Raw genomic sequence first — 144,179 nt, 5'->3', positions numbered from 1 at the left:
GTTCATAAAGGATCAGGTTTTATTACTTGGGAATTAATTAAACAACAAAAGGGAAACTGAAAAAATCAAAGATAAGGAAAATAGAAATACAGAGAAATATTCTAAACTTAACCTATTCACTCCCAGACAGTTCCCAATTAAGCTAGTTCAAAGGAATTTAGGGTTTTCTGTAAGTGATTCACTGACCCCAGGGTCAGTATGCAGTTTTCCAGCACCAAACTGAGACCCAGACTGCTAAGGCGCTGCCACCATGCCGATTGCCACCAGACTGCTTGCCAAGCTGAAAAAGCAAGAGCTCTTTGAACATGCCCCACCTCCCAGAAGTTCCCTCCCTTCCTGTTGAGTTCTGTTTTTTCCTCCCCCAAAATGGGAGGTCCTTCTCAGTAGCATACATAATCTCAGGGTAGGCCAGGTGTGGCCCCTCCCAAATGATTCAGCTAAAACTTTCGATATTAATCTTTAGCACAAATAATTTTTACCACATCCCCCCTTTGTTTCGTTGAAAAAAACTCGAATGGGTTTGCTCAATGAAACAAGCTTAAGAGACAGGACATGAATGATTCTCAATAAAGGTGGAAAACTTCCATCCAGCAAGATGAAGCACTGTTAACAGCCAAGGTGAGCATGACACCTACCATCTTCTAAAGCTTCCTATTGAATAGGGTCAAAATAATGGCTAGCAGCACCACTTAGAGGCTAAACTATGAAGAAATGGGATCCCTAAGGAGAATTAATCAATTAAGTAATTCAGAACTACATCTGCCTTTCTGCTTTAAAGGATGCTAAACCTTACATTTTTACTTCATGTTTTCAGTATGTAAAATAAACATTATTTTTATCTGAATTTGTTACTTGGGAAATTGGGATTATTTTTCTTCACATAGAAAAACTGAATTTTTATTATAATAAAGACTCAAAAAGTTCACAAAGCAATGGGATGTACCTTTTTTCCATTAAGATCAACTTAGGGCATATTCCATTGTTTCTGGGATACCACTAAATATCAAAGTAATGGGCTGATGGGATCACATACCAGCTCCTACAATCTCTTCCCCCTCATTTTCTCTTTTTATAACCACTGATCATTCTCTTGGATACATTACTAGCCTTGTGAGCTTAGAAGCCTGTTACTGAAAAGTCTGACAAAAACTACATCCTAGAACCAGCTGGTCAGTACCAGGGAAAGTCTGTTGAACAACTAATGTTTTATCTTGTTAAAGAACTGGAAAAGTTACTTGTTAGTTGCTATAGGAACTGTATCTAAAAAAAATAATTGCAGACTATTGAGTAACCTTACAATGACCAGATGCTTATGTTCTAAAGTACTAGGCATCTTCGGGATTAATTTTTTTAAAATGTGGTTCAATATACATACAGAGATCAAAGTGCCAAATCACCAATCAAGAATTGGGGTTGGGGAGATTGAGGTGAGAGGAATTTCCTTTACTTTAAGCATTCATTGATTTGCTGAAAGCAAGTGATGTGAGAGCCTGGTCCACCATGTTTAAAAATGAAGAAAAGTTTGTGTTCTAGCAACAGATGCTCGGGGTGGGGGTGGGGGGCAGGGGAAAAGAGAGAAACTTTTTTTAAAGTTTCTTTGTTATACATTTATTAAATTATGCATAGATCTTGTGAACATTACATTCCTATTACATAGGCTTATATCTATGGAATAGGAACTCCAATAACTTTCATTGAGTTGGATCAATAATTCAATGGATCCCTGCCCTTATGTGTGTACTCCTTCTTCCCATTCAATTAAATTAAGTTATATAAATATTTATTTTCTGAAAGGGGGAAACTCTTAATGGTAATTATTATACTGAGGATCGAATACAGTTGCCCTTCAACAGGATAACTCTTTTGCAGTATCAAGCAAAGTCAAACATCTTTCAAGCTCTCATGTTGGAAATCTTTGTATTGCTACCTATGAAATAGACTCTTGGTGGAGAGTGTTCTTTGCCAGCTGATGCTGTTTACCCATTGTCCTCTCTTTAAAAACAAACAAAAAACCAAAACTTTTTTTTTTAAAGAGGTGGGGGGGGCGCAGCTGGGTGGCGCAGTGGATAGAGCACTGGCTCTGGATTCAGGAGGACCTGAGTTCAAATTTGACCTCAGACACTTGACACTTACTAGCTGTGTGACCCTGGCAAGCCACTTAACCCCAATTGCCTCACCAAAAAACCCCCCAAATAATAATAAATAAACAAACAAACAAATAAATAAATGAAGAGGTAGGGGGTTGGAGAGGAAAAAGAGAAAACAAGAACTGGAGAGAGGTCAGATGGCATATAAGTGCCCTGCTGCTTGTTCACTCTTGCTCTTTGCAATCTTAAAGCAGAGCCTGACTATCAGTAGAGAGCCTCCAAGCTAACAAAGACAGAAGTCAGATAAGGGGTTTTGACATGTGATCCACTAAGTGTGATGTCACCGACAGCTGACCTATCATAAGACCTTAGTGACAGGGCCAATGGGAACCCTATTTGTGAGTTTCTAGTGTCTCACTCCCCTGCCGGTCTGGGCTTGGAAACAGATTGACTAACATAATGGAGTGATTTTGTAATCTGTCATAATGCTATAAACTAGAGCTCCACAGACTTTGACCCCTCACAGGTATAATAAGCTCTTTTATTCAGCCGCACATGCTCGCTCCATGGGGAGGGAGAGAGGGGGCCCTTCCTCTAATTATATATCCAAAGCATATGTTTTGCCCAGAAACAAAGCCTTATATTCATTAGTAGCAATCTTATAAGCTAGTGGGTTGTTTTTTTTTCCTAGCCAGTTAACTAATTGACAGTTAGGAGCCTGCATTAGTAACACGCTGCGCCCATGTAGTCACTTAATCCGACAGTTTTATTAAAATTGTAGTCAAGCCTTTTGTGGCTGGGGTCTGTCAGCATTTATTCGGAAACCTACTTACTGAGAGGTCTTAGCTCAACTGTAGAAAATCACTTTAGCAGAAAATTGTTCTCCTATGTCCCAGTCCAGGAGTCAGGTATATTATTCCTAGAAACAGAATGGTAGATCTGGAAGAGACCACTGAGCTTACAGATAAGGAAAGAGAGAGACCCCAAAGAGGTTAAGTGACTTGTTCAATGTTATAAAGGCAGTAAGGAACAAAGACAGGGCCTCTAACTTTAAATCCAACAATCTTTGCACGGTACCACACTGGTAGGAGAGAAGGCGAAATTCAAATCCACTTATTCAATAATTCTCACCACCTCTAGTCTATTAACCCTGCTATACCCTCTGTCCCTTTTAAATATAGATGGGGAATTCCAAGGTGAAGCTAGTCTTGTTAAAACTCTTAGAGTTCCCCTTTTCTATGCAGCCGGTTTAGGGAGTAGTTCCTGAGAGGGTTGGTCCATATCATCTCACAGCTTGTTTTTCACGAATTGTTTCAATTAGGTGCCAAGATAAATTGTTTCGGGGGCAGCTAGGTGGCACAGTGGATAAAGCACTGGCCTTGGATTCAGGAGGACCTGAGTTCAAATTCAGCCTCAGACATTCGACACTTACTAGCTGTGTGACCCTGGGCAAGTCACTTAACTCCCATTGCCCCACAACCCCCCTCCCCCCCCAAAAAAGATAAATTGTTTCTATGCTCCCAAAGGTCTGCAAGTATTACTAGTACTCTAAATTTCTGCGTTTTGAGAATAGCCCCTGTTGCCCATTGTTATTTCTCCTTCTAAAATTCCATTTGGGACTGTATGGTGGATTCTTATCTAGCATGTAAATCCCCTATCTGGAAATCAGAAATGAAATCCTAAAAGACAAATAGTATTTAAAATTCCAATGAATTTGAACCTCTGCAAGTATAATGTAATCTCTTTGATGGTAGGGACTGTTATTTTCCTTTTGACTTTGACTACGCAGTGCTAGGACCCTAAATGTAGTAACTCATTAATAAATGCCTGTTGGATTGGATTGTTGGAATATATACTCTGTCCATCTCTGACTGGCTCAGAAATATCCATGCCCCAGGAGTTAATTGTATGAGAAGCAGCCTGTTGTAGTATATAGAGAGCCAGTCTTAGATTTAGGAAGACCTGGGTTAAATCCCACTTCTGACACATGTTGGCTTCATGATCTTACCTTCTCAGTAAATAATTCTCTAAGACTATAGTCATAAAAGCCACAGAACAATTGCTAATCTGCTATGATAGAGGGAATTCCTTATACCAATGAAATATAGGTCTGGACCAAAAAAGTATATGCATATATATTTAAATTTACATATTTTCATAGTCATAATCTATTCCCATAATTTGCTTAACAAATCATTCCCCCCACCACCACCCCCAAATGTGTTTCAAGACAAAAGAAAAGCAAGTCATGAAAATCTCTACGGTCATTGATGATGAATTCTTGTGATTAAGTGTTTAGCCTTAACTGTTTTAGTAACAGAGGAACATAGACTCAGAGCTGCAAGGGACCTTAGAGATCATAGGGTCAGACCCCCTCATTTTGCAAATAAGGAAACTGAAGCCCAGAGAGTTTAAGTGGCTTACCCAAGGTTTACAAAGCTAGTAAGCATTGGGGCTTAGATTTGAGCCCAGGTCTTCCTTACTCAAAGTGTAGTGTGTTGTTCACTATACTCCAGTAGTTTTTCCTTTTTGTCTTTTTTTTTTAATATGAATCTAACTCTGCTCTCCCAAGATTTCTCAAGGATAAGGAAAGCAGATACAGTGTCTTTCTTGGAAGGAAAAGGCTTCCTTCTAGTTAGAGGAGTGAATTTTTTTCTGTTTCCCTTTTAATTTCCTTTTTAAAGGGTTATATAGCTTTAAGTAACCATGATGCATGAGCCTATTGATTTTATATCAACATGCTTGTGTTTATGATACCACTTTCAATAAATGTTTTTTTATAAAATCATGACCTTGAAAGAAACTGTTCAATGAGGCACAGCTCAATGGATCCAATGGGAGTGGCTAAGGAAGTAAGGACTTGCTAGCTAAGTGATTTAATTAGTAAAGAGAGTAACAGATTCCTGGACAGATGTGGTGCATAGCACTATCCATGGGCAAGGGGAATTGCAAATAGGTGATGGGTAATCAGCTGCCTTGAGATCCCGGTAGAGAACAAGGTCGTTCTTTTCTCCAGCTGACTAAATGAGATAATAAAGTGCTCAGCTCAGTGCCTAGAACAGATTAGGTGTTTAATAAATGTTTGTTCCCTCCCTCTCTCCCTGAGATGGTACCTTCTGATGTTGGGTGGCTGCCACTTTGTATAGAACTCACTGTATTTTAATATTTTTGTGGGTACACCCCCAACTAAATTATAACCTCTCTGAGGAAAGGGACCATGTCTTATGCTTCTTTTTGTGTTTCATCCTCCAGTGCCTAGCACAGTGCTGAACACATAGCGGGTGAGTGAGTGAGTAAGTAATTGAATGAATGAATGAATGAATGTGTAATTAAGTCCTTCTTAGGCCCTAGTGTAGAACTGAAATCCATCTGAAAATCCAGCTTCACTTGGATAAATACTATTCTGGTTCAAATAGGTGACAGCCCCTAAAATTAGATCTTTTGAAAAGAGAAAAACATATCTGATTGACCCATATGATAAAGAAGGGATCAAGGTCTATAATGCAGGCCAAATCCTTTCCTAATCTGGGAATAGAAAGAGGAGTATAACAGCAGAGTTCCAATATAGATGTTGGTCTGATGGCTAGACATCAATAAGGCAATGGATTGGCTGGAAAGAGCGAGATGCTTCAGAAAGCTGTGTCAGAGATAGAAGTAGAAGAGACAATATGGCAAAGTGGATAAGAAGGAAGGGAGCAAGCATTTATTAAGTACCTACTATGTCCCAGGCACTATGCTAAGCACTTTACAAATATTATCTCATTTCATCCTCTCAATAACCCTAGGAGGTAGGTGCTATTAGTTTATCTATTTTACAGTTGTGGGAACTGAGGCAGAAATTAAGTGACTTGTCCAAGGGTTACATAGCTAGTAACTATCTAAGGCTATATTTGAACTTTGATCTTCCTGACTACAGGTGCAGAGCTCTATCTACTTCACCAACTGGCTGCATAGAGCATCAGGAAAACCAGGATTTGAATTCAGCTTTTCTGATACTAGCTGTGTATCTATGGGCTAGAGACTGAACCTCCCAGAGTTTCAGCACTTAGCACAGTGGCTGACGAATCATGTTGTTCTTGTTGAGTCATTTCAGTAGTGTCCAACTCTTGAACTCATAGTGATAAGTTTTCATAATTCCAAATCCAGTGCTTTATCCACTGCCCCTCTTACATGTGATCGGAGATTAATAAATGCTTATTGATTGAATGACTCACTCTGTTTCCTCATCTATGAAGTAGAGATAAATATATCTATTTCCCAGGGTAGTTATGAGACTCAAAGGAGATAATGGATGTAAAGTCCAGTGTAGCTAGGTGGCCCAGTGTGTAGAGTGGTGGCTCTGGAGTCAGAAAGACCTGAATTCAAAATCTGGCCTCAGACACTAGCTGTGTGACTCTGGGTAAGTCACTTAACCCTCAGTTTCCCCATCTGTCAAATGAGTTGGAGAAGGAAATGGTAAATCAGTCCAGTATTTCTGCCAAGAAAACCCCAAATGGGGTCATGAAGAGTCAGACACAACTGAAAAATGACTGAATGACAATAAAATGTAAAGCCATTTGCAAACCTCAAAAACTACATAAATGTCAGAGAAAGAAGCAATATTAAAATGAGGGATTCAAGGACTTGGTCCAGATTCCAGAAAATATCCACATTTTTCAGATTGTAAAAGTCTGGTATCAAGATAATGAAGAAGGGGCAGCTAGGTGGGACAGTGAATAAAGCACTGGCCCTGGATTCGGGAGGACCTGAGTTCAAATCCAGCCCCGGGCACTTGACACTTACTAGCTGTGTGACCCTGGGCAAGTCACTTAACCCCAATTGCCTCACCAAAAAAAAAAAAAGAAAGAAAGAAGAGAAAGATGAACAAAAAAGCAATGTGTCATAGTTGAGGTCATGTAGCCTTCACAGGTTTAAGCTTAGATGTGTGTTACCTATATCACATCAACCAGCAAACTCCCTGGGCCTTTGTTCCCCTCATTTTCTTCCACAGAAACTAGGGGGCATCAAGCATGCCTGTAACCTTGTCAGCAGCAATGCCATCTAAACTGCCCTCCTCTGAATCCACCTGCAATGCAATTTAGGAGATTGTGGACACCTGATCACTGAAAACTGAACACACTGATTATGAGCCACATTCATTTCTACAAGTCATATTTAAGGATGGAGTGGGAGAAGGGGAAGAAAGAGAGAAGTATGGTGACCTACATTCAGACCAAGAGATTTTTTTCTTGACAACTGTCTCAAAGGAAAGAAATGTATCTCTAATTATATTTCCAAGGTTCAACTCTTTTTTTTTTCTTGGCGAGGCAATTGGGGTTAAGTGACTTGCCCAGGGTCACACAGCTAGTTAGTGTTAAGTGTCTGCGGCTGGATTTGAACTCAGGTCCTCCTGACTCCAGGGCCAGTGCTCTGTGCCACCTAGCTGCCCCAGTCCAACTCTTCATAGTCCCATCTGGGGTTTTCTTGGCAGAGATTCTGGAATTGTTTAGCATTTACTTCTCCAGCTCATTTGCCAGATGAGGAAACTTTGACCCACAGGGTTAAGGGACTTGCCAGAGGGTCACATGGCTAGGAAGTGTCTGAGCACATATTGGAACTCAGGAAGAGAAGTAGTACTTCCTGACTCTGATCTGGTGCTCTATCCCTAGGCTTCTTAAACTATGGGTCAAGACCCCATATGGAGTCATGATAACTGAATGTGAGGGTCGCAAAAAAATTTGGCATTAAATGTTTGATTTGTAAACTTATTTTATATAACTCTATACCCAGGGTCATGTAAAAATTTCTTGGGAGAAAAGGGGTGCAAGTGGAAAAAGTTTAAGAAACCCTGCTCTATCCAGGGCACCACTAACCAGCTATCAAAGTAAACACTTGGGGCAGCTAGATGGCGCAGTGGTTAAAGCACTGGCCCTGGATTCGGGAGTACCTGAGTTCAAATCCGGCCTCAGACACTTAACACTTACTAGCTGTGTGACCCTGGGCAAGTCACTTAACCCCCATTGCCCCGCAAAACAAACAAACAAAAAAAACAAAAACAAAGTACACACTTAAGGGGGGAGGGTGATTTAGTTCTCCTCAATTAATGTAGTCAAAAGAGGTAATCAGGAGATAATGAGGTGCTAATGTGCTAACAAGGTGTTCATATTTTAGACAGTGCAAAGCCCTAGATTGAATAAGAATGGCAGCTTGAGACTGGCAGCCTCCTGGTGGGAAGGGACAATGCTTAAAAGAAAGCCCAAGCTTGGACTAGGACTCTTATCACCTTTAATTCAGAACTATCATTGATTGTCCTCTGGTAAGAACATACGGTAATAATAAACATTATTTAGAGTTCAGATAGAGGTTAGCTCAACCCTTGTAGTGATTGCCAGAGAGGTGCAAGGATGTGAGATAGAATCACAGGCATCTCTGCCAGCATTGTATTCGATGATGCTCAACAGGTAGGGTTAAAACATGGCATGTTAAAGGTGGTGAGAGGATATACTCTTATCCTGAACACTTAGGGTGAATGGATTTATTTATCGATTTAGGGTGTTCGGGTTTTAAAGTTTAAGCTGCGCTGAAAGCCACCACTTAAGGAAACCCTTGTGGGGAATAAGAATAAATCCATATGGTATGAAATGATTGCAATTTGCCATGATACCAAATAAGCTAGTTTACACTTATGCAGCTGAAGTTGTTGGTACAGATAAACTTCATTACAGTTTCTTGCTTCACTCTGTACCTCTTTCCTCCTCCCGGCACCATAACCCACCTTCATTTTCCAGATTTTAACTGACAAAGAGCCAGAAGTACAAAGCTGAATCTAGAGCCACCAAGGGGTGCTACCATCGAGAGCAGCTGTCAGAAGTTAGAATGGTGGGACTTCTAAAAGGGCAGAACTGGTGCTCTGTGGCAGACTATCAGACTTCTAGTCTGGTCAGTGATGCCTCAGGAGGAGATTCAGAGAAGAAAGCTGGCTATATGTTATTGTTCCTTGGGGCCAATCTGCTGAGATTGATAGCTCAGCATTGACTGTAGGTTTTACCTGGGCATCAGCCAGGAATTCAGTATAGTCATTATGGGAGTGATGTTGTGAGATGAATGTGGTAGGTGATCCGAGATCTCCACCCTCTTTAATCTATAAGAATATGGATGCCCAGAACTTGGGGCATTAAGCCATGGGCTAATAGAATTATTATTGGGAAGTTTCTAATAAAGTTGTACATGTTCAGAGAGTAATGTTGAAACTCATTAATATCTAACATGTCATTACAGGTAGGGCTTAAGAGGAAAACCAAATTGCCTATTCACTTTTTTTTTTAAACTACTAATTTCATTGGTATAGGGCACTCTCAGTGAGAAAATTCTCTTCAACAGTTTAGATTGATCATTCTTTTTTTTTTTTTTTTTTTTTGCGGGGCAATGAGGGTTAAGTGACTTGTCCAGGGTCACACAGCTAGTAAGTGTCAAGTGTCTGAGGCTAGATTTGAACTCAGGTCGTCTCAAATCCAAGGCTGGTGCTTTATCCACTGCGCCACCCTAGTTGCCCCCTTGATTTTCTTCTAAGCTCTCTTTTAGTTCTAATATGGCAGAAGTAGGACTTCAATCTAGGACTTCTTGTCTCAATGCTACTCTCTACCCATTAGACTACCTTGTTATTCACATCAGATGTTTTTTCATATTAGATGGTGACAGTATACCTTCCTTGAGTTCAGAAATTCAATTTAATTAAAAATAGATTTATTGAACACCTTCTATGTGTTACAGGTGTTGTGCTATGTGCTGAAGGAGATGGTGCTTTTAATAGAATAAAATGTATAAGTTGATTCCCCATCTTTTGTCAATTAAGTTATAAGGATACATCAGTTGATGGGATAGAGAAAACTATTTGCAATCTGAAAACTGCCTTTTGAGGGAGTGTTTTTTATGCTGGGAATCAAAAGTTTAGGAGATATTTGATAGACTAATGATTGACTTGTCATCTAGAATTTTAATGGGAGGGGACATAGTTTGTATATGTACATGTTCATTAATATTTTCATGAAATATTCACAAAACTACTGCCATTGCCTATTGTTTAGCATCTTGATAAAACTCTGATCTCATCAGGGGGAGTATTCCCTCATTCTATATAGAGCATAACCTCTTCACACCTTTTCAACCTGTTGGGTTCTCATCCATATTTTTATATAAGTCCTCCATGAAAGATCCATTTTTTGATAGGCCAATCTGATGGACTGAAGAAAGGAAACCAACATTTATTAAGTGCCTATTATGTGCTAGGCACTTTACAAATATTATCCCATGTGATGCTTCCAAAAACCTTGGGAGGCAGGTGCTACTGTTATCTCTATTTCACAGTTAAGGAAATGGAGGCAAAGGTTAAGTGCCTTGCCCAGGGTCACACTGCTAGCAAGTGTCTGAAGCCTGATTTGAACTCAGTTCTTTTTAACCCCTGTGTTCTAACCACTGTACCACCTCATTACTAATAAACTTTGAAAAAAGAAAGAGTATACAGGAAACGTGCCTGAAGAAGAAAATGATGGAGAATCAAGTGATGGAAAAATAGCCATTGCAGTGCTATACCCATGATTATTGTTATAAAGCATGCTGGTGAGTCTGGATTTAAGGCGTATTCTTGAAAACTATGTGCCTGTGATCTCATAGTCCCCATATTTAAAAAAGAATACGTCATTCTTTTTCTATCATTTTGATATAATTTATGTCATTTTGTCTATCATTTCCAAAAAGGATAGAAATGGAGAATGAAGAAGTAGGTATTGGAGGCAGCTAGGTGGCGCAGTGGATAAAGCGCCGGCCCTGGATTCAGGAGGACCTGAGTTCAAATCTGACCTCAGGCACTTGACACTTAACAGCTGTGTGACTCTGGGCAAGTCACTTAACCTTCATTGCCCCACCAAAAAAAAAATAAGAAGTAGTAGGTGTTGAAAAATTTGGCAGGCCCTGAGATGACCAGCAAGTATAACAATGTGTTCTTCCAACAGGGTATAAGCTCCCTGAGGACAAGAACCGTTCTCCATTTTATCTTTGTATTTTCAGTCCAACCACTTTCTTAAATAAAAGCTTGGATATAGAACTTATACATTGTAGGAGTTTAATACATGTTAATTATATTGAATTCAACAAACTCCTGAAGATCAGACATGAGAACCAAAGAAATCAATCAACCCATAAATGCAAATTATTCCCACTAATAAGCAGCATATATAATTGTACAAATCCATTAATATCCATAATAAATTATAATAATTTCCCCATAGTACTTTATAAATAAAAACTGTACCTTTAGGTGCTTAAAAGGGCATAAAATTCTGCTAACAACCCTTAGTCCTATTGGCCAATGGAGGCAATATGGTGCAGTGGGAAGAGTGGCAAACTTGGAGTCCGCATTTTGATACCTGAATTCAAATTCTAGCTTGGCCACTTACTAGCTACGTGACCCAGGACAAGTCACTTTGTTTCTCTTGGCATGAGTTTATTCATCTGTAAGATGTTCTTAGGTTCTTATGATCTATGACCTTCAGCAGCTCAGCAGTCCCTCAAAAGATGACAGGAGCTTCAAGGCAGAAGATTCTGCCCTTCTAGCTGCCAGGAGAGTCCTCCCAAGGGGAATGCATCCTAAAATGTGCTTATATTGGTTCTCCTCTAGTGTTTTTATACAAATATAACTCCAGTATCATAGATTCTCATGACACAAGAGGCTCTGGAATGTTTTAGGGCATTTTCTTATATATCTGGCTCGTAGCCCCACTCAGAAAATCTTAGTACTTCATTATGTGACACCACTCACCATCTAACATTACCATGTGTGTTGTCATTAATTTGCTTTGTAAACACACAGTTCTCAAAGCTCAAAGAAGAGAGGGGAAGTGGGGAAGGAGGAAGTTTACTTAATGGTTATAGGAAACACATAGAAGAATTCTTACCCCAGGTTATAGAAAATGTTAAGATGGCTATATGAAAGGTCCTAATGGAGCCCTGCTGTCTTGCAAACACTTCAACAAGGTTGTAAAAATGTACCAGAAAAAAAAACAACAATGATAAAGGAACCAAGGAGAAAAAGTTATAAACTCCTCTCTCCAGCCCCAGACCACACAAGAATACTTCCAGCAGTCTACAGATCCTCTGAGCAGGGACAAGTCAAGACAGATGCCATGGTGCCTGGGTAGCATAGGCAGGAGCCATGGGGAGCCACCCAAGATTTTTTTCCCGGGGAAAGAGGTGTTACATACTTGAATCTATTTTGGGAATGTAATTTTTAACAGAGACAGTATGGTACATATAAAAAGCACTGGAGTCAGAGGACCTGGATTCAAATTTCACCTCTTCTCCTCACTATCTGTATGACCTTAGGCAAATTATTTCAACTCCCTGACACTTTTTTTTTTTGCAGGGCAATGAGGGTTAAGTGACTTGTCCAGGGTCACACAGCCAGTAAGTGTCAAGTGTGTGAGGTCCGATTTGAACTCAGGTCCTTCTGAATCCAGGGCTGGTGCTTTATCCACTGAACGACCTAGCTGCCTCAACTCCCTGACACTTGATTCCCTCATCTAGAAAATGAGGGAGTGGGATTAGATGTCGTCTAAGGTCCTCTCTGGCCCTAAATCTGTGATCCTACTTTCCACATTGCTCTCCTAAATTCCCTGGTCTTTTAATCTTGAAATTAGTTGATGCTTCTATCTACATTTAGCCTGATACAAAGTCTTTGGAATGTATTTTTTGTTTCTGGTTTAGATCTGTGCTTTCCATTCTATTCCTGCAGTCCTAGTCAAGGCCCTAACCATCCACCATTACTTAAACAGCCTGATAGCCAGCTTCCTGGACCTTACAATGTGCCCTCCTCATCTCCCTTAAGCATCATTTTGATCACATCCATCTCATGCTTAGAAGCTTCCGATAGCTTCCAATTGCCTCTTGAATCAAATTAAAACTCTAATAATCAGCTTCAAGATTCTCCACCAATTAGCTGCCCTCACTCCTCCCCTGATAGGAGGTTTTACTGATGGTCTTAATGGAAATCTTCCTTCCTTTATTCCTCCCGAGCTCAGATTTAGGAATCATCCTGACAAAGCAAAATTGTGAAGTATGCAAAATTGAGCTTCAGTGTCCCCTAATGGTGAGAATTTCAGGCTTAATGGCAGGCCTGTGGGGAGACAAACAGGGGCAGGGGGACCTCCTTCAAAACATACACCTGCCTACACCTATTCTAAGGCAAGGCCAGGTTTAGTCCTAGAACTCTCTTAAAGATGTTAATTTCAACAAAAGAATCAAAACATAGACCCTTTTGTAAGGCACTAAAATTCTAGCTATACTATCTAAAATCTAATGAGTGGTTGCCAATAAATTATAAGCTTTAGCAAGAGTATTTAAGTGTTTAAGTATTTATTAAAAAGCATTAGGATCAGAGAGAAAGGTAAAAATCTAACTATTTCTAAGAGACCCTATCGTCCAACCCACCATGGCAAGGTCAGAAACCAAAAGAGGCAGAGCCCCTCTGCCAGCGTCTGCTTCCTACTTTGTGTCCTCCTCCCAGAAATGGGAGGCTCCTCAAGTTGATTGGCTGGTAGTCTTGATCGACAGTACCCACGAGCAAACGTCACTTCCTGAAGCCAAGGACCTTGACTATGTGGCTTGCCCTCAAAGGCCTTCTCCTCATGGCAGAGCTTTTCTACAGTAAGTCTCCAGCAGGTGGTGTCATTCCAATCGTTGCACTTTAAAGTAAGATCCCTTAAAGGTTACTTTCTAAGAAACAGATTTTTTTTTCTTATACTTCTCCCAATTTGAATAATTTATTTAAAATAAATTTCATTTAAAGACATTGAAGTGAATATTATTTACATAAACATTTGAAACAATGCTACTATCAACTGCTGAGTCATTTAACAATTTAAGGCTAGGTTTAAGGCCCTGGCTTACACAGTGCTAATTTAAATTCATAATAATGGTTCACAAATACATAATGTTTGAAGGCTGGCCAATTGCTTCATGTTCAATATCTCACTTGATTATCATAATAAGCCCATGAGATAAGTGCAATTATGAGCCTCATTTTACAGATAAGGAAACTGAGGCTGAAAAAGATGTATTAACTTTCCCAGGGTCACCTAGCCACTAAGTGTCTGAGGCAGGGTTACAATTTGCACTGTGGAAATCAGCAAATGCTACAAACCAAAGTGGAATCACTTCCTGACTCCGAGTCCAATGGCTTTACTGTATTTACTTGCCATAAAAGATAGATAAGTGGGTTTGGTGAGACTCTATTGACTACATTTTTTGGTCTGGATGTCCTTCTAAAACTATTTGTCCCAGGTGTTGGATTTAATCCCAACATTTAGTAATTTCCAGATCAGCAGCAGTGATTTATTTCAACCGCTACTGTTCTTGATACCTCATGATCTTCTTAGCTCTAGTTTTTTTTAAACAGGGTACCACTCCCTTGAGAATATTAAACCCTTTGTCTCGAGAAACCACTCCCTTTGTAGTTGAGGAGAAAGGAAAAACTGACGAGTTTGGGTTTATGGCAAGGCTGGAGGAGATTGAAAGCTGAAAACTTCTGGTGGAAAAGCTAAATGGGACTGCTTAGAAGGTTAGCTGAAGGCTTGGCCCACAGTTATTAATGTGATTCTTTCAATAAACATTCATTAAGTGCTACTTTATGTCAGGTACTGTGCTAGACACCATGAATATAAAGAGAAAACAAACAACGCAGTCCCTGATATTCTTTTTTGGGGGGGGTGGGGTAATGGGGGTTAAATGACTTGCCTGGGGTCACACAGCTAGTAAGTGTGAAGTATTTGAGGTCAGATTTGAACTCAGGTCCTCCTGAATCCAGGGCTGGTGCCTTATCCACTGTGCCACCTAGGTGCCCCTAAGCTGATATTCTAAGAAACCTGTTATGCAACCTTTGATAGAAAAGCCAGCTGCCATCTCTCCATTCCTTCAACATTACTTGGATATTGAAAACTTGAATGAATGGATGAATTAATGAAAAAGTATCTGTTAAACAACTAGCTAGCCTATTCTTCATTTTGGGACCCTAACACTTCTCAATTTACCAGGAAAATCCATGCAGATCAAGGTGGAAGGGAATTGATTAAAGAAATGGAAGGAGGACCGATGATGTTGTGGCTGCCTTGGCTACTTAACAGGATACCCTGCCAAGGGGCGTAGGGGGTCAGTAAGTAGATAACTGTCAGATTCCATGGTAGGGGGGAGTATTAGCTAACTACCCAGTGGTATGCTGGTAAATATTTAACAATCAGCTCACTAAAAAAAAATTGTATTCATAATTTACTTTTAGGTTTCATTTGCATAATTAATATATTATTTTATATCTTATATAATATATATTATAATAATATCTTAAGTCTAGCTAATCAACAAAACAATAACTCAAGTGCTAATTTATAGGATCTGCCAATTTCCAAGGTATAAGTGCTCACATTGAAAATTTAATAAGGAGTTCTTGAGAGCCTCTATGAGCCAACTTCAGCACATCACTGTAACAAACCCTTCTCAGGATGACAACCTCCTAAGTCCTGACTATTGGGCCACTTGTTCCTGACTATGGAACTTTCAGTCCCTGACCAAGTTCTCTGGATGCAGGCCCTTACTGATGTGTGAAATGTAAGAGAACTTCCTAAGTCTAGCTTTGGCCTGATGGAAGCAAATACTGGTACAACCTGAGCTGGTCATGGCAGAGACCACTGAAGAGCATTCCCTGAAGTTAGGCCCAAGTTATTACAAGGACATGCCCTTTGTGGTCTCAGGTGGGAAATCATGGCAAGCTTCTCATCCCGGACATCATGTGCTCACCCTTGTTCTCAACAGTCAGCTTTTTTTTTTTTTTTTTTTTGCTGGGCAATTGGTGTTAAGTGACTTGCCCAGGGTCACACAGTGTTGTGTCTGAGACCGGATTTGAACTCAGGTCCTCCTGAATCCAGGACCAGTGCTCTATCCACTGCGCCACCTAGCTGCCCCCTACAGTCAGCTTTTAATAGCTAGTGTTACATTATTTTCTTTTTTTTTTTTTTTTTGGTGAGGCAATTGGGGTTAAGTGACTTGCCCAAGGTCACACAGCTAGTAAGTGTTAAGTGAGTGTTACATTATTTTCAAATCATCTGGGGTCAAGGTGCAAGTTCTTCTTCCTTTGGATTCCATTCTGCCCCCATTACTCCTCACTACCCTGCCAGTCCAGAACTCCCTGACAAATACAGGGAGTTCTGACATGTGTTTAATATAACCAAAGCATCTTTCTTCTACAACTATGCAATCTGTTTTCCCTCACCAAAACCAAAAATCTAATCTGATAGGAATTCCTAGAAACAAATCTGTTAAAGGGAACCATTCACCTTTCTCATTCTTCTGAGGGAGACTAGGTCCTCTCTTTGAAAAAGAAAAATGGGATGGAAGGCTTCACCTGTGCCAGAACTCCAGACCCTCAACACTATGAATGTGAAAGGCTCATACCTTTCCCCCTAATACTTGGCAGCTAGGGAGTAGAAAAAGCCTTGGAGGGGGCAGCTAGGTGGCCCAGTGGATAGAGCACCAGCCCTGGAGTCAGGAGTACCTGAGTTCAAATCCGGCCTCAGATGCTTCACACTTACTAGCTGTGTGACCCTGGGCAAGTCACTTAACTCCAATTGCCTCACTAAAAAGAAAGAAAGAAAGAGAAAAAGAAAGAAAGAAAGAAAAAGCCTTGGACCAGGAATCAGGAAGATGTATGTTTGAATCCTACTTCAGGCATTTACTAGCTCTGTAACCCTGGGCAAATCATGTAACCTCTCTCAACCTCAGTATCCTCATCTGTAAAAGGAGCATAATGATATTATTAAACTCTCAGGATTGTTGTAAGGATCAAATGATATAATGTATATAAAGTGCTTTGTAAACCTTAAAAGATCAGATAAATATTAACCATTATTACATTGCCTCCCTTCCATCCCCATACTAACCCTACTACCCCTTCCGCTTTTTTCTCTGAACCATCCCATCTCATCCCCAAGAACTGGATTTCCATTGGTTTGACCTTTTCATAGAACTTCAGCCTCACCCAGCCTTGGACCAACAGCTTATCTTCTGTCACACAATGCTATTGACATTTCCAGTCCCAGCTCCAATTCCTCCTCCTACATAAAGCACCTAGACGTCATCTCTCCTCATCAGTTCCCACAATACTTTGCTTTGACCTCGCTCTAGGACTCGTCACAGGTACCAGGAGAGACCTCGGCTTCTCTGGCAACTCTTTCAAACTCTTCAGTTGCAGAACAGTTACAGATCTACCTGGTAGAGGGCATATCCTCCCTGGTAGCTCCCTAGTTTGATGAAATCACAGGTCTGGACAAACACAAAACCAGCAGAAAGAAACTAGATCAAAGACATGCTGTAGAGATGGTTGGTCTGGATTTTAGTAAATCATATGACAAATATCTTGGGCTATTCCTGTAGACAAGATGGAGAGATAGACTAATAGTATGGTTAGACAGATTGGTTCACACAGCTGTCAAAGTGATATTGCTAGATATCACTTTGGGGTCTGAACATGCTATTCCCCTGCTTGAAAAACTCCAGAGTTTCTTTATTTACCTCTAGGATCAAATACAAATAAATCTTTTTTTTTTTTTTTAGTGAGGCAATTGGGGTTAAGTGACTTGCCTAGGGTCACACAGCTAGTAAGTGTTAAGTGTCTGAGGCCGGATTTGAACTCAGGTACTCCTGACTCCAGGGCCGGTGCTCTATCCACTGCACCATCTAGCTGCCCCCAAATAAATCTTTTTTTAAAAAATTAAAATAAAATAATTTATTTATCCATTTATTGACTTATTTTTTTAGCATTTAAAGCTTTTATGATCTAGCTACCATCTGCCCATTCAGAACTAGTATCAATGATTCCTTTATGCCCTCTTTTTTGTTCAGTAATTTTAGTGGGGTCCAACATTTCATGACCCCCTTTGGGGTTTTCTTGGCAAAGATACTGGAGTGGTTTGCCATTTCTTTCTCCAGCTCATTCTATGGATGAGGAAGCTGAGGCAAAGAAAGTTAAGTGATTAACACAGCTGGTAAGTGTCAGGGGATAGATTTGAACTCAGGAAGATGAGTCTTCCTGATATCAGACCCAGTTCTTTACCCACTGTGCTACCTAGCTGCTCTCTATGGTTTATCTAAACTGGCTGACTTTTTGCTCCCCTCATATAATATTCCATTTCCTATCTTTTTGCCTTTGTATAGGCCATCTCCAGTGCCCAGAATGAATTCCCTTTTCATCTCCCCATCTTAGAATTCCCTTTCAAGCTCGGCTCACGTCCACCTCCTAAAGAAGGCCTCTGGCTAGTCTCCCTGCCCCATCCCTTGAAATTATCTTTCATTTACCTTGTGTCAGTTTTGTATATTCTCATATAACAACAGAACTGCTGGGGGATGGGAGAGTTGGTCGTGTGCTAGATAAATGTCTCCCACTGAGGGTGCCCAAGCTCTGGGCTCAAGTGGGTACCATATTCAGTCTTGGGAGATCCTGGGAGAGAGGAGAGAGAGAGAGACAGAGACAGAGAGAGAGAGAGAGACAGAGAGAGAGAGACACAGAGAGATAGAGACACAGAGAGACAGAAACAGACACAGAGACAGAGACACAAGAGAGAGAGAGAAACAGAGACAGAGATGAGACACACAGAGAGAGAGAGAGAGAGAGAGAGATCAAACGCCTTATATTTTTTATGTCTTATGTCTCTAGCCCAGAGAAAATCATTTAAAGCTTAGGATTGACTCACTTCAGGGCAGCTAGGTGGTGTAGTAGATAAACCACTGGTCCTGGATTCAGGAGGACCTGAGTTCAAATCTGACCTCAGACACTTAACACTTACTAGCTGTGTGACCCTGGGCAAGTCACTTGACCCCAATTGCCTCACACAAAAAAAAGAAAAGAAAAGAAATAAACCCAAGTTGGAAAGCAAAAAAAAAAAAAAGAAAAGAAAAGAAAAGAAAAAGGATTGACTCACTTCTAAAGTCTCCCCAAAAGGGAATAGAAAAGGTGCTTAATATTCAATGTAGATCCAGTACAGAACAACTATTTATTTCCTCCAGGCAAAAGAAATACTAAAAACACAGATTCATAAGCACATGCTGTCAAAGAAAAATTGAAAACATTAACATATAACTCCATTCATACCTTACCAAGGCTGATAGTTAAAACATGAAAAAAATTAACTATTTTGAGCCACTGCTAAATAGCCATTTCACCTTCAGACAACTTCAAGGTTCATGTTTTCTGTCCAATCAGGCCAGGAACTGAGCACATCCTCCAGTGGGTGGCCATCTTCTCCAAGAAAGGTGGAGTTGTAGGAAACTCTTCCTGCTTCCAGTTAGCTCTGACTGAGTGATCCAGGAGCTCCTGACCACTTGAACTCATGAAGTTACCTCTAAGGCTAGACAGATCCATCTCAGCATTGCCCAGGATTTCTACCACCTATGCTCAGGGGTGGAAAAGCAAAAAATATGAAGAGTCATCAAAGTTCTTGAGATTCAAACACAGGCTCCTCTAGGTGAGCACATCCTCTCTAGCTTCCATGCATAATCAGCCTTTCTGGGGTAATAGGCATCCTCTTTCTTTCTTCTTCTTTTTTTTTTTTGGTGAAGCAATTGGGGTTAAGTGATTTGCCCAGGGTCACACAGCTAGTGTCAAGTGTCTGAAGTCGGATTTGAACTCAGGTCCTCCTGCATCCAGGGCCGGTGCTCTATCCACTGCGCCACCTAGCTGCCCCCATAGGCATCCTCTTTCACTCAAGGAAAATCTAAGAGAGGGCCTTACAGAGTCTCTCACTTACTTAGTAGATGAAAAGAGAAAGAATGGAAAAAGCCTCCCCCTTAAAAGTTTACTAAATGGGCAGCTCTTCCTGCTTGGGAACCAATCCTCTTTTTTTTTTCTTTTTCTTTTCTTTTTTTTTTTGGCAGGGCAATGAGGGTTAAGTGACTTGCCCAGGGTCACACAGCTAGTAAGTGTCAAGTGTCTGAGGTTGGAGTTGAACTCAGGTCCTCCTGAATCCAGGGCCAGTGCGTTATCCACTGCACCACCTAGCTGCCCCAAACCAATCCTCTTTTGATGAGTCTCCTTCCCTACTGCTACCAAGGAGAACAAAGGATTTTTGCATTATTTCAGATGACCAAATCCCCAAAGCACAGCACATGTGGCTGTGATGTACCAGAAGGTGCAGGTGAAAGAGAGCTCATCTCCACCAATGGACATGCATGCCAGAGCACATGGAGACTGTGTTTTGTGATTACCTCCTGACTAGGGGCTTGGTACATATCGAGGAATTAATGGACTATTAAAGTTTAAACTGGCCAATTAGGTATCAGGAGGGACACACCTAAGAAGTAGGGGGTGATTGTATTCTATTGAAGGAAAGTCACTTGGGTGTGGCTACTGCCAGAGCTAGGAGACAGAGATAATTCCTGAGGTCTGGACTATCATTCCAAAAGAAAAGTCCTCCTGACTCTCAGGAATCTTTTCCCACCCCACCCCCAAACGGAACTTTCCATTGTCAGGTGGACACCCCATCCATCCTCTATTAAAGCTTTGGCCTCCCTTCTGTTAGGGAGGAGTATGTTTCTAAGACATTTCCTTCCCTTGAGGTGAAATCTTCAACTTCCCTCTTGGTCACTTTCTCTAATGCCCAAATAAAAGATTATTTTATTCTAATTGGATTGTATGTGAGAGTTGTAATTCTTTAAAGAAGACTACCTAAGGATCCCTACCACCTATTTCCCCATGACACCTCCCATTAAATATTTATAGGAGTATATATTGTTTCTCCCAATAGGGAGAACTGTTTCATTTTTGTCTTTGGATTCCCTGTGCCTAACACAATGTCTGGCACATAGTAGACATTTACTAAATGCTTATTGTTAACGAATGCATTATACTTAACTTCTTTTTTTTTTTTTTTTTTTTTTTTGCAGAGCAATGAGGGTTAAGTGATTTGCCTAGGGTCACATAGCTAGTAAGTGTCAAGTGTCTGAGGTCAAATTTGAACTCAGGTCTTCCTGAATCCAGGGCTAGTGCTTTATCCACCATGCCATCTAGCTGCCCCTATACTTAACTTTGAATAAAGATTGTAAGAGCCTTGAGAACACAAGCTATGTCTTCCTTATTTCTAATACCCCTCACAGTGCCTGGGGCATCAGTTTGTGCATTAATGGAATAACATGTTAAACTTTTTGCTAACCCTGAAACATCATTGAACTCTCTAAGATTGCAAGTTGACAAGCGGGTGCTGACCTGCATTGGTAGAAGAAGTTTCCTTACCAGGAGTTCCTCAAACCATTGAAATCACAAGTCTGCCTCTCTAGCCCATCCCCCTTTATATGTACAGAAAGCTATGTGAAATAAAGGATAGAAGACTAGATCTTAAGCTGGGATGACCTAGATCCAAATCTTGTCTCCAACACTCACTAGTTGTGTGATTATTGGAAAGTCACTTAACCTCATTAAGCCTCAGATTCCTCACAGGTAACATGGGGTAATAATACTTGTCTTACCTACAACCCAAAGTTGTTGCAAGACTGCAATGAGATAATGTATATAAAGTACTTTGCAAAAAGGTGCTATTACAAATAACAATAAACTATCATTAATATAGGAGCTGCTCAATTGTTGAATTGAATTAAACCTGGTTTTTTGGTAGAATCCCAAACTTGGCATTGCTCTCACAACCAAGATGATTGAGTGCCTTCCTGAACTATTTTGGAACAAGAACAGTTCCTTCTGACTACCAATGATATTCTTGTTATACTATACTAAAATTGTACTGCTTTCCAATAATAATCATAACGATGATGATAACTAGTGTTATAAGGTTTGCAAAGTGCTTAACATAGCTCATTTCGGGAATATGAAATGCAATTAATGCATTTAAATAGGGATCTAAAATAAATAGAAATCCTGAATAAGCCTGACAAATGTACAACTTACAAAGTATGTTACAATTCATATTGTCTTTTCCCCTCTATTTCTGTAAATAATTGAGTATTGTGTCTTCTATATAATCAAGAAGGATCAAAGATTTAGAGCTGAAAGCAAAGCTTCTTAAACTGTGGGGGTCATGTAACTTAATGTGGGGGGTCTCTAAAAATTTGGCAGTAAATGTGGGATTTGCATACATATTTTATATACTTACATACCGGGGTTGCATAAAAATTTCAAAAAGGGGTCCAGAGTGGAAAATTCTCTGTCAAGTTTAAGGTACTATATACAGGTTATGATAAACAGGATACTATCAGAAAAACCTGGAAAGACCTACATGAACTGAAGCAGAGTGAAATGTACTGTATACAAAATAACAGCAATAGTGTTAGATGATCTGCTGGGAAGCATGTGTTTATTTTCAGCAAGGCAATGATCCAATATAACCCTGAAGGACTTATGAAAATGGCAACCCATCTACAGAGAAAGAACTGATAGTATCTGAAAACAGATGGAAACACATTTTTTTCCTTTTTTTTTTTTTGTTGTTGTTCCTCTTTGAGAATTCCTCAATCTGAAGTTTTGGGGTTTTTTGACTGTTTTCTCTCACAACCTAGCTAATGTGGGAATGTTTTCCATGACTACTCATCTATAAATTATTTCGAAATGCTTGAGTTCTAGTGGGTGAGGGGTGAGAATGGAGGAGGAAGAGAAGTTGGAATACAAAGTTTTAAAAAATTGATGTTAAAATTTGTTTTTACATATATTTTGGAAGATAAAATTCTATTTAAAAAAAAAGAATATATGGGGCAGCTAGGTGGCGCAGTGGATAGAGCACCGGCCCTGGAGTCAGGAGTACCTGAGTTCAAATCCGGCCTCAGACACTTAACACACACTTACTAGCTGTGTGACCCTGGGCAAGTCACTTAACCCCAATTGCCTCACTAAAAAAAAAAATAATAATAATAAAAAAATTTTTTAAAAAGAATATAATAGTCACCATTCAAATTACACTCCTCTGGATCTGTTTAAGGGAAAAGGTCTCCTTCTTCCCCCCCACGCAAACAAAATTACATGATTCAGGGAAACCCTGGGCTGGTCACAATTAGGTCTGCTCCTGAGCTGTGTCCATATAAGGGAGGAATGGAAGAATTGTCCCTGTATCACCTCCCCCATTGGCTAAGAAATACTGCATTCCAATTAGGTTTTGGCATGTAGATTGTAACCTTGGTGAAAAAGGGGAGGGGCCATTTCAAGTTAGGGATAAGAGGAGATAAAAACTGCCCTGTGCGCCTCCATTTTTGATCACCCACCAGCTGGACAAGGGGTGACCCATTCTCTAGAGAATGACAATAAATGAGCCATTGACACATCACCAACGCTGAAGTCTTTGGAGTGATATTTCTCACAGATATTAAGTATATGAGCAGGGTTTGAAACCATATTGTCCTGACCTCTGACAACAGCTTACAGCAATGGCTTCTGTTTTGGCCAGAAATCCCGAAGGCCTTCCCCTCCTGGACCTTCCTTCTTTTTTTCCTTCCTTCCTTCCTTTTTTTCTTCCTTCCTTCCTTCCTCTTTCTCTCTTTCTCCCTTTCTTCTCTCTCTTTCTTCCTTTCCTCCATTTAGTCATTCATTTGTTTTGATTAGGTAAAGGAAGACATTAATTGCCTCACTTCTTATCTAGTCTTAATCACTAAATGGCCATTGCTTCAAGCAAACTGAGACTTGGGAAAGACCTTACCTCAGTAAAGAGTGAAAAAAAATTTTTTTAAGCTTAGTAAAGGTCAAAGTCTCCCACTGTAACAGGGCCATCTTGAGTTGTCCTTATGCACATCTTGCCACTGGACTCAGATGGCTCTGGAGGAGAGAGTGAGACTGGTGACTTTGCACAACCCTCCCTCACTTAAATCCAATTCACTACAAGTCACAATGTCACCTCCTGATGTCATGGTCCTCTTTGTGGTAAAAATTATTTGTGGTAAAAATTTGTGGCACCCCATCTTAAAGAATGAAGGATAAACAACAAATATACTGACTATTGTCATAAATAGAATAAATAGGAGGAGTACCTTTCTCTGGAGTGCTAGAAGTTTTGGCTCATGTCTGTCTGTCTACACACACATATAGTTATTTTCAATTGTTCAACTTACCATTCTTTATTTTGTTGTCAATAGGAAGACATGGGAGGCATGAACTCAAATTTTGTGTTCTTTGATTGCCATCTGCTGGTTGTCCTCTATACCTAGAAACAGTATTCTAAGGATGTCTTAGTTATTTTTAAGCAGTTCTCTCAAATATGGGCATTTACATTTTTTTTAAACTGTTGGTACAAAAAAAAGACATTCAAGAATTCCACTAGAAAGTAACTCGAGATCACAAAAGATAAAATAGTCAATTTCAATCACATGAAATTGAAAAACTTTCATATGAACTTAATCAGAGTATCTAAGATAAGGAGTACTGTGGGTTGCAAAAAAAATTTGCATCAGATATCTCTGGTCTCCAAGATATATAGAGGATTAATCAAATACATATATAAGACCCAGAACCATCCTCCTAGAGATTAGCGGTCAAAGGATAAGAACAGTTTTCAAGATAAGTACCAATTATTAACAACTATATAAAAGATTATACTAAGTCACTAGTAATCTAAAAAATTTAAATGTGTAAGGTTTTGCTTCTCACCCAGAAAATTGATGGAAATCATTAAAAATGGAAATAGTTAATGTTGGAGGAGCTGCAGGAAAGCAGGCACACTAATTGCCCGTTGTTTTTTCTTTCTTTGTTATAAGGGAAAACTTGCTGGATAGGTGGGAGAAGAATTTATTTGGAAATGTATATTATATAAAAACAAAATGCATCAATAAAATCTTTAAAGAGGATAGAGAATGTACCTCTTAAAAATACCACACCTGGGGCAGCTAGGTGGCGCAGTGGATAGAGCACCAGTCCTGGATTCAGGAGGACCTGAGTTCAAACCCGACCTCAGACACTTGATACTTACTAGCTGTGTGACCCTGGGCAAGTCACTTAACCCCAAATGCCTCACAAACAAAAACAAAAACAAACAACAACAAAAAAATACCACACCTAAGGTAGTTGTTTAAAACCTACTATTTGCCAGTAAGAGATAAGAGTGCTGGGCCTGGAGTCAGGAAGACTCATCTTCCTGAATTCAAATCCAGCCTCAGACACTTACTAGCTGTGTGACCCTTGGCAAGTCACTTAACCATGTTTGCTTCAATTTTTTCATCTGTAAAACAAGCTGGAGAAGGAAATGGCAAATCAGTCCAGTATCTCTTTGAAGAAAACTCCAAATGGGGTCACAAAGAGTTGGACACAACTGAAATGATTAAATGACATAAAAAAAAATCTGTCTATATAGGTCCTTGATGTGCTTGAATCAGATATGACACTGAGTACAGTTACACCATATAAAGTGCCACTGACCAATAACAGTTCATAATCATTTTGTTATTATATTATCATTAAAAAAACAACACTGGCCTACTGTAACATTGTTCAGTTAATCTCTTATTTATTTTTCTTCCAGTTTTTTTTTCTTTTCCTACCCTCTGTAGCTAGGTGGTGCAATGGATAGCGCACTGGGCCTATAGTCAGAAAGACCCGAGAATCTGGCTTCAGACACTTACTAGCTGTGTGATCCTGGGCAAGTCACTTAACTGTTTGCCTCAGTTTCTTTATAAGGAAACTGTAAACCATTCCAATTTTTAAAATTGGTGTTCTGTCTGATGCTTTATTTTTCCCCTGTCTATAAAAAATTAGGTTAGGTCATTGGGCTTGTGAGAGATCATTGAGATATCTATGACATCTACTCCTAATTATGCAATACTTTACCTGAATCTGGTTAAAAGTAAAGTGGTCAGTGTTTCCTTCATTTATTAATGAACTATGATGGCTTAACTTGCTTGACTGGTTAATTCACTTATTTAATATGTATTAAGTTCTTTCTTGTCAAAGTAACTGCCTGACCAATGTTTGTACTTTGTGTTCTTCAAAACCCCCATCTCTGCTTCAGTTTCCCATTTCTCTCCCCTCCACTCTACTCCACTGTTTAAAGGTGATGAAACTGGGACAGGTAGCAACAGAATCTTGATTTCATTCCAAGTCCTCTGATGGCAAAATGAGCTAGAGAAGGAAATACTCCAGTATCTCTGTGAAGAAAATTCCGAATGGGGTCAAGAAGAGTAGGACACAACTGACAACAACTGAACCTCTGATAGCAAAACCAGTGCTCTTTCCATTTACTACCTGTGTGACCTCTGGACCTCATTTTCCTTATCTAGAGAGTGAAGGGGTTAGACTAGATGACCTCTGTGGTCCCTTCCAGGTCTAAATCTATTTTTACTTTTGTTTTTGTTTGGTTGGGGGTTTTTTTGGTGAGGCAACTGGGGTTAAGTGACTTGCCCAGGGTCACACAGCTAGTAAGTGTTAAGTGTCTGAGGTCGGATTTGAACTCAGGTCCTCCTGACTCCAGGGCCAGTGCTCTATCCACTGCGCCACCTAGCTGCCCCTATCTGTTTCTACTTTTAAGAAATCCAATGTTAGTTTTAAGAGTTAAAACTAAAAGTTCAAAAGTAATATTTTATTTTATGGGTTACATCTGCCTGTAAGAACTAATGTAAACTATTTTCTCTTCTGAGTATATTAATTAATTTAAAAAATAAGTTAGCAGACATTGGTTCCTTATGTTTGACTTAGGAAAATATATACAAACCACACATTTTCCCTTTAAGGAAGCCATTTTAGTGATTCCAAATTCCTTCCCTACCTCATTGTTCCTGATCTGAAGTGCTCTAATAATAATTCCCATCAGCCTAAATACTTAAATTCTGCTGAATATGTATCATCATCAAGTCCAACACCTCCGGAAATCATTAGACTACATTGAAAATACTGACTTCAAGAGTATCTTTATATTCCTGTACCTTTCTAAATTCTGTTTTCAAACAAAATGGACATTTTTTGCATGGTATGTGCTATGGGAGACCAATCCTATTTTTAAATTTCTTTTAAAGTTTCAGTTAAAACATTAAAGCAAAAGCAAATAGAGAGACAAACTATGGCTCACTGTGTTCTGATATAATACATGTAATATACTATATGTATTACCTATATCATGTTTTTCAATAACACTCATATTCTTGATGAGGTCCTCACATCAAGTACATTTTCTTTTAGGCTCTTACATAACTAGCTCATTTAGTCCAAACTCCTCATTTTAAAGATGATGAAGTCCTAAGGAGATTGTGACTTGTCTAAGGAGGGGGGGATAAAACACTTTTGACTCCATACATTCAACAATAAAACTCAATTCCTCAGGCTTCAACAAACACAACAACATACACTACTTGGGGACAAAATTTCTATTTTATAAGAACTTCTGGGAAAACTGGAAAACAGTTTGGAACAAATAGGTTTAGATTAGATCTCATATCACAGACTACAATAATGAATAATATAAAAGCATTGATTAAGACCCTACAATGTACAAAGCAATTGTGCTGAGCACTGGAGATAAAATCAGAAAAGCAAAATAGTTCCTATACTCAAGAAGTTCATATTCTAATGGGGAAGATAGCAAAATTTGGCAGTTTCAGCTGCAAGTCAGACTGAAAGACTCAATGGTTCTTAAGGTTCATTAGCAAAGCAAAGGGTAATCCATCTTCCCTAATGTCATTTTCATTGTTAAGCAATAACCATCTCTGATGTTAAACCGTTTGACTATATAGATTAAGGACTTCTTTAGTAAGAATATCTTGTCTGTGTTTTTAGGAGCTGTGACTGCTCTAGCACCTACAGAGGCAGGGTCTATCTTTGGAAGCATTGCTTCCCAAAAAGTGCCAAAAGAAAACACAACCTAAGGGTAAAAATGGAAGAAAATGGATGGAGGTTTTTTCCTCAACTGTGGCTAGACAGATTATATATATTACATAATAATCATATACAATAATCCGGTTATATAATATTATTCTATAAGATATAGTAATATGAATAGTATTATAACATTATATAATAATTATATTATATTTTCTATATATAAAACAAATAATGAATAGAGTAAAGAACTAGAAACAAATTGATGTCCATCAACTAACTGGGAAATGGTTAAAGAAATTATGGTCCATAAATATAATGGAAAATTATTCAACTATCACAGTGCCAACTGTGAGATTTAAAATTGGATATTAGATCATAAATCTCCCCTACTTAACCCTTCCCTTAATTCATCTCCCAGACTAGTAAATGGAAGAAGCTTCTGGTTTTCTAGATAGAGCCTTTATTGTATATAAGGTGTTGTTGATTAGAAGGATAGGAAAACAGAAATACAGTACAAATCGTCTTAAATCTAGGCTGTCTATATTCCTTATAAAAACTCACCAAACCGATTTAGGCCACCTTTGGAGTGAGTCAGACCGTCTGTGCCGCGCCGCCCGGAGTCCCGCCAAGCCGGCAAAAAAGGCTACTCCCGTTCTCTCCACCCCGGAAGTCAAAAAAACCCGGCAGGCAGTCTGACATGCGCAGCAGGCGCACTGTACCTGGCAGGCAGTCTGACATGTTTCCCTGTGTGGGCAGGGCAATGTACAACGGCTAGGGAAGAAGGCAGTTTTAGGGCATCTAAGAGGTCCTTGATAAGGTCCCCATTGGCAATAGCCTTGCCCGAGGATGTTAGAAAGCCTCGTTGACGCCAAATCATACCAATAAAGTGGCATATGCCAAAGCCATATTTCGAGTCAGTAAAAATGGTGGCACTCTTATCTTTAGCTATATTACAGGCCTGTGTAAGAGCCACAAGTTCAGCAGCCTGTGCACTAAAATGGGAAGGCAGAGAAGCTGCCCAGAGGGTGTCATAATCAGAAACTACAGCAGCTCCAGTAAAACGGGTTCCCTCTCTCATAAATGAGGAACCATCTGTATAGAGGACAAGATCAGGATTTTCTAAAGGTGTATCAAAAAGATCATCACGGGGTTTTTCAGCCATATCAACTAAAGAAGCACAGTCATGCAACGGTTCCCCCGAGAATGGTAAGTTAGGGAGTAGTGTTGCTGGATTAAGAACTGTGCAGCGTTTTAAAGTGATATTCTCATTACCTAACAGGGTTATTTCATACTTAGCCAGCCTTTGATCTGAAAAGGCTTGTGTCCTGTGACGTAGTAAGAGAGCCTCCACTTCGTGAGGGCATTGCACAGTTAGAGGGTTACCTAGGACCAAATCAGAGGCTTTTTCTACCAAAAGCGCTGTGGCCGCCACTGCTCTAAGGCAAGGTGGCGCTCCAGCCGCTACAGGGTCCAGCTGAATTGAATAGTAGGCTATAGGACGTTGGTTAGGCCCCAGTGACTGAGTCAGGACTCCAGAAGCCACCCCCCCTTTGTTCATGCACAAAGAGAGTGAAAGGCTTACTATAATCTGGCAGTCCTAGGGCAGGTGCTGATAACAAGGCCCGTTTTAATTCTTTTATGGCTGAGAGATGCTGGGGATCCAACTGTAAACTGTCTGGAACAGAACTTTTTGTAAGAGCTATGAGGGGTTTAGTAATTTCACCAAAAGAGGGTATCCATTGTCTACAGTACCCAGCTGCTCCCAGAATGGCTCTCAACTGCCTCTTAGTAGTGGGGGCAGAGAGTTGTTGAATGGCCTGGACTCTCTTAGAAGAGACAGAGCGAGTTCCAGCAGCCAAAATAAATCCTAAATATTCTACCTGGGGCAAACACCATTGTACCTTTGTCTTGGAAACCTTGTGTCCTCTCTTGTGCAGCTCCAGCAGTAAGTGACGGCTATCTTCCTGACAAATTTCAGCATTAGGAGAGGCCAAAAGTAAGTCATCTACATATTGTACTAGTGTGGAGCCCTTAAAGGTAATAGAGGCCAGATCCTGCTGTAAAATTTGGGAAAATAATGTGGGACTGTCTACAAATCCCTGTGGGAGTCTAGTCCAGGTCCACTGTCTATTTTTCCAGGTAAAAGCAAATAAATATTGGAAGTCCTCATGTACTGGTATGGAGAAAAAGGCAGAGCAAAGGTCTACCACTGTGAAACATGTAGATTCATAGGGAATTGAGGAAATTATCATAGCCGGATTTGCGACTATAGAATGTCTAGGAATAACATAATTATTAATCGCTCTAAGATCTTGCACAAAGCGATAAACAGGTTTACCATCTGGCCCAGGCTTGGGTTTTTTAACTGGCAAAATGGGAGTATTGCATGGAGAGTGATGACATGGAATAATAATACCCTGGCTTTTCAAAGCCTCAATTATAGGGGTGATCCCTTCTATTGCTTCCCTAGACAATGGATACTGTGGAATGGAGGGGGGTGGTCCCCCCTTAACTTTAAAGGTAACAGGCATGGCAGACTTAAGGAGCCCCACCTCATTAGGGGATGAGGCCCATAAAGACTCAGGAATGTCAGAGGGGATTTTGGATACCTCCCCTGCTGTTCCTTGAGCTTCTGTAAGTAAAATTGGTAATAAATGAACAGTATCCTCTGGCAATTGTAAGGAGACAGCCCCATCTGGAGCACAAGATATGGTTGCTCTAAGCTTGCAAAGGAGATCACGACCTAATAAATTTACAGGGGCATCAGGCATGAGTAAAAATGAATGTTCCACTGTTAAGGGCCCCATAGATACCATGCGAGGATTCAATTTTGCCACTCTCTGGCTCTTTCCTGAGACTCCCACTACATTCAAAAATCCTACAGGTCTACACCCAGCATCTGGTTTGCTTACTAATACTGATTTAGAGGCTCCTGTGTCTAGCAGACAATCATAATAAGTCTCCCCCACTTTTAAGGTGACATGTGGTTCATTACTCTGGGGAGGTGAATGGACTGGCACAAGTGCATTCAAAAAATCTGGATCTGGGAATATATGGCTTTCATTATCTATGTTCCATTCCTCCCCAAGACACCATCATTCCTGTGTCCTCTTCTGAGGGGGGTCTTGGTTACCATTATTCTGGTACTGCCTTTCTGTATTCCTCCAAAAAGATCTATTTCTATTTTGATTTCGCCTGTAATTAGAATTAGAATTTCTTCTCCAAGTCCTACATTCTCTCAATTCATGCCCCTCCTTACGACAGTAACAACACACCTTAGTGTCCTTGTTCCGGTGTCCACATGGCTGACTAGGAATCGCTGGTGCCAGAATGCTCTGTTTAGGGTGATCTGGATCTTCCTCACGTGAGTCAAAGACATAATTTGCAAGTTCCTTAATTCTATCTACTGAGAGATTTCTCCAGTCTGGACATTGTTTCAGAAAGTATCTGCGTATTTCTGGCAGTGAATTATAAACAAATGTGTTGAGAATGATACAGGAATCTCTTAAATCTACTGGATCCAATCTGGTGTACTGTCTAGCGGCCTCACAAAGTCTATCATAAAATCTGTTTGGTCTTTCATTAGCCTCCTGAGGTAGGCTTAAAAATTTCTGCCAGTTTTCCGGTTTTCTAGAGCAAGATTCCATTCCCTTCAGAAGTGTTTCTCTAGCATCTTTTAATCTTTGGAAATCCCTATCATCATTATAATTCCACTCTGGATCCTTTAGAGGCCATTCCACATTGGCCTTACCTTTCGCAACAAGGGCATTTCCTGCTGAGATAATATCTGTAATCTCAGTTGGGGACAGTAAAGTTTCCAAAAGGCAAGTAACATCAGCCCAACTGGGTTGATATGCATTAAATATAGTCCTTAACTGTGAAATTACAGTGTTTGGATTTTTCTCAAAACTAGGGATGATTGATTTCCATGCGCTCAAGTCACTTGGTCTAAAGGGGCTATATTTTCTGACTTGAATTGGCACTCCCTTCTTACTATGTTCTATAGCTTCCTGCAGAGGGAGTAGTTTCTGCTGATCTGATTCTGAACTTGGATCATCTCTAGTAGAAACAGCCATTTTGAGGTCTCTCTCCATATGTGAGAGTTTCCCCCACATCATAACAATGATAATAACAAAAACAATGATAATAACAAAAACAAAAAAAAAACAACAAAAAAAAATAAAATCCTTAGTCGTATGAACTATGGATGTGGTATTAAAAGGTATTTCAATTGCAGGCATAAAATTTCTACTTATATTAAACGTATTTTCCCAAAGATTCTCACGTATACTATTATACAAAAAACTTTTTGCTGCCTGAATGAGGAAAAAACCAATAATGTTATGAAGGACCATTGAATAAACTATTCCTCTAAGTCGGGATGTTATGCTGTCCCAATACATTCCGATGAGAAAAATCAAAGGGATGGTAGAATATTCGAGCATCTTGCCCTTTAAACTGGGCTGGCTTTTCTGTTTAAAGCAAGACTTTTAGAGGCTTAAAGTCTTTAAGGGAGATTAGACAAAGGGAAAGTCCGCGGGGGGGGGGGGGGGGGGGGGGTATTTGGAAAATCCACCGAATTAGCCGGCTTATGGCCAAACTAGGGAGGGTGGGAGGGTCCTTAAGGTCCCTTCGGGGTCGCCAAACTGTGAGATTTAAAATTGGATATTAGATCATAAATCTCCCCTACTTAACCCTTCCCTTAATTCATCTCCCAGACTAGTAAATGGAAGAAGCTTCTGGTTTTCTAGATAGAGCCTTTATTGTATATAAGGTGTTGTTGATTAGAAGGATAGGAAAACAGAAATACAGTACAAATCGTCTTAAATCTAGGCTGTCTATATTCCTTATAAAAACTCACCAAACCGATTTAGGCCACCTTTGGAGTGAGTCAGACCGTCTGTGCCGCGCCGCCCGGAGTCCCGCCAAGCCGGCAAAAAAGGCTACTCCCGTTCTCTCCACCCCGGAAGTCAAAAAAACCCGGCAGGCAGTCTGACATGCGCAGCAGGCGCACTGTACCTGGCAGGCAGTCTGACATGCGCAGCAGGCGGACTGTACCCGGCAGGCAGTCTGACATGCGCAGCAGGCAGACTGTTCATCTCCTCCCCAAAAGGGTGGTCCTTGAAAAACTGGCGTCTTTCACTTATCCTAACCGACTGTTAAAAACTTTCATATTTTACCACACAACATTCCAGAGGATACCTACATCTCATGCTTTGCTATTCATGGCCTTATAATATGTAATGCCATCCCCAGTGGGCCCTGCATTTCTTTTAGGCCCTGCCTTTCTTCATTGCTTCATCCTGTCTGCTTCACTTTCTCCCAGGGATTAGAGATTGATGATTATGGAGACAAGAGAGGAGGAAATTCACTTAGCTCTGGAGAGGTTGGGGACAATTGGTATGAAATTTTGCTTATACAATTTTGTTTGAGTGTTGAGTTTTGTTTTTTCTCACATGAAGAGGGTTGATGTTTGTACATGATCATATCATATTTGGGAAGAAGTTGTAAAGCATGAAGAAAGGCTCTTGAACATATCAAATTACCCAGAAGCCATTAGCCTAACGTTCAAGTTCCATGGTCTTTTTTTCAAAAACACAGGTTATATAATACCTCAGCAAAGAGTGAGCCCCAGATCTAAGAAGAGGGAGGTCTTGATTTCTTGGATTTATCTAAAAAATACTAACAAAAGCAAAAAACCTTTCCTAGGGGTCAGTTGCAACAATTTTAAATTTGTGAAGAATTATGCCGTTATGATTAAGATTTTTTTTTTTTTAGTAAGGCAATTGGGGTTAAGTGACTTGCCCAGGGTCACACAGCTAGTAAGTTTTAAGTGTCTGAGACCGGATTTGAACTCAGGTACTCCCGAATCCAGGGCTGGTGCTCTATCCACTGCGCCATCTAGCTGCCCCATTAAGATTTTTTAAAAAATCTTACTCATGAATATATAACTGAGAAGAATTGAAAACAAAAAGGAAAAATGTGGCAATCTGGTCTACACCCTTTTCTACCATTTCTAAATCACTAGCACAAAAATTTGATAAAATCTTTAAAGACTTCATTACGTACACCAACATAGTGTTGGCTTTTGCAGATCCGAGCAAGCCCTTTGTGTTACATACTAAAGCAAGTCTAGAGGACTTAGAAGCATTTTTTATACTGGAAAAATAATGAGCACCAGAAGCCACAGCCGTAACTAGGGCAATATGACTAGGACTCTGCACCAGGGTTCCAACTTTGGGGGGTTGGGAAGGCACTATATCTCATGCTTTGCTAGCCATAGCCTTGTACTGTGCAGCAACATTTCCTATGAATTGTATGTGTCTTTTTAGGCCCTGCCTTTTTTCAGTGCTTCATTCTCTCTACTATTTACTTGTATTTCACCTCCTGCCAGAGATTAGAGGCTGAATATTCAGTCATCTGTCATTTTGCAGTCTGGATATGAACTCTCTGGGAGATGGGTCATCCTTTCCCAACATGACTACATCTAAGGTAGACAGTCCTTTCTGTACCATTCCTCTGACCTCCCACCCTTGTTCAATTGAATCTGACCTGGAGAGCAGAATTCCTAATTATGGTTCTGCCAGAAAACCATAATATTTTCCAATAGGGGAATCACTGATTACAAGACCTGTAATCCTATATATGGATTGGTGTGCTTGACTTTAAAGTGGGCTGTTAAATAATAAGTGGGCTTTAAAATGGGCTGTTACTAATGCAATCCAAGATCATAGGCATGGGCCATGGTTTTGAGTAAAGATGGATAACATACCCACATATTTTTTTTTTTAATTTTTTTTTTTGGCTGGGCAATGGGGGTTAAGTGACTTGCCCAGGGTCACACAGCTAGTAAGTCAAGTGTCTGAGGCTGGATTTGAACTCAGGTACTCCTGAATCCAAGGCCGGTTCTTTATCCACTGCGCCACCTAGCCGCCCCATACCCACATATTCTTACCAGCTCTAAGTTGGATACTGCCAGCCAGAAATAGACAGTGATGCTGTGGCATGTTAGCCATGGTGATATGCAAAGCAAAAGTGAAATTGACTTATAACTGAAAGGGAGCAGGGAGGCTAGGGCAAGAAAGTGCAGCTGAGAGTCTGGGACTTTCTCCAGGGAGTGTATCATTTGTGAAAGTAAATGTTGTGGGGCAGCTAGGTGGCACAGTGGATAAAGCACCAGCCCTGGATTCAGGAGGACCTAAGTTCAAATTTGACCTCAGACACTTGACACTAGCTTGTGTAACCCTCATTGCCCTGCAAAAAAAAAAAAGAAAAGAAAAAGAAAAAAAGAAAAAGAAAGAAAGAAAAAGAAAAGAAAGAAAGAAAGTAAATGTTGCAGCATTGGACTAATTCTCTTTGCCCCTGTTTTGCTTGTATGAGTTGCAGCAAAAGCAGCTATGTGATAAAGCTCTAGAAAGAATAATTTCTTTCATTTTAGGAAGCAGGAGACCGGGTTTGTGAACATTGACAGGTCAGGAATTCTGATATAGGGGAGTCCATGTACTTAGGTTTTGCTGCCAGCTAAGCATCAAATGTCCAGTGAGAAGCAACCTCCCAGATTCTAGCAGTAACTTGATTGAGCAAAGACTCATCCAGAAGCACTGCTGCATTTGGACCTGTGAACTTGGTCAGCTTTTAACACTCTTCATAATCAATCCTCTTCCCACCTTTCCAGTCTTCTCACAAGTCTTTTTCTACTGTCCTCCAGTATCCTTTTACTTTTCAGTCCTTTTCCTTCTTTTTAAAAAAATTTTATTTATTATTATTATTATTTTTAGTCCTCTTCCTTCTTACTCCCTTCCAACACATACTCTGAAATCCAGTCACACTGGTTTCCTTGCTGTTTCTCTAACAAGACACTTCTCTGTATTTCCACTGGCTGCTCCCCATGCCTGAAATGTTCTTTCCCTTGTTTCTTGCTCCTGGTTCCTAACTTCCTTCAATTCCCGGTTAAAATCCTAATTTCTGTGAGAAGCCTTTCCCAATCCCCCTTAAGGCTAATACCTTCTTTCTTTTGATTATCTCTAATTTACTCTGTCTATATCTTGTTTGTGTATAGTTGTCTGTGTGTTGTCTTCCTTGTTAGGCTGTGGGTTCTTTGAGAGCAGGGACTATTTTTGGTTTGCCTTTCTTTGTATCCCCTTGGCAAATGTCTAACAACTGACTTTCTAAAAATACAGGACATATTTTGACATATAATCTGCATTATTACCATTTTCCCAACATATTCTTTAGTCCAAATAATCGACAAATCAATAAATCAATCCCTGATTTGTAACATTCACTACAAATACTGCTGAGTGATAGAAGGCACTTAAGTAGATGCTTGTTGCCTTAAGCTGACAGATCCAGGAAAATGAAATGTATGAGGATTATTGCCTTTTCTTCTGGTGATATGGAATGTATGGGAGTTTGGCCTCTGAGAATGGGGAGATTTTCTCATGCTCTTCTGTCCTAATTGAAACCTTTGTTTTATAGCGTTCCCTGATACTCTCAGTTTTTGTTGTTGTTGTTGTTGTTGTTGTTTTTGGTTTTTTGCGGGGCAATGGGGGTTAAGTGACTTGCCCAAGGTCACACGGCTAGTAAGTGTTAAGTGTCTGAGGCCTAATTTGAACTCAGATCCTCCTGAATCCAGGGCCTGTGCTTTACCCACTGCGCCACCTGGCCGCCCTGATACTCTCAGTTGTTACCATTCTCTCTACATCAATCACTTCATATTATCTACTCATGTACACCTTGTCTTCTCCTAGTAGAATGTAAGATCTTTTAGGGCAAAGACTGTTGTTCTTGTCTGTATTACAGCACCTAGAACAATGTCTGGCACACATTTAATATATAGTTGTAGTTTTTGATACTTTTAATACAAAAATTTTTTAAGCTTTGTTATTTAATTTATGGTAAAACCTTGGTGGAGAGTATTGGTTAGGAGTTCAAGCTACATTTACATAATATGATTAACTAAAACAACCCACCTTGAGCCTGTAGTAGCAAGGGGTTTAAAAGTTTTGTGGGACCAATGTAACACATGTATTAATATTAAGGTAATAAAATGCATTTGCAGTACAAGTTCTACCATATTCATTCAATAATTCAATAAAGGGGCAGCTAGGTGGTCCAGTGGATAGAGCACGGGCCCTGGAGTCAGGAGTACCTGAGTTCAAATTCGGCCTTAGACACAACACTTACTAGCTGTGTGACCCTGGGCAAGTCACTTAACCCCAATTGCCTCACTAAAAAAAAAAAAAAAGAATAATTCAATAAGTATTTAGTAAGCTTCTATTATGTATAAGGCACTGGTCTATTTGTTGAGGACATAAACACAAAAATGATACAAGCCCTACTCTTAAGAAACTTTCATTGTACTGGCATGATACAAGAGGTATACAACATTCTACAGGGAGAATATATCCAAATAAGCAAAAACAAAGTAAATACCTCAACTGAGCTAGGGGTTGCAAGTGATGTGAGAAGGGAGACCATTCCAAGTATGAGGATTTCTGGAAATAAGTTTAGAGTTAAGAGATGGAATATTATATATGAGGAATAGCATGTATGATCGTTTGGTGGGAACTAGTATATTAATCTGCTATTATAAAATGGTCAACCAATCAATAAGCCTTTTTATTATTTTTTGCAGGGCAACGAGGGTTAAGTGACTTGCCCAGGGTCACACAGCTAGTAAGTGTCAAGTGTCTGAGGCCGGATTTGAACTCAGGTACTCCTGAATCCAAAGCCAGTGCTTTATCCACTGAGCCACCTAGCTACCCTCTCAATAAGCATTTATTAAAAGCACCTACTATTTAATAAGTATTTATTGGGGGCAGCTAGGTGGTGCAGTGAATAAAGCACCGGCCCTGAATTCAGGAAGACCTGAGTTCAAATCCGGCCTCAAACACTTGACACTTACTAGCTGTGTGACCCTGGGCAAGTCAGTTAACCCCCTTTGCCCCGCAAAAAAAAAAAAAAAGTATTTATTAAAAGTCCTTGCTGTGCTAGGTACTGGGATGCAAGGACAAAAATAAACCATCCCCTGTCCTTAAGGACCTTACATTTTATAGGCATGTTGTAGGTGCAACTGTAATGCCAGCACTTTCTTAGTTCAGGTTTGATGTTGGGATGGAAAGAACTTGCAAGTCATTGAATATTTAACAAGGGAGATTTGTTTTGCCCTAGTAGCAAGCATATGCACAAAGAATACAGTAGCATTTAGCTTCTCTGACTGTAGGGGCTCCTTGTCCCCCCCTTCATCTCCAAAAGTTATCAGGGCATGGCTGCTCATGTGGTACTAGGTACCCACTGTCAAGATACTATTAGGAGACACCCTGCTTTCCAGAGATAAGGCCCAGTAAGCAAGTTGTGCCCTGAGGTGGCATAACAACAATCCTTTGCACCCACCCTCTGGATGAACTTTGCCATTGCAAAATCCCAGAATTGTTTCCTATAATTATGGTATTGCTTTGACCAAGCACTGGATAAGCTTAGACAAGTGCCTATGTTCCGGTCATGAAGCTCTGCTATAAATCAAACTTGTTTCATTGTTGCTGTTACCCCTCATTTTGAGGGCTACAATTCACTGCATAGTCATTGCTAGAAGTATTGAGATCTCCCCATACTGCCTCAGGACAGGGGTCCTGCTACATGTGTCTAATTTGTCTCCTCGTTTGCAAGTCATTTCCCTCACTTTGAAATTAAACTTCTTTGATTCTCAAACTCTCCTGTGTCTAGCCTCCTCATTTTTAGAGGTCAGTTCAGTGCAGTTGATTGGTGTCAGAAGTGTGATTGGACATGGAACCGGGCCATTGGACTCTCTGGTACCAGTGGGAATGGACTAGGTGCCACCTGAGATTTATTTCTTCATCCGGTGAGTCCTCTGTCCTTGTGTCTGCTTGAATCTTCTGAGCTCCCACCTTAGTCCAGCTTGCCATTCTTTGTAAGGAATACTACAGGGCCCACTGGCGATCCTATTCGTCTTCAGTCTCTCTGGTAAGGATATCTTTTCTGTGCTCTTCACCTGAACAACTGTTCCTGTGTGCTCTGTTCTGGCTCCTTTCACCCAGCCCCCTCCCCACCCCCTGCAGACTAAGAAAGTGTTCCTTTAGCTCCATGCCTCTGATAAACCAGTAAACACATGCCTGGCTATGGATTTTTTTTTTTTTGCAGGGCAATGGGGGTTAAGTGACTTGCCCAGGGTCACACAGCTAGTAAGTGTCAAGTGTCTGAGGCTGGATTTGAACTCAGGTCCTCCTGAATCCAGGGCCAGTGCTCTATCCACTGTGCCACCTAGCCGCCCCTGGCTATGGATTGTAACTGTGTGCTTTGTTAGAATTGCTTGTGTCTGTATCGATCTGTCTTGTTATTTTGTCTGTGTCTGTGTCTTTGTAAAATGTAAAATGTCTCTGTCATGTTTGTATTGTTGGTAGATTCTGTTACCTTGAAAGATTTAAAATGCAGCCAGACAGAAAATCTTCTAAGGGCTATAGCCAGAGTTTAGAACACTGGGAAAGATAAATGGACTTTCATACTTGAAGCAATTGTCCCAGTAAACAGGACTAACTCCCACTTTCGGCTTTCTGAGGGAAATTAGGTTATAAGAAGTGAGAAAAAGAAAAAAAAATCTGCAAGACACCTTTTTCCTGTCATTTCAACTTTGGCTGTGTTGGAATTACAGAAGGTGTCAGATAATCAAAGTTTGTAAAACTGCTAAAAACATCTTAGCGGATTTTGGAGGTTTGGAGGTCAGGGGAGAACTCATGAGACTTTGGGGGTAATTCCAGGAACCCCCCCCTTTTGAAATATTTTAGTCAGTTTGGGGGAGCCACTCTGTAGAATTTGTTTTAAGGAGAAATAAGGATTAAATTCTAAAAGTTTTAAAAGTAAATGGCAGGGGCAGCTAGGTGGTGCAGTAGATAGAGCACCGGACCTGGATTCAGGAGGACCAGAGTTCAAATCCGGCCTCAGACACTTAACAATTACTAGCTGTGTGACCCTGGGCAAGTCACTTAACCCCAATTGCCTCACCAAAAAAAAAAAAAAAAAGTAAATGGCAGGGGAGGGGGACGGCTAGGTGGCACAGTGGATTCAGGAGTACCTGAGTTCAAATCCGGCCTCAGATACTTGATACTTACTAGCTGTGTGACCCTGGGCAAGTCACTTAACCGGCATTGCCCTGCAAAAAAAAAAAAGTAAATGGCAGGGGGCAGCTAGGTGGCACAGTGGATAGAGCACCGGCCCTGGAGTCAGGAGTACCTGAGTTCAAATTCAGCCTCAGACGTTTGACACTTACTAGCTGTGTGACCCTGGACAAGCCACTTAACTCCAATTGCCTCACCACCCCCCCCCCCAAAAAAAAGTAAATGGCAAAAGATAGTTCCAAGGGACTCATAATGGAAAATGCTCTCCAAATCCAGAAAAAAAAAGAAAAAGAACTGTTGAATTTGGATGCAGATCGAACCATACTATTTCTATTGTTTTTGTTATTGTTGTTTTTCTTTTTTGAGGTTTTTCCTTTTTGCTCTGATTCTTTTCTCATTACATGACTAATGCAGAAGTATGTTTAATGTGATTGTATATATATAACCTCTATCGGATTGCTTGCTCTCTTGGGGAGGGGGTGGAGGGAGGGAGAAAAATTTGAAACAAGAAATCTTATAAAAACAAATGTTGGGGCAGCTAGATGGCGCAGCACCAGCCCTGGATTCAGGAGTCCCTGAGTTCGGATCCGGCCTCAGACACTTGACACTTACTAGTTGTGTGACCCTGGGCAAGTCACTTAACATCCATTGCCTGCAAAAAAAAAAATGTTGAAAACTATCTCTACATGTAACTGGAAAATAATAAAATATTTATATGGAAAAAAAGTAAACGGCAAGATTAATAGCGTCATTGTTCTGTGGAAATGAAGGAAGGCAACTAGTTTGGAAGTAATCCCAGAGTAAAGAAAGAAAAAAAAGGTAAACAGTTTGCACCTAATAGCCACCTCTTGTTAACCCTTCTTTGATTAGAGACCTTCTCACTCTTATTCAATTAACACCTCTCATCTCAGAGCAAATTTAAAAATAGAGGTTTTGATTTTTTTTTTTAGTGAGGCAATTGGGGTTAAGTGACTTGCCCAAGGTCACACAGCTAGTAAGTGTTAAGTGTCTGAGGCCGGATTTGAACTCAGGTACTCCTGATTCCAGGGCCGGTGCTCTATCCACTGCGCCACCTAGCTGCCCCAAAAATAGAGGTTTTGAAAAAAAATGTTGGAAAAATGTATGGAAATGAATTATGTTCAGTTGCAGAAATTTATTACTTGGGTAATCTTAGGCAAGTTATCTTCTCTCTGTTTGCTCCAGTTTTCTGATCTATAAAGAGAAAAATAATAATGGTACCCATTTCCCAGGGTTGTTGTAAGGATCAAAATTATATGATTGTAAAGTGCTTAACACAGTGACTGGCATAGTCTAAGTACTACATTATTATTATTTCTTTATTTGAATGTAATTGTTCCATGTCTGATAACTCTAAAATAGGTTTAAAATGCCAAAGGTAATAAGATTAATAATTTTTATGTGGGATAATTTAGAAATGCAATTAATGTCATCTGAAGTTTTGTTTCAGGTTTTAAAAACATGAGATTGTGTAATTATTGTATTTCTAGATTATCTTATATTGTAAAATTTGAGAGACCACTGTAACATAAGTGTTGTTAGACAAAACAACTTTTTAATCTGGATGCTGTTACACATTAAATAGGTTTTTAAAAGGATGTGATAAAAATAGATATTTGAAAACTGTTAAATATTTAATGAGGTATATTTTGTGATAAAGCAGATAATAATAAGTTTGTTATTTTGTTTAAGTTTATTATAATAGTGAATTTTCATTTGAAATTCTTGGCTATTATGAAAGTGTATAGGGCAGTTAAAAGATGTGGTTTCAATATATTAATGATGAGTCAACTGTCAGGTATTTGCTGTATGTCTGAAGCCCCAGATTATGGGTAGTTTTAATTTATAAGTAAAAGGGAAATGAAATGTTAAATGTTAGGGAAACATCAGGAAATATATTCAAGCCCTAAGTTGTGCTTAGTAAAATTTTGCTATTTAAGGTAAACATTTTTGGGACTGTAATATACTATCATTTTGAACTTTGATTACAGGGATAATTGTCTGAATTGTCATGAAGCCAATAGTAGAAAATGGCCTGTACTGCAGTCTGGGAACTGCTAAAGGTAAATGTCTATGCTTGGGAAAAATTTTGGTGACCATTTTGGCATGGCCTAAGGTAGGATCCTCGTGGCCTTATTTCCCCATTGTGCTATTTCCTTTCTGAAAAGGAAAATTCCCACCTGGTTAATCCTGAGCCTTGCTTTGAACACCCTGTGACTACATGATTGACTGTCAGATATGGTTCATACAAATCAAACCTAGCTAAGGGAGTTCCCACCCCCATCATAATATATGGCATTATTATACCTATGTCCCTCTTTTTCCTTTTATAGCAAATTTCTATAATCTAGAAGTTTTGTAAGTGTAATACTAAATTTATTAAATAATAGATCAATATCAGAATATGTCTGAATTACTATAATAGGATGCAAGTATGAACATCTTACTATTTTAACCTGTATTTGTGATCCAATTATAATATGGGGATGATATCCTCCTAATGGGGAAATGATTCAACAAAGTAATAAGACAAAAATGTAAAAACTTTTCTAAATAAATGGAATAGTAAATTTTGAGAAAGCAACAGGATTAGCAATACAGTCTACACACAGCTTGGACTTTTATGCCCCTAGAAAACCAGAGAACTGCATCAGGTAATTTGTGGCCAGTGCAGGGTGGGGGTAAAACCTCTACATATTGTGAGTGGGAGAAAAAAATTTGTGTCAGGGAAATGCTGGTCCTATTGCCTAACATCCCTTGATGGCAAGAGTCTCAGACTTTTCATCACTTAAATGCTTACAGGACTTTTACTGGACAGTCCTCCTGTCATGGGTAATACAAAGGGAAGGAAAGGGGAGAAAACTAAAACAAACAAAACAAAATAAAAACAAAACCAGAAGTTCAGGCCTTTTCTCTCCCTTTCAGAGGGTTCAAGTCTCAAGTCTTTTACTGAGTACTCCCTCTTCTGTGGGCAGTACTAAGGGGAAAAGGGGGACGAAAACCAAACAAAACATAAGAAATTACGGAGGAGAACAAATGCCAGAAATTCTAGACCTTTCCTCCCCTCTTTGGAGGGATCAAGTCTCAAGTCTTTTTACTGGTTCATGTCATGGATGATGCCAAATCTTTGCAGTTGACAGTGGATCTCGAGTTAGTGATGATGAATGAGAGCAGCATTAAGGAAGCCAGAACCATAGCATAGATGACATTAGCTCCAGTACAGTTGTAGATCCTTCTCCTGATATGAGGAGAGGATAACGAGTGGGAACAGCTCCATGAACATCAGGGCCACAGCAGGGACGCTTCTGGGACAGTCAAGCAATTTTTCATCATGCATCCAGGTCATCTGTAGGAAAGTGACTAAGACATTATGAACTTCTTGCACGCAACCTGATCCAAGATATAAGTCGATACAGACTCTCCCTGTATCACCACGCACTTGGTATGCTTGGCTCACCTGACAAAATTTCTGCCTCCTTGAGAGCAACATTGAGGGAATGATACAAAATCTTTGCTGCCTTAGGGGCCTATGTGGAGGGGCTGCCCCATTGTCCCACAGTGGCTAAATTAGGACTTTCCCTTGTCCTCATCCAGTTTTTCAGAATTACCACCAAGTCAACTAAGAGATCCTTTTTCTTCCAGGAACACATCCACTATAGTTATATAGAAATAGTTTTACTTCTCCCATGGTATTTGAAAGTAAGATACCTTCCAACAATACCACCTATTGGTTCCCCAGCCCTTTTTAGGAAGGGTTCCCTGAACCATTCCAGAGAAAAAGAAGTCTGCCAATTGAGGGGGCTCTGAACTCCATCTGCAGAATATACGAAACCCTATGAGGGGGCAAGGATCTTGAGACCAAAGCAACTCTGTTTTGGATAAGGAATAAAGAAGGAGTAGAGAGGATCAGCTAGAATTATGTCCCAAACCAGACAAATCTTGTCAGGTAAGTTGTCCTGGATACTGGATTAAAAATAACCACTGGACAAGATAGCACTTCTTCTTTACAGGGTAGCATTAATTTGTCACAGACATAGTTTTTGGGAGGTTGGACACCTGACATGGGTAGTCAGAAACACAATGACACAGCTGTTGAACAGTAAGGGCAAATCTCTCCCCCTAAGATGGAAAAGTACAATTTTGCCAGTCAGAAACAAGTTGAGGGCTCTTGTGTTAGGAATAGCTGCCTTGTCTTTAATGGGAGAGGTCAATATGGTCCTGTACTCAGCAAGGTATAGTATCACACCCCGCCCCCCCCCCCCAAGTCCATATATTGACATTGGATCCTCCTCCTAACCTGTGCTTGTGATAAGATAATGGGTTTTGGGATGTCCAGAGGATCCCCCCCCCCACCAGGGGATTATTTTAAGATTGATTGGATTGACTTTGCTGATTTACTCACTTGAAGTTGACTTGATTGAAACCATACCTAGCTGAGAGACTGGCCCTCTGGGGGTGCATTCTCTGAACCTCTGACCTCTACACATTCTGCTCATGGACCACTCTCAAGTTCAGTGAACCAATGGATTTGGGAGATACTAGCCAATTAGCTTGGAGCAGTGTGTAGGGACTACCTCTAGTCCAGACCCAGAGGTAGCTTCCACTCTCACAGGCATAGGGACTTCCTCTTTTTTGGCCTGAGACTCTGAACTGGTGAGGGCTCCTTGTTCTGACTTTTCTATCCTGGGTATGTAGGGCTTCTGAACTTTCTGCACTCCATGTGTTCTCTCTTTACTAATATCTAATATACTTTAATAAATGCTTAATGCCCCAAAACTGGTGCTAAAGCTTCTAATTTGTAAGTAACAAATATATGAGAAACCCCAACTAATTTTCCCCAAATTTGGGACAGAAATAAGGCAACCACATATAGTTTTACTTGTCACATGCTATTCTTATAACAGCTTCAACCTGGTTCTTTAGATGATAATATCTCTTATAGGTGCTGACATGCTATACAAACAACTGGTTGCAGTAGGAGATGCTTGCAAAATTCCTTCATTGAGCCTGACCCCAAAGGAGAGAACCTTTGATTACACAGTCCTATACTCTCCAGTCTCTCTGCTACTTGGCCAGATCCGTGGCCATTGCCCAGAAACTAGTATAAAGATCTTCTCTGCCTCATCCCTTAAGACTCTCACATGCCAGCCATGCATCCTGGAGCTCAACCAACTGGAAGACTTGCCAGAACTCCTACTGCCTAGGGTATCTCTTATGACCAGATTAATGACTGCTGAATTCCAGTTGTGGATACCTCTCTTAGAGCAGATGGGACTATCAATCAATGAGGCAAAATGACATCAGTACCAAAGCCAAGAGCTCTGTCTCTAGGTGCTGAATGCACCAGCACAATTTACTTTCCATCTTCTTATGCTGGCTAAGTCAAGCAGAAAAGTCAACAACATGCAAGGAATGCTGGCCTTGGCTTTTCTTTACCTTCTGGGCAGCCTCCTCTAGGTCCTTATGGGTGAGAGTCCACTGCAGGAGGAAGTGTTCTAGGGTATGGATTAGAGGCCTCAGTCTGGTGTAGTCACCACCTGTTTGTGAAGGAACTGACACCAGAGAGACCCAGGAAAGAATGATTTCTTTTTTTATTTTGAGGATTTTTTTTTAAGTGAAGCAATTGGAGTTAAGTGACTTGCCCAGGGTCACACAGCTAGTAAGTGTTAAGTGTCTGAGGCCGGATTTGAACTCAGGTACTCCTGACTCCAGGGCCGGTGCTCTATCCACTGTGCCACCTAGCTGCCCCGAAAGAATGATTTCTAATGTACTCTTTCCACTTGGCAGTAGAAGCCTCCTATTCTCTTGATAGAGGGACCATCTTATATCATGCAACCAAAATGGTGATTGCATGATCCTGTGTCATGTGTTCAGTAGCAACTACGGCTCAGTAAGAGGTAAGCAATTGCTTTTCAAAAGTGGTATGATAAAAGACCACTTTGGGGAATTTAGAGCTCCAGATGCCCAACTGTAGCTTATTTTGACCACCCCTTTGTGCCTGCCAAAGTTTCCACTTAGCCTCCAGAAACATGGGCCTTCAGAGTGAAAAGAGCCCAAGGGGAGAGGCAGCTGGACAGCTGGCTTGACATCTTCCAAGTCTATAGCTTGCTCTTGGCACTACTTGAAAGATACAGACATGTGGGTGGATCAGTAAATTAGGGCCATCAGAATGCCTTGGCAAAGAATGTGGGTTCTTCAAAACTTGAGGCCAATAAGTCTCTGGGCTTTCTTCTTAGATTGTGGGGAAGCAGGTGTCAGTAACTTACTGTAGATTGTGCCTAGAGTTCTCTGGGTTTTCCTCACCTATTATATCCCCCTAAACTTGATTGAGTAGGCTGGACCCTGGATTTTCTTAGGGTCGATTTCCCACCTCTTGTCCCTCAAATGGGCTACCAGATCTGATCTAGAGCTTCTGTCAGTGTGGCTTCATGTGACCCAGTCAACATTATGTCATCAATGTAGTGGTATGCATTAATGCCCTCAGAAAGGGAAGCCTCTTTCAGGTCTCTGCCCACCACAATATGGTAATATAGAGAGTGCAGGTAGCCCTAGGGAAGGATGGTGAAGGTACATTAGACTCCTTTCCAAGTGACAGGAAACCATTCCTGATAGTCTCATCCTCAAGAATAGAGAATAACCCATAAAGCCCTTTTCTCTATACACTGCCTTCTGTAGTCTTCCTTGAATAATCCAAATTGGACAGGGGCTGCGGAGGATACCTCAGGTTTGGATGGGGTTGAAGGGTTCCTAGTAGCCAGGTACTTAAGTTCTCAGTTTACTGTTATTAGCACCTCCATGGGCTGGCCATCAATTATTTTCTTATAAACCCTATGTTTCCGGGTTCACATACAAAGCCCCTTCCTGAGAGTATATCATTCCCCTCTTCTCCTCTTCAGAGTTTCAGTGCATTCTGTCATCCCCCCCCCATCCCCCCGGCCCCCCCCCCCCCCCCCCCCCCCCCCCGCCTATTTGCACTGACAGCTGTATTTGCCCAGGTTTCAACTGTCCTGACTTTCTACTCATTTCACAAATTGAATAGTCCACACTTGCATAATTGTGTGATAGTGGTGGGACTCACAGCTCAAGTCTGAAGCCATTTTAGTGGGGCTCCCCCCAGAAGGCAGGATCTAATTATCCCTGAGACTAACTGGGCATAGGGTATGGCAGGCTTTGGAGGAGGGCATAAATTCAGGCTTATCAAACCCATTTTTTTGGGGGGGGAATTTCACCACTTCCCATGTAGATCTTCATCAGTGAAATGGCTGGAAGGGGATTTCATCTTTACAATTCTGTCATAATTTTTCAGTCCTTTTCAGTTGTGTCCAACTCTTCCTGACCCCATTTGGGATTTTCTTGGCAAAGATATTAGAGTGGTCTGCCATTTCCTTCTCCAGTTCATTTTACAGATGAGGAAACTGAGGCAAATCGGGTCATACAACTAGTAAGTACAGCCAGATTTGAACTCAAGAAGATGAGTCTTGCTGATTCCAAGCCTGGTATCCTATCCAGTGTGCCACCTCACTACCCAGGTGAGAATAACTCCCCATTTGAGCCACCTAAAAAGGGACAAAGCATTCCACCTCTAGAGGCTCTAGCAAATTTAGGTGATGCTGTTTAAAAAAAAAAAGTCCTCAGAGAGTTTCCTCATGCCCTGGAAGCTCACAGCAGAGAGCCTCTTAGCACTGGTTCTGTTAGACTACACCCTTAGGAGCCATTGCTCCAGGAACTCTTCAGGTTTCTATTTGAATTTTCTTGCAACTCCCTAGCTCCTTATTCTAGAGGGTCTGCCCACAGCTTGTTCCTAAAGGTCAAGGACTTACCTTTTTCCTGAGAGCAACGATTTGATAAGCCCAGAGCTTTCTTACTCAAAGTGAGAGTTCCCCCGTCTTTTGTCTTATTCTGTTCTCTTTCTCCAGTCTTGAGGCTCCTGTCTCAGGAGGGATCACAACCTCTGAGCCAGTTCCTGACTAAGTTCCCTCAGTTTCTACCCCCCTCAGAAGAGATCCCTTCCCTTTGGTCAACAGCTCCATTAGCTTCCCCTGGGCTCTCATTGCGCAGTCCCTATAAGCTGAAACTCATTCTCCAGCTGTTAAATTTGCCAGTCTAATTTACTTTAAATCTTATTTTGTCCGAAGTCCAATTTGTTATTCACAACAACATCCAGGTTATGTTGACCTTGGCCTTTCTTTACTCTCTGGGGCAGCCTCCTCCAGCACCAACTAAGCTAATCTCTCTGACTGAGCCAGATATTTTTCCTTATCCTATAGAGAGAACTCCTCATACATAATTAGGAGGGCTCTGTCACACTGAGTCTAGGAGTGTCAGACCATCTGTGCTGCTTTCTTCCTCTGTCTTTGCAGGGCCTTCCCCCAACTCAACCCCTATAGAAGCCAGAAGACCATCTCATCTGGTTGTAAGCTGCAGTTGTTCAGTCATTTTCAATCATGTCTGACTCTTCTTGATCCCATTTGGGGTTTTCTTGGTAAAGTTACTGAAGTGGTTTGCCATTTCCTCCTTCAGCTCATTTTACAGATGATGAACTAAGGCAAACAAGGTTCAGTGACTTGCCCAAGGCCCCACAACTATTATGCATCTGAGGCCAAATTTGAATTCAGGAAGATGAGTCTTCCTGACTTCAGGCCTGGCATTCAGGCCTGGTCTTGTGCTACCTGCAGTTATGCCAAATGTAGGTGTGTCTCTAATGGTAGAACCCTCTTAGTTCAGGTTTGATGTTGGGATTAAATAATGCACAAGTCATTGAACATTTAACAAAGGTTTGCTTTGTGCTAATGTAGCAAAAATACGCATCAAGGATGTAGTAGCATTTACTTTTTCTGGATGAAGTTCTTACCTCTCAACTCTGCAAGTTATCAGGAGATGGAGACTCATGTAGTCTTTATTTATTTTTTTTGCGGGGCAATGGGGGTTAAGTGACTTGCCCAGGGTCACACAGCTAGTCAGTGTCAAGTGTCTGAGGCTGGACCTGAACTCAGGTCCTCCTGAATCCAGGACCAGTACTTTATCCACTGCTCCACCTAGCTGCCCCTCATGTAGTCTTAAGTACTAACCAAGTCTGAGAGCAGCAGACTGACTGAATGTGGTGAGACTTTTTATAGTGGGGAGAAGGTTGGAACTTTGTCTTCCTTCAGGTAAAGTCTTCCAAGCTATCACAATGTATAAATGACACACATAAATACATACAAACAAATATAAGGGAAATTTGTAGAAAAGGAACCGGCTGCTCATGAGATCAGAAAAGCCTCATACAGGAGGTGGCATTTGAAGTGAGTTTCATAACAAAAAACTAGTCACTTAACCCTCATTACCTCGAAAAACAAAAAAAACAAAACCAAAACAAAACCAAAAGAACAAAACCACAAACAAAAACCACAAACCAAACCTTAAAAACTAAAACCAAAACTAGGCATTTTAAGAGGTGGAGAGGGAATGAATTCTTGCCACAAGGTCCAGCCCATTAAAAGGCACAGGGACAGGAGATGGGATGTTGTGTTTGAGGAAGTAGTCCATGTCCAATAAAAACTGCTGTAAGTAACATTATTAATTTTTTTTTTTTTGCAGGGCAATGGGGGTTAAGTGACTTGCCCAGGGTCACACAGCTAGTAAGTGTCAAGTGTCTGAGGCTGGATATGAACTCAGGTCCTCCTGAATCTAGGGCCAGTGCTCTATCTACTGTGCCATCTAGCTGCCCCCAGTAACATTATTTTTAACAATGCTTTAAGTAACATTTTAAGTAACAATGTTGGTGACAAAACACTGTTCGGATCAGAGAACAAGATAGAATTAATGATCAGTTTGGTTCAAGTTTAATTTGGACAATATTTTGATGCTTTTTGTTTATTCTGGTTCAAAAATGTTAAGTATGTATGTGTGTATATTATATATGTATGTGTATATATACATACATATATGTACATATATATTATGAAAAATAATTATTAGTATTTAGTATCTTGGGAAGGTGTGGGAAAATGTGGGTTCCTCCCACAAAAGTTGAAAATGCTAATGTCCACAAATGGGGGTGGGGGTGGGGGAGCAGACTCCTCCCAGTCTAAGAAAGGGCTGCCTTCTCTCCCCCTCCTCAATGAACCAAATCACATGATGAGGGAGACCCAAGGCTGGTCACTTGGGGGAGGAATTTAGAGGGCTGTCTCTGTGTCACCTCCCCCCACTGGCTACACTGCATTCTGATTGGCTAGTTTTTGGCGCCATTGTCTTGGGGTGCAGATTGTAACTGGGGAAGAAGGGAGGGGCCAGCCATATTAAAAGATAAAAGGGCTCCAGGGCCCATGTTTTGAAGCCATTCCATTAGGGAATGGCCCATTTTCACAAGAATGTAAATGAAGACCTTTGACAATTCTCCAACACTGAGTGCCAGAAAATTTTAAATGGGGTTTCTCACAGAAGGTTTGATGTAGGAGGCAAAAAAGGGGTTAACAGAAAAACCTAAGACCTAATAACTACAAATTTACTGAGAACTGACTGATTCCCCACCCAGTCCCCCTACCCAGGCAGGTGAATTGTCTGGGGCTGATGGTCTTTGTCATTTCCAGACTCTTGATGGACTTGTGGACCCCCTCCACCTCCCCTCCCCCCCCCTTTCCCCACCTTACTCTCTGGACTTTATGTTATTATGTATAAAGGGTCCACCTACATTAAGTAGTTTCGATTTAGAGTTAGTAGCATCTATACTTAATTCAGGAGCAGTTCTATTGTTTCTTTTGCTAAAGTTTTATTAAAAGGATGTGGGGGAGGGGGGGTAGCTAGGTGGTACAGTGGGTAAAACATTGGCCCTGGATTCAGGAGGATCTGAGTCCAATCCGGCCTCAGATACTTGACACTTACTAGCTGTGTGACCCTGGGCAAATCACTTAACCCCCATTGCCCCACCAAAAAAAAAAAAAAAAAAAAAAGACTGTGAGGCCAAAGGGAGAACACTGAAAAGGAAAAAAAAAGGGAGAAAGATGTTTCAGTTTGGGAGATGGAAATGGTTATATTTATAGTGAAAAATATAGGTTATTTCCTCATTATCTTAATCTCCTCCTTGTGGGATGTTTATATACTATTTTGGAATTCCTGGGGTCCTAAGACATCCCCCAAGGTGGGTACCTTTTTCCTTTGGGTTGTGTTTTTGGGGTTTAAATGTCAAAAGGTCAATTTAAGGACACATTTTTATCTTTTTGAGCATGTTCTTAAAGCATGTTTAGACTTGTCAGACCGCTAGGGGGTCTCTCTGTTTAAGATATCTCTTTACTTTAAGATCTGGTTTCTAAGTAGAGTTTCTTTTTTCTGTCATCCAGGAATATTAATGGCTATTAATGGTTTATGGTCCCTGGCTACCCTTTCCTCTGGCTTCTGTTGATAGTGTGGGGTGGGGTGGGCAGTATTTAGTTTTCAAAGGATGTATCCCTTTGTAAAAGTTAATTGATTTTAATTGTTTAAAGGGAACCGGAGTACTTGTCATTTGTGGCTATCTGTGTGTGTGTGTGTGTGTGTGTTACAGAAAAGAAATATTACTGCCTTGTTTACTTGCCTTGTTTCAATAAATTCATTTGAGTTCATTTGTTTACATTTGTCTTTATTAAATGAATCTTATTAATTTTAGCTGATTGATATTCTTATAGATTCAATCTCTGACATCCATCATATTACCTGTTCCTGTAAAGTTCTTGTCACCTGCAAACATCGCAAGCATTCTAGCTGTCCCATCATTGAAATCATTAATAAAAATGGTAAACAAGGCCAAGGAAAGATCTTTGGGTCATCTACTAGAGACCACCCTCTATGCTGACATTGAGCCTTTAATAACTAATTGAGGATTTTTTGGTTTGTTTTTTTTTTGCAGGGCAATGAGGGCCCAGTGTCTCACAGCTAGTAAGTGTCGTGTCTGAAGTCAAATTTGAACTCAGGTCCTCCTGAATCCAGGGTCGGTGCTTTATCCACTGCTCCACCTAGCTGCCCCTCTAATTGAGGATTGATAATACAACCAGTCCCAAATCTACCTAATAGTTCTATCACTGAGCTTATATCTCTCCATATTGTCCACAATGATAGCAGGAATGATTTTTCAAATACTTTGCTGACATCTAAGTATACTATTTAGATAGCATTCTCCTGAATGCTACCATTCCAGTTATCCCATCAGAAAAAATTAAATGAAGTTAGTCTGGCACAACTTGTTCTTGATGAAGTCATGCTGGCTTTTAGTGGTGACTGTTTCTCTTTTTAAATGTTTATAAACTATTCTATTTAATAATGTGTTCCAGAATTTTGCCAGGAATAGAAGTCAAGCTGACTTTTGTACTCTACATGTGTTTCTTTGAAAACTGGGACATTTTTTCTTTGTCAGTTTTATGGTACCTCTCTTGTTTTCCATAGTTTTTGAAAGATCACCAACAATGCCCCAGTCAGTCAACAAACATTTATTAAGAACCTACTGTGTGCCACTATGCTAAACAATCACAGTTGCCAGTTCTTTCAGAATTGTAGTCATAGTGACTTGAACTCATCGAGAGCAGTTAAATGCTCTTTCTGCTTGATGCCTTTTCACTATCTCTTCACTTTGTGTTCCTATTCCTTTTTTTTTTTTTTAGTGAGGCATTTGGGGTTAAGTGACTTGCCCAGGGTCACACAGCTAGTAAGTGTTAAGTGTCTGAGGCGGGATTTGAACTCAGGTACTCCTGACTCAGGGCCGGTGCTCTATCCACTGAGCCATCTAGCTGCCCCGATTCCTACTCCTTTTAAATCATTTTTATTTTTGCTTCCTAGTCAAAGAATTGAGTATTTCAACCTTCTCACCACTGTTAGTCATTATCATCCCATTTGCTCCAAGCAAAAATTTTATTCCTTCTTTGATCATCCCTTTACCCTCTGTGTGGACAGCTAGGTGGTGAAGTGAATAGAGCACTGGCCCTGAAGTTGGGAGGACCTGAGTTCAAATCTTTACCTCAGACACTTACTATCTGTGTGACTCTGGGTAAGTCCACTTAACTCCAATTGTCTTAAATATCAAGGGCCATAGCTCCAGTCATCTTGATATGTATCTTGCCACTGGACCCAGATGATCTCTGAAGGAGAGAGTCACATTGGTGACCATGCACAGCCCTGCCTCACTTAAATTCCACTCACTGAAAGTCATGACATCACCCTGATGTCATGGTCCTCTTCAGAATGAAGGAGAGGAGCAGCTAGGTGGCGCAGGTGGATAGAGCACCGGCCCTTGAGTCAGGATTACCTGAGTTTCAAATCCGGCCTTCAGACACTTAACACTACTTACATCTGTGTGACCCTGGGCAAGTCACTTGACCCCAATTGTCTCACTAAAAAAAAAAAGACTTCAAAATACTTTGTAAATGCCATCTATTATTATAATAGCTAGAAGAAATTTGACTGTTGTTATCATTTATCACTAGCCTTATCTCACTATGGACTTTGCACAGAGCCATGGAAGTCTTCTGTATCCATCCATTCTCAATTTCTTGTTCCTGTTTCCACTTTCCATATGGCTCTTTGAAAAATCAGAATGTGTGTGTGTGTGTGTGGGGGGGGGGGCAGCTAGTGGCGCAGTGGATAAGGCACCATCCCTAGATTCAGGAGGACCTGATTTCAAATCCAGGCTCAGACACTTGATACGTACTAGCCAGTGTGATCCTGGGCAAGTCACTTAACCCTCATTGCCCCACCAAAAAAAAAAAAATCAGAATTGGTTTATGTAATAATAATAACTAAAAAACCTTGGCTCTTTATGTAGCTTCTTTTTTCTTCCTTTCCTCATCAGAATAATTTCTTTGTTTTTCTTTAGAATTTTAAAAAGCTTCCATCCCTTTTAGCTAACTCTGCAAAATACATTGGTTTGATTGATTTGAACTTTAGAAATGAATCATTGTTCCAACTGTTGGCTTACTTTGGTTTCAGGCTTTGGTATGCATCACTTCAAAAGTTCCATAAAGAGATCACTGTGGAATTAGAAAAAGGGCTGAAGGGGGAATAGTTAATATCAGCGATTTATATTGCTCCCAAATTGTAAAATTGAAGTATTATTTTTAAGGCAAGTCTGATTATAACCTATATAAACCGATGCACTAACATGACTAGTTTTTAAACCATTACAAGTACTGATGAGTAGATTATAACCCAACTGAGACTCCACCAATGACCCATAAATTAAACTGGAAACAGAAAGTGTTTCACCGCAATTGCTCACATCAGCTCAGTGAAGAAGATGATTAATTTAGGTGTTGGAGCAAGCAGGTGTTCATTGTGATTGGCATTGAAAAACCACAAGCGCTATATTACTCATACAGAGCCCTATTTCTCCCGAATTTATTTCTCTCTAAAATGGATGGTGAGGGAATTATGTAAGCTCAGGCCTTCAAGAACAAGTTTGAAGCAGAAAAAAAAAATCTATGGAAAATCATGCAGAGGAAATATTGTTCTTTAACTTTTCGTTCTTAGAGTAGGTGTATAGTAATACAAAAGAAGAGAGGCATGGATAAAAGTAAATAGGGTCTGCAAAAAAGAAAATTTCATTGATGATAGATGCAAATAAAAATGTAATGGACAAGACTGGAAAAGATGGCATACCATGGAAGCTGGCCTCAGATTACACCAACAGATGTAATATTGTCACTAAGCAGAAAACCAGCAATTCTCCTCTTTCAATGTCATCTAAAAAGAACTGATTTCATACCATAGATATGAACTGAAAAATATTTCATAAAATAACTTCTACAGAAAGTATGAAATCAAGGCCATATCTAGGATGCCTCTGAAATATAAACAAGTCATCAACAAAACTTGCGATACAATATGGTAGAGTATATCAGGTACCTATATCTCAAGAAAATGCAAGACCTCACATAGTAGTTATTTGTACCGCCTATTGATGTTATTTGTACTTTTTTTTTTTAGGGAGGCAATTGGGGTTAAGTGACTTGCCCAGGTCACACAGCTAATAAGTGTTAAGTGTCTAAGACCGGATATGACTCAGGGTACTCCTGACTCCAGGGCCAGTGCTCTATCCACTGCGCCACCTAGCTGCCCCCAATGTTGTTTGTACTTCATTTCAAAAAGGACCATTGCAATATCATGACTTGCAATGAATGGATTTTAAGTGAGGAAGTGCTGTGCAGTTCCAGCTTCACTCTCTCCTCCAGAGTCATCTGGTCCAGTGGCAGATACATTATCAGGAGGATTGGAGATGGTCCCAGATGTTTAAGGCATTTGGGGTTAAATGACTTGCCCAGGTCACACAGTTAGTATCTGAGGTGAGAATTACTTTAATATTGTGTATTAAAGATATACCTTTTACTCGTCTTAACAATTTGAGGTCAAGAAACTGTGGTCATATCTAAACTCCATATTACTCAAGAGTTAAGTATAGTGCTCTGCACCAAATGGATGTTTGATAAACAACTTTATTTGTGCCAGATGACTCATTTAATGAATGATGTAAATCTGACGTTAAAGCAAATAAGTGTCTAATGGTGGTAGAGGACCTAGAACAAATATGAACATAGAAATAAAATAACACGGTAGAATAGTTCGAGTGCTAGACTGGCATCAGGAGCTGCGTGATCATGGGCAATATAATACCTTCGAGTCCTCGTGGATGAAAAGCAGATAGGAATCATTGTACTATCTACTTCGAGAGTGGCCCTGAAGAAAAGCTCTTTGTAAACCTTAAAGAAATATAATAAGCAGAGTTGTTCTGTTGCTGTTCACAAGGAATAGTTTCACCAAAACCAGTTGGAAACCTTACAGATCTGTCCATCTATTATGTTTAGATCACAATAGAGAGGGCGGAACAATGGAAACTTCCTTCACTCTCAGAACAAAGGAACATATGTAAGCTACTTTGGCAAATAAGCCTATCATCCAAAATTTGTTTATACCTATTCTAGTTTCAAATGTTTAAATCATACCTTAGTTTTACTATGCTTTTTACTTTTTCAAAGCAATTTCATATTAATTTCATTTGATCTTCCCAACCACTTTGTGATGTAGGTCAAACAGGTATTATTTCCATTCGGTGGGGGTTAGCTAGGTGGCACAGTGGTGGATAGAGCACTGGCCCCTGAAGTTAGGAGGACCTGAGTTCAAATCCGACCCAGACACTTACTAGCTGGGTGACTCTGGGCAAGTCACAACCCCAAATCGCATTCAGAATCCAGGGTCATCTCCAGTCTTCCTGATGTATATCTTGCCACTGGACCCACTCTGAAGGACAGAGTGAGGTTGGTGACTTTGCACAGCCCTTCATCACCTAAATCCAATTCACTGCAAGTCCGGACATCACCTCCTGATGTCATGGTCTTCTTCCAGAAAGGACAAACACCAATTTCTACTTCAATATAACTCACATGTATAGTAGCCTTTAAAAAAAACCACAGAGTGCAATTTATCACAACACCTGTGAGGTAGGTAGTGAATATATATGAGAATAAGGAAAGAGTAACTTGCCCAGAATCATATAAGTAGTAAGCATCAATGGTCAGAACTTATCATCTCCTTTAATCTTCACAACAACTCTGTAAGGCAACAACAATAATTTTGTTCAGGTCGTATCGATTTTTTTGTTACCCCATTTGGGGTTTCCTTGGAAAAGATACTGGAATAGTTTGCCATTTCTTTTCCTCTAGCTCATTTTACAGATGAAGAGGCTTGCAAACAAGGTTAAGTGACTTGTCCAGGGTCACACAGCTAGTAGGGTTTTGGAGGCGGGATTTGAACCCAGTTCTTACTGACTCTAGGTACAGAACTCTAACCACTGTGCGGTCTAGCTGCCAATAATAATAACAATAACAACAATAATAACAATAGCTACCATTGATATAGCCCTTACTAGGCGCCAGGTATTATGCCAATCGCTTTTACAATTGTCATCTCATTTGATCACAACCTTGAGATGTAGGTGCTATTATTGCCCCATATTGCAGATGAGGAAACTGAGGCAGAGGTGAAGTGACTTACTTAGGGTCACTCAGCTAAGAAGTGTCTGATACTGGATTTGAATTCGGGTCTCCCGACTCTAAGCAGAAGTAAATTACCTCACAGGATAGTTGTGAAGAATGCATCTTTAAGTTTTAAATGCCATTTATATGAACCTTAAAAAGAGTTTTGTGAATGTCTTGCTCGTAGTTATGCCCAGAATCTATCTCCCGTCTCCCCCCTCCCCTACCACCTCTCTCCCCTCACCATCCCCTTCATTTTATGGATGAGGAAGCTGAAATTGTGAGGAAAGCTCAGAATGCACTACAGAAATCTTGGTACTTTTTTGCTTGGATCTACAAGGGGAGGAAGGATAGTTTGCAGTGACCCAGAGGGGTCTGAGGCAGGTGTGAAAGGCTTGCAAAGGCGGAAGTGAGTGTGGAGGAAGCACAGTCTGGAGGGTCCCTTAGGTGGAAACATCCAGGGATAAGCTCCTCTAGTGCTTTCGTGCTTCTGCTATTCTCCCTAACTGTCAAGCCCGGGAGTGGGGAAGAAGGAGCAGGCCGGGTAGGGGGGCAGAGTTTGGGACAAGGGGCGGTGCTTCGTGGAGAAGCCGAGGTGGGGCGGGGGCGTTGCGTGTGTGGGGCGGTCTCCTCGTGAAGTCCCGCCCCGGACCAGAGCGCACGGCTGCGCACGCCACGTCTCCTTAGCTAGAGTGTGCGGGCGAGAGGCGGAGGGAAGTGGGGGGGAGCAGAGTGTTCTCTCGCGAGATCTGGCGACAGCGGCGACGGCGTGTCGTGAGTGTAGCGTGGGGGGCGGCGGCGGCAGAGGCAGAAGAGGAGGCAGCCCTTAGCTGCGCCACACGAAGCCTGGGGGGCTGGGACTGGGACCGGCGCCGGGGCCGCGACCGCGCAGCGGGGTCGTGGCGGCGAGAAGGGGGAAGGAGAAAGAGGAGGAGGAGGAGGGGGGTCGCCATGGCCGGGCAGCAATTCCAGTATGATGACAGCGGGAACACCTTCTTCTACTTCCTCACCTCCCTTCGTCGGGCTCATCGTGATCCCGGCCACTTACCTATCTCTGGCCCCGGGACCAGAACGCCGGTGAGTACTGCTCCGGCCCGGCCCAGCCCGGCCCTGAGCCCGAGACCGGCCCCACTGTGCCTTGCACCTGGGCCCCGTCGTTACAGCACGTCGGTGCGGCCCGACCCCTCGCCCCCCTCCCGGGCCCTGTGACACCCACATCACCTATCTACCCACCCACCCTGGCCGGCCAGGCCCAGCCCAGCCCGACCGGGCCCCAGGCCTCCACTCTGCTCAGCGGGCGGTGTTTCCCTTCTGGGTCTCCCCCCCATCCCCTTTACCATTGTCTTTCAGGAGGAATTGTCGCCTTTCTTTCCGTATTGTTCTGGGCACTCGTGGAGCCGTCTCTTTGTTCTCGTCCCTCGTCCCTAATTCTCTTTTGTTCCTCTCTACTTTTGGATGGTTTATTAGTAGGGTTTGGGGTTGTAAATTGGAAAGGTAAGGAAAGAGTTATTGAGGAAAGAAACCAAATGCTTAATCACAGCTTGTCGTATTCACCCCCCGCCCACCTCTATGCGCATCCCTTGAAACACCCCCCCCTCGCCCATATACTGGTGCAGCTGTTCCAGATGTTTTGTGAACCTTCTGAGCTGGATACAGTTTTACTGTTCTAAACTGCTGGCTTCCCTTTCACTAACCTCCTCCCCCTTCAGAATTGATTTTTTCAATTTCATGCTTGTATCTTGTGTGCCTGAGCAGTTGGACTTGGAAATTAGCCATTATTCTCTTTTCAAGAGCAAGGCTTTCCTGTTTATATGGAAAAAGTTGAAAGCATGAAGGAGTTAAGTCCCTTATTAAATACTGACCTTATTAGGTGGTTGAGAGGGAGTTAGTCTGTTGTTAAGCCTAAGTCTTTCAGGTAGATAACATGACTTAGGCAGTCTCAGCTGGTGGTTTAGAAAAATTTGGGGGAAAATGGTTGAATTTCATTTGTGAATTATCCTATGACATGGCAAGTGAAATAATCCTTCAGAGGCTGCTAAACAACAAACAATATTCTGGGCCCAATAGCTTGTTTTATGGCATAAATTGCAGAAAAAAATTAGTGACGAGGATTTGTGCATTAAAAATATTGAGGAAAAATAACTATGTTAACTTGTTTAAGCTCCAGTTCTCTTGGGTCAGTGGGTGTTGAAAAAGTAAAAGGCGGTCTAGATTGCACACATTTACTTTGGAAAGTTGATAGTGGAGTTGTAATTCAGCTGAGAACTTGTATGGTTTTGACAGTCTGGTATAAACCATGTAGAATTTTGCATGACATAATAAAACCAAAGGGTAATAAATGTGCTAATTGTTGTGTTCTCTCTTATTGTATTAAGAGTAGATATGTCTCCATTAAATGCAAAACTGGCCTGGAGTTACTATCACTTAATAGGTTTTTTCTGATGCAGTGACTAACTCAGGAATAACAGATTTGGGGATTACTGTGCTTTTTATACGGTGTGCATTCACACCTGTGTTATTGGATAGGGTTTTACTGAAGACTATCCAGAAAACTTAGGCCCATTGCAATGAAAGCATTTCTTTTTAGATACTTAATTTTTAATCACATTTTAAAAGATGTATTTATTATTTATTTAAACTTTTTTGTGGTGAGGCAATTGGGGTTGTGACTTGCCCAGGTGTCACACAGCTAGTAAGTGTTAAGTGTCTGAGACCGATTTGAACTCAGGTCCTCCTGACTCCAGGGCCGATGCTCTATCCACTGTGCCACCTAGCTGTCCCAAGATATATTTATTTTTGAGTATATCCATTTTAAAAAAATTTGTGACCATGCCCGATCTGTTCTGGTTAGGTTCATGCAGTGATTTCAGAGGTCAGTAATCAGTCCAACATTTAGGTTTTTTGGTGGTTTCTATAACATCCAAAAACTTGATATTTGTTTGAAAGTTTTATATAGTGGTTTTTTAGTTTTGGTCACAAAAGTTTGATCTCCATTTATCCATATCAAATGTACTCAAACTTGATCAACTCTTGCAGTTTATGGGTAAATGTGATACTGGTAAGAGAGTTGGAATTTTTGGCCAGTGGAGATTGGGCAGTCTCCAGCTTCACAATAAATATTCCTTTCTCTTCTTACCTTACCTTTAAGTACTTTACGTTACTCATTCTCCATTTGTGGGTGTGCCTTAGTCAAAATATGACCATTATCTGGATACATACTGTATACTTGGCTTGTTTCATTATAGAGTGAAAAATTAAGAAGGACAGTTCCACATTTTTATTATAATAGATGTTAAAATGTAGAAACATCACTTGTACTTTAAAAACTTCATATAGCTTAGACTGCTTTGTAATAACAGGCTGTTATGAAAAGAGATGCTTCTCTGGAACTTAGAAAGTAGATTTTGAATTAATATTACTGGTGAAGTTGAAGCATTATGATATCTTGAAGCATACGGCACTCAGATTTCACGTGAAATTGCCATATGTAAGTTAAATGCAGCCTTTGACTAAACTTATTTTGATTTTTAGAATGGAATAAATTAAGTCTAAAAAAGAACAAAATAGCTGAAGAAATATTAACTGAAATGAATTTTAAGCTTTTCTATTTTCCATGACCATGATCCACATCAAAAAACCCATTTTCTATAGGCAGTTATAGTTTCAAAAATGAACATTAATATTTTTCAAAAAGATTTAGTGTTTTTTTCTATTAGTAGAACACTATGTAGTTCTTCCTCTCAAGGCTGCCATTTAAAAAAAATTGTCCTATCACATTGATATTTTGAAATCATAAGACTCTGGAGTGTATAAAACTCTGTAGATACCATTCTCAGTTGACAAATTGGGATAGCTGAAGTTTGGAGAAGCTAAATGGATTAACCATGGCAGGTCTGGCATGATCATTTAAGTTACTTAGACTTCAAAAAGTTAATAATGGGAAGCCTTCTATCACATGGCTTTTTAACCAGAAGTTCATCCACTTTAAAAGAAATGTTTTGATAATTGTATTTTGATAAAATTGGTTTTCTTTGTAATCCTATGTATTTTATTTTGTTCATTTTAAACATTATAAGAAAGGTCCCATAGGCTTCACCAGACGGCCAAAGGTGATTCATGATACCCAAAAGGTTAAAAACCCCTTCTTAACAGTTTTTTGGGGGTTTTTTTTTTTGTGAGGCAATTGGGGTTAAGTGACTTGCCTAGGGTCACACCGCTAAGTAAGTGTTAAGTGTCTGAGGTCGGATTTGAACTCAGGTCCTCCTGACTCCAGGGTTGGTGCTCTATCCACTGCACCACCTAGCTGCCCCACCTTCTTTAACAGTTAAAAAAAATCTGGTGTGCTAATGCAACTGCAATGAAAACACATTTTTGGTGAAAAGAAAGGTCTTATTTATCTTGCTTTCTCAGAGTTATCTGCACATTTGTTCAGTAAAATGACTGGAGACTTCATCAGAGAGTGAAACATAAAGAAATAGTCTGATTTATGTGATAATATGGAAGTGAAAAGTTCACCAGACTTTTTCAGAAGGAAGGGTAACCGTAACAATATTTATTTGTTAATTTTTGAGATTAAAGATATCTTTGGTAAAGTACAGGGATTTTAGTAAAATCTAGTATGTTGGAATTTTTCTTGATTAAGGCTGTAAATTCTGTGATGTTCTTAGAGGTTTTCATAAATTCTTTTCAGAATTGAGTTAAATCTAAAATTAATAACAGTTTATCATGATCATTTAACATTAACTTCCTGCTGAGTATGTAAAATTGTACTATGCTAAGAGGTTGGTCTGTATGAGATTTCCTTTAAAACTCTTCAGCGTCATCTTAATTCTGCATCACCTAATGTTTTTGACATTCTCCAGACTTTTATGCTTTGGCTCTTTATGGATGTTGGTAATGTAATTTAACATTGTCTTTAGAAATGTATTAAAATTTATCTTATCTTTTGCCTTTAAAATAAGATGTGTATTTTTAATTGCTATGCCAATGTGATTTGATCACCATACATATTTGGCATCCCAGTTCTTACAGTTGAGAGAGAGCATAGCTTTTCAAATATTGTTTACTTTTAGATTACCTCCCTAGAGTAAAATGCAAAATAACTGGGTATGGTTTTTGTAACAGATTTCAAGGTTGTATTTTTTTATTCTTCCCCTAGGTTAAGGGGTGCAGATATTTGGAATACAATAAAATATACCTTAACCCCTTTTCAAAAGTTGTTAGACTATGAAATGTTATTTTTTTCCCCTACTGCTTTCTTCTATTTAGGTAGGCATCTATTCTAAGTAAAATAAATTTAGTTAAATTTTTTCCTCATCAATATGAGAATTGTTAACTGACTTTATAATTTAATTTCTTTCTCACTTCCTCTCACCGATGTGGATGAATACTAACTTTGACCTTGGAATTTGAGTGAGATTCTTCTTAACAGAAAAGCAACTCTTGTGACTATTGTAGTTTTGATGATCTATACCATTTTTCTATCTTTTGGAATGTGCTTACAGCTTGTGTGTCATTTATAGACACTTTGGTGGAGTAGAAGGAAATTAGAAGCTTTGATTACAAGTCCTAGTTCCTTTCCTAACTAGCTGTGTGACCTTGGGCAAGTCACTTAACCTCTTGTTTTTTTTCAATTTTAGTACTTGCACTACCTACCTCACAGGGTTGTTGTGAGGAAGCACCTTTAAACTGTAAAATGCTATATAAATGTGGATTATTATTATATTACCAGGGAATGGACCAGAAAGGGAAAAGAAGATGAAAATCACCACAACAGATTGTTGGAAGGGAGAGCTGAAGCAAGCTATTGGCTATAATGAAGTCTTAGTCTTATCTGTGGGTTTTGCTATTTCTGATCAAGAATGGACTGTATTAATCCCTTATTGAGGCAGGTATATGTTTAATTTTTCTTTTATTAGTAAATGGAGTTTTACATGTCATAAAAAGTAGCTGATAAAAGACTTTGCTTTAAAAAGCACATTTTGTGAATATGATATAGTATTATGGAATATTAGCACTGAAAAGGACCCTAGAAATCATCTAGTGCAACCCTCTAGTTTTACAGATGAGGAAACAAGTCTAAAGTGGGTAGTTCCCCAGATGGGTCATTGGTTTAGAGCAGCAAGGAACCCTAGAAGTTTAGTTAAACACCTCCATTTTGCAAATGAATAAACTGAGGCCTAGGAAGGTTAATTGTCTTGTCTAAGGTCACTAAAGGTAGAAAGCATTAGAGCTGAAATTGGAACAGTGTATCATTACAGGGAAAAAAAAGCTAATGCAATCATTGGTTTTGTGAATAGAAGCATAAGGGAGGCAATCATGCACTATACTGACCCCGGTCAGACAACGTTTGGGGGTATTATTTAGTTCATTTTGAGGTGCTATGATTCTCAAAGGACATTGATTGACAGGCTGTAGAGCTCCTTGAAAAGGATGGTCCAGGATGTTGGGTCTTGAAACTATGCCATACTAAGATTGTTTAATTTGGAAAATGAGAAGCTCAGTGAAAATGTGTTAGCTGTCCTCTTTCAGAGGCCTTTCATGTGGAAGGGCATATACTTGTTTTGCTGTGCCCCAAGGTCTGTTCTAGGAGCAATGGATCAAAGTTGCCGAGAGGCAACTCACAATTAGAGTTGTTCAAAAGTCGAACAGGTTGCATTCCCTATAGATTTTGGGGAGGCAGCTTGAATACCAGTTGGAGAAGGAATTCCTACTTCCTTCTTACCTATGGGTTATCCTCAGGTGACTCCCTTTCAACTCTGATCCTGTGCTTCTGTGAGAGGTTAAGGGACTTGTGTAATTGACTTGTAGTAAGTGGCCCAGTCAGTCTTCTGATAACTATGTCTGGTGTTTTTTCTACCACACACTTTAGGGTACCTTTCCCTGTGTTCTTTCTTTTAGTGACCTCCTCAGCTCCTATGAATTTAATGATCTCTATGCCAATGATTCCTAGATCTATATTTTCAGCTCTAGTCTCTTCTGAACAATAGTCTCACGTAAACTATTTGCCTACTGGACATTCCAAACTGGATGCCCTATAGAAATCTCCAGCTCAGCATACGCAGAGCAGTACTTATATTTCCCCTTAAATTCACTCCTCTTCTGAACTTCCCTGTTTCTACTGAGGGGACCATCTGTCCAGCAAACCCTGTGTCATCCTTGAATCCTCACAATAACTCACCCTCACATCTAGTCAGTTACCAAATCTTGTTTTTCTGTACATAACATCTTTTGGGTATTCTTCCTTCTCTCACAGTCACTGTCCTAGTTCAGGTCCTAATCGTTTCTCATCTGCACTATTAGAGCAGCCTCCTGATTGTTAGTCTTTCAGCCTCAAGTTTCTCCCCTCCATCCACAAAGCTGCCAAAGGGATTTTCCTAAAGTTCAAGTCTGACCTTCTTACTTGCTGACTTAATAAATTTCAGTAGTTGCCTATTACCTCTAGAATAAATTTAAAATCCTTCTCAATATGTTCCAGCCTTTTCAACTATATTGCATCTTAGCCTCCTCCATACATATTATGATCCAGACAAACTGGCCTCTATATTATTCTTTATACATGACTCTCCATTTCCAGCCTCTTTGCCTTTTGCAGTGGCTTCCTCCCATACCTGGAATGCTCTACCCCCTCACCTTTGGTTCTCAGAATCCCTGGTTTCCTTTAGGGGTCACTCAGATGCTATCTTCTTCATGAATCTTATCCTCACTGTCCAGCTGCTAGTGCTTTTCCTCCCAAATCACATTGTTCTATTTTGTATATATGCTTATAGAACATAAGCTCCTCAAAGGCAAAGGACTGTTTCATTTTTGTGTTTATATCCCCAGTGCCTAACACACAGTACACAGAACGTGCTTAATAAATACTTGTTGGTTTATTTTAGAGTTACTGTAAGGAACCTTAAAGATCAGTGGTTTGATTTTTTAAAATTGTTCTGTATTTAACAAAGAATTTAATATTTTCCCATTTGATTCTCTCAACAGCTTTGCAAGGGAAGTAGTATAAGTATTCCCATTTTGCAAATGATGAAACTGAAGTATTGAAGGTTCAATTATTTGCCTAGTGTTGTGAGTTGTTAAGTGGCAAAAGGAAATTAGAAGTCAGGTCTTGTGATTCAAAATATATAATTAGTGTTCTTTCCACTATTTCATGCTACCACTAAACAAAAGATTTCAGAGATGTTCTGAGTCTTGCTAATAAAAATATTTCCAATGTTGTATGTGTATTTAAGGATAGTGAGGCCATCATCAATTCTTTCAGAATTAAATGCTATTCTAGGTTCACAGAAGTACTTTGCATTGCAGTTACATTAAGTAATATGCTGATTTGTGTAGTAGACTGGAGCGATCTGGCAAAAACCACCATAGTATTATTATTATTATTTTTTTTGGTGAGGCAATTGGGGTTAAGTGACTTTCCCAGGGTCACACAGCTCATAGTAACATTTTTTAAAGTAAAAAAGACATACCTTTTTTGAAATATATAATTGCCTGAGCTCACATTTTGGATTTGTTTTATATTGAGAATATACAATGTTTCAAATTGAGAATAAGACTATTTTCTGTATACTAGACTTCAAGAATAATGTTATACCATTTTACTAACTCTAGTCACATTTTTTATTGAAAGGTATTGCTCTGGGGCAGCTAGGTGGCTCAGTGGGTAAAACACTGGCCCTGGATTCAGGGGGATCTGAGTTCAAATCCGGCCTCAGACACTTGACACTTACTAGCTATGTCACCCTGGGCAAGTCACTCATTGCTCCACAGGAAAAAAAAGATATTGATGGTAACAAAATGACCCAGTTCACACTGGCAAACATTTTTTTCCTATATTGCTTTGGATGCAGGATTAGAAATTGGGTTTTCTGACTTTCTATCAGACTAGTTCTCCATTCTCCCAGTACAGCATTACCTTCCTGGTAAGGATTTTGGAGTCCAAAGCTCCAGTTTCCCTTTTCCTAAAATGCTTTACCTTTCCCCTGTCCCATCTTTGACAATCTGAAATAATGTTTGATTTTTTTGCATTCTTTATTTTGTTAAGAGATAGATTTGTATATTTTTTTCTTATAATAATGTAGATTACATCAACTATAAAAATATATCCTAAACCTTTTCTGCTCAGATTTTTTTCCCCACTCCCTATCAGTTTTTGTTGTTATTGTTATTGTTGTTTGTTTGTTTGTTTTGAAGGTTAAGTGACTTGCCCGGGGTCACACAGCCAGTAAGTGTCAAGTGTCTGAGGCCGGATTTGAACTCAGGTCCTCCTGAATGCAGGGCTGGTGCTTTATCCACTGTGCCACCTAGCTGCCCCCGCCCCCCTATCAGTTTTAAATTTTATTTTACTTTTTCATCTGGTGTGCTTTAATTTTTTTTTTTTTATGATTTCTATCTTGTTTGGGCCTATTGAAGAAAGTTACTTCTCACTTGATCACAGATTGGTATTTCACAATGGAGAGAAGACAAAAGAATGCTTTACTGATAGTTTTGCCATGATTCTAGGGGAGCATGATTTGATGAGATATCCAGCTTCCTTATTCAGTATTCTCTTGGAACTTCCTCCCCTTATTCTCCTTTTCCTTCTGAAAATAGTTGTGATAATTTCTTTCTGTTTTCCTATATCACCCTGAATGTACAACAGATGGTTCATAAGCATTTCTAGGTCATACAGTATGGGTATTTGCAGTTCTTCTGAGCCATATCCTATACTCTATAGGCATCATATAATGGACTCGGTACGGCTAGATTATCTGTGATATAGTTTGCCTGTAATCTTTAACTTAACTTGATCTTTTATTAGGAGCAATTAATTATTTTTAGTTGTCTCATCCTCATCAAATTGTTTGACTTTAATATCATTATATTAGTTTTCTTATTAATAATAAAGGGTGGTTGTTACATCATAATATAGCCTAATTATGAGGTGGCTCCCACAATATCTGCTTAGGTCCTGTGTTTGTACATGAATGCACATATTTAATCCTTAGGTTTTATGATCAGTGTAGATAGCTAAACTGGAAAATATAATCCTTATAACTGTAACTTATTTATAAAAAAATATGATTTAGAGATAGAAGGGAGCTTAGAGGTTATCTAGTCCATCCATTAGGGGCACCTAGCACAGTGGAATAGAGTGCCAGGTCAGGAGTCAGGAAGACTCATCTTCCTGAGTTCTAATTTAGCCTCAGTCAGTTGTTTTTGTTTTTGTTTTTGTTTTTGTTTTTGTTTTTGTTTTTGTTTTTGTTTTTGTTTTTGCAGGGCAATGAGGGTTAAGTGACTTGCCCAGGGTCACACAGCTAGTTAAGTGTCAAGTGTATGAAGCTGGATTTGAACTCAGGTCCTCCTGAATCCAAGGCCAGTGCTTTATCCACTAGCCTCAGTCAGTTGTGACCCTGAGCAAGTCACTTAGCACTGTTTGCTTCAGTTTCTTCGTTTGTAAAATGAGCTGGAGAAGGAAATGGCAAACCTTTCCATTATCTTTGTCAAGAAAACTCCAAATGGGGTCATGAAGAATCAGATGTGACTGAAACAACTGAACGATAACAACAACAGTGCAACCACTACATTTACACATAAGAAAAGAAAACTAAGGCATGGAGAAAGTATATGACTTGCTTAAGGTCACATAGTAGTGAATGCCAGTCAGATTTTGAACTGTTTTTCCTACTGTACCGTGTTTTCTTGAGATGGCAAGAAGGGAAGATTGTATTTTTTATTCTTCTGTTGGCTGTTTAGGCCTTTTAAAGAGAAGCAGTGATGTATTGAGTTTAAATACTACATTGGAAATAGGGAATATGCCACTGAATTTTCTTATGCTCTTGGACAAGGCATTTTATATCTGGGATTTGACACAAATGCATTTCTTACCAGGACCCTTTGTTATGAGAGGAAACTAACTGAAAGGAAGAAGAGTAAGAATCAATTATAGTAGCTATTTTTAACTTAAACTAATATATGTAAATTTAGAATATAACAGTTCTGACTTCACTGAGAGGCAGCATGACGTAGCAGATAGAGAGCTGGTCTTCGAATTAGGAAGCTCTTGGTTCACATCCTGCCTATGACACATTCTTGTATGGTCATGGGTAAATCACATAGTTTCACAGTGCCCCAGGTGACTCTCAGTTCCCTAAAATAGCGAAATCGCACATTTGGACCCCAAAGAAAAAAACAAAACAAAATATAAATACCTTTGCTTTGTGAATGGCAGAGCTTTTAATGCCAGATTAATTAAAAATTTGCCTTTGGTTTCTATATTACTATGAATGGAGTGTATTTTGTATCATGGAGCACTATGGAGTGCTAGATAAAGACTGACCAAATTAATATTTTTTTATACATGTGATTTTTAGCTTCTGGGTTGGAACAGTATGAGTGTGAACAGACAGTTCAAGCTTGAAAGTCAGGCTAATTGGATAGGGGAACTGTGACAACATCATTATTTTGAACAGATCGAGAAATTTGCTATGAGTATCATCATAGTATTACAAAATAATGTTGTCTGTCATCCATTGGTATAATAGTAATTCATACTTATACATTGGATTAATTTCTATACTACTACCAGTAGAATAATATAAACTACTCTTGCTTTTGGTCTTTGTATCTCTAATGTTTATCACAGGGCCTTGCACACAGTAGGTCTTTAATAACTACTTGTTGAATCAAATTGCTTTGTGGTTAGATAGATATCATTTGACTTTCACAACAACTGTGTGATGTAAGTGCCTCAGATATTATGCCCTTTTTGTAAAAGAGGAAACTGTGAGTATTGATGTTACTTGTCCAGGGTCTTACAGCTTAGGACTTGATCCCAAGCCTTCTGCCTCCAAGTCCAGTCTGTGTCCTTTCTAATTCACCAAGATGGATATAATATTTCAGAAACTTGATTTCATGAATACCTGATAAAGTAAAAAGTTTAAACATGACATTTAAAAAATTCTGATTAAAAGTGTGTTATAGTGGAAAGAATACTGGACAGAGTAAGGAGACCTGAGTTGTATTCCTAGATATTCTTTTATTAGCTGTCTTATAGTGGGTAAATCACAGTCTGTAGTCTTAAGTTTACTCATCTGTAAAATAAGGCATTTGGTCTAGTTGATCTCTAAAGCCTCTTTAAATATAAAGAAAATGACTTGAAAGTTTAGGGATCTAATTATATTGTTTGTTGGATTATGACAATTTGGGAAAAATTTCAGGCATTTTAAAGTACTGAGATATTACAGATTAGTCATATAATATTAGAACTAGAATGGACCTGTGATCATCTAGTCCATGGTTTTGTTTTGCTTTATGTGTGTGTGTGTTTGTTTTTTTGTTTTTTCAGGGCAATGAGGGTTAAGTGACTTGCCCAGGGTCACACAGCTAGTAAGTGTCAAGTGTCTGAGGCTGGCTTTGAACTCAGGTACTCCTGACTCCAGGACCGGTGCTTTATCCACTGTGCCACCTAGCTGTCCCCCCCCCTCCCCCCCCCAGTCCAGGGGTTTTAAATATTTTTTTTGTATCATGGACCTGTTTGTAAGTCTGGCAAAGCTAATGGGACCTTCATCTCCGAATGTTTCTAAATAATTAAAATAAGATACATAAACTTACAAAGGAAACCAGTTATATTGAATTACTTTTATCTATACACACATTCAGACTCCAGGTTAAGAACTCCTGATCTGGTCCAAATATTATTCCTCCCCTACTAAATATCAATTTTATAGTTGAAGGTACTCTTGCTTAGGGAGAATGTGACCTGTCCAAGGTCATGCCAGTTAACTTTTATTGCATATGATATAGCCAGAGCTTGATACCCAAATGTCATAGTCCAGTGTTCTTTCTATTATACTATGCTGATGATCTAATTTTATGAAAGCTATGTAAAATATTTTGAGAAGTAATTCTAGTTAAGGAAGGGAGAACAGTTTTACCTGTTCATATTTTAATTGTTAATATTATTTTCATCCCAGGCCTAATCTTTCACTCAAAGGAGCTTAAATGGGTAGAGCTAGAAAGTTGACCTAGGCAGAAACTATACAGAGAAGTATCTAGAACTGACAGACCTCTATGGAAGACTTTTTTCTTAAGCTAAATACAATGTATTTAAAAAAAACCATACACCTGTAATTGCCTGCCTACTGTATATAGGTTGTATCCTTAAATCCTCATGCTGTTAACAAAGTACTTGAACTGATTGACTTGAGGATTTGTTGCCGATTTAAGATTTTACTGTGTAAGTAAGCACTAAGGAGATAATAGGAAAGGGCCTCTACTTAAAGACATAACCACTTAGAAATCATTTTAGCCTTATTTCAGATTACTTCCCTTCACATACTCTTATGTTCTAGTGTAATTGTACTACTTGATTGTTCCCTGGTTTTGTGCTATATTGCCTACCTTCATAGATTTGATGAGGCCTGTCTTCCATGCCTGACATGTACTGTCTGGAAGTGTATAAAGAAAGCCTTTTCTTTCTATAAGACTCATCTAAGATTTGTCTTCTGTCATGAAACCCTGATTCTCCTAGTTGAATGTATTTTCTACTTTTCTCAAAGTATTCTGCATAATTAGTATCTGTATCATATTTTTATCTCCTTTGTATTATATTTAGGTATATATTTTATCCATCCTACCATTTATCCAAGGAGACTACCAGCTTTTTAAAGTAAGGGATCTGGTCATTTTTCACTTTTGTATGCTTAGGACCTAGTGCACATCTTTTTCAGTTTTTTTTAAAGGACTCTAAAGGCCTAGGACAGAACCAGTCTATAAAGATTAGCCAGCAAGTTAGATGAGTAGTGTCACAGGGATAGAAAGGATAGAAAAAATAGTAGTGGTAAGGGAAATGGAGTGTGTGTGTGTGTTTGGAGGAAGGAGGGAGGGAGGGAGGTCGAGAGAGAGAGAGAGAGAGAGAGAGAGAGAGAGAGAGAGAGAGAGAGGAGAGAAGGAAAGGAAGGAGATTTTTCATATGAGGTCTTAAGTGTTTTGCCTAGATGGATTGTAAGTTTGCTTAAGGTAACTCAGAAATATTTATTGGTATAAATCTGAACTTAGCTGGGCAGTAGAATACTTTCGTAGTTTCATTCTAAAATGAATAGCTTACTTATAGCTGTTCCCTGTTCTTATTTTGGTAGGCCATCACAATCAAAAGACAGTTATTATGACATTAAAAGAAAATTAGGGGGGCAAACAAATAATAGTTTTGAGAATTAAGTAAAGTGGGAGCACCAATTTTATATCTTGGGAATATGGTGATGACTAGAGGTTCCCAACTACATGTTACCTAAAGGCAGTATGAGAAGTTTGTTAAGGGGATAGGGATAATATTTGTAATATGAAATCCTTTTCTTGTTGAACTAGAAAAAGGCAGTAAAAATGACCCAGTGAAAGATGAGCTAATTAATTTCCAGTTATTGAAATTAGACAAATTTTGGTGTGCCCTTGGAGAAGCATATCACATTTTTATTAAATATGCTCACAGAGTTTTAATTCTGCTTACAACAATTTCTGTGAATCAAGATTCCCACTTCTGAAACAGTCATCCAAAGCAGTAAACAAACTGGAGGCTTAACATATTATGTGGACATTTCTTTGCAAAATTATACCAAGAATAAAACTATTGGTTGACGAGGAACAGAATCAAGGACCTAATTTGTTTGATTATGTTCTGATAAACATTTGATAACTTTGTTACTGAAAATGTTATATACTGAATAACATTTTCTTTTTTATAAATTAATGTTTAATTTTTTATTGCATATATATGATAAATTCCAGGATTTATTTCTTTTCACATTGAATTGGTAGTGTGGGAAGGTATACTGAAAGCCAAGGGATAGGGGTACTGATAAAGGTTAGGAATCTCTATTATAGATTAAAAGTTTTATTCTTCTTCTTTTTTTTTTTTTTGGTGAGGCAGTTGGGGTTAAGTGACTTGCCCAGGGTCACACAGCTAAGAGTTTTATTCTTTACAGTAAAAAAGACAATAGAGCAACTTGTGTTTGTTGGTCCCTGTAGTAACCATTTCTCATGACCATTTCCGTATACTTTACTGGAGAAACTCATGGAGCTCATGTCTGTACTTAAAATAATATGATTTTAAAGCTACATAGTACTTAATTTAATGATCCAGTGCAGTCTCTTCCTTTTACAGATAAACTGAGATCCAGAAAAATTAATCCTTTTTTTTTCAAGTGCACAAAACTGTTGAGTAGCAGATGACTTTTGATGATTGTCCAGTACTTTTTTCTACCATGTCGTATTGCCTTTAATTTTTTTTTCTCAGTACTCTGCCATGGGAGACTAATAATAACAAATAACCTTCCAATGAAAAATCCCCCCAAATGTGAAGTCTTTGAAGGGAAAAGGAAAGGAGTACTATATGAAATTAACTATTGTGTGAGGTATTTAGCTCCTGTGTGTTGAAAACAACTAAGATTTATTTTCTCCTCAAAATGGCTTTTTCAGAAGGCAGGCATTGGCCCATTCCTTCCCATTTGTATTCTCAGACCTGGGACTGGGTCAGTTATTTTGCACTAATAAGTTCATTTACTTGCACTGGCTTTGCCAGTTTCTTTAGGATACCAGGAGAAGGATTCTTAAAGTGAGAGAAGTGCCTAGATCAGAAGAAAAAAAACAGAATAATAAAATACTTAATTGGTTTCATCATATCAGCATCATTAGCTGAATAATAGTGTTAATTGCTGCTTCCAAACCATTTCTTTACTTTTCTTCCTTCAAAGTCTATGCAGTTGGTTTATCCCAATTACTCCATCATCAAATTTCTTCATTATTACTCTTGGACTACTGAGTATCCTTGGAGAAAGTTTCAAAATAGAGCCGATTTCATCCCCTGGAAATTTGTGGTGTGTAAGCTAATTTGGATCTTTACTTGTTGATAGTACTTTTCTTCTAATCAGATTGGCCTTTTATTTCATTGCCCAGAGCAACTGTTGAACACATTTTCCTTTTTCATTAATTTTCCTTACCCTCTTATCTCACTTACCTCACTGTGATGACTTATTCTCTATTGTCTCAGTGGGACTGGAGGCTAATCCTATAGGAACTTCCTTAACGCTCTCCTTCAAAACTTGTTATTATGAATTCTCCCTTCCTTCTCAGTACAGAAGAAAAGCTATCCCTACTCAGTGCTGAGTGTTTCTCATCTCCTTCTTTTTAGATAGCTACACCAGTAATCAACCTCATTCTCTCATGCCTCTTCAGTTCCTTTCCTTTGACTCTTCATTTATCCACAAATAAGAGCATATCTCACACAGAGAAAGCCTTCTACATTCATGGTCAATGTCCTCCTTATTCTTTTATTCAGTCATAGTCCTTAATTTGAACCAGATTTCCTTCACTATTTGACAGATTTGACCACCCTTGTCTTCTAAATATTCCTTCCACCTTTGGCTTTCAAGACCTATTACATTCTTTCTAATTTTCTGAACTTCCTTTCTCATCTATTTTGCAGATATTCCTCAAGAGTCTGCCTTCTGCCTTCATCTGTTTTTTCTTTTAGCAAGCTCATGCAATCCCAGAACCTGAAGTAATTTCTTTAATCAAAAGTCTTCCAAATCTGCATATCCAGTATTGATCTTTCCTGATCTTCAGACCTGTATTTTCACCTAGCAGGTTAAATTCAATATATTCAAAACTGTAACCTATGACATCTGACATCTGATTTGGGAGATGGAGTGTCAGGTGAGAGAAACAGAGTAGGCTTGATCATAGAGTACCTGAATAGGAGTCAGATGTAAAAAGGCTAGAAAGGTAGGAAGAGGCCACGTTGTGAGGGCTTTAAATGCCAAATAGGAAGGTACTGGAGCTCATAGTTGGGGAGGATTGGTGGTGATATAGTCTGACCTATTTAGGAAAATCACTTTGGTAGTTGAGTGGAGAATTAACTGGAGTGGGCAGAGACTTGAGGCAGGGAAACCATTGTAATAGTCTAGGTTCAAGGTAATAAGGGTTGTGTACTAGGTCCTTATATGGCCTCTGGGAATAGAGAGAAAATACACACATATGTTGTCAACGTACAAATGACAAGACTACAGTTTGGCTATGTGGGATTAGTGCAAGTGATGAGTCAAGGATGATGGAGAGGTTTTGAATCTGGACAACTGAGAAGGTGTTCCCTTGACAGTAATTGGAAAGCTGAGAATAAGGTAGAGTTTTGGGGAAAAGATAAGTTCTGTTTTGTACATTTTGAGTTTGAGAGGCCTGTGGAGACACCCATTTTGTAATGTTTTGAAAGGCAGTTGTTGAGTGATGCAGGACTAGTTCAGGAGTGAAATTAGGGATGCACACACATATCTGGGAATTATCTGCATAGATAGAATTGAATCTATGGGAGCTGATAAAGTGACTGATAAATATAGTATACAGGGAGAGGGTCCAGAATTAGTGGGCATGACTTGCATGAAAATCCAGGAAAGGAAACTGAGGAGGGATCAGAAAAGATCAGGCAAGAGCAATGCCATAAAAACCTAGAGAGGAGAGAGTATACAGGAGGAGCAGGGGATTAACAGTGTAGGTAACAGAAAAATAAAAAAGGATGAGGATTGAGGAAAAAAACTATAGATTTGCCAATTATGATATCATTGGTAACTTTGGAGAGGGTAATTTCAGTTGTATGATGAGGCAGGAAGCCAGATTGTAGAGCGTTTAGAAGAGAGTGAGAGGAGAGGGCATGGAGTCAAGTGAGTAAACATTTATTAAACTCTTACCATGTACCGGGCATTGTATTAAATGCTGGGGATACAAAGAAGGGAAAAGAAGACAATTCCTCCTTTTGGGAACTCAGTCTAATGGAGCAGACAACCTAAAACAACTATGTACATACAAGATATATACGGGATAAGTAGGAAATAATCAGCAGATGGAAGACGCTAAGATTATGGAGAGCTGGGAAAGGCTTCTTGTAGAAAGTGGGATTTTAAGGAAGATCAGGAAGGCAGGAGGAAGAGATGAAGAGTCACCTGATAGATACACACATACATATATGTGGTTTTCTAAGCAGTTTATCCTGAGGGCATAATAGATCAATTGAGGATTTTTTTAAGGCTGAGAAAGACATGAGTCTGTGGTAGGTCATAGGAAAGCTAGTAGAAAGGGTTTGATTAAAAGATTAGGGAATGGGGATGATAATGGAGCAATTTGCTGCAGTAGCTGGGTGGAAATAGGATAAAGAGTATATGCAGGGGGAAAAAAAGTATATTCAGAGAAATTGGCTTTGGCAAGGATGGTCACCTCTTCACTGGAGACAGGGAAAGATGAGGGGAGAAGAGGGAGGTCTTTTTGAATGGCTTTAACTCTCTTGAAGGGGGAGGGGTGCTGTGGAAGGCTTGAGGAGGGATCAAAAGGTGTGGTGAGTGGGTTACTGAAATTGACTAAAGAGGTGCAAAAGGTTTGCTTTTTTTGTAGTAAGGGGACCAGTTGAGATAATGTAGTTAAATTTTGTAGTGGACTTAGCATAGTTTCACGATTTTTCTCTAGCTCTATTCTGTAGCTAGTAAATAGAGAAGGAAGTGAATGGTGGAAGTAATCCAAGGTTGGGATTTGGCAAGGTGTGACTGGCAGTAGTATGAGGGGAAAGGGGTTGCTGTGTGGAGGATAGTGTAGAGTTTAATTAACTCACTCAGATGTTAAGCTAGTGAAGGGATGAGAATGTAGTGAGTACAGGGGTGATGGACTGGAAAAGAACTGAAAGTTTTAAGGATTGGAGGTAATGGTTATGATCAAGAGCAAGATTAGAGTTTGTAAGGCAGAGGGAAAGATTGAATAATAAAAAATTAGGATTGATGAAAGAATTTTGGTGTTCATGAGTGATGGCAAGATCTAGGGTATGATCATCTCTTTGTAGCTGAGATGGGGTTGAGTATTAGGTTACAGAAATTGAGTAGATTGGGAAACTGGGTTATTAGTGTATTTCAAGGGAACATCACTATGCATATTGAAGTTCCCTAGATAAGAGGACAGAAATTGAGGTGGTAAGACTTTTACAGAAGCTTTGAACTACTTGAGGAAGGAAGGAAAATTTTCTGGGGAGTGATTTAGAACACTTAACCAAGATCTACATTAGATCATAAATTTGTATAGCATGAACCTCAAGGGAAGAGAGGCTGCTGAGAGAAGGTGGTAGGAGAGTTTGGAAGTGACTTTCACCATAACCAGTTAAGTCCTGGGGATGAGTGAAAATTCAGCCAGTATTAGAGAGGTTTAAGATGAAAGGAACTGCTTATTTAAAATAGTGCTCCACAAATAGTAGGTGCTTAATAAAGTTTTTTTCCCCCCCTGGTACTGATGGTTTTTTTTTAAATAAATGAATCACTGGTTAATTGAAAGTAAGCAAAGGATGGCTAATTAATATCAATAACGTATACTTTTTAGTATTAATATATAGTATTGATGACCCAGTGAGTAAGGCAGAACTCCCACTTCTTTGTTATACTGAACCCTTTAGATTTGAGCATCTATAGTCATGACCTCATTTTTGTTATAGGAGTTTTAGTTCTCAGAATTGTTGATGTGAAGGACAGCTTAACCTCATTTGTTCTGTTGAATGTCAGTCCCCACCCCCCAAGTAATGTTTTAGTTTTCTTTGGGGTAGGAACTGAATTTTGTTCAACATTTCTCATTTATGCTTTAGGTATACATTTGACAGTATGATAGAGGGAACTTTTGCTATTTTCTATATGTTGCTTGTATAAATTTGTATTATTTAAAAAATGTGTTATGGTATTTAGGTTTGAATGTTGCTTGAAGTTTTGTTTAAATTTTATTAGTAAAATGAAAGTGTTCAATAGAATAATAATACTGGCCAGGATCCCATTTGGCATTCTAGCGTTTTCCAGGAATAGGAAGTATGCAGTATTTAAACATAGAGATAAAAAAAGAGTACTTAAAAAAAAGAGTAGAGGAATCAAAAGAAAAATTGCCTACTGTTCACCTAAGGCAATAATAATAGTGGCACTTAATAAATGGTCATTGATTAATAAACTTTAAGAATAATTATGTTCCACAGACTGCCAGTTTATGGGGATGCAAAGACAAAAATGAAACAATTTCTGGTTCCAAGGACCTTATGTTCTGTCATATACATTTATAAAATACAGAATATATGCATTAAGAATACAAACCAGGTAGTTTTGGTAGGGAGAGCACTAGAAGCTGGGATCAGGAAAGGCTTCTTGTAGAGAGGTAGCCACACTCAAGCTGAAGGTTTTGGGGTTTTTTTTTGCCATTTTTTTCCTCCAGCTCATTTTTAAAAATTCATTTTTTAATCATAAAAGTATTTTATTTTCTAGTTACATGTAAACACAGTTTTTAGCATTTGTTTTTATAAGATTTTGAGTTCCAAATTTTTCTCCCTCCCTCCCTTCCCTCCCCCTTCCCCAAGACAGAATGCAGTCTGATATAGGTTATACATATACAATCACATTAAACATATTTTTGCATTAGTCATGTTGTGAAAGAAGAATCAGAACAAAAGGGGAAAAATCTCAAAAAAGAAAAAAAAGTAGAAACGGTATGGTTCAATCTGCATTCAGATTCCACAGTTCTTTTTTTCTGTTTGTGGAGAGCATTTTCCATCATGAGTCCTTTGGAATTTTCTTGGATCATTGTATTGCTGAGAAGAGCTAAGTCTATCGCAGTTCATCATTTCACAATGTTGCTTTTGCTGTGTAATATGTTCTCCTGTTTCTGCTCACTTCACTCAGCATCAATTCACTTAAGTCTTTCCAGGTTTTTCTTTTTTCTTTCTTTTTTTTTTTTTAGTGAGGCAATTGGGGTTAAGTGACTTGCCCAGGGTCACACAACTAGTAAGTGTTAAGTGTCTGAGGACGGGATTTGAACTCAGGTACTCCTGACTCCAGGGCCGGTGCTCTATCCACTGAGCCACCTAGCTGCCCCTTTCCAGGTTTTTCTGAAATCTGCCTACTCATCATTTCTTATAGCACAATAGTATTCCATTACATTCATATACCACAACTTGTTCAGCCATTCCCCAGTTGATGAGCATCCCTCGATTTCCAGTTCTTTGCTACCACAGAGAGCTGCTATAAATATTTTTGTACATATGGGTCCTTTTCCCTTTTCTATGATCTCTTTGGGATACAGACCTAGTTGTGGTATTATTGGGTCAAAGGGTATGCACAGCCCTCTAGCCCTTTGGGCATAGTTCCATATTGCTTTCCAAAATTGTTGGATCAGTTCACAACTTCACCAACAATTCAAGCTGAGTTTTTAAGATGATTTCAGCACATTCTTCTGTGAGTTTTGCTCTGAGTTTTTAAGGAAATGTGATTCCAACTGCTGAAGGTGATGAGAGAGAGAGCATTCCAGGCAGAGGGGACAGCTAATACAAAGGCACTGAGATTCAAGGGTAGAGTGTTGTATATAAGCAACAGCAAGTAGGTCAGTGTAAATGGACCTCAGAAGGTAGTAATTTGTAACAAGCATGGAAAGCTGAGAAGGGGTCAGGCTGTAAAGAATTAAAATACCAGAAATAAGAATTTTTATTTACTTGATCATGGAAGTAATAGAGAGGCACTGGGGTATATTGAGAGAGAGAGAGTGTGTGTGTGTGTGTGTGTGTGTGTGTGTGAGAGAGAGAGAGAGAGAGAGAGACAGACAGACAGACAGACAGACTCTGTGTCTGTGTGTGGGTATGTGTGGGGGAGGAGGAGTGAGGGAAGTAGGGAGAAGGGTATGTGTTCATGTGACATAATTAGGTCTGTGTTTTGGAAAAATAATTTTTTGTGGAGGATAAATTGGAGTGGGGAGAGACTTGAGGCAGGGACATTAAATAGGAGGTTGTTGTGGTAGGTAGTCCACATGGAAAGGTCATGAAGTCCTGAGCTAGAGTGGAAGTGGAGTGTTTATAAATAGTTCATAAGGATTCTGTAAGGTAGTGTTCTTATTCCCATTTTACTTTTAAGGAAAACCGAGATCATGCAGGTAGTAAGAGTTGGAATTCAAACTTGATTCTATTTATCTTTGTTTCTCACTCTGTCTCTCTCTCCCTCTGTCTCTCTGTCTCTCTAGGAAAAGCAGATTGGTATACTGAAAAGAATACTGAACTCGTGTGTGTGTGTGTGTGTGTGTGTGTGTGTGTGTGTGTGTATGTGTATGTGTATGTGTATGTGTATGTGTGTGTAAAATAGGGAAGTCCTCCTGACCCTACCCTTTTACCCTTCTTTTTTCTACTCTTTGAAAGTAAAATATTAGATTATTGAATTTGTAGGTAAAATAAAATTAAGTAATGATTAAAGCTTAACTAGAAATTTACTAGGCCTATAAATTTATAAACTACTAGTTGGTTATAACAAAGAGCTTATAAAAAATAGCAAATTCTAGCATAGACTATAGCCTTCCAGATATACAATCTATATTCCTCAGCCTGAAATTTAGAGCCATCTTTTTTTTTTTTTTTTTAGTGAGGCAATTGGGGTTAAGTGACTTGCCCAGGGTCACACAGCTAGTAAGTGTTAAGTGTCTGAAGCGGGATTTGAACTCAGGTACTCCTGACTCCAGGGCTGGTGCTCTATCCACTGTGCCACCTAGCTGCCCCAATTTAGAGCCATCTTAAATCCAGTGGCTCCCTGTTATCTCTAAAACGAAACTCCTGTTTGGCATTTAAAACTCTTCACAACCTACTTTTCCAGTTTTGTTTTATATTACTCCTTTCTTAATCTCCACATGCACAACGTTCAGTCTTCAGTGTCTGTGCAGTTGTACTGACTATACCCCATATCTTGAATGCATTTGCTCCTCACCTGTCTTTTAAAATCCCTAGTTCCATCAAAGCTCAGCTTAAGACCACCTTCTGCTTAAAGCCTTTCTAGGTCTTTCTAAGTTTCTAGTGTGTCTTCCTTACTCCCATTTACCTTGTGTGTATTTTGTATGTGGGTGAATAAGAGATACATACACAAATTTATTCCCCATGATAGAATGTAAGTTCTTTGAGAACAGGAACTATTTCAATTTTCCTCTTTATCCTTAGTGCCTAGCATAGTACCTGACACATAGTAGATACGTAATGAATATTTGTTGCTTGCTTGATCTATGTGGTCTTATAACTAAGTCTTAAACCGATCTTCAGGACCCAAGTGAAATTTTAACTACCAAATGAAATCTTTGATCATCCCAGTTCTTAGTGAACTGAACTTCTTTAGACATATTGTTTATACCACTCATTTGATACTTAGAACAAGGTAGTATATGTCTGGTTTATATTTGTATTTTGAATATGTACATTGCCCAATTCACAGTAGGTTCTTAATGTTTGTTGACAATGTTGAAATATTTGATATAGGTATAGATAATATTTCTGAGGCATAGAAAGATTGAATTACATAGTTAATATTAATAGTACAACCAAAATGAGGAGGATGGACTATAGGACCTCTGAAGTTCCTTCTTTAGTTCTAAATCTGTAGTTCTTTGTGAACTACCTACCAATGGAACCAAGGTTGTCTTCTTTTTAGAACAGTTTTCTTTCCATTTTGTTTTACCCAACTCTGAAGTATTTTTTTTTGGGGGGGGGGTAAGGCAATTGGGTGAAGTATTTTGAAATGTAAGATGCTTAGATCTCACTTCAAGGGCTGTACACCTTTAAATTTGAGATGTAAACACTTTTAATAGTGACTAATTACTGTTCTACTAGTTTAAGGTGACTTGTCCAGTTCATAAAGATTTTGATGGAAAAGATATAGTTTTATTTTGAGATAAATTTTCAAATAAAAGAGGGATGTTTGTATTTCCTTAATTGAATGACTTTTGGATGACTTGAACATTAGGCTGTAGTGAGTGCTTTGGAGTATTATTTCCTTTGGAGTCATTAAAACTTTCTCAAAACCCTGGATTTAAAGTCAGACCTTAGGTTTTGAATTGTAGCTCTACATAGTCCTTATGGATTCTAGTTTCCTCATTTATAAAACAAGAGGGTCAGATTAGAATATTCTGAGTTCTTAACCTAGGGTTTGTGAACTTGTTTTAAAAAAATACTTGGATAACTATATTTTAGTATAATTGGTTTCCTGTAAAATATGTGTTTTATGTATTTTAAAACATTATTCTGAAGCGTTCTATAGGTTTCCCCAGAATACCAAAGGAGTCTGTGAGATAGAAAAAAAAAGTTAATCCTTGGACTAAACAATCTCTAAGATTCCTCTGGTTTTAAAATCCCATTATCTGATGAGTATTTTATTTAGGATCATAATGGCTCTGTCAGTGGCAGCATTTGAACTTTGAAGTCTCATGAACCCAAGTTCAGTGTACTATTGTTGATTTTTTAAAAAGTATACTTTATAATAAGCTCACATTTGTTTAATATTAAGTTTACCATTTGTGAAACATTTTTTTTACAAAAACCTTGTGGGGTATTAGAAATATTGAGGGGGTGGGGTGGACATATAGCTTGAGAGTATCTGAGGCAGGAATTGAATCTAGGTTGCCTTACTTCAAATGCAGCCCTCTTTCCGCTATACTATGCTGCCTTTTGCTGTTTAATAGGGAGTTTAATGACATGACATAGGACATTTTTACTTTAGTCACATTCTAAGTGACAACTAAAATTGTGGGGTTCCCCCCCCCAAATTTTCTAGTGTCACTGTTAAAGTTCTTATCTTAAACTAAAGACTCGTTTGTGGTTTGCCTGATGGTAGATACCTCTAGGTTTATGTGTGTATATGTATGCACACAAACACATATGAATAAAATATTTGGATATAACTGTACATACTTAAGAATAGAGATTTGTGAATCTTAATTAGATTTAACCTTTTACAAAAAGCTTCCTTTGAAGTTTCAAAATAGTACTAAAAACATATAAATTGATCAGCATGTTTTGATAGTATTTTAGTATAGGGCCCCCCCTTTTTTCTTTTCATTTCTTACTTTTGAAGATTGTAAATTCATCAGATTTTTTGGTGGTAATATAAATAATAGCTAACATTTATTCAGTACTTAAAAGGTTGGTAAACCGTTTTACAACTATCATCTTATTTTATCCTCAAAACAATCCTTGGAGGTAGGTGCTATTATTATCCCCATTTTACAGACGAGGAAACTGAGGCAGGCAGAAGTTTAGTAGTTTCCCCAGGGTTACACATTTAATAAGTGTTAAGACTGAATTTGAACTCTGGTCTTCCTGACTCCAGATTCAAAGGCACTGCTGCCCCCTAGCAGTCTCTAGCAAATCTTGTGCTAAATCTCAATTCTGCTTTGATATGCTTTCTTTACAACTTTTATTTCTTCTTATCTCATAATTGTAGAGGAAATAAATTATTCTTTTGGAAATAATTGGCTTCATAATTAACAACCTTTTGGGGTTAGATAAATTTATTTCTCTAGTATTCTAGTTAGAATACTTATTTTTTGTTTCATAGTTCACAGGAAAAATAATTTTTAAATTTGGATGATTTTCCATGCTATTAAAATTTTTATCTTTCAAATAGATCTTTTACTCTGATTGGCAATAGCTGAAATCTTAAATTATGCTCTGATCTTAAAAAAAATCTAATTTAAATAGCAGCATTTGTTTACCCTAAGATAGTATAAAGGTTAACACAGTAAATACTTTTGCCTTTGCCCTAAAGTAAAAGGTTAACTGTCTCTTCTTTTTTTTTTTCCTTTTGACAGAGCAAACTCGATTAAAAAATATCAGAAAAGTATATGGAAGATGTTTATGGTATCGTTTACGGTTATTAAAACCCCAGCCAAATGTAATTCCCACAATAAAGTAAGTATTATTCTTCATTCAAAAAGTATTTGATTGCCTACTAAGTGCTAGGCACCATGCTGAGAAAAAAATTGAGTTCCTTCTCTTGGAAGGTTAAACATGTTCACAAGTAAATACTGCAAAAGGCAGAATATGATAAGTGCTCTATGAGGGGTTCAAACAAAACTGAAAGTTTAGAGAAAGATGAGCTTGTTTCTGCCTTTGTGGGATTTAGCAATGCCTTGATGGAAGGGTGTAGGATTACAACCATGTGCAAATTGGGAGGAAGATATTCTAGGCAGAGGAAATTGTATGAGCAAAGGAGAGGAAGCTGTAAGTATAGAATAAGTTGGGGGAAAGTCAAATAGTCCAATTTAGCAAAGATTGGGAGATGGGGTTGGAGAAATAGATTAGGACCAGGACATTAAAGAACTTTGAATACCAGGCTAAGAATTTGGACTTCAGTAAATAGTAGATACATCAATCAATAAGCAATCAACAAGTGCCTGTTATATATGCCAGGTGCTGTGCTAGGTGTAGGGATACAAAGATGAGGTAGTTTTTGCTTTCAAGAAGCTTAGCTTCTATTGGGAAATATAAGGAGATAAAAAATAATTACAAGGTAATTTTGCTAATAGTTAAGGGAATCAGGGAAAGCCTCATTGAAAGTGGAATTTGAGATGAGCGTTGAAAGAAACTAGTGATTTTAAGAGGTAGGGGTGAAGAGGGAGTGAATTCTAATCATTGAGGGGAGCCTTGGGCAAAGGCATGAAAATGGGGAGGCAGTGTTATGTATGAGGAATGTTCATTTGACTGGACTATGAAGGGAAGTGCTAAATAATAGGGCTAGACAGGTAAGTTGGGAATAGACTGTTGGAATAGACTGTTGGGCTTTGAATGCCCAACAGAGTTTGCATGGATCCTTCAGGTAAAAAGGGGGAACCACTGGAGTTTTTGGAGCAGGGGAGTTTAATGATCAAACCTATACTTTGGGAATATTACTTTGGAAACATTTTGGAGAGTAGTTTGGAGAGGGGAGAGATGGAAGATTTTGTGCTTTAGGAAAACTATTGGGACAAGGATGCTTGGGGTGGACTGGGACTCAGATAAGGCATGGAAATCAGTTGAAAGCAGCTAATCATAGCTCTAGAAAGAAGTAAAGAGTACTTAAACTACTATGGTGGTGGTGGGAATCGATTGAAAGACTTGGTGGTTAGAATGGAGATTTAAAGGAGAGAAAGGAGTCTAAAGGTAATTGACATTTTGACCCTGGGTGCCTGGGAAATTGGTGGTGTTATTAATAGGAAGTAGGAGCATTAAGAAGAAAAGCCCTCTTGTGTTCTTGCTTTTGCTCATGATGTTTCCTATGCCTAGAATACCCTTTTCTCTTCTTCGCTTTTTGCCTACATATCCTTTAAAACCCAATTCGTCATCCTCCTCCTTTATTAAGTATTTCTGATCCTTCTTGTTAGTAACAAACCTTCCTTGGACTTAACACAGCTTTTTATTTTTCAACTCTAATGTGTTTGTGATATAATGGCAAATATTATAGATCTCTCTTTGTTTTGCCCCTCCCCCCTTAAAATAAAAGCTCTATGAGGGCAAGGACCATTTCATATGTAAGTTTTGTATCCCCATTGCCTAGCATAGCATTCTTTACAAAAGTAGGTGCTTAATAATACCTGGCATAGTGTTTTAAATTTTGCAAAATACTTTATATATATATATATATATATATATATATATATATGATCTCATTTGAGCATCAAAACAACCCCGTGAGATGGTTACTACAGATGGTTACTATCTCTGTTGTACAAATGAGAAAAATTCAGACAACTTTGGGGAGTAGTAGTTGGAGGGAAAGGGTTTTTAAATGATGAGTTTATTTTTGAATAAATTGAGTTGATGTGACAAGGATATTGAGGTAGAGATGTCTAGGAAGCAGAAAAAAAGATGAAGATTAGATTAGAAATATGCATGGAGGTTTAAGCTGGAGTATATGAAACAAGTTAGAAAGAAAAGAGCATTGAGGATAGAACTTTGGAAAATCCCCATATTTATGAATGAAAAGGAAGAGGAGGCAATGAAGGAGACAGCCAAAATTTTCCTCATCTTTGTTTATGCTATTTAAGTAAGCCCTTTAAAAACAAATTTCTAGCACAAATTACTCCAGCAACAGTCTTTTTCCAAGAAGTAATCTGATGTTAATAATCAGATCTTGGGGGCAGCATTATAGCTTGATATCTAAGACTTTTTAAAAACTAAATAGATGCTTAAATGAAACATTCAGACTTTCAGGTATTTTAATTTGGATAGATTTGGATAAATTTTGATTTTCTTTTAAATGTGAGATAAGATAAATGTCTTCTTTCTCAGTTGTAAAGTGCCTTTCCCTGTTTACAAAAAGTCCTGTGTTAACAGTAACAACAACAAAATCAAACCCAACAAAAAACTCAAAAGTGATTTTTCTTACTATTTGTAAAGGCTTAATTTTGCTTATTTTAGTCCTCAGATATATTTAAAATATATTTATTTAAAAAAGAATTAATCCTTATGAACAGTTTAAAAGTTTTTTATAGCATTTTACTGGATGCATTTTAAATGTAGACTTTCAGATATATGGCTTAATGAAGACTGATGAAACATTTAGGTAAATCATTTTTGTTCTCCTTTTCTGCTGCCTGTTGGTATTTAAATTGATACTTGATGATATTTTGAACCTCTTGAATGTTATTTTCTCTATAACTTAGTTTACTGGGAACACTAAACAGTTTAAATTCACTTTAATGAAGCTTCAGAGAAAAGGTAGATGCTGATACTAGCTTAGATTAAAAAGTCATCATGAACCTTTATAGTTTTTTAATTCCAGAGTAGTTTTAAAATTTAAAAAAATCATTGTAGTTCCTAGTTTGTCTCTCTTCCCCATTCTTAATACAGAGGCTAAATTTGGGAAATCCCAAAGAAATAATTTGTGAACTATGTTTTAAGAAAGACCCTGTAAGTTACTTAAGTTGAATTTCAATAGTTTGTTGTCTCTACACTCAATGTGGAAATATTATGTTAAGTTTTTTGAGTTTCCAGTAAAACCACCAGACCCAAGTGTGCACTTTGTTTTTATTTCCATTAAAAGGTCCAATAATTAGTAAATGGATTAGCCTATCAGATAATAATTGTAGCCATCAAGTTTAAATGTTACAGCATAATTTTGTTGAATTGAATTAGATTTTGTGTTTGTTGTTTTGATCATCCTGTTTTATTTTTCTGGCAGTTTTCAAACAAATCAAAATATATAAATCTGTTTACATCATACTCATTTTTTTCCCCCCAAACAGGAAAATAATTCTGCTTGCAGGGTGGGCATTGTTTTTATTCCTTGCATACAAAGTTTCCAAAACAGACAGAGAGTATCAAGAATACAACCCTTATGAAGTCTTAAATTTGGATCCTGTAAGTAGTGTTTTTTGTGTAATGCACATTAATTTAATGAATCCATGAAAATCAGTGTAGGCCCAGGTCCTAACAGAAATCAGATAGTGGGCAAATTAAAAGTTTAGAAATACAACACACAGTTCTGGGATTAAATTTTTTTCAGAATATTTTCATCAGGATTAATTTTTACTATGTATTTAGTCATTCCGTTGCTGAGAATTTGGTGAGCTGGGAAAAATTTAAGTAGGCAGACATTTTTTTCTTAAAAAATATCTATGAAGCCGGTTAAATGATCAGAACCAAAGAATCTGAGATGCAGATGTGTGTAAGATCCTAGAGTTACAGATTTAGAGCTGGAAGAGAACTAAACCTTAAGTGAACAATACAAATTAGTCAGCTAGCATTTATTAAGCACCTATTATGATCTAAGTGTTGGGGATACAAAAATAGAACCATTCCTATTGCTGGAAGCTTACATTCTGTTGGGGAAGAGAACATGCGTGTATATAAGTATATTCAAAATACATAAAAATAAATACAAGTTAACTTTTTTGGGGGAAGGAAGAAGGCACTAACAGCTAGAGGAATCACGAATGGCTTCATGTAGAAGATGGTGCTGTAGCTGGGTCTGTTGGAAACTAGGGATTCTAAGAAATGGAAGTGAGGAGGGATGGCATTTCATCTATTATGTATGATCAAGGTCTTATGAATAGGATTATGGTTCAGTGACATTATTTGCAGCAAGTAGTTGGGTAAATCCAAAGTTGCATGAAGGCTAAGATTGCTTAGCATTGATGGTGGAAAATATAAGGAAAAACTTAAAATCCACCTATGATATTCTTCTCCACTCTCCCATGTGAGGTGCTATTTTCAGATTGATGAATATTTCTTTTAGAGTGTGCTTAGCATTTTAGAATGGAAAGGGACCCATGGTCTTGTTTGGTTGCCTTATCTTACAGATGATGAAAAGAAGGCCTCCTTCAAATTGAGGCTTGTTCATCCCTGTTCCTCAAAATGGAAAAACTTCTGAATGGGATTTGTTAAAGCCTGCAAATAATAGTATTTGGATTACAAGCTATATGAAGTGTATCCTGTAGGAATGTTTGAGTCATATTAATTGATCTATAAATACTTAAGAAATAAGTGAAAAAATTATGAGTATGATAACTTTTTGACAATTTAATATCCTAAAGTAAAAGTATAAAGAAAAGTTTTAATAGCAATTATTAGTCAAGATATTAAGTTTAATCCAAGAAATATTGGCAAGCAAATGGAGCTGTCTTCTAATCTTTATGTTGAAAATCAAACTATTTCACTTGATGACATATATTTTTTGGTTTATTTAGCATTTTATTTTCCCCCAATTACATGTAAAAACAATTTTAACATCCATTTTAAAAACGTTGTGTTCCAAAATCTCCCTTCCCATCATCCCTCCCCACTTTAAGAAGACATGCGATTCAATATAAGTTATACATGTGTAGTCATGCAAAACATTTCCATATTAGTCAGGTTGTGAAAGAAAGCAGACAAAAAAGAAAAACAAAGTAAAAAAAATTATGGGGGCAGCTAGGTGGCGCAGTGGATAAAGCACCAACCCTGGATTCAAGAGGACCTGAGTTCAAATCCGGCCTCAGAAACTTGACACTTAACTAGCAGTGTGACCCTTGGGCAAGTCACTTAAACACCCCCCCCCCCCAAAATTATGCTTCTGTCTGTATTCAGACACCATCAGTTCTTTCTCAAGCGATGGATAGCTTTTTTTTTGGTTGTTAACTCTTTTAGCTAAAAGCTTTAATTAACTCAAGTACTTCCATTGTTAAATCTGAGTGTAATATTTTATTTTATGAAATCTCAACTGTGAATTCTACCAGTGATAAAAATGTTTTTTCTTAGTTCATTGCTGTATGCATTTTAGGTTATGTAATATGGTGTATGTAGATCTAGTGCAGTCTCACTGACTTAGTACTAAATTTTTTTTCTTTTAGGGGGCAACAGTAGCAGAAATCAAGAAACAGTATCGTTTACTGTCACTTAAATATCATCCAGATAAAGGAGGAGATGAAGTTATGTTTATGAGGATAGCAAAGGCCTATGCTGCGTAAGTATCTTGTTCACATTCTCTAATATGTATTAAACATTTTAATATAGTGGTAAAAGTAATTTGCTTTTTACTTAAAATAGAAATAAAAGTGCTTTTCTGGTTGCTATCTTTTTTTTTTTTTTTAGTGAGGCAATTGGGGTTAAGTGACTTGCCCAGAGTCACACAGCTAGTAAGTGTTAAGTGTCTGAGGCCGGATTTGAACTCGGGTACCCCTGACTCCAAGGCCAGTGCTCTATCCACTGCGCCATCTAGCTGCCCCGCTATCTTTCTTATTAAATGTTGGGTTCTTATGTGGTTGAGATTGTCATCCGTGGCACTGGTTGGCAAACCATTCCAAAGGGCTAATTAAGTTTTGTTTTCAAGTAACTTTAATTTACATATTGACAAGTATTTTTGCCATATGAATTACTGAATGATGATGTAAGTAAATGACATGTTAAGCAAGCTTTTTTTGAAGTATTAGGTCCCTTTCTCTATTTTCTCATTTCTTTCCCTTCCCTCTCTTCTACCCTATGGGTTTAATGTCTTCTTTGAAACATGTCCTGGCTTATCTTTTCATCTATGTACATGTATTTGTGTGTGTGTGTGTGTGTGTGTGTGTGTGTGTGTGTAGATGGAGATATACATCCTCTTTGTTTTTCTTCTTTTAGAGGTTCCTTCTGATCCTGCTGTTGTCTTTTATCTTTAGTCTCATACTTTGTTGTCCTTACTATAACAGCTTACTCCTTTTCTACCTGCTGTTGTATGTATTTAGGGTTTTCTTTTAGATAGTCATCAGTTTTTCCTTAAAGAAAGCTTTCAAAACTTCTAATTTGTTTTTCCTGCATTGCCTACACTAGAATGGTTCAGTACAAGTGTTGTATATATGTTAATCTCTTCCATTGTTTTAAGTTGTATTTGTTGCCATATGGTTCCTGCAGATTTGTTAATGCACCAGTGAGATTTTTCCAGTTGGAGAAATTCTTAACTTTTTTTTTTGTCATGAACCCCTTTGTCAGTCTACTAAAGCCTCTGCATTCCTTCTCAGAATAATATTTTTAAATACATAAAATACCTAGAATTACATAAGGAAACCAATTATACTAAAATAGTTATCAGAATGTTTTTTAAAAGCTTACACACCAAGGTTAAGAATCTTTGCCTGTTATGATCTCTTTCTCTCATCTGTCCTTTGAAAAAGACTTCTTCAATAATCAGTTAGTAATGGTTGTGAGGATTAGTAAATGGTCTGTATACTATGATCTCCATTTTTTCTTCTCTTCCCAAATTTTTTCTGAAGACAAAGGAGTCTATTTCTTTGTCATTGAAGTGAGTTCAGTGATTGATAGTAACTGTAGAGATACTAAAGAATTGTCAGAAGCTCATCTTTCTTATTCCTATCCATATTTACTTTTCTGTTAAATAGTTATGGCCTGGAGAAAAGAATAGTTACATTTTGAGGAGAGTTTGATTCATGCATGTTATATCCTGGTAGTTCCTGCTCCAGGAAATAGGACCAGTGTTGCTGTAATGTATATGGTGTATGTGATACACACACACACACACACACACACACAGAGGGAGGGAGGGGGGGAGAGAGAGAGAGAGAGAGAGAGAGAGAGAGAGAGAGAGAGAGAGAGAGAGAGAGAGAGACTGACTGACTTGCAGATTCCCTGCTGGACTGTGAATGGCATAGCCCAGAAAATGGGATAATTGCCCTGTTTTCTTAGGGCTACCAGTGGTACCAAAGTCACTGTATCTTGAAACTTTAAATAATTAAACAAAATATTTTTAAATAACTAAAAAAATTCCTTTCCTTTCTCTGCAGTTTTCTCCTACTCCTAAAAATGGAATAAAATTTTCCCATGTCCTTACACTTTTCCTTCTCCCCTCCCCAATTATATACTTGAAACCCCAGATAATTTTTCCTGGGAAAAGGTTCATGGAGAAGTAATTTACTTGCAGACTAAAGTTAGAATCTGAAGTAATCGACAGGTCACAGTTGACAAACTTAGTCTAATTTTGTCTTTTGTACAAAAACAAGAAAATACTATTTTAATCTTTTTCTTATTGTTGCCACGGTAGCTTGGAGTCAGCTATAATGTTCAGCTGTGGTATAGAAAATATGACAGCTTTGTTTCCATTTTCTTCCAGCTTTTTTATAGTAAGTTTCAGACAGGTGTGGGACTGTCAAAATAAAGTCCTTTGATAATTTGTCAGGGTGTTTCAATATATAGTTCTTGTATATGACTAGAAAACTGCTATATACGTAGAGTCTGCTGTTAACCTTTACTCCTATAGCTTAGAGACATGGTAAAGATGTAAATAAAAGGTTAGGGTATGGGGTAGAGTTCTAAAACTTTTTTTTACATAAATGTGTAGGTTGATTTATATTCTTATATTTAAAAAACTTTGTAAATTATGATTTAAATAGTTTTGTAATTTTGGTTATTTTTCATTGTCATCAGTAAGATACTTTTTTTATTATTTTATTTTATTATAAATTTTATTATCAAAACCTTGCTTATTTTGTTTTTATTCACTGAATATAAAAGAATCATTTTGTTTCACTCAAATCCTTCAAATTGTCATATACACTTAGTCTCCTGTTCTAATAATAGCTCATTTATATAGTTCTTTAAGATTTATACAACCTTTTCTTTTTTCTTTTTTTTTGCGTGACAGCGGGGGTTAAGTGACTTGCCCAGGGTCACACAGCTAGTAAGTGTCAAGTGTCTGAGGCTGGGTTTGAACTCAGGTCCTCCTGAATCCGGGGCCAGTGCTTTATCCACTGTGTCACTTAGCGCCCCCCCCCCCCATTTCTTTTTTCAAATAAATTTTATTGACATCTTTGGAGAGTCCAAGGCTGGTAGATCCCTTGAATTTGAGAGTTTTCAGCTGCAGAAAGCTAAAGCTGAGTAGGCATCTTTACTAAGTCTGGCACCAATATGGTAAGCCTCCAGGAAGGAGGAGATGCTAAGGATGGATAACCTGCTTCAGGTTGGAAAAGGAGCAGGTCAGAGCTCCTATCCTGATTAGTTGTGGGGGTGGGGGTCAGGCCTCTGAGTGGCAGCTCTATTCTAGTCTGGGCAAGATGAGATTTAGTCTTCTGTCCTCCTGCCCTCATAGATGTAATCTCTCCATAGCTTTGAAAGGTATGTGATCTATGTTTAGCACAGTTCCTGGCACATAATATACACTTAATAAATGTTTATTGACTGCTCTTCTAATTTTTTTGTGGTATGATCTTTAATCTTCAGGTCACATATTCATTTTGAATTGTGTGAAATATGGAATAATGTAATTTAAGTAATTTAAGATGTAATAAATAAGACTAATTTCTGCCAGACTGATTTCCAGTTTCTCCAGCATTTCTTTTTATTTATTATAGTTTTAATAATGTTTTGTTTTTTTCCCTATTACACTTAAAAAAATTTTAACATTCATTTTTTAAAAAGAACAAAAGTAATGCAACCAAGATTAGAAAGAAAGCAGAAAACAGGGAAAATTTTGGGGAAATAATTTTTAGAGCAAATGTTTCTGATAAAGGCCCCATTTCTCAAATTTATAGAGAACTGAATCAAATTTGTAAGAATACAAATCATTCCACAATTGATAAAATGGTCAAAGGATATGAACAGGTAGTTTTCAGATGAAGACATTAAAGCTATCTAGTCATATAAAAATGCTCTTAGATTACTATTGATTAGAGAAATGCAAATTAAAACAACTCTGACATGCCACCTCACACCTATCAGATTGGCTAATATGACAGAAAAGGAAAATGATAAATGTTGGAGGGGAAGTGGGAAAACTGGGACACTAGTCCGTTGTTGGTGGAGTTGTGAATGGATCTAACTATTTTGGAGAGCAATTTGGAACTGTGCCCAAAGGGCTAAAGAATTGTGCATATCCTTTGGCCCAGCAATACCACTGCTGGGTCTGTATCCAAAAGAGATTAAAAAAGAAGTGGGGGGGAGGACCTATTTATAGAAAAATGTTTATAGCAGCTCTTTTTGTAGTGGCTAAGAATTGAAAATTGAGGGGTTCGCCCATCAATTGGGAAATGTCAGAACAAGCTGTGGTACATGATTGTGATGGAATATTATTGTGCTATAAGAAATGACAAGCAAGATGTTCTCTAAAAAACCTGGAAATACTTATATAAACTGATACAAAGTGAAATGATTAGAACCAAGAGAACATTGTAAAGAGTAACAGCAATATTGCAAGATGATCAACTGTGAATGACTTAGCTATTCTTAGCAATACAGTGATTCAAGACAACTCTGAACAACTTATGATGAAAAATGCTAACCATCCCCAGAGAAAGAACTGATGGAGTCTCAATACAGATAGAAGCATACTTAAACAATAACAAGAGGATACTGTCCAGGCTTTAAAAAAAAAATTTATTAAATCGTGTCTTTTTGGCAGTCCAATAATTTTTAAATGATTTCTCCTGGATCTATTTTCCAGGTCAGTTTTTCCATTGAGATATTTCATATTTTATTGTATTTTTTTCATTCTTTTGATTTTCTTTGATTGATTCTTTCTTGGGGTGGGGGGGTAGGGCAATGAGGGTTAAGTGACTTGCCCAGGGTCACACAGCTAGTAAGTGTCAAATATCTGAGGCCTTATTTCAACTCAGTTCCTCCTGAATCCAGGGCTGATGATCCACTGTGCCACCTAGATGCCCTCATTGATTGATTCTTGATGTCTCATGGAGTCATTAGCTTCCACTTGCCTAATTCTAATGTTTAAGGAATTATTTTCTTCAGTGAGCTTTTGCACCTCCTTTTTTTTGTTTGGCCAATTCTACTTTTTAAGGAGTTGTTTTCTTCAATGAATTGTTGTCCATCTTTTTTCATTTCTTGTACTTCTGTTAGCAAGCTCTTTACTCATTTTCCTGATTCTCTTGCATAATTCTCATTTCTTTTCCCAATTTTTCTTCTACCTCTCTTATTTGATTTTTGAAATTCTTTTTGAGCTCTTCCAGGAGTTCTTTTTGGTCCTGAGACCAAGTTATATTTCTATTTTTGCATGTAGACATATTGACATTGTTGTCCTCTTTGGAGTTTGTGTTTTTGTCTCTCCTTTCACCATAGTAGCCTTTTATGGTCAGGGCTTTTTTCCCCCTCCTTTTCCATCTTATTTTGTGACTTTTATAGTTGATCTCTACTCCTGGGGCACAGGGGGCATTGTCCCGAGTTTCTTTGGCCAGGAACCAGGGGCCTGGCCGTTGGCCTGCTGTGTTGGTGTCTTTACACTTGGCTGCTTGCATGCTGTACTGTCCTTTTACCCAAGTGAGAGAGGCCTTCTAAGTTTTCTTGTGCTAGAAGATTGTTTTACCCCATCTTTTTGTGAGTTCTGCCACTCCAGAATTCATTTTGAGGCGTTATTTAAAGGGTAATTTGGAAGAACTCAGCCAGGTTCCTGCTTTTTCTCTGCCATTTTGACTCTGCCTCTCCCAGTATTCCCCAGCATTTCTTATCAAAGAGGGAGTTCTATCATAAGTAATTTATGTTTTGGGGTAATTGAATTTCATTATTTCTGATTTTCCCTACATACTCTTTTCATGCAACAACCTTATGAGGTAGGGATGCAAGCATTCTAACAGTGTGACAGAGTTGAGTTTAAAACAAATGAATTATATTTAAATTCGGAGACCAGGAAAGGTATGTTAATAAGGTGTTGATGCCAATGTGCCACAGATGTTCCCATTTCAGTTACATTAGCATGAGGTCATTAGCATGAGGCTTTTAATGCTAATTTTAACACTGACAAATAGTTTTTTATGTTGATTTTTCTTGAGAATCAGAACCCTTCCTGTGAAATTGAAAGTAGTTTTCATTTAGGGGAGATTACTCTTCCCCTAACAATATACTCAAGTTTCTATATGATCTCTTCATCTCTTATAACTCATAATTGCCATCTTAAAAAAAAAACACAAAACTTCTGAAATTTCAATATATTCACCTATTATTTATTCTACACTAGATTGAAGTGTTCTGGATGAGTGAATTTTTCAGACACTGAAGCTTATCGCCTTAAGTCTTGAAACTTTATTTGAATAATTTTCCACAAAAAATTTCCAAAATATAAAGAATATATTGAATATATTCAGCTGATAATTTAACTTTTTCCAAATGGCTCGGGGTGAACATAAACAACAGAGTATAATGGAAAGAGCATTGGATCTGGAGTTAGAGAACTTGAGTCAAATCTTGGGCTCTACCATTCATGCTACACCTATGACCTTGGCAGATCCCAACTTCTCTGGGCCTTAGTTTCCTTACTTGTAAAATGAGTTGGATTAAATAGTCTCCAAGGCCCTTTCTAGCCCTAAATAAATTCTATGATCCTATTAATTACTGTCTTGTGCTATTATACAATACTCCCCTCAGGGATTATTGAGTTGGGTGTGGCTCTTTGTACCTACTCTGAATAGTTCAGATTTCACATTGTGTGTAAATCATGTACCCATTTTGACTTTATTTTAGTATACTGTGTGAGATGTTGGTCTAACTTAGTTTCTGCCATACAGTTTTCTAGTTTTCCCAGGAGTTTTTGTCAAATAATGAGTTTTTGTTCCAAAACTTTGGGTCTTTAAAAGCATTTTGTTTTTCTTCACAACCCTTTCCCCCTCTAGTTTTGGGGTGGTAGTGGTAGGAGAGAGGGAAATAGATTTTTGTTCATTGAAAAAATTTTTTAAAAGAAAACCTAATATGTCTTTAAAATTAAAATTTTAGGAAATGGAGATGATTAAATTTAGGCTTGAAAATCAGAGTTGACTGTTAATCTATACAGCATAGTCCACACAAAAGACATGTTTCATATGTAAAATGAAGAAATTGGACTGTTAAGTTCATTCCAGCTATATATCTTTATCTGTTGTCACTGTCATCACTCCTAGACTGTAAACTCCTTTATTCTAGGGATTGTTTTATATTTTCTGTGCCACATAATGCCTTACACAGAATAGGTATTGGATATTTGCTGATTGAATAGAATGGGAGACTATCAAAGTAGTGTAAGCAATGAGTATGTGGAAATACTATATGAGTTGGGATAAAGGACTATTATTTGTAGAATTACTTAATAGGAGGTTGTGGTTGTGGTTAGAGGTTTTAAAAATCACTCACACATTGCTTGGACTAGAAGTTATGACTGTAACATATCCTTCCAGCAGTACTGAGAGCCTGACCTAAGCAAATCCATTTGCCTAGCTCTTACTGTTATATGCATATCATGGTTATGAAACTATATGTACATTTTCTTAGCTGGTTTAGTTACTTCATTTCTTTTTTGAGTATTTGTGATCCCTTTTAAAATTCTATGTTTTGTTTAGGTTATAATAATTTTTTTTTTTGAAGTACCCAAGTTAAAGACCTGTGAACCAATTTGGAAAGCTAAGTTGGGATTCAGCAAGGAGAGTAGAACTACTGTGACCCTCTTTACCGATGTCAGGAAGCCATTCATTCTCATCAACATGATTATCACCCCTACTGGTATAGACTGTGCCTTATCCATGCATTCTCAACCTGAGTGATTTTTTTTGTTCATGTTTTTCTAGAAATCTTCCATTGAGGATTTGCTTAATATATTAGATAGAGGCTTATGGCTTCATGTCTTAGTATTTTGTTGTCAGCACTATATCCAATTGTTGTTCCTTACTTTTACTACATGATCCTTATATCTCCTTTTCTAATCATACATGTCCTTGTTGTATTTTGTGTTTAAGTAGTCACTGGCAATATGCTTTGTTTTATGTCCATGAAGTGGCTTTCTCCTTCCATTTTAAGTAATTCATAGTTTTAGGTTACATTTCCCCATGATTTGCAGCTTTAGCATCACTGAAAACACAGTAGGATTTAAAGGATAAGCATTGGGAAGGGAACAACTTCCTATTCTTTAAAATATGAACTATTTCGGTAGTTTGATTTTTGTTTGAATGTTAGAGGATTTGAACTAGGAGTCAGAAAACTTTGGTTCTGATCTTGGCTCTTCTATTTGTGACTTTGGAAAGGCTACACAACTTTTATGTACCGCAATTTTCTCATCTCCAGCATAAGAATCAATACCTGTTCTGTATACTTCTCAAGGTTGTTATAAAGATCATGCTAGGCAAAGTATGTGAAAATACTTCGAAAATTGTACTTCTTAGAAATGCAAGGTGGAATTATCTGTGATTATTTGTTAATGTTAGCATATTTTTCTGATTGTTGAATTTTTATTTTTTTAATGCTAGTTTAACTGATGAAGAATCTCGGAAAAATTGGGAAGAATATGGAAATCCAGATGGGCCACAAGGTAATGGATCTTTAAATTTCCAGTTTTATAGGGGTGGATATTGCAAAATTTATAACTGAATTACAAAGCTTATCTTTGCTTTTTTTTTAAAAGGTAAGAGAGTGAATATGAATATTTCAAAAGATTGAGTGAGGGGCAGCTAGGTGGCATAGTGGATAGAGCACCAGTTCTGGAGTCAGGAGGACCTGAGTTCAAATCTGGCCTCAGACACTTGACACTTCCTAGCTGTGTGACCCTGGGCAAGTAACTTAACCCCAATTGCCTCACCAAAAAAAAAAAAAAAAATAGATTGAGTGAAACATATATCTTTTGTGTAAAGTAAGTGTCATTTAAATACATTTTTTTCCCTTATCCAAGAAACTAGCTTGAAGAATCAGGCCCAGAAAATTTCTAAGAAAAATAAACAATCAAGAAATAAATATAATTGTTAAATCACTTCAAACTAACTTATAAAAGGTGGTTGAAAAGTCTTTTTTTTTCCATTTAAATTTTTATAAAAATTCAGGTCCAGAATTAGAAAAAAATATTCTTTTTCTTTGGTACAATCTCTAGTAGTTTTACTTTCTTTGTCTCACAAATAAAGCCTTGTATAAGAAGTTAAAATTTATTTTAGAAACTTGGATGTTTTTATCCTTTTAGCTACAAGTTTTGGAATTGCTTTGCCAGCTTGGATTGTGGATCAGAAAAACTCAATTTTGGTAAGTTTTTTCAAGAGCTTCAGAAATATGATAGTTGTGTATGGTATGAGACTGCCAGACACAAGTTTAGTGTATTGCCCTGTTGTTGGGACAACTAGATGGAGTAGTAGATAAAGTGCTGGGCCTAGAGTCAGGAAGACTCCTATCCCTGAGTTTAAATCTGACATCAGACACTAGCTGTGTGATCCTGGGCAAATCACTTAACCCTGTTTGTCTCAGTTTCCTTATCTATAAAATGAGCTGGAGAAGGAAATGACAAACCATTCAGTATTTTTGCCAAGAAAACCCCAAATGGAGTCCAAAAGAATCAGATACAACTGAAAAAAAGATTGAAAACAACAACCAGTTCTTGTTATGTTTTGTGTAACTATTAAGATGAGTGAGGGAATTGGTCCAGTTTTATTGCTGCTGAGGAGGGAGAGTGCACTATGGCAGCAAAAATTCTAAAAGTGCTTATAAAATCCCTATCTTGTGGGATTTAAATTACCCAAATTCGAAATATGTTCCATTGGCACTTTTAGGAGGAAATAAGGTGTTAGAATTAGTAGCAATGTCATTGCAACTCCAGAAAAACCCTTTGGGAATCTCTTTATTTCTTGATCAGATACAGGAAATGAAAAGCAGCATGGTTAAATGGCTAGCAGTGGTTTTGGAATAAGAGGACATGGTTTTGAATCCCATCTGTACTAATTAACTACCTCTTTGTAAAACCCTCTGCAAATCATTTAACCTTTTCAAAGTTAATTTTTTTTTTCATCTGTAAAATAAGGTACTTGTACTAGATGATCCATGAGGTCCTAAATCTTAATCATATGTATGACATTTTTATTTACTAGCCTGCTTTGATTCATATAAAATGGTTTAAAAATATTTTCATTTGAAAATATTTGTAATTATTAATTGAATACTATCTTGTTTTATGGCAGAGTGACATCTGTAAGAATCATTGTGATTGGCCACTGCAATCTTATTAATTTATTGTAGGAATGTTTGTCATGCTTTGCTATGAGTTGTGACAGGGCTTGCCAGGTAGAATCTATATACAGTTACTAGAAATAAGGGGAAGCAGTAGGTTAGGAATCTAGAATGATGCAAGACAAAGGTTTAGGGATCGCACAGTGACAGTAGGTTAGGAATCTAGCCAGACAAGACAAGGCACTTGAGAGGTCAAGGCCAGGAATCCAGGACCTTTTGGGTAGGAGTCAAATAACAACAATCAGGATACTATGAAGCATATCTGGTATTGAAAGGAACATTTCAGTAGCATATATAGGGGTTTCTTCTGTACTAAACAGATTAACAGTTGATGGTAGATCTTGACAATATTTCTTACTGTATGTCTCTTTTTTCCTAACCTTGTCTATAGAATATCATTTATGACTGATTTCTTCATGATATAGGTAACTCTTTTTCCCCCGTTTTCCTACCCTAGGTTTTGCTTGTGTATGGTTTGGCATTTATGGTTATCCTTCCAGTTGTAGTGGTAAGAATTTTAAATGGAAATTTATTATGTTTATTGCTAAAAACCAGGAATATTTGTAAGTTTCATTTATAATGTTATTAAATATTTGAGCCTAAAAGTTAGAAACCTTATTTTGTATATTTTTATCTAAAGTTAGTTTTCACTTGATTAATATCAAAGTTAACATCTTGAACACATTATTGTTTAAACTCTTGGTCCAGAATTTTATTTAGGTACTCATCTTAGGCTCTTGTCTTAATACAAATTCTAGCTGAAACATAAACATTGATGTATTAATTCATTGATAAATACGGAAGAGATTTGGGTTTAACTCATTCTAATGTGTACATCAACTAATTGTTATTGATCTGGTGTTTACACCAAATTTCAATTATCTGTTGGCTTAGAGACATTGGGGGAAGGGGAGGATGTTGGTTCTTAGAAAATCATAAAATTAACTTTTCTTAAACACACTTTTCATTTTGTAGTTTTTATTCCAGAAAAGAATTGTTGCTGTCAGTTTTGGTCTTTCATATTATTTTATTTATGTCTTAGGGCTCTTGGTGGTATAGATCAATACGCTATAGTGGAGACCAGATCTTAATACGTACAACTCAAATCTATACGTATTTTGTATATAAAACCCGAAACATGGATATGAAACGTGAGTAAAGGAAATGTTATGCTCTGTCATTAGTTTTGCACTTTAGGTTATATCCTTCTCTGTATTAATTCTTTAGCACAACCACAAAAATATTTCAAATTCACAACATTTCATATGTATGTTGTATTTCATTAATATATATCTTTGAAAAATTAAAAATGCTAAACAGATTTTTGGATTTGTTTTGGATTTATCTATAGTTATGTTCTTGATTCTCACATCATTTTCTTTGAACATTGGATAGGCTTATAATTTCCCAGGATATCAGGTACATGTAACAGATACAAATGGATCTCAAATTCTTGAGGAATGAATGATTAGATTTCTCTCTTCTTATATACTATCTTGGCTTGTGTTAACCATAAGTTTTTTTTTACTTTTTTTGAAGGTAATTACAGTCTTATAATAGGATTTAAGGGGTTTTTGACAGTATCATTTTTGTTTTGTTTTGTTTGTTTCCAGGAGCTTGACATTTCCAGGGCATTGACATTTTATTATTGTATTAAACATTTCATTATCATGTGTTTTAGTAACTTCAAAATCAGTGGTGCTAAAGAGCTGCTAAAAGGGGCTTTCCTCTTCATTGAGAACGTCCAGTGAACCCATGGTGCCATGTTACCTTAGTTGATATGAGTTAAAATTTTGGATCTATTTGGCTTTTGCCTCTGGGAACCTTTTTTTTTTTTTTTGGGCAGTGAGTAAAGAGATGTTTGCATCCTATTTTTAGTTTATGGACACTTGGGCACAACTTTTTTGAATAGGATTTTTTTTGTTATAAAAATATTATTTTCATTACATGTAAAGATAGTTTTCAGAATTTGTTTTCATAAGATTTTTCCAAATTTTTCTCCCTACCTCCCTTCCCTCCCCCCTCCCCAAGACAGAAAGCAGTCTGATATAGGTTATATATGTACAATCACATTAAACATATTTCTGCCTTAGTCATATTGTGAAAGAAGAATCAGAACACAAGAGAAAAACCTCAAAAAAGGAAAAAAAAACAGCCAAAAAGTAGAAATAGTATGGTTCAATCTGCATTCAGACCCCACAGTTCTTTTTCTGGATGTGGAGACCATTTTCCATCATGAGTCCTTTGGAATTATCTCAGATCATTTTATTGCTGAGAAAAGCTGAGTCTATCACAGCTGATCATCACACAGTGTTGCTGTTACTGTGTACAATGTTCTCCTGGTTCTGCTCACTTTACTCAGCATCAGTCCACTTAAGTCTTTCCAGGTTTTTCTGAAATCTGCCTGCTCATCATTTCTTACAGCACAATAGTATTCCATACATTCATTTACCACAACTTGTTCAGCCATTCCCCAATTAATGGGAATTCCCTCGATTTCTAATTCTTTGCCACCACAAAGAGAGCTGCTATAAATATTTTTGTACATGTGGGTCCTTTTTCCTTTTCTGTGATCTCTTTGGGAATACAGACCTAGTAGTGGTATTACTGGGTCAAAGGGGAATTTGTTTATTTTTAACAGATCCTCTTACTTTTAGAATTTGAAGTTTGTGGTGTATGTTTCTGCTGAGTTGTATATTAATTTTAAGAGTGAAGCATATTTCTTCCTCAAAATAATAGACTAGGAATACATAGTAAAAAGTGAAAATTTGTTTCTGCCATTGTTGAGGTTTCAGTAACTATATCATGATATATGGTACAAAGTGGTATTTGCTACTTTAGTGTTAATGAAGTTGTCTAGGGGAATTTAGTAGATATGCAGATTGATTTCTTTTTTAAATTTTTATTGTTTTGGCAGGTCTCATAATGGTTTTAGCTGGAGCTTCTGAATTTGATCCTCAGTATAATAAAGATGCCACAAGCAGACCAGCTGATAATATTCAAATACCCCAGGTTAGGTCATTTCCAAAAGTGCTTTGCTTTATGTTTGGATACTAAATCCACTGCTACTACATGTACGTGTGTGTGTGCATGTGTATATATATTAAGTATTTTTCTCATTTATCTAGCTAATCAGAGAAATTGGCAGTATTAATTTAAAGAAGAACGAGCCTCCTCTTACCTGCCCGTACAGCTTGAAGGCCAGAGTTCTTTTACTATCTCATCTTGCTAGGATGAAAATTCCTGAAACACTTGAAGAAGGTAATTATGATTCCAACATCTAAAATGCTTTAATGGAACCAAAGCATCAGATTTAATTAGGCCTCATGCTATAGTGTTTATATAACTATTCATTTCTGCTCAATCAAATAATTGCTCAAGGACTCTTTAAAGAAGGAATCTATATGCTATTTAATTATTTTACAAATAGCCTAATATGTCATATATTTTGAGGTCTTAAAATTTAGTGTTTTGTTTCAAGGTGAAAATTCTAATTTTGGGAAGGTTACTTTTGAGTTATGCATAGCCTTTTCTTAAAAGAACATGAAAAAGCTCTCCTTCCCCTTCAGAGCCTCAAGATAATGGCCCTCTTTTCTACAAAAACAATCTTATAGCTTGAATATGGGAGGTTAGTGGTTGAGGTAGGATAGAGGATCATATGGATGCTTCCAGGGATATTATTATGATCTAGTCATAAAAATTAGAAACATTTCCCTGATCTTTGATGGTTTTATAGCTACTTTTTTTTTTTGGTGAGGCAATTGGGGTTAAGTGACTTGCCCAGGGTCACACAGCTAGTAAGTGTTAAGTGTCTGAGGCCACATTTGAACTCAGGTCCTCCTGACTCCAAGGCGGGTGCTCTATCCACTGTACCACCTAGCTGCCCCTATAGCTGCTTTTTATAGTTTTAGACCTAGAACCAGTACTGAAGCTGCATTGTGTAGTTTCCATCAAACCCATCATAGGTCCAAAACACTTTAAAAGAAAACCATGGACTGGAGAGTCTTTTGAAGCATCAGAGATTTGGGGAAAGTTATTTCTTTTCAATATCTTTTTAAACTGAAATTTTACAAAAAATAAAGTATTTACAAAACTTTTATTTACAAAAGAAGTCTTAACAGGTGTTTCTGAAAACTAGGCAGTTAAATACTGATTAATTGATGAATTGTCATGGCTATTCCTATTACTGATTTAAGTCAGGAATAAGCTCCATTTTACCTTGGCTGCTGAGATCTTTATTGAGATCTTTATATGTCTTCTCATCAATTTTCAATGTTGACTTGTGTCCATCTTTCTTTTAAAATCATTTTTGTGTAGTTTAAAAATATGATGGATTCAGGAATCATATTTTCTGTATTTGGTACAGTAAGGGTGGATTTATTCTTAGTTTTTTTGCCTGTTAGTAATTGTAGTTAACATGGAAATTTCACCAAATGGTGGTAATTACTCCGACTTCTGAATTAAAGCAGGATTAAATCTGTTGGAGAAAAAAAGCAGAGAAATAAATTTCTAAGTTTTAGATTTATGTTAAAAGTTCTTTTTAATTTTGGGTTTGAGGGATCATAGGATTGCCTGACTCTTCATAATGATGAGGTTTAGGATGACTTTTTAAGGTAGTCAGTCTTATAAAATTGTAATCAAAGCAAATTTCTAAGTTTTTCTTGCATGTGTAAGTGAGTTTGTATAGTTCTTGTTATTGCAATTGATAAAGATGATCTAGTCATAAAAACTAGAAAAATTTCCTTGAGATCTTTGATTATTTTGTAGATCAGCAATTTATCCTGAAAAAGTGCCCTGCCTTACTACAAGAAATGGTTAATGTAATCTGCCAACTAATAATAATGGCTCGGAGCCGTGAAGGTGAGGAATTTTATTTCTTTTTTCTTTTTACTTTTTTGTTTTTGTTTTACGTATAGACATACTTATGACAGAAGGATAAGAATTAGTTACCTCACATATAATACCAAATAGTTTTTAAAAAATGAAAAATAGGACATATAAGTATAAGGTTATGTTGTATCATTTCCAGACTGAATTCTCTTAGCTATAATTTTTTTCAGGTCTTTATACTGTTTTGTCCTTTATCTCAGCTGATAAATATAAGCTGATAAAATCTCAATATTTGTTATTATTTTAAAAGTTTTATTGATGACTACAGTATAAAAACAAAATACATTTTCCTTTAACACTTCTTCCTCTTGTAACAAAGCAAAACGAATAGGAAAAGGAAGCATGTTTGACAGGATACACTACATTTCTTATCCATAGTTCCTCACTTTTCTGATGAGAGGAGGGAGATATTCCATAATAACGTCTAAATAATAGTAATAATTATAACAATAACAACAATAATCCAAATTGGTCATCATAAATTAATAAGCATTTTGCTGCCTTTCAGTGAAATTTTAGTTTATGTTATAGTAATATCTGTCTGTTTTCCTCACATTTCTTGGAATTCCTTATATTTGTTTCTTATGGCACAATAATACATTCATGATAGTCATATACTATGGTTTGTTTAGCCACTTCAGAGTTAGTAGACATTCATGTTATTTTCAGGCTGTTAGCCAACTAGTACTTATTAAAAGGTTATTCTATGCCAGGTACTACATTCAGCACTGGTGGTTCAAAGAAAGTCAAAACCCCCACTGTTGCCCTCAAGGAACTCATATTACAATGGGAGAAGCATGTAAATATGTACATACAAAAGGTAAATAACTGTATGTACAGCATGTATACTGTGAAAGACCTAAAGAAAGTGGGATTTGAGCTGATTAGAGGGGTAAGGAAGGACAGCATTACAGGAATGGGGACAACCAGTGGGAAGGCATGGAGTGTCATGTGTAAGGAACATCAACAATCCAGTGCAACTGGAGAGAAACAGAGTTTAAGAAGACTAGAAAAGTAGGAAAGGGCCATGTTTTGAAGAACTTTACATGCCAAATAGAAGACTATATTTGCCACTAGAAGTAATAAGGAGCTTCTATAGTTACTGAGTTAGGAGGGTGACATGGTCAGAACTGTTTTGGGAAAATCACTTTGCAGCCAGTTAGAAAAAGGATTGGGTGAGTTGAGACAGGGAGATGAGTTAGAAGGCTTTTGGGCCTGCACTGGCTGGTGGTTATGTGAGTAGAAAGAAATGAATTGTATATAAGAAATGTGGGAGGTACAAGTAATAATATTTGACAGCATATTGACTGTATGCGGAGCATGAGAACAAGGAGTCTGAAATGACACTGAAGTTGGGAATGTGAGTAACTAAGAATGATGCCCTCAAAAGTACTAGGAAAGCTGGACTGGGAGCAGCATAGGAAGGATTGGAGGAAGGGATTATCGATACTTATAGGATAGCTGGTTCTAGATGTCTAAAAGACAGGGATGCAGGTGGGACTGGAGCTCTAGAGATTAGGGCTAGATATCCATCTGGGTATCATATACATAGAAGTGGTAAATGAACATTTCCCAAAGAAAGCATTTCATTTCCTAGGGTTTTATTTCTTTGTTAATGCTAGGTTTTATTTGCAACAGTTTTAATTCTTTTACCCTATCTCTTTTCTTTCCCTTTGAATCTTTTCGTGTTGGGTAATTCTCTATTGTAAAAATGAAGTTAGAATCATTCTTTGTTGCTTTTTTAACTCTGGTACTTACTGGTTATGGAGAGCACTGGTACTAATAAAGTCTCACATTCTCTGAAGAGGATGTGAGGATATAATAGTGGGAAGAAAGGATTCCAGAAACTAAAATTGTGAGACCATGATTAATTTTTAAAAACATTCATCTTCTTAGTGAAATTGACTATATGTTTGGCTTATCTACTTAATGGAATAGTTTTCTTTCAAAGGCATTGATTGATTTCATTATTTAACATTATTCAGCTTTATAAGATTTGAATATGTTGAGATGATGAAATTCTAAGAAGAGAAGAAAGGCATACCCAAGTTTAAGATAAAATTTACCTTTAGCTGCTCATTAGATGAATTTATATTCTTCTATCTACATTATAGAGTCGTTTGCAAAACATAGGAAAGAATAACAAAGATACCTAAATTTTTACCATGCGGTCAAACTTGCTCTTGCTACTGACAAGGGGTATGTTAGATTATGGCTGTCAACAGAAGTGGCTATCAAACTACTAGTGGTTATGGCAGGGTGTTCTTTGAACCTTTAAAAACAATTAATTTTTTTACAGTACCCTTCCCTGTTTATTTCTTAGAAGGTATACTTTTTCGTGTTTGAGGTTTACAGAATTGAAAATAATGTTATTCCTTTCAGTGTACAAATGTCTAAATGAATTCTTCTATTTTACTTTGTGTTGGTTATATTAGTGTATTGTAAAGCATGTAAAAAGTGCAACCTTGTTTTTTTTAATTCTCTCTAAGAAAGGGAGTTTCGTGCTCCAACTTTGGGATCTCTGGAGAATTGCATGAAGCTTTCACAGATGTCTGTTCAAGGCCTTCAGCAGTTTAAATCTCCCCTTCTTCAGCTCCCTCATATTGAAGAGGACAATCTTAGACGGGTTTCTAATCATAAAAAGGTATATAGTTGAGTAGGTGCATGTTTGTGTTAATCTTGGTTTCATTGAATACTCTTAAGAGAATAGCTCTTGGGGGCAGCTAGGTGGCACAGTGGATAAAGCACTGGCCCTGGATTCAGGAGGACCTGAGTTCAAATCCGGCCTCAGGCGTTTGACACTTACTAGCTGTGTGACCCTGGGCAAATCACTTAACCCTCATTGCCCCACCAAAAAAAAAATAAACAAAAGAATAGCTCTTGTTTCTAATATGAACTAGATAGAGACCACTGTGTTTTTGTAGTGGTGATAGATAGTACCAATATAATTGTATAGTAACTTTTTTTAAAAAAATGAAACAGTCTCTAGAAAATGCTTTTTGTTGTCAGGTTATTATATGGCAATATGTAATAATCAAACTGGTTGTTGCATTTTAATATTTGGTTAATTTTTTCTTTCCAATGTTTCAGTGTATGCTTTCAAACAACTTAGCTGTGTTTGAGAAAAAGGTCAAATAAAATGTTGAATTTGATCTTTTAAAGTTCTAAATAAAAAATACTTTGAAAAGCATAAAATAAGCTTAATGTTTTTTCAAGTCATTGAAGATTTAAGTAAAATGCTCATTTCCCTCCCCATTAATGCTTAATAGGCTTATTTACCTTATTTTTCTTTACTTTTTTTTAAAGTTTAAAATCAAAACTATCCAGGATTTGGTGAGTTTAAAAGAATCTGATCGCCGCAACTTACTGCACTTCCTAGAAGATGAGAAATATGAAGAAGTTATGGCTGTCCTTGGTAGTTTTCCATTTGTGACAATGGACATAAAATCACAGGGTAAGCGACAGTGTTTTGTCACTGAAAACTATTGCCCCTTTTGAAATGTTACTGCTTAGTTGGTTGCTTATGATATAAAAAAATACAACTTTCCCCATTCTAACATTACTTGTAACCCACATGTCAGACTCACCAGGAAAATTTAATTTATTTAAAAAAATAAATAATGCACATATTTTTAAACTCTGTGTTGCACCTCTCTCCTCCTACAGCAGTTCAGTGACACTACCATCCTTGCTGTTCCTCACAACATTCCCCCTCCTCACTGGGCATTTTCACTAGCTACCCCCTCATGCTAGGAATGCTCTGTCTCCTTAGACCTGCCTCCTGATATCCTTCAAGTCCAAGCTAAAATCATCCATTTTATAGGAAGTCTTTCCTGATCTCCCTTCATTCTAATGACTTCTTTCTATTGGGTATTTCTAATTTATCCTTCATGTAGCTTGTTGATACATAGTGGTTTGAATATTATTTTCCCCATTAGAACATGAGCTCCTTGATAGCAGGGACTCTGCTTTTGTATCCCCAGTGCTTAGCACAGTGCCTGGTACATAAACACTTCATACATTTTTTTTGACTGACTCTATAGTGCTATTTTAATATGATAATATGGATAAGACTTAGGTTTGTCAGAACATTCTGTTTTATGGGAACAGTTTGCAAAAAACCCCAAACTAAAACTTTTTCACCCAAAAAAGCAGAAATGATCTCTTATACAATTGCTACACATGCATAAAGAAAACAATCAGTCCAGAATGTCAGGAAGGTCCAATATATAACTAAGTGAATTGATTTGTATGAATTGATTTGGAGCAGGTCAACCTGTAATGTCATCTGTCAAGGAGGACTCAAATGGTGGTAGGAACTTGGTAAAGTCTTCTTTAGGGTAACATCTCTCTGAAGGCTTCAGGCAGATGCCACCAGATGCCACCTCTATCCTATGGCCTCTGTTGTCAACCCAGTGATCCAACTTGGACCTTTGCTCATCTTTCTGTTATGTTTCAGCTGGAATATTCACCTCTACCTCCATGTGGCTCTCATGTCAGGGTGGAAATGGATAACATAGCACTAAGATCCTTTTCTTAACTTGCCAAAGAATGATATAGATGTATGTAGTAATAGACGGTTCTTTCTCAAAGTCTGGAAATCCTACTTTTGTTGCTCCAAATTATATATCTTTTATTGTGGGTTTTGGGGGCGGGGGCGGGGCATGAGGGTTGAGTGACTTGCCCAGGGTCACTTAAGCTAGTAAGTGTCAAGTGTCTGAGACCAGATTTGAACTCAGGTCTTCCTGAATCCAGGACTGGTGCTTTATCCACTGCACCACCTAACTGCCCCCAAATTATATATCTTTTAAAGAAAGATAGTTTTCATTTGGTGAATTAAGACATAAGCATTCTACATTGTTCTTTATTTTTGTATTTACTCTCATCTTTGTTTCTTAGGCTCAGTTTTGAGGAAGAAGTAAGATTATTTTCCTCAATATCCTTTATGGACTACCATTGTCAATATTAAGTGTAATGTATAGAAGGTAACATTGTAGAGCTGGAGGAGGCAGCCTTTTTTTTTTTATCTTTGGTACCTCAAGTTACCTTACTATCTTTTTTTTTTTTTTTTTTTGGTGAGGCAGTTGGGGTTAAGCGACTTGCCCAGGGTCACACAGCTAGTAAGTGTGTAAAGTGTCTGAGGTCGGATTTGAACTCAGGTACTCCTGAATCCAGGGCTGCTGCTCTATCCACTGTGCCACCTAGCCGCCCCATCTTACTATCATGTACTCTAAACTCCAACCAGATTGGACTACTTATTTTTCCACAAATATATTTTGTGCTTTCTTGCCTCATGCCATTCCCTACCTCTAGACTTTTTTATCCTCCTCTTCACCTCCATTTGAATTCCTGCTGAACCTTCAATGCAAGCTCAAGTGCTTTCATCTTTTTTTTTTTTTTTTTTTGGTGAGGCAACTGGGGTTACGTGACTTGCCCAGGGTCACACAGCTAGTAAGTGTCAAGTGTCTGAGGTTGGATTTGAACTCGGGTCCTCCTGAATCCAGGTCTAGTGCTCTATCCACTGTGCCACCTAATTGCTCCAAGTGCTCTCATCTTTATGAAGGTTTCTGTGATCTTTTAATCTGTACATATATGCATCTAGAGCAGGGGGACAGAGGACTAAATAATTTGACTTGGGGTATATGCTCTCATTGAGATTGCTTAATAAATATTAAATGTTAGAGGGGTGTTGATAATAGTTAGGTGGATCTATAGTTAGTTGAATGATGGAACCCTAAGGGTAGTAATTAATGGAATGAATTCAACTTAAAAGATTCATATAGTTGAATGTGAAAGAGAATATTGGTGAGGGATGTAGGGGTTAGAATGTGGAAAACCTTTGATGTCAGTGTTTTATTTTGTAAGCAGTGGAGAGCCACTGAAATTTTTTGAAAAAGAGGGACTAAAGTATGTGACATAGTGTTTTAGGGACATTAATCTAGCAAAAGAGTATAGGATATATTCAAGGGGTGAAAGGCTAAAGAGACAGAGGCAGTGAACCAATCATAGCATGATATAATAACTCATTGGAGATACTGGGAAAGGAAGAGGTGAAATCAAGAACAATTTTCAACTTTCAAGTGAAGGCTATTGAAACAAGAAAAATAGAGAAACTAAGAGGTATTTGAGTTTTAAATAAAGGCCGAATATCCATGTAGACTAGGGGTCCCCCAAAACCTGTTTTTATATGTCTTGTGAGCTAAGACTGGTTTTTACACTTTTAAGTACAATAAAACTTTATTTAAAAATGTAAAAATCATTAGTAGTTCTGTAGTTTGCTGACCCCTGGGTTAGATAATCATTAATGACTGAAGTTTGGAAGAGAAGTCAAGGTTAGCATTGTAGTATTATAGGTGATAATTTAAGATGATTTATAGATGAAATTGTTGAAAGAGGGAGTGTAAAGAGTGAATAGAGCTGAGGACTTGAACCATTGCTTATGCCCACATTTTTTTTTAAGTTAAAAAATGCTTTCTTTGATCTATATTCAGACTGCCATCAGTTTTTTCTCTGAAGGTGAATAACATTTTTAATCATAAGGCATTCCAAATTGTCTTGGATCATTATATGGCTAAGAATAGCTAAGTCATTCACAGATGTCTATTGTACTTTATAGAAGTTCATATAAGCCTTTCCAGGTCGTTCCCCCCCCCCCCCAATATCCTGCTTGTCATTTCTTAATACACTATTATTCCATCACAATCACATACCACAACTTATTTAGTCATTCCCCAATTGATGGGTATCCCCATAATTTCCAATTCTTCATCACTACAAAAAGAGCTATTTTAAATATTTTTATACATATAAGTCCTTTTCCTTTCCTTTTTTATCTCTGGGATACAGATCTAGTAGTGGTATTCCTGTTGACTATGTCTTTTTAAAACTTTTTTTTTTAACAGTGACTTAGAAGTTAGCATTAATGGCAAGTTTATCAAGTTTGCTGATGATACAAATCTTATAGGAATATGTATTACACTGAATAAGAGTCAGGGGTCAAAAAATTAGCCTAAGCAGGAACATTAAGACACATCTAAGAAGATAAAATTTAATAGTGAAAAAATATAAGGTGTTAAACTTAGGTTAAAATTAATTTCATAATTGTGCCCACATATTTGGAGGAGAAGAAATAGAAGAGGTTATAGAACCAGGGCACTACAGTGTCACAGAAGACAAAGTAGGTTTGCCATGATTCTACTCGATCAATTTAATTCCTAAGAGAATACAATAATGTCAGGTTAATTAAAAAAATTTGTATTATGTTCAAACTATTATAAAGTTATAATTTCATGTTAATTAATGTTTAAAATGCAGTTTATTTGGTGAGCACCAAAATATTAAATTTATAGGACTTTTGCTCTAAGTTGTTTTGGTGAAATTTTATTGCATAGGTTGACTTAGGACCAAGAACCTTATGATTTTCATTTTTAACACTTTATTCCTTTTTTCTTACAGTGTTGGATGATGAAGATAGCAATAATATCACAGTAGGATCCCTTGTCACAGTATTGGTCAAATTGACAAGGCAGACAATGGCAGTGAGTAATTTTTTGTTTGCTTTGCTTAAGGAGTCAAAAATTTTGGAATGTATACTTTTTTGGTTAGATTTATGTTAGTGGTGCTTTTACCTTAAAATCTCTGATTTCATTGGCATGGATCCTTTTTTCACTGATGCAAATTGTAGCACTTTGCCCTTTCTTCCCCTTTTAGCCCCAACCTTAATAGAGAATTTCATGAGTTTCTGTGGCCATATATCACTTGATGACCAACCTAATGGCAGACTTAGAGCTGTACCTTGGCCCTTACTCAAACCTTTCCAGCTTGGGAGGATATGCCCCCATTTGTGCTCCACTAGTGTATACCTTTAAAAAACCCCCAAGTTTTACCTTCACCAAGGTATTAGATTTAGTCTTTAGGGGTTGTAATTGACTTTAACTAGATGGACTTTTATTTCTATTTATTTACTTACTTTATTTGTTTGTTTATTTTTTTGGTGAGGCAATTGGGATTAGGTGACTTGCCCAGGGTCACACAGCTAGTAAGTGTCAAGTGTCTGAGACTGGATTTGAACTCAGGTCCTTCTGAATCTAGGGCTGGTGCTCTATCCACTGGGACACTTAACTGCTGCCCCCAGGTGGACTTTTAAATGAAGATTTTTCCAGGTGTCAAAACTGTTAGTTTTCCTTTGGAATGGTATATTAATTGTATCCATTTTGCTGGTTGCTCTGCAGATTTCATTTAGTTTTCAAAGATGTTTGCACCAAAATTTTTGCGGGGAGTAACTTAGTTTTTTGATTTCTGGTGATTTGCTAAATAATTTGAGAGGGGTCAGCCAGCTCAGGTTGAAAAATAGATCAAGTCAAAGTTCTCTTGTCAATCAGCAGTAGGATCAAGCCTGTGTGTAGCTGTTGTATTTCCAGTTTGGGTGAGATGGGGAGATCTAGTCTCAAAAGCAATGACAAAAATAAGTAACTTCCTTGATCAAGTCAAATCAATAAACTTTAAGTGACTACTATGTGCTGGTTAATGTGCTAAGTGCTGGATAAGCATTATATTGAGAATACCGGCTATCCTTAAATATTTATAAAATGTTATACTTGCTTACATTTTTATCAACAGTTACTACCATTAGCACAAGTTAGAAAATCATATTAATTTTCTTCATCCAATTAAGAAAGTTGCTGTATACAAGAAGGCAGATAGGCAGCTTTAATTGCCTGTCTTTTAGTCCAATCCAACATAAAATTAGAGAATGCCTGTTTAGTTATAAGAGTTTGCTGTTGAACAATCTAGAATTTAGTCATACTTTGCCTTAGTACTCCTGAAACAATAGTGTGAAAAAAATGTTCCTTTCTTACTACAGAATTCCAGAGGTAGTCATAGCTACTTGTGGAGTTACCAGCACACAGTAAGTGATAGTATTTTCCAGGAGAGCAGTACCTAAATATGTGCCTTTATTATTTATTCCTGTTCTGCATTGCCATGCTGACTCCTATGACCTCCTTCTTCTTTTTTTTTTCCTACCATCACAGCAAGCCCCATAATATGGAAATAAAGAGTGGCCCTAAAGCCTGTAATGTGGCTTGCTGGTAGCCTCTGGTGGTTTCTACCTATTGACACCTGTTTTTTAAAGCTTAGTTACCCTAAGGGTCTAGCTTAACCTGTGGATGAGGGCATAGAACTTTTCTTCCCCCTCTTCCCTGGAGTTTTGCTGTTAACTATTTGTATATTCTTTCCTCCTAAAGCAGTTCCAATGAGAGTGAAGGTCAAGTGTTTCCTCCCTTCTCCCTGCCCTTCCTTGATTGTATAAATTCTTCCTTGTGCACTCCATTTATGTAAGATTGTTTCCCCCCTTCTCTGCCCCACCCCCCCCATCCTTCTTTCTCACTCTTCCACTCTCCTTTTGAGATCACATCCATGCCCTTTTGGCTAAGTAAACTCCCTCCAACAGCTGTAGTAATGAGAGGTTACATGTATCATCTTCCCATAGGGGAATGTAAATAACTTAACCTTGTTTAGTTCCTTATAATTTCCATTTCCCCCCTGTAGGATTATACTCAGTTTTGCTAGGTAGCTTATTCTTGGCTGTAATCCTAGCTTCTTTTGCTTTCTGGAATATCATATTCCCAGCTCTGATCTTTTTTATTTATTTATTTTTATTTTTATTTTTATTTTTATTTTTATTTTTATTTTTTAGCAGGGCAATGAGGGTTAAGTGACTTGCCCAGGGTCACACAGCTAGTAAGTGTCTGAGGCCGGATTTGAACTCAGGTACTCCTGAATCCAGGGCCGGTGCTTTATCCACTGTGCCACCTAGCTGCCCCCCTGATCTTTTAGTGTAGAAGCTACAAAACCCTGTGTGATCCTGACTGTAGCTCCATGGTATTTGAATTAGTTCTTTCTGGTTGCTTGCAGTATTTTTTCTTTTGACCTTGGGAGCCCTGGAATTTGGCTACAATATTCCTAGGAGTTTTCATTTTGAGATTTCTTTCAGGAAGTGACTGGTGGATTCTTTCAGTTTCTACTTTGCCTTCTGGTTCTAAGATATCTAGGAAGTTTTTCTTTATAATTTCTAGAAATATGATGTCTAGGCTCATTTTTTGGTCATGGCTTTCAGATAGTCCAGTAATGCTTTTTTTTTTTTAAACAAAGGCTTTATTTTCTTCTCATGAGAAGGAGGCACCCTAGTGTGCAGCTAGTGGGTGCCAGTCCAGTAATTCTTAAGTGATCTCACTTTGATCTGTTTTCCATCTGTTTTTCTGATGAGATATTTTAAATTTTCTTAATAGTTTTCAAAAGCCTTTTGACTTTGTTTCTTGATATCTCATGGAGTAAGTGTCCTCTTGTCCACTTTTTCAGGAATTTTAAAGGAATTATTTTCTTCAGTAAAGTTTTATCCTTTTAACAACTGATTTTTAATGAGTTATTTTTATCAATATTTTTGGTTCCTCTTTTTGAAGTTACTAATTGATTTTGAAAAAATAATATTTTATTTTTATTTAACTTTTTTTTGGGGGGGTGAGGGTTAAGTGACTTGCCCAAGGTCACACAGCTAGTAAATGACAAGTGTCTGAGGCCGGATTTGAACTCCGGTCCTCCTGAATCCAAGGCCAGTGCTTTATCCACTGTGCCACCTAGCTGCCCCATGCCCCCATTTAACTTTTTTTAAAAAAATGTTTTGAGTTCCAAATTCTATCCTTCTTTCCCTCTGCTACTCTCTCTCTGAAATGGTAAGCAATATGATATGTTATACATGTGTAGCCATGTAAAACATTTCTCTTAGTCATTTTGTACAAGAAGACATGAATAAAAAAAGAAGAAAGAAAGTGAAAAATAGCATGCTTCAATCTGTATTCAGACACATCAGTTCTTTCTCTGGAGGTGGATAGCATTTTTCATCATGAGTCCTTTGGGATTGTCTTGGATTATTGTATTACTGAGAATAGCTAAGTTAGTTATACTCAATTCTTCATTGTACAGTATTGCTGTTACTGTGTACGGTGTTCTGGTTCCACTCACTTCACTTTGTTTCAGTTCGTGTAAGTCTAGGTTTTTCTGAAATCATCCAGCTTGTCATTTTTTATAGCACAGTAATATTCCATTACAACCATATACCCCAGCTTGTTCAACCATTTCCGAATTGATAGGTATCCCTTCAATTTCCTAATTGATTTTTAAAATAAAAAATTTTCTTTGCCCCTTTTTAATGTTTCTTCTAGGAATTCTTGTTGGATTTGTGTCTAATCTGTATTTTTCTTTGAGGCTTAGCTTGTGGATGTTTTCAATTCCTTGTCTTCTGTGTTTTAAACTTGAGTTTTCTTGTTACCATAGTAGATTTTTATGGTCAAGTTATTTTGTTGATGTTGTTGACTCATTTTCCCAGCCTGCTTTGAACTTAATATTGTATTAGGCTGGGCAGCTAGGTGGCGCAGTGGTTAAAGCACTGGCCCTGGATTCAGGAGGACCTGAGTTCAATTCCGGCCTCAGACACTTGACACTTACTAGCTGTGTGACCCTGGGCAAGTCACTTAACCCTTATTGCCCCACAAAAAACTCCCCCCAAAATATTGTATTGGGCTGTGCTCACCTCTGAGGGTTTGTGTTGGATATCCAGCACTAGCCTGAGCTTTATTTTTTAATGTTTTTCTGCTGCTTTCAGTAAAAAGGATTTTTTAAACATTTGATGTTTCCCAAGTTGTGTGATCTAGTAAAAGGACTGTTTAGTACTCTCTTGGTGTGTGCTTTGCAAATTCCTGTCTGGTATATTCCTGTTGGCATATGTATTGTTTAGTTTCTGCTGTACTCCGTCTTGGTTGACTGGCTGGAAGGTTCTCCAGATTCAGAACAGCTGGCTCCCCTTTGGTTTGCTCTCCTTTCCTAATTTGTTCCACTGCAGACTTATGCGTGGGACTAAAGGTTAGAACTGAATATCCCCTCTGCACTTGGGTTCAGAACCACACTGCTAGAGTTCTGGAACTTGTTTCTTGCTCCATGTACAGGTAGGTCCCTTGCTCTCTAGTGATCGCAAACACTTTTCTCAGCTCTGAAACTGTGACCTGGAATTGGGTAATGGACTATATAGGTGTCAGATGACATTTATTTTTGTGCTTAGTGGTATTATGGGGGTCCCCTGGGATGTCTTTTTGCACAGGCGTTCAGTCTTTTTTCTGTCTTTGGACATTCCCCACTGTTAGAGCTGTTGACACCAAATCCTCCGATTGCTGCTTCTACCTCTTGTGGCATTGCTTCTACATGTTCAGAGCCAGCCCCCACCCTAGTGTCAGTAGGCCTCTCTTTCTGTCTTTTGAAGCTTCCCTGGGCTGGAAAAATAACTGACTGCGACTTTTTCTTGGCTTTCCTGATCAGATTTTAGTTTGGCATGTTTTCTAGGTTGTTGGGGATGAGGGGGTGGTGATACAGGGGAAGGGGATGTATTGGGAGAGCTAGTCAAAAAATGCTCTTAACTAATCTAGAGAAGTATGGGTTGGAGGAAAGAGGGAAGAGTATTAGAATAGCCAGTATTGGAAATAATTATGGAGGTTACTTTAATGCTTCTTGAATTTGTTTCCTCAAACCTTAGTTCTGAGCATGGAAATGGCCTATCTGTCCCCTAGTACTTGACATTTCCTGTCTGAGCAAAGTTGTGATACTGTGTGTACTCTCTTCAACTAGGTACAGCTGTGGAAAATTGTCTCTATTATTACACTATTAACTTACCTATCACAATAAACCAATTAGATAAAGGAAAGGAGCTTTATATTCATTTTTTGGTGAGAAGAACATTCCTAATTCCTTTGTTCCCATTTGTAAAGAAAGCTTTGCACATCGTAGACATTTAATATGTTTTGATACTGATGACTGATCCATTGATTTGATCAATTATAAGTAGTACTTATTTTACTGCTATACATTAGATTAACTAGTACAATGTGGTTATACCATTTAGTGAGCCCTTAGCATATATTATAGTAAATCCCTGTATGTTCAGATTGCTGGCCCTCAGGTCTTAAGCTAATATATTAGGGATACTCATTGTATCTAAAGAGATAATTACTAGATTAATCTGGCATAATTACTACCTCCCATCTAAAGAGTATTTAGATATGAAAAGCACTTTGGATTCCTTGAAGAAGGGGGAAGGCAAGCAAAGGATAGAGCTAATCGCAAAGATAAAATTACTAATTTCAATTACATAAAATTGAAAAGCTTTTATTTGAACAAAATCAATGCAACCAGAATAAGGAAAGCTTTTAATTGGAGGAAAAAAAGTCTTTGCATCCCATATTGCTGATAAAGGTTAAGCATCCAAGATATATAATTAACACAGCATTCTCTACTGGATAAGTGGTTAAAGGATATGAATAAACACTTCTTAAAAGAGGAATTACAAACTATTAAGAGCTATATGAAAGATTGTTCCCAGTCACTAATAAGAAAAATGAAAATCAAAACAACTCTTTGGTGTCACTTTACATCCAACAAATTGGTGAAGATAAAAGATGGGAAATAATTAACCTTGTGGGGAACTGCAGAAAGTCAAGCATGCTAATTTACTATTTCTGGGGCATTAATTGACCCAAACATTTGGCTAGCAGTAAAAATATAAGATCCTAGGAAATGCACTGCTAAGCATCATCCCCCACCCCAAGTGCTGGGAAGGTGAATGGGAAAGAAAAATGTTTGGTAGTTGAGTAGAATGGAATTGGGATTTTTTAAAAAAGTAAATTCAAAAAGACTTTTCAGATAGATTTTTGTACTGAAATATGCTATAATACTGGGGCCTGAGGATCTCTTGAGTATCTTAGATGAATTATATCAAAGAGGATATTAAAGCCGTAAAAGCCATAATTATCCCATCTCTTTGCAGACTGGTATCTCTCTTCTGATAAGGATTAAAATCCTATTATTATGGGGACCCTGAATCACCTTGGTCTTCTTTAGTTGATCTGGTTAGAAAATAGTAACATTTTAAAGATACAGTCAGTTTTATGTAATCCATTTTTATAATGCTGCTTCTTATTTTTTTATTTAGCTGAGTAAACTGTTTTAAACTCATTGTAGTTTTAAATTTCAAAAAATGATGATATTAATACAATTTGGTTTTATTGTCTTTGGTCTGCATATGTGATTTCATTGTAGAGAATACTTGGTGAAGAAACATCCTTTAAAAATGCATATCAACAATTATTCTGAAACCATAGCCTTGTTATAAGACTCCTTTGGCAGTTCATGAAGCCTGGGTCACTTCTCAGAATGGTTTTAAATGTATAAAATAAAATATAAGGATTACAAAGGAAATCATCATGTAATAAAATTATCAATATATTTTTTTAAATTTAAGTTCATAAACCCTAGGTTTTGAACCCCTGCCTAAGAGAGAGTTGCCTAGGGCATTGAGAGATTAATTTGTTCATTCACAGCTTGTATGTGAGAGACTTAACCCAATCTCTTCCTGACTTTCAAAGCCTGGCTTTGTATACTCTCAAGTTTTAATAAGAATAGAAAAATTTATATTTTAAGTCTTGGGAATTATGCTAAGATAAAATTTAAAATGGAATAGTTTATATGTTCAATTAAAGACACATTAAGAATTGTGGTATACTGTGAATTAACTACTCTTTGTTCAGTCATACTTTTCATTCAAGAAACTCATTGGTGCTAGGCATCTAAAAACTTTCTAGGTAGATATGATGGATTGTAAGCAATGTAGGTGTACTTTTTTTTTTTTTTTTGGTGAGGCTGTTGGGTTTAAGTGACTTGCCCAGGGTCACACAGCTAGTAAGTTTTATGTGTCTGAGGCCGGATTTGAACTCAGGTCCTCCTGAATCCAGGTCCGGTGCTCTACCCACTGTGCCACCTAGCTGCCCCTTTAGGTGTACTTTTGCAGCTAGATAAAGTGTTGTTGAAGGGTTCTGTTTTACTCAACTAAATAAAAAACAAAAATACCTTTCACCGATATTGTTTTGTTGTAAGAATTCTTTGTTATTTGGTTGTAAATTTACCAGTTGACCTAATGTTTTTCTTTTTCCCTTTTTCTCTCCTCAGGAAGTATTTGAAAAGGAACAGTCTATCTGTGCTGCAGAAGAGCAGCTGGCAGAGGATGGGGCAAGTTAATTAAGAACTTGGGCTCTCATGATAACACCTGCACTATTTGGTTGAAGAAATATAATCTTTTATTTGGGGAACTGATTGGCTCATTCATATGGATTTTAGGAAGTTAAAAAATTATTATAGCCTTTTTAATATAAAAATTATTTAACTTATTTAACTTCTGAAACATTCATTACCACAGTTCTGAGTTGTGTACATGTAGCTAAGATAATACATACAAAATTAATTGTAGGTATAAATTTTTTTTTTTTAACGTGCTGTACTTTGCACTTAACCTTTTCTGGTGTATTATAGCAAGGTGATGCCAACAAAAATAAGACTAAAGGATGGCAGCAGAAGAGTAAAGGACCTAAGAAAACTGCTAAATCAAAAAAAAAGAAACCTTTGAAAAAAAAGGCAGCCTCTGTGCCATTGCCCCAGTCAAAGCAGCAAAAACAAAAGCAGGCAAATGGGGTTGTTGGGAGTGTAAGTATTCTCTGTGAAAATTGTCTTGTTTATTTGTTCTATTAATTAAGCAAATCGTGGAAAGACTCCAGAGTAATAGCTGATGAGCTAGTTAATAATTTTGTACCTTTCTTTCCCCCTTCCTCTTAGCTTTTTACTAAAAATGATTAAATGTGGGAGAGGGATGATTTAGCATTTTGTCACAGGTTATTAAAGATATACATATAATGGATTTGTTTTGTCATTACATTGGGGCACTTAAAATTTTTTGTGGGGTGGATGGAGCCAAGGTAGCAGAGGAAAAGAGGATGAACTCTTCCAACATTCCCCTTTAAACAACTTTAAAATAATGCATTGGATCGAGTTCTAAAGTGGCATAACTAGCAAAAGATTGGGATAGGACATTCTTCTTACTAAAAAAAAAAAATCCTTAAAAATTAGAGTTGGGGCGGGGAGCAGCTAGGTGGTACAGTGGATAAAGCACCAGCCCTGGATTCAGAAGGACTTGAGTTCAAATCCGGCCTCAGACACTTGATACTTACTAGCTGTGTGACCCTAGCCAAGTTACTTAACCCTCATTGCCCCGCTCAAAAAACCCAAAAAATTAGAGTTGGGTAAGTGAAAACTAATGACTCCATGAGACATCAGGAAACAATAACACAAAGTCAAAAGAATAAAAAAGAAAGAAAGAAAAAGAAAAATGTGAAATAGCTCATTGGAAAAGCAACTGACCTGAAAAATAGACTGAGGAGAGGCCATTTAAGAATTATTGGTACTAGCTAAAAGCCATAATCAAAACAAGAGCCTAGACATCATATTCCAAGAAATTATAAAGGGAAAATTGCCCAGATATCTTAGAACCAGAAGACAAAGTAGAAATCAAAATAATCTACATTCACCTGAGATAAATCCCCAAATGAAAACTCCTGGAAATGTAGCTAAAGTCCTGGGCTTCCAGGTGAAGGAAAAAATACTGCAGGTAGCCAGAAGGAATTAATTAAAATACTGTGGAGTCACAAGCAGTATCAAATACTGTGGGGTGGAGTAGGGCGCTTGTCATATGATATTCCAGAAGGCAAAAGGAGCAAGGCTCATAACCAAGAATAATCTACCCAGCAAAACTGAGTATAATTCTACCGGCAGGAAAATGGATATTTAATGAAATAGAAGACTTTAGACATTCCTGATGAAAAGACCAAAGTTGAATAGAAATTTTTTTTTCTTTTTTTAGTGAGGCAATTGGGGTTAAGTGACTTGCCCAGGGTCACACAGCTAGTAAGTGTTTAAGTTTCTGAGGCCAGATTTGAATGCAGGTACTCCTGACTCCAGGGCTGGTGCTCTATCCACTATGCCCTCTAGCTGCCCCCGAATAGAAATTTTAACATATAAACACAAGATTCAAATGAGAGACGAAAATAATGTTTTTATTGTTTCACAACTAAAATTTATTAAGAAAACCACAAAACTGGCCTGCAAACCAGGCTGAATAAGGAAAGGCCTGTTTCCCCTCCTTATAGGTCTCTGCTTCAGCCTTGGGAGTGTGTGTGGGGGGTACCCAGATACCCAACACAGCCCTACCTTTCTGTTATCCTAGCCTGACATCTCTTTTCCCTACCTGATAATTTCAGGAGCAATTCTGTCCTTCCCTAAATAGTTGCTGAGTGAGAAAAGACAGAGAGTTTGTATTATCAAGACATTTTCCAGCAGACAAGTAAAGGTGCTACTTAGGGAAGATAAGAGGGAGGGCAGATTAAGGGAGGCAGTAGTCAGAATCAAAACAGATTTGAGGAGAAACTGGGTTAAAAAAAGGATAAACAGAAGAAAATAGTATGGAGAGAAATAGTTAGCAATCATAAGTGTGAATGTGATAAATTCACCCATAAAACAAGCAGATACCAGAATGGATTAGAAATGAAACTCCAGCAATACATTGTTTACAAGAAACATACTTGAAACAGGAAGATACAAGTTAAAATAAGGTGATGGAGCAGATTCTGTTATACTTCAGCTGAAGTAAAAAGAGACAGGGTAGCAATCATGATCTCAGACAGAGCAAAAGCAAAAATAGACCTAATTAAAAGAGAAAACCAGATAAATACTTTGTTTAAAGATAATTGGAGTAAAATGAATATTAAACATATACCAAATGATATAGCATCCAAATTATTATTATTATTATTATTATTATTTTGTTTCTTTTACGAGGCAATTGGGATTAAGTGACTTGCCCAGGGTCACACAGCTAGTAAGTGTTAAGTGCCTGAGGTCGGATTTGAACTCAGGTCCTCCTGACTCCAGGGCCAGTGCTCTATTCACTGCGCCACCTAGCTGCCCCCACATCCAAATTCTTTAAGGGAAAAGTTAAATGAATTATAGGACGAAATAATACAGTAAAATTATTCTACTGGGGAATTTCAACTTACCTTTTTCAGAACTAGATAAATATAACCATAAAATGAATAAGAAAGAAATTAAGGAGAAGAATTGAATTTTAGCTAAGTTAGATATGAAAGACCTGGAGAAAACAGAATGGGAATAGAAAGGAATGTACCTTTTCCTCAGCTGCCTGTGGCACCTTTTCAAAAATTGGCCATGTATTAGGGGATAAAAACTTCACAACCAAATGCAGAAATATTAAATACACCCTTTTTAGACCATAATGCAATGAAAATTACATTCAGTAAAGGACTTTGGAAGCATAGATTAAAAACTAATTGGAAAGTAAGTAATCAAATCCTAAAGAATGAGCGGGTCAAAGAATGAATCATAGAAACAAACTCTAGAGAAAGAACTGATGAACTCAGAGTGCATACTGAAGTACATTTTCTTTGACTTTATTTTTCTTGCTTTATTATTTTTTCATCATAGCTAATATGGAAATAATGTTTTGCATGACTTCACATGTATAATGGGTATCATATTGTTTGTCTTCTCAATGAGTAGGAGAGAGGCAGGAAGGAATTTGGAACTGAAAAAAAAAGAGGGGCAGCTAGGTGGCACAAGCCCTGGATTCAGGAGGACCTGAGTTCAAATCTGGCCTCAGACACTTGACACTAGCCATGTGACCCTGGGCAAGTCACTTAACCCTCATTGCCCCGCAAAAAAAAAGAAAAAAAAAGAAAAAAAAGAATTTTAAAGCATAATTTTAAAAGTTTTTGTTGATTCATTTTGTTTCTTCCCACACCTGTCATTCTCAACTAATATTCTTTTCCTCTCCACCACTCTCCGACCTGTGGGGACCAATTTTTAATTGGGGAGTGCTAGCTAAGCGGCTCGCTGCAATATTGGGGCAAGGAAGGAAACCGGCAGCCTCCCTCAAAACAGAACAAGATTTATTTTAACAAGAACGAACTTTAAAAAAAAAAACCACAAACAGGATCAGTAGAATCAAGGGAAAGGAAATAAAAATGGGGAAAGGAAAATTATAATACCTGAAAAATACCACCGCCCAGGAATCAGCTGAAAATACGCAGCTGAAAATCCACCCAATTCTCCTTCCCCAAACCTAAGAAACACTCCACACAGTCCCAGCCAATGGGATGGCTGCTCTGACAGTCACGTGACTGCCCTCCCTAGGCTTCCAATCATTATCATTTTGCCAGGCCCATGTAGGTGTCGGGGAGTGGTGACGACGTGAGGTGCCAGAGCCCTGGCAATGGCTACAACCAGTGGGTGGAGCACTGTGTGGTTTGCAGAGCCCCAGGCTAGTGTGCGCTGAGGCATAAAAACCTCAAATAACAATTAATTATTTACACACCCCCAACAACAACCACAGTATACTTTAAAAATTAAAAGAAAAATTTTTTTGTTTTTTCTTTTTGAGGCAGTTGGGGTTAAGTGACTTGCCCAAGGTCACACAGCTGGTAAGTGTTAAGTGTCTGGGGTCGGATTTGAACCCAGGTCCTCCTGACTCCAGGGCCGGTGCTCTATCAACTGCGCCACCTAGCTGCCGCGCCGCCCCCCCCCCCCCCCATTTTTTTTAAGGTTGAAAAATGTATTGCCCAATAGAATCATACTCTGGAGCATGGAGGCATCCCTGCGTTTTAAGTCTTATTTTAGCAGAATGCAAATTCTTGCTAGTCCTACCAAATGGGAAGGGACTTTGAATTTGAGTTTAGTAATGAGTCTATGTATCTGTCATCTGGGACTAGTCTCACTTAAGTTCAGAGAGGCTGAGTGCTAGGTGATAGGTTGTTATCTCTGGTGAAGTGAATATCCACCCTGATAAAATGGTGGATCCTTGAAGTAATGAGTATGAAATGCAGATAACACAAAACTAACAGTGCAGAAATATTTAATGTTTAGTATTTTGAAGCATCTGTTAGATCTTAAAACCTTTAAGTAAAAATATTAAGTTAGCACTTCATTTTAAAGCAAACTTGAGAAAGCCTTTTCCTTACTCAGCACTCTCTCACTTAAATAATTTTCTTTGTAAACTAATATTTTCACAATTCAATAAAACTTTATTAAATATCAGTTCATTGCTCCTGGCTTTGAATATACAAAGATAAAAACAAAGTAAACCATGTCTTCAAGGAATTTGCATTGCCCCTGGAGCATTTAAGCTGGGATTATTTAGCTGCGGTATAACTTTTTTTTCCTTGAGCCTTTCTAATTCCAGATAATTAAATGTTTTCCTGTGACTGCATTTTCTTCCTAGGAAGCTGCTATAAAAGAAGATGATGACGATGTGTCTGACAAAGGCAGTGACTCTGAGGAAGAAGAAACAAATAGGGACTCCCAAAGTGAAAAAGATGATGGAAGTGACAGAGACTCTGACCGAGAACAAGATGAAAAACAAAACAAAGATGATGAAGCTGTAAGCCTTGTATCACGAGCTTATTAGATTTTTCAACTCTACCTCTGTTTACTCACCCTCAGCATAAAATAAGTTCTCTATATCCTTTTAATAGTATCAGTATGTTAGCTGGTTTTTACTTTATAATGAGGAATTTTGGTTAAGGTCACAAAGCAAGTTGGGCCACAGTCTGCTAACAGATCTTACTCTTCACTCCTTAACTCCTTCTTAGCAAAAAAACAAAAAAAAACCAAGGTCTTTGCTCTAAGCTAGTCCACTGTGCCTTCTTTGCTAGCAGCAATCCCTGGAATGCAGGGAGAGACTATAGTAAAGTTGCCCAGGTGACCAGAAGTGAGCTGTGAACTAGAAAGGCCTATACCTTGGAATTTTCCTTAGTCTGTCTCCTAATCCTAAGGGAAAAGCTGATACTACTTCTGAGAAGAGTAGAGGGTATTGAATGGATAGACAGCCCACCACAAGTAGTCCACAGTAGTTCTGTACTGAGCAAGCACATCACTATTGATTCAATATTAACAATTCAGTTTTTATTTTATTTTATTTTTCAGTTACATATTACATATAAGGATAGTTTTCAACATTTTTTACACTAGATTTTTAGTTCCAAAATTTTCTTTTCTCCCCTGCTTCCTTCCCTCCCTCCTCCCCAAGATGGAAAGCAGTTTGATATAGGTTGTATATGTACAGTCACATCAAACATATTTCTACATTAGTCATTTTGTGAAAGAAGAATCAGAGCACAAAGGAAAAACCTCAAACAAGAAGGAAAAAAAAAGTCCAAAAGTACAAACAGTGTGATTCAATCTGCATTCATAATTCACAGTTCTTTTTTCTGGATGGTGAGAATATTTTCTATCACGAGTTCTTTGAAACCTTTTTGGATCTCAAACAGATATTATTAAGTGTGTTTTGTGTGCAGAGCACTGTGCAAGGAAATAGGAGAGTTGGAAAACTTGGATACACGGGACTATACATCTAGTTGGGGTATACAGCACAAATATAATATAAAAATATATTTGATAATTTTAAACTGTTTTGTGGGGTTTAAGGAAGAGGAATTCATTACTCAATAAAGGGATCAGTATTTGAGTTGGAATTTGTCAAACAGGCAGGGCAGGATATTTTAGCTCTAGCAAGCAGCATAAACAAATTCTTGTGCTTGAGGAAAGTGTGTCAGAGGAGATGGCAAACTTTTGTTTTTAGAATTAAGTGCATGAAGGACAGTAGTATTAGAAATAAGAAAAGTATATATAATAGACAACAGAATTTTATTTTGTAGGCATTTAAAGGATCCAGTTATTAGGGTGTTGAACCAGAAGTATGCCATGTTACTCCTAATGGATAGATAATATAAGAGAGAGTGTAAGCAGAAATCACCAGTTAGGAAGCTATCACAATACTTGAGGAAGGTGGTTAGGCAGTGGGGTAATAGAGTGGGAAGAGTGCTAGATTTATAATCAGAAAGAGATGAAGGCTAATCCTGGCTCTTAACTCTTGTCTGGCATCATGGTGAGTTAACCTCTCTGCCTCAGTTTTTTCATTTTTAAAACAGGGATGATAATCATTGTAGTTCCTTGTGAGGAGCAAATGAGATGATACAGTTTAAGCTCATAAAGCTTTAAAGTACAGTGAGATTTTGGGGATACCTTCTATGTGTAAAGCATTTTGCAAACTTTAGAGTGCTATATAGATGTTAGCTATTATCAAGGACTCTACTAGGGTAGTGTAATGAGTATAGGGAGGGAAAGCATGGATTCTGGATATACTGTGGATATAGACTTGTTAGGACTTGATAACTGATTGAAGGCATAGAGATAAGAGGCAAGGCAAAGATAACACCAAGATTTCCTGCATGGGGAGATTGGATAGTGGTACTATTGACAAATAATAGTGAAGTAAGAAGGTAGAACTTGTTTTTCTGGGATTGAATTTTCAGTTTATCTAGAGCACCTAGGTACAATTGTCCAGTAGGAAAGTGATGTAGATCCTGGAGCTTAGAAGAGAGTTCTGAGGTCCAGTTAGATTTGGGAGTCATCCCTTTAGAAGTCATAATTGGAATCATGAGTTAAGGTTATCAAGGGGGAGAGTGTAGAGAGAGATGGGATGAGGACAGAATCTTGGGGAGTGGGAAGAAAAGTCATCAATGAAGGAAACAAAATTTGTTAGAAAATTGGGAAAGCCACAATAATGCTTTTATTGCCCCCTCCCCTCCCTTAAAAAGCAAGAGAGGTGAGAGTGTTAAGGAGGGGAACTTGGTTTATAGTATTAGATGTGAAGTCTTTGAGATTAGTTTGGGTAGAGAGCTGTGGACAGAAACCAGATTGATTGCAAGGGGTTGAGAAGGTAGATGGTATCAAAGTAGAGGTTTTTGATGTAGGCTACCTTTTCAAGATGTTTCACTATGAATGGTGGGGTAGGGAGGGATGGAGAATGGTAGGGAAATAGAAAAATTGGAGGGTAACTGTGAGAGGTAAAAGGATCAAGGGAAGACTTTTATGATTGGGTAGATGCAAGTTTGTTTGTGGCATATGGGAAAGAGCCAATGCAGAGAGAAAGAATGAAGATGCAGGAGTGAAAGGGGATGAGAAGAGAGTTAAGGTCCTGGGAGCAAGAAGGGATGGGATCCAAGGATATAAGTAGAGAGATTTTCCTTGGCAATGAATCATGAGGTTACCTCTCTTTTTTTAAATAAAAAAGTATTTTATTATTTTCCAGTTACATGTAGTGATAGTTTTCAACATTTGTTTATATAAGATTTCCAATTTCAAATTATTTTCCCTTCCCCCTCCCCTAAACAGCAGGTAATCTGATATATATATATATATATATATATATATAAAAATAACATTAAACATATTTCTGCATTAATCATGTTATAAGAGAAGAATCAGAGCAATAAGGAAAAACCTCAAAAAAGAAAAACAACAGCACCAAAAACAAAAGAAATAGTATGGTTAAGGTTACCTCTTTTGAGATTTAAGAGGAGAAAGGATGATACTAGGGGTCTCTGGAATGCCCTCAATCTCCTCAGTAAAGTAAGGGCTAAGTCATCTGTTGTGGGGATAAGAGGTGATTAGGGGCTTGAGAAAAATGACTTAGCATTAGCATATAGGAAATATCATAGACACTTCTCCATTCTTCTGCTTTTAAATGTCTGTATAATACTGAAAGCCCAGCTATGAGATTATGCCTATAAATTTGTAGTGGTTGAAGTCAGCTTGACTTTGGTGAGTTTGTATAGGAATGTTAAGCAGCAATAATTCAGTAGCAAAGAAATTGACTGATAGAGGGTCCCAGGGTTGTGAATTAGCAGACTGAGAATGTGGGAAGGTTGGGGGCGAGGTTGGGTAAGGGTTTCTCGGGTGGTGACTACAACAATGGCAGAATGAGGATTCAGAGCTGTGTATGAAGATAAATGAAGCCATAACTGGGGGAGGTGACTGGAAAATTAGGAAAAGGTCAAGAGATAGGTAAGGTCCATTGAGAGTGAAAAAGGGCAAGTTTAATGTAATGGAGGAATATAACAGGTTGAAAAATAAGGGTTATGGGTTGGTGAGTGGAATTTGAACATGCAGACACTTGGAACTAGTTCAATTCCATGGGATAGTGAAGTCTCAAGTGTACTGTGACCATGCCTTGTGTGATGAGACTGCCTTTACTGAAGAAAGGTGATTGCTGAGGTTGAAGAATATTGTGGTCAGGAATTAGAAGGATTGTCTATATGAGTGTTGAAGTTATTAGTAAGTTGAAAGTAGAAAGTAGGGGGAAGGGAAACCATGAATATATGATAAGGTCATTTAAATTGGATGAGTAGAGAATAGTAATAAAAATGGTAAGATTATTGCATACACTATGAAAAAGGAAATATTATTGAGGTCTATAAGGAGAAGTTGGGAGTAAGGAGTATAATTATATACAATATCCATTGTGTACTAACATGAAACTAAAATTAACAGCACAGCTGAAATGTGAACACATCAAAACAGAAACACATTTTTTTCTAGGATTTGTAAATGTGGGGTGGGGTTGTTGCTTTAATTCATAGAAAGAGGTAAGCTATGTATTACGTAGGCCTCAGTAGAAAGACTTGTATGTATCATGTTAGCCTTATTGCCTGATTTAAAAGTAAAATGATTTGTCATTTATTTAAATCATTCTTCTATAGGAGTGGCAAGAATTACAACAAAGTATACAGCGGAAGGAGAGAGCTCTGCTGGAAACCAAATCAAAGATAACCCACCCTGTTTACAGTCTTTACTTTCCTGAGGTGAGTTAACTTTTTTTTCCCCTTCAGATTTCAGTTTTTGGTATGTGTTCTGTGCCTTATGCAAATGAATGTAGTCCTGATGAGTTCTGATGTAGGGACCACAGTGATGGGCTTAAAGGTCCCTTGGAATGTCATAAGTGACGTCTTTTATCATTCATGTAACAGTTCCTCCTTGGGGCTGGGGTGCTTGATTATAAAAGGGTGGAAGCCTATTCTTTTGAGACTGTTATCTGTGAATGCCTTTCCTTTTTTTTTTTCCCCCCCTTTTTTCGGCAGGGCAGTGAGGGTTAAGTGCCTAGCCCAGGGTCACACAGCTAGTAAGTGTCGAGTGTCTGAGGCTGGATTTGAACTCAGGTCTTCCTGAATCCAGGGCTGGTGCTTTATCCACTGCGCCACCTAGCTGCCCTGAATGCCTTTTCTTGATATTTATTTTATAGTGTGTTCAGTAGGGAAAGTTTTGTAAGGTATATTAAGGAACTTTTTGTTATTAAATTCATGAGCTAGTACTTTAGATCAAATAAATGAAGCTTGACAGGGAGCTGTTTCTCTGTAGGATTTCTTAAATAGCTACCATACTTACTTTTGACTCATAGGATTCATATTTTTTCTTCACATGCCTTTAGTGCCTTGGCCAATTCACTTGAGAGGTATGGAAAATTTAGGGGCTAAATATTCTTAGTTTTGCTATATGAATCTTACTTTGAAGCTGGCATGTAGCCAGAATTGATCTATAGTTAATGTATCAACAGTAGGATCAGACTATCTGATATTTTAAAATTTAAATATCTGCATAGTTATGAAATGTCTCTGTGTATTCATGAAAGCATCAATAGATCCTCCTTGAACACAATTCCTTTAAATAAAGTTGTTCTGGGATGGAATTCTTGCTGAGGTTGTCACAGGGAACAAATTTGTCAAATCTTTAAAGGGGAGATAGAATCTATGTCTTGAAACATCTCATTTTAGTTTTGTCTCTAGAAGTGATGTTTCTGACAATGAAATATACTTTTCACTGTATAAAATTAACATGTTAATTTTATGTTCTTGCTCCTTCAAGTGAAGTATATACAAAAAAAGTTTGAGGTAATTTAGGGTTATGCTTATACATAAGAGAACTCAGGTATTTTTTCTCGATGATCTTCAGTTTTGTATAGTGTACTTTAATATTAGGAAAACAATGACCTTAGTTTATGTTGTCATATGCCGTAGTTTTGTAGAATTTTAATATAAAATGTATCAAAGTAGAGGCACCTTAAGATGGTTTTTCTTATGAAATTAGGTGATTTGAAAGACTCCAATTTTAACCAGTTGTTGGCTCTTGCATAATAAAGCAGATATAATGATAATTCTTGTGGTAATTTAAAAATCATAATCTTAATCTTTTCCTAAAAAATTAGGTTTGTTTTTCAGCAAACATTTATTGAGTACTACTACATGCAAGCCACAGTCTTCAGGGAGCTTATAGTGTAGTAGGGGAGGTAAACCAGGTGTACTTGTGACTATACTACTAGGCACAATGTGGTCCAGGCCACCAAAAAAAGGTAGGGATTGGGGGGAGGTTATATTGTGTTGGAATTGAGAGAAGGAAATGTGCTTCCAGTTGGGAGGGAGAAATCAAGAATACTTAATGAAAGGTAGCATTTTTGCTTAGCTTTGACAGATGGGGAGGATTTAAACAGATACAAAGTAGTGGGAGTGGGAAAACATTCCAGGTACTTAAATCATCCTGGATAGCTAAAGATTTGCACCATTCAATAGAAGATTAAAAAAAACAACACCTTTAATCATTTTAGAAGGAAAGTTTGTTATCTTGTTCCTTACTTTTTTAAACAGAATATGGTGAACTGTAAACTTCTCTTAATGATTTGAAGTTCATGATGAAGACCAGTTACTGAATTGTTTTATAACACATTGATTCCCTTAGAACCTATTGAACTTTGTTCAGCTGTTGACCACTATTCTTAAAAGATACTTGGGGGCAGCTAGATGGCGCAGTGGTTAAAGCACTGGCCCTGGATTCAGGAGTACCTGAGTTCAAATCTGGCCTCAGACACTTGACACTTACTAGCTGTGTGACCCTGGGCAAGTCACTTAACCCCCATTGCCTGCAAAAAAAAAAAGAATAACTTGGGGCAGCTAGGTGGCGCAGTGGATAGAGCACCGGCCCTCGAGTCAGGAGTACCTGAGTTCAAATCCGGCCTCAGACACTTAACACTTACTAGCTGTGTGACCCCGGGCAAGTCACTTAACCCCAATTGCCTCACTTAAAAAAAAAAAAGATACTTGATAGCACTTTTCTAGCAGTTGTGTCTACTTATCCCACTTTGCTGTCTCTGTACCTTCCTATAGCAACTTCCTTTTCCTCTGCTTTGGGTTAAAAAAGCAGGCAATTAAAAACTTATTAAATTGGTGTGTAGAATAAGAGCAAGTACAGTGGTGGTGAGCATACTCTCCTATGATTGTTCACTTTTCTATCTTGAAGCTCATGCGGTCACTCTTTACCCTGCTTTCTTCAGTCTTCTGTGTGCTTTTGCTTATGATGACTTTTCTTCCTGAAATAGATTTCTGTCACCTCACCACCCCATCTTTTGAAATACTCTAGTGCCACTTCTTGAAGCTTTCCTTGACTCCCCTCATCTCAAAGTGATTTCTTCCACAATTTGGATTTTAAATCAGGTATGGGTTGGACTAAATGACCACTGAGGACCCTTCCAACTCTGCAGTGCTATAACTGTGATTCTCACAGCACCTTTTCTTGATCAATCCTCTGAACCTCTCTTATTATACTTATTGAGTATCACTTCCCCACACCTCACTAGACATTACCCACCCCCGCAAGCTCTCCTTCCTTCCAGTTAGTAGTGCCTTCCCCTCTAAGATTACCTCCCATCTGCTTTGTATGTAATCATATCTTATATGCCCAGTAATTTACATGTTGCCTTTCCTACTATAATGTCAGTTCCTTGAGGGCTGGCGTATTTACCTTTCTTTGTTATCCCCAGTGCTTACTTGGTATACTGCCTGGCACATAGTAAGTGATTAGTAAATGCTTTTTAATTGATTACATAATTTGAATACTCAGAGTCTTTTTGGGTTATACTTTTTGGTTCTTGGTTCTCTGATAGGTGAGCTTTCCAGATAAGGGAATTGTATGTATCTTTTGTACTTTATCTAAGTGTTTGTCAATCATCTAATTATGATATAAACATTTCTAATGTTAGTCCTCCTTCTAAATTCATCCAGTTAAGTTGGTTTAAAAATTTTTATTGATGCTTTTTACACTGTAATCCCTTTCTGATCTACCTTTCTTTCCACTTTTCCTCATCTTCATATATATATGACCCTCCCTTTTAATGTGAAGTTGTTCGGGTTTTTTCCTATTGATTTATAAGACTTTTTCTTCTTCCCCATCACAGGAAAAACAAGAGTGGTGGTGGCTTTATATTGCAGATAGGAAGGAACAAACATTGATATCTATGCCATACCATGTGTGCACGTTAAAAGATATGGAAGAGGTAATTAATTGCATAATACCATTTCAGTATTTGTGACATGTATATATATGAGTAGCACTGTTCTTTTTCTTTCTGACTTTAAAATTTCGTGTCTATTTCCCTTGCACAATTCACCAAATAATTTTTTTGCGGGGTGGGGCAATGAGGGTTAAGTGACTTGCCCAAGGTCACACAGCTAGTAAGCGTCAAGTGTCTGAGGCCGGATTTGAACTCAGGCCCTTGTGAATCCAGGGCCGGTGCTTTATCCACTGCACCACCTAGCTGCCCCTCACCAAATCATTTTTAATAGATTATCAGAGTTACTTTTTAACATTTGCTTTTCAACATTTTTGCAGTTTGGATATTTTGATGCTAAGGATATATTTCTCCTTTTCAGGAATTGTGTTGTCTACAAATCATTCATTCATTCATTTATTAATTTTTTTTTTTTTTGGTGAGGCAATTGGGGTTAAGTGACTTACCCAGGGTCACACAGCTAGTAAGTGTTAAGTGTCTGAGGCCAGATTTGAACTCAGGTACTCCTGACTCCAGGGCTGGTGCTCTATCCACTGCGCCACCTAGCTGCCCCTGTCTACAAATTTTACTAGGTTTTCCCCCACACTAATCTGTTGCTCAATATTTAAATTTTAAAGTATTTTCTTTAGGATAGATATAGTATAACAAAGCAAGGCAAGTCTGGCAAATGCAAGAAGGAAAGGAAAACACTGATAGATTAGAAAATAAAGGGGGAAAGGTAATGTAAAGTGATAAGCTATCATATTAAAATAAGGAAGAATAAGAAAATAAGGAAATTGGAATTAAACTGGAAATTAATCAACATAAACCTGGGGCCTTGATAGCCTTTCATAATTATTTAAAAAAATAGATGTTTTTCTCCCCCTTTGAATTACTTAAGAATAGAATCTGAGAGAATAAATAAGAAATACTTTTGTAGAGACATTATTATGTTTCATACAATACATTTACTGGATTTATTTATGGACAGTTGTGGCAAACAATATTTTGTCTTTGGTTATTTAGGGATATAATTGCTTTCCACTGCCCCTACAATCTTCCTCCTTATGTTACACTCCCTAGGAAAGTTGTTCTTAAATTCTGGGGATGCTTTTATTACTTCTGTAATGTTAATTCTTCATTGAAAAACAGCTTTCTCTCATTATTTAACTGAGTGGCAAGATCCTTAAAGTGTTTCATTGTTACTTTAATGCTCAAAATACTATATCCGCTCATTGACTGTACCTTGCTAACACAGATACCAATTTGAACCTTAATGGTCTAGATTAAGTACTCTGATTTTTTAAAAATGTATTTTCAGCCAGCAATGGCAGAGTCTTATGATATTTTAAAATCTAAACATAAGGGAATGCCTATCAATTGGGGAATGACTGAACAAGCTGTGGCATATGATTGTGATGGACTATTATTGTACTATAAGAAATGATATGCAGGATGATTTCAGAAAGGCTTGGAAAGATTTGTATGAACTGATGTATAGTGAAGTGAGCAGAGCCAGGAGAATGTTGTGCAGTGACAGCAACATTGTTTTATGAAGAACTATGAATGACTTAATATTTTCAGCAATACAATGATACAAGACAGTCCCAAAGGACTATTGATGAAGCATAGTATCCACCTCCAAAGAAAGAACTGATATTGACTGAACACAGACTGAAGCAGGCTGTTTTTCACTTTCTTTAATTTTCTTCTTTTATTCAAGTTTTCTTATACAAAATGACTAATGTGGTAATGTTTTACATAATTGCAAAAAAAAAAAATAAAGGTAGTTAATCTTGTAAATGCCAGTTTCACATTCCCAGTAAGCACATGATATACATTTAATAAGTACCTGTATTATTCACATGGACTGTTTTCATGCTCATTTACCAGTTTCATAGTAATTGTACTTTAAACCACCATAAAAAATAGTATTACATTTTTTAAAAAGGGAGAATTTCCATCTTTACTAATAATGATCAGATATTTTTCTACTGTTGATATCACCAAACAAATGAATTCCAGAACCATGAATTTTTTTAGTTAGAATGAACAAAATTTAATTTAGAATAGCCATTTAAAAAAGCCCCAAGTGCCTAAGTTAATTTCTTATATGTATAATATACCATTGAGGAATTCAGATCGATTAGAATGGAAAAGCAAAATTCAGTGACATAAAATTAAATTAAAGTTTATAAATTATGGTAGCATTTGTCAAATTTTCTCTTTAACATATCAAACCAGATAATTGTATGATGGTCACATGACTATTTTCATTAAAGATTTCCACAATTTATAATAAAGCCTAAATATTTTAAACTTTTTCTTTCTGTAGTTATTAGTGTTGGACATTGTAATAGTTACTCTGGCCAGAAGTAAAAGTGACATGCGAATTTGCATTGTTATTATTATTATTATTATTATTTGGGTTTTTTTTTTGCTGGGCAATGGTTAAGTGACTTGCCCAAGGTCACACGGCTAGTAAGTGTCAAGTGTCTGAGGCCGGATTTGAACTCAGGTCCTCCTGAATCCAGGGCCAGTGCTTTATCCACTGTGCCACCTAGGTGCCCCCAAATTTGCATTGTTGCAATAAATCAGTTTAATAATGAATGCCCAATTAAAAAATATCCATGTTTTTTTTCCCACATGAACTTTGTTTTGCTTACCTGTATTTTAAAATGCTCTCTTCTATTGTTTTTATGTCCATCAAAGCCTTGACTTTTGTTTTAAATGTTGAAATGAATAAAGCAATTTCATTCCACATTTACCAGTGTTCTATTAAATAAATTTTATAGACCAAATTCACCTGACTATATTGATGTTACACATTTAAATAGTAGACATTTATTGCCAAAATGGATTAAAAAGCAAGCTGCCCTGACCTTAATAAACACACACACACACACACACACACACACACACACACACACACACACACACACACACACCTCTGATAAAAGTGACCTTTTTTATGTAGCACCAAATGCCAAAAGGTGAAAATATGCTCAGACAAAGACAGCCTCTTTTTCTTTGCCAAGGCAAAGACTTTTCTTTTTATGCCATCCTTTAACTTGAACAGAAGGAGCATCTAAAGAAAGTTTTACCTTCTTTCTTTATTTTTAAACCCTGGTACAACCTTAAGGTCTTTGGAACCTTGTTTAGCAATATATTAATATTCAGTAATTTTAGGAAACCTTGAGAAGTTAGTTGTGGTTACTCTGATATCATGACAGAACTATTTCTGTGTAGGGCCACAATGATGTGAGAAAATAATAATAGATTTCTAGGAGAAATCCAGAAGCTGTTGTGGCCCCTGTCCTGCCCCCTCCCCGCCCCCCCTTAGGAAAAACCTGCAGCTTAATAAAAGGAATGCAGATTGACCTTCCTGACTTCCTAAAGGAAGTCAACTCACCTTGGTGACACCCCCCCCCCCCCTTCAAGTCATGTTAATCAATGGAATGGAATGATACTGGCCAATTGACTTGGATCGATGTGTAGTGACCCACCTCTACCTGAGAGAAGATAAAAGTCCTTGGGGAGAGGGGGATCGCTTTCTCTCTCTTTTTGCCCTGCTTCTCTCTGATACTGACTTATCTTACCTTTACCTTACCCCGGGGTTGGCTCTTCCCAGCACCCCCACACCCACCCCTTTCCTGGGATTCTATGCTGGGTTTACATTTGGTCAAATTAATAATAAATGCTTGCTGCCAAAACCGGTGCAATAGCCACTAATTTATAAGTAGCCATATATTAGAAACCCCAGCTAAGTTCCCCAATAACTTAGAACAGAGACAGGCTTCCCCCAGTATTTCAAACGACACGATATATGGTGGAATAGTTTGTATAGCAGAATGTCACTTGACTTTCAAACTCCAGAGGGGAGTTAAAAGGTAGAGATTTACCTAAAACAAGATTATATGTAAGGGAGTCATTGCTTCTTTTCTCTGACCCTTACCTGTTAACTAGTTTGTCTTTCTGACTTATGACTTTTTTATTCTGTGTGTTTCTAAATTGTATAGTAAAAAGTTATTCCTCTATATATCCATTATCCAGGTAAAATAGCTATTTTTTTTGGCCACCAGAAAAGTTCCTACCTAATCTTATCCCTGAACTATTTAGAAGTGAGAAAAGGATTTTCAAAGCATCTCCATTTCTCTTTACCCACTCAGCCAATACTGTGATTTACTCCTACATACTATTGTGATTTCTATAAATGCAATATACATTATATCGAACAATAAGTTTTCCACAGACCTTTCAAATTCTTGGGTTCATCTTCAAAATTCTTCTTAAATGAAAGCTATTATTTTGAAAATGCTAACATATAACTTGAATCCCTTGTAGCAATTTTTCTCCATTGCATTAAAATCATGGGAATACAAATGAATGGTTTCAGTTTCTCTGGGTTGGTTTCTTTTTGGTTTGTGTATTATTGTGCATTGAGAGGTAATGAAGGTTGCATTGAACTTATTAATCAGGAAAGACATCTTCGGGGACAGCTAGGTGGCACAGTGGATAAAGCACTGGCCCTGGATTCAGGAGGACCTGAGTTCAAATCGGGCCTTAGACACTTGACACTTTCTAGCTGTGTGACCTTGGACACATCATTTAACCCTCATTGCCCTGAAAAAATACCCCAAAAAACAAAAACATCTTTATATGCTATTTTCTTCTCTTCTTTGTGTGTCAGTGAGCAAGTTGTTTAACCTCTCTGTACCTATTACCTCAACTATAAAATTGGGTTTAATAATACTTGTAGTACCTACTTTACAGAGTTGTTATAAAGCTCAGATACAATAATACATTTAAGTTTTTTATTTTGTAAACATCATAGCACTAGGGAAACATCAACTGTTAGGCTTGATTTAAGACTTGTAAGAGCCAACAATCATTGCTCTGAAGTTAACAAATTTATTTTTATCTTTCAGGTAGAACTGAAGTTCCCTGCTCCAGGAAAACCTGGAAATTATCAGTATACAGTATATCTAAGATCAGATTCCTATATGGGTTTGGACCAGATTAAGCCATTGAAGGTAAGAATTAAAGACCTTTCAGTAATGCGTTTCCTATTTCTTGATTTCAATAATTATTTGATTAAGCTATCTTTAGTTTGTCAAAGTAAATAATGGGGTAGTATAGACTTCATTAAATGTTTTTAGGTGCAGAACTGTGTTATAGGCTGGTATGTTTTTGAGAGTAAAATATTTCTCTTGAGGTTTAATATTAAGATCTGTAACAGTTTAGAAGCTTGAATTGACAAGCTAACTGAAAACCCCCCAAGACAGCAGTGTGAAAGGACTTTAAGAAAAGTTAGTGAAAACCTTAGGTTGTATTAACAGAAGTATAGTGACCAGAATAAGAGTTATGTTGTATTGTACTTTGCACTGATATGACCACATCTGGTGTGTGATGTTCAGTTCTGAGTGTCACACTTGCAAAGCAATAGTTAGAAATTGGAAGATGTCTAGAGGAAAGCCACCAGAATAGAGTGAAAGTTCTCAAAGCCATGTCGCATGAGGAAGACCTTAAAGAATTGGGAATGCTTAGCCTAGAGAAAAGAATACTTGGGAGGGGCTGGGAATGGAGTTAGGTTTGATAATGATGGTTGTCTAGCTGTCTTCAAGTATTTGGAGGGCTATCATGTAAAAGGTATCTAACCTTATTCTGCTCCAAAGAGCAAAGCTGGGATCAATGGGTTAAAATTACAAGGATGTAAGTTTTGTTTCAATCTAAAAAGTTTTATTTTTTCTAAGTTGCCCCAGAGTGGATGGGATATAAAATAGCTCCCTATTGCTAGAATTATTCAAATAGATGTTGGATGGTTACCTGAAGAGAATATTGTAGAAGGAATATCTGCTGCAAGGGGAAATGGGACCTGAGGACCTCTTATAGTATATCAGATTAATTTTATCTTTAGAAAAGTGTGTTCTTCTCCTAACCACTTACTTAACATCATTACAATGTTTCAGTTTTTTACACTTGGAATAGCTAAGACATTTGTTTAGCAATCTCTAACATGAATTACTTTTAATGACCTCATCATAGGGCTTTGACATTCTGAAGTTTCCTTTCTCTGATGAGGAACATCGCAACCCACTCATCTGAAGCACATGCCCACTAGGCTTCAGGCTATTGCTAGAGTTGCCCATTTCCTGAAGAAGTCATTAATACATGTAATGACCTCTAAACTGTTAGAAGGCATAGGACTGGTTGGTATTCAAGGGCAAAGAGTGGGAGGCAGTAAAGATCATCTTATTTTGCCTTTCATTTATGTGTCACAGGCATATAAGACAGTATTTATAAGAATATATTTAAAAGGTACTGAAAAATAGATAGTCAATTTTTATGTCCTGGGGAAAGGGCATACAAAGGCTTCTTTAGCCTTCTGATACACATCCAAGTTTAGACCATGGTTAAGATATGAAGGAAAATTGAAAATTCAAAGCTGTGCTCTTTGGAGAAATGATGGCTTATGGTCATATTTCTGGTATATATTAGAGCTAAGATTATAACCCAGGGCTCCTGACTTTGTAAGAACTATTTGCTCTGTGTAACAACAAACAAAATAATATATATCAAGTGCTTTGTAAGCTATAAAATACTCTGCTAAGCATCAGCTATCATTGTTATTAATAAAAATTATAATTTCAACACTCACGCTTTCTTTTGCAGTTGGAAGTTCATGAAGCTAAGCCGGTGCCAGAAAATCACCCACAGTGGGATACGGCAATAGAGGGGGACGAAGACCAGGAAGATAGTGAGGGCTTTGAAGATAGTTTTGAAGAAGAAGAAGAGGAAGAAGATGACGATGACTAAACAGTACTCTGAACCAACTGCACTATTTGCACATATTTGCAAACTTTTTGCTGTTATGATGGAACTGTACAGTAACCCGGAAACACAGTGCAAAAGTGTTGTTGAGGAGAGTTGTTTAGTTTCTTTGCTCAGTATGAGTGCATTATGTAACTTGCCAGTGGAGGGCTAGCAATATTTTGCCATGGGTACAACCTGGAAGATGCTTGTGGCTTATTTAAGCCTCTTAACTGTGGGATGGTGCATTTATTTCAACAATGATAATAAATCTTTTTTATTGTAACTGTCCAAAAGTGTGGGCTATGTATCGTCTGATCAGTCTATGGTCCCAATAAAAGAAAAAGTACCATGAAAAAAATATCACAATGAGCAACTTGCTGCAGTCAACTTTATGTTTTAGAAAAGTAAACACATTTTAGGTACCATCTGCACAAATTTTAATCTTGATAAACTGCTACTCATCTTCAATATTTTCCACTGATATGAGAATGTTAGAACAACTCCATCAGTAGCTTTAAACCTCTTGTTTTTATTTGTTCTGGTTATCAGTTCATGTCCTATCTGTAGGAAGCACATTCCACATAGCATAGAGGGCTACATTTTGGGATTTGCCTTTTCTTAATTGCCCAAAATACTCATACAAATAATAAAAAATTATTGACTATGTCATAAAATGCTCTTAATGGCTTAAAACATTTTTAAGCCTCTATTTCAGCAGATCAATGCAAGATCTAATTCTTGTGATAAGCTGTATGTCTAAAAATGACTGTGGGACCATATGTTATCTGATGTTGGTGGCGTACAAATTATTATACCTTTTGTAAAAGGTACAGTATAAAAGCTGAAAGATATTCTTAGCTTTTAATCTACCTGACTCTGTCAGAAACCTTTTAAGGAGAAAACATAACATGCAAAGGGAGGCATCTTTTGTATTCATTTTGAACCAATAAACCAGACATTTGACTCAGCTTGCTTTTTGTAATGGTGTTTAATCTTTTTTACCCCTAGAAATGATTTATACATAGGGGGATACATACTTTTATTTTTCCACTTGAATACTTGTTTACAACATTGTACAAAAATGCTAAACTTACTGGTATTTCTGTACAGTATAAGGAAAAAAGCTACCCTGGGTTGGTGTTATCCTTCATCTCTGATCTCCAGGCACAATACAACCTGTAAAGATAGTAGTTTTTAGTGGTTATAAAATGTAGAGATTAATTACAAGTCAGTCACAGTGGTAAGATAAATATTTTTAGTACTAGCTATTGAGGAACCATCAATCAGCAATACTAAATAAGAATTGATTTTGACATTCTGTCATATAGAGAAATTATAATCCTGTCTTATCAAACAGATTTATAGGACAGAATACAGTATTTCTGACCTTGTTTACTACAGAAGGTTGCCACTTTACATGCAAAATTACATTGGTATTTTCTTTGTTTTACGCAGTAGATGGAAATAAAATTTGAAAGTGACCTAAATATGAATGATTGGGGTGTTTTTTGGTTTTAAATTCAAATTTTAACATTTCACACCAAATTAGACAAAGAAAGAAAATCTTTTCTTTTCGTTGTTTCTTTTTATTTTTTAACAGTTGGCAAACAATTTCTTGGCAATTGACAAGTTGTGTTGCCCCGAGTTTGCTTTGTACTGTACTTAATTCTCTAAAGTAGAAGCTGTACCTAATTCTAGGACTAGATTTTTTTCTACAGAGTATGCAATAGGCAACTGCTATTTAAGCTCATTTTTGGAGAAAGCCATAGCTTATGAAATGTTTTGTTAATAGCATACAGTCAGAATAAGGTTTAGGACTTTTGAAGCAGACATAATTAAATAGGTTGTTTGGGAAACCTGAGATGTAACCAGTGGCCTTTTAGAAGGAAATTTTCAAGCTATTTCTCCAAAAAGTAACGACCACATATAATAAATTTCTAGAGAGAATGCTTTAGAAAGATGCATTGTATTTCAAACATCTCTCTCCCTCTTTTTCTCCCTCTTTCCATGTTAAAGGTTTTTTTAAAATCCACCCTAAACAATTGAATTCATTCTACTCAGTACAAGAATTTCCTTTTTTTGGCTAGACACTTAGTCTTTTATAGTTTCATAAATAATTCTTGACTTGTTTAATACTTGAATAATTTTCAATGATGATAATATTAAATTTATATGATCAGGATTGTATGTGATTTTGTGAGGTCAATTGGATCATTTCCCTCAGCTAGGTCACATCTAAATCATCCCAAACAAATAGGAATTTCTTATGTATTAAAAAAACTCTGCATAGAATAATTTAAATAAAAGTTTGTCTTAATCCTTTTGAATGTATTCACAATCTTATAGATGTGGATACTCTACCAATGTAGATGATTAGGTCATCCATACATTGTCCCTTCTGTTTTTTGTTCTTTCATAAAATCTCAGAATTTATGTCCACCCTGCTGAAGGCCTTCCTTTAGGCCTTCTTATAGTTCATAGATGTCAATGCAAAACTCAGATGGTCCATCTCTTATCCCCATCCCTCCTTTTTTAGTTACAGAGCTGTCCTTGCCATATTTTATGCCACTAATTTTATAGTGGCAATATATGGTAGTTTATGTATATCCATGATGCTTCTTTCTAATGTTCAGTTTTGGTTCTTTGAAAATTGTGGTATTTTATGATTCACTGGCAGGATATTGGTCTTTTTTAAAGGGACTTTTGCATTCGATTGTTGAAAATATGGACAATTTACCAAATGCTATCCAGCACTCTCTTGTCCTTCAACTTGGCTTCCCTGTAATGTCTGAATTGGCAATTATAATTGTAATGCCTGGCATTACAATTCTGTTGACATTACAGGAAAATTTCATTTGGTACTCTTTGAAATGTAAGTGACAATCTGGTAATATGCCTTCATCCATTTTGTTTTTCCTGTGTGAATTTCTTGACTGATTTTTAAAAATACATAATGTCAGGAAAATTTTCCTTATAGTAATCTGGATTTACTTAACCCTGTGGTGTAACCACTTTAAAAAAGAATGCTCTCTTCCAATAAAAAATACATAATAGCAAAACAATGAGCAATTCACATAGCTTCTTCCCATATTGTAGTTTGGTGTTAGGAAGAACAGTAAGGAAATCTGCAGTCTTGAAATTTCAATTATATTCCAGCAAGTCATTGAACCAACATACTTCTCATCAACCTGATCCACAGATGGGGTTTATACTTTCCCCTACATTTGTCATTAGTCTTTGTGGATACATACAGGATGTGACTAAGTCATGCAACTGATTTTGTGTGAGGTTACGTTGATTGTGCAAGAGTTCCCTTAACTCAATTTTTCATCTTCATTTTCTGCTGAAATGCCAAAGTGCCTATGGTACAAATGATCTGAAATGAAATTATAGAGCGTTGCCTCTCTGAAGTTGTATGTAGCAAGTCTAATTGTCATTCCTCTACTTAGAAGGTTCAATGGTTCTCTGTTTCCTTTAGCATAAAAATACAAACTTTTCTGTTTGATATTTAAAGTCCTTCTTAGTTTGGCTCTAACCTGTCTTTCCAGACTGATTTCACTGATTCACTTTCCAGATTGATTTTCAGACTACGTTCATACAGTCAACATTCCAGCATAGTCTATTCTGTGATTCTTGGAAATGACATTCCTTCCTCTTTCAATCTGTGCCTTTTCAAGAAAGATCATGCCTGCAAGTGCTCTTCCTTTTCACCTCCATTCGAAACCCGATTTCCCTTCAAATCTCAGCTCACGTGTCATCCCCTGCAAGTGGTCTTTTCTGATTCTCCCACTTATTAATGCTTCCACCACAGATTACTTTGTATATATTTTTGTATAATTTGGTATTTGCTTATCTGTGTACATGTTCCCCCCAGGAGAATGTAAGCTCCTTGAGAGCAGGGATTATCTCCTTTTTGTCTTTGTAGTTCAGCCTCTACAAAGTGCCTAGCACATAGTAGTTGCTTAATAAATGCTTATTGAATTCAAGTTGGAATATTAGCATTGTATATTATTCTGTTAGCACAGTGAACCTACACATTGTTTTCTGTATGCATATCAATTTCAAAATGATTGGTTTTCTCTCTGTGTAATTTAAGATTCTATATGTGGATTCTAATCTGTTCCCCCAGTTTGGGGGGAAACTGACTAAAATCACTGATAAAACGAGTTTAGGTTTTTAAGGGTTTATTGGAAAATAGAAAGAAAAAGATTGAGAACAGAATTCCAACAGCCTGGCATTCCTATCTTTCCTCAAATTTCCTGTGAAGTCCTCTGCCACCACCACTACCATCAAGTCAGGAACCCAAAAGCGCGAGAGCTCTCCGCTCAGGCTCCCTTTCCTCCTTCCTGTCTCCTCCCAGAAAATAGGAGGCTCCTCAAGTTGATTGGCTGGTAGCCTTGATAGACAGCACCCATGAGTAAACGTCATTTCCTGATGCCAAGGAAAAGCCACAATGCCTCTGAGGCATTTTCCTCATGGCAGAGCTTTCCCACAGCAAGTCTCCAGTAGGTGGCATCATTCCAATCATTACATCTCTTTTTTTTTTTTGGTGAAGCAATTGGGATTAAGTGACTTGCCCAGGGTCACATAGCTAGTAAATGTCAAGTGTCTGAGGTCAGATTTGAACTCAGATCCTCCTGAATCCAGGGCCAGTGCTCTATCCACAGCACCACCGAGCTGCCCCTAAAAATGATCAGTTTTAAAACTTAATTTTCTTCCTGACCACTTTAAGATTATGTTATGCAGAAAAATTAATTACATGTTTTCAAGGATAGTACTTCTAAATTTCCCATGGCTTTTATATTCCTCTAATTTACATAGAGAATCTCATTATGCCCTTGTGGAGATGATAGAAGTATGAGAGGCAGTCCACAGATAACATGCAGCTAGACTTGGAACAGCATTTGAGTAGAATGGAGTTTGGAGTTAGACCACCAAGTTGGAATCCTGGGTCTCTTGTCTGTGGGATGTTGGGTAAACACTAACTTTTCTAGGCCTCAGTTTCCTCAACTTTAAAGTTGTAACTTTAGGTTAGACTGGATAGTTTCCAAGGTTCTAAGTCATATGTCCTTTTGTCCTTTAAAAAATAATTTTTATTTGTCATTATGAGACTAAAGAGAGTTCTTTAGTTTTATGTCTGGAGAAGAGGAGGAGGGCAGCATGGTCTGACCTTTTCCGCGTTTTGTTGAAGATTTTTATTTTATTACTGATTTGGAAGAAGGCATAGTTAATGTGCCTAGATGATCTCTTATCTAGTGTTGGAGTAGGGCTAAGGAAATAACCACAATACTTGCCCCCTGGAAGGTGTAGTGAATGATTCATTTTATTTTATTTTATTTTTTTTGGTGAGGCAATTGGGGTTAAGTGACTTGCCCAGGGTCACACAGCTAGTAAGTGTCAAGTGTCTGAGGCTGGATTTGAACTCAGGTCCTCCTGAATCCAGGGCCAGTGCGCTATCCACTGCACCACCTAGCTGCCCCTGTGAATGATTTATTTGAAAAAAAATTAGATATTAAAAAAATTTTTTTAATATTGATTCTCCACTTTGTAACCAAGATTTTTTAAGCAAAACAAACTAACAAATTGGCCATATCCAACAGCATATAAATCATTCTGTATTCTCTGCCAAGAGGAAAGAAGTGTGTTTGATACAGGACCAGTTCTCTGGAGTCAAGATTGTTTTTTGAATCACAGTTCTAATGTCTTTCAATGCTGCTTTCTTTTACATTATTGTGATGATTGTGTAAATTGCTTGCTATTTGCTTTATATAATAAGTTAATTCAAATCTTCCATTATTCAGGATTCTTCATATTTGTTGTTTCTTTTTAAAAAAAAGTCTTAATTGATTTTTAAACCATCTACATTTCTCAATGTATCCCTCCTCCCTTTGTTTTCAGAGTAATCCCTATAAACAACCAACCAAAAAGAGGTGGGGAAATAGTTCAGCAACAATAACCAACACATTAAGAAAATCTGACATCATGCAATATTCCATACCTCTACAAAGGAGAAGGTTGAAAGATACCTTCTTGCATCTCTTCTTTGGAACCATGGTTGGTCATAATTTCAGAGCATTCCATTTATATGTTTTTTGTTTACATTGTAGTCAGTGTAT

The 144,179-nt window shown here is 37.7% G+C and overlaps 1 protein-coding gene across 1 annotated transcript; it reads left to right on the top strand.

Annotated features, from left to right (window-relative positions):
- Positions 1-57,731: 57,731 nt before the first annotated feature.
- On the top strand, positions 57,732-139,030 carry SEC63 (SEC63 homolog, protein translocation regulator). Its single transcript, XM_044001939.1, is given in 23 exon segments — positions 57,732-58,021; positions 58,023-58,055; positions 58,057-58,084; positions 82,634-82,733; positions 86,048-86,162; positions 88,133-88,245; positions 96,479-96,540; positions 97,180-97,238; positions 98,671-98,721; positions 99,256-99,364; positions 101,131-101,225; positions 101,342-101,474; positions 102,981-103,073; positions 105,593-105,747; positions 106,410-106,557; positions 110,559-110,641; positions 118,149-118,208; positions 118,509-118,679; positions 123,319-123,477; positions 127,640-127,741; positions 131,158-131,256; positions 136,179-136,283; positions 137,923-139,030. Coding segments are annotated over 23 exon segments (2,280 nt in total). The 5' UTR covers positions 57,732-57,958; the 3' UTR covers positions 138,067-139,030.
- The last annotated feature ends 5,149 nt before the right edge of the window (positions 139,031-144,179 follow it).

This window comes from Dromiciops gliroides, chromosome 4 (assembly GCF_019393635.1).
Source record: "Dromiciops gliroides isolate mDroGli1 chromosome 4, mDroGli1.pri, whole genome shotgun sequence".
Lineage (NCBI taxonomy): Eukaryota > Metazoa > Chordata > Mammalia > Microbiotheria > Microbiotheriidae > Dromiciops > Dromiciops gliroides.
Note: the sequence above shows the minus strand (reverse complement) of the source record. Positions and strands in the feature narration are given on the sequence as shown.